The 144,179-nt window shown below is 47.1% G+C and overlaps 6 protein-coding genes and 4 pseudogenes across 7 annotated transcripts in view; all 10 read left to right on the forward strand.

The window, feature by feature from the left end:
* The window catches only part of SPNS1 (SPNS lysolipid transporter 1, lysophospholipid), an 8,054-nt gene extending 5,433 nt beyond the window's left edge, over positions 1–2,621 (forward strand). For both annotated transcript variants that reach the window (XM_073547272.1, XM_073547273.1), the window contains exons 7-13: positions 57–199; positions 319–462; positions 846–1,035; positions 1,122–1,187; positions 1,275–1,373; positions 1,567–1,738; positions 2,129–2,621. In XM_073547272.1, coding sequence (XP_073403373.1) covers positions 57–199; positions 319–462; positions 846–1,035; positions 1,122–1,187; positions 1,275–1,373; positions 1,567–1,738; positions 2,129–2,223 — 909 coding nt within the window. In that variant the 3' untranslated portion in view covers positions 2,224–2,621. The remainder of the gene's footprint in view (positions 1–56; positions 200–318; positions 463–845; positions 1,036–1,121; positions 1,188–1,274; positions 1,374–1,566; positions 1,739–2,128) is intronic.
* Positions 2,622–12,812: 10,191 nt separating this feature from the next.
* LOC141050672 (E3 ubiquitin/ISG15 ligase TRIM25-like) lies at positions 12,813–17,123 on the forward strand (annotated as a pseudogene).
* A 19,783-nt stretch (positions 17,124–36,906) lies between these two features.
* On the forward strand, positions 36,907–39,884 carry LOC141050673 (E3 ubiquitin-protein ligase TRIM39-like; annotated as a pseudogene).
* Positions 39,885–51,441: 11,557 nt separating this feature from the next.
* LOC141050674 (E3 ubiquitin/ISG15 ligase TRIM25-like) lies at positions 51,442–57,735 on the forward strand (annotated as a pseudogene).
* A 3,906-nt stretch (positions 57,736–61,641) lies between these two features.
* LOC141050675 (E3 ubiquitin/ISG15 ligase TRIM25-like) lies at positions 61,642–65,249 on the forward strand. Its single transcript, XM_073547274.1, has one exon. The coding sequence runs from the start codon at positions 61,642–61,644 to the stop codon at positions 63,202–63,204; it is 1,563 nt and encodes a 520-aa protein (XP_073403375.1). The 3' UTR covers positions 63,205–65,249.
* A 2,958-nt stretch (positions 65,250–68,207) lies between these two features.
* On the forward strand, positions 68,208–71,084 carry LOC141050676 (E3 ubiquitin/ISG15 ligase TRIM25-like). The gene has a single exon (XM_073547275.1). It carries the CDS (start codon positions 68,760–68,762, stop codon positions 70,293–70,295), a length of 1,536 nt encoding a protein of 511 aa, XP_073403376.1. The 5' UTR covers positions 68,208–68,759; the 3' UTR covers positions 70,296–71,084.
* Positions 71,085–84,231: 13,147 nt separating this feature from the next.
* On the forward strand, positions 84,232–85,958 carry LOC141050677 (E3 ubiquitin/ISG15 ligase TRIM25-like). Its single transcript, XM_073547276.1, has one exon. It carries the CDS (start codon positions 84,246–84,248, stop codon positions 85,812–85,814), a length of 1,569 nt encoding a protein of 522 aa, XP_073403377.1. The 5' UTR covers positions 84,232–84,245; the 3' UTR covers positions 85,815–85,958.
* Positions 85,959–97,276: 11,318 nt separating this feature from the next.
* On the forward strand, positions 97,277–99,275 carry LOC141050620 (E3 ubiquitin/ISG15 ligase TRIM25-like; annotated as a pseudogene).
* A 15,658-nt stretch (positions 99,276–114,933) lies between these two features.
* Positions 114,934–116,637, forward strand: LOC141050678 (E3 ubiquitin/ISG15 ligase TRIM25-like). Its single transcript, XM_073547277.1, has one exon. It carries the CDS (start codon positions 114,952–114,954, stop codon positions 116,518–116,520), a length of 1,569 nt encoding a protein of 522 aa, XP_073403378.1. The 5' UTR covers positions 114,934–114,951; the 3' UTR covers positions 116,521–116,637.
* A 17,255-nt stretch (positions 116,638–133,892) lies between these two features.
* LOC141050679 (E3 ubiquitin/ISG15 ligase TRIM25-like) lies at positions 133,893–135,595 on the forward strand. Its single transcript, XM_073547278.1, has one exon. It carries the CDS (start codon positions 133,911–133,913, stop codon positions 135,477–135,479), a length of 1,569 nt encoding a protein of 522 aa, XP_073403379.1. The 5' UTR covers positions 133,893–133,910; the 3' UTR covers positions 135,480–135,595.
* Positions 135,596–144,179: the final 8,584 nt, after the last annotated feature.

Raw genomic sequence — 144,179 nt, forward strand, 5'->3', positions numbered from 1 at the left:
TGGGGGAGAATGAATGATCCCACCGACTCTGTAATGTCGCCTCCTGTCTGTGACAGGTCACCCCGGGGCTCGGGCTCATCGCCGTCCTGCTGGTCATATTCTTTGTGAAGGAGCCGCCCAGAGGAGCCGTGGAGAGGAAAAGTGACAAACCCTTGAGCACGACCCCGTGGTTAGCGGATGTGAAGGCGCTGCTGAAGAAGTAGGTATTACCCGCATCAGCGAGGTTGTCACTGGGCATTTCCCGTGCAGCACAGGTTGTCGCCGACTCTGCGCTGTTACCCCGTTGTCATTTACACCTTGGTGTCTTTCTCTCTGTAGCCGGAGCTTCATGCTCGTTACTTTAGGCTTCACAACTGTGGCCTTTGTAACTGGGGCTCTCGCACTCTGGGCTCCGTCGTTCCTAACGCGTGCGCGAACAGTTCTGTACAAGACGGATCCACATCAGGATAACGACGAAGACAGGTAAATCAATCCTCACCCATATCTGCCATTACTGTAATGGCTGGGACCCCGCTGCAGGAGTCATTCTCTGATGTTCCTTGGTGGTATCTGCTCCGTACTGACATAAGGTGGAAATATCTATCCTGTACATATTGGGGTAGACAGGGGTCATTGATCCTCCGGGAGGGTGGGGACACATGTACAGATCCCATCTCTCCAAAGCAAACCTGTGTGGGGTTGGAGACAGGTGTACATATTAATCCTTCGATGGGGGGGGAGGGGGTAGGCAGACTTTTGTGGCCAAATCTCACCAGTGTCTATATGAGTAGACTGCAGTCTGGTCAGTCCTCGTTGGCCGTGCGTCTTCTCGCTTCCGCACTGATCTTTCTGATATCTCCGTGCAGCTTGATCTTCGGTCTGGTCACAGTGGTCACCGGCATCTTGGGCGTTGGAGCCGGAGTGGAGATCAGTAAACGATACCGTAAAGTGAACCCCCGTGCGGACCCGATCGTGTGCGCTTGTGGCATGCTCTGTTCCGCACCTTTCCTCTACCTGTCTTTGGTTTTCGCGGACACCAGTCTCGTGGCCACTTACGTAAGTAGCCTGTGGGTAGACTACAAATCATCTCCGGTGCTGCCGTCCCCTGGCCGCTGCTCAGTGTTTGATCTCTTCCTCCGCAGGCTTTTATTTTCATCGGGGAGACCTTACTGTCCTTAAATTGGGCCATAGTGGCCGACATGGTGCTGGTGAGTGATCCATCATCTTCTTTCGTAAAGGAAAACCTCCATCATCGCTGGAATGATCTTTATCCCAACTTGTTCTCTTCTTTTTAGTATGTTGTGATCCCCACAAGACGCTCCACAGCGGAGGCCTTGCAGATCATGGTGTCCCACCTGCTGGGCGATGCCGGGAGCCCCTACCTCATTGGGGTGGTGAGTCGTAATGATGGATTTTACTGAAAGGAAGTCTGATTTTATAAGCTAGGAGCGAGACTGGTGGGGACAGGTCACGGTGCGGAGGTCCCCACCAGTGCGGCCGTGTTCATTCAGTAGGCTGCAGTTCATCAATGGCACTGCTTACATGTAGAGTATAACCCTCATTGTGTCGTGAACATATCATCCTCAGATATCCGACCAAATCAGCAAAGGGCAGTCGGAGACATCCCTTCTGAAGCTCCGCAGCCTGGAATATGCCCTCATGATGTGTTCATTCGTGGGCGCCCTGGGAGGAGGTTTGTTCTTGGCATCTGCCCTCTTCATTGAGAAGGATCGGAAACAGGCGGAAATGGTATCAGAAGGTGCGTTGTGTGTATATCCGGGCCAGTGCAGCTCCTCCATGTTGGTCTCTTCTATCTTATAAACGATATTTAGGACATGTAGGTCACATATGTCTTAGCGACTACTTTGCGTTCCTTGTTTTGCGCGGACGCATAACTCAGTCACCCTCCGTCAGTGGGTACTGCCCATCACCGCACTGGGAGACCCCATAATTCACTACATTTCCTTCAATGGTGCAGAGCTTACTATAAATCGTTACTACACTCTGTTCAGGTCCTGGAAAGTTTGCAGAGAAGCAGCAGAATTATGAACGCAGCTCTGGGTGTGAGTGGAGTAGTCAGGACTCAGTTTTTATGTAAATAATGTATTGATGGGCACAGAGTCCTCACCGTTACCATCTTCACTTTCAGGAATTGTATCCGAGGTGGAGGGGATTGAAGACAGAATCGTGGTTCCAAAACATGGAGGATCCACCAGGGTCCCAGTGTCCAGCGTCCTCGTATGAACCTCGGGTGGCCCACAGTCACAAGGGACAGAGCGTAGAGATTCCTGGCTGCACCCGGCCTACCTGGTACCAGAAATGGAGGGGGTCATCATCTCCCCTGGCTGCTACTGGCGGGATATGGAGCCGATGTGAGTTACTTTGTCCCGTATGTCGCTTGTTACTAATCATAAAGAACCCCCGATGCGTGGGAAAAGGAAAAGCGGCTGCTGAACTTGCCATCTCTACCTGCAATCCAGCACCGGATTGCGCAGCTGGACACCACAGAACCTGCTCCAGATTTTATGGTTATTCCTATTTAATTATGGATTTGCAGTCACGTTTTTATTTTTGTTTTTGTTTTAAGAATGTGAAATGTTTAAACTTTTACAAATATAGACAAATATTTGTTAAGAACAAAATGCTGACCATCATCCCAAGCCCAGAGTAAGAAGAGGGAGAGACACGGAGGACGAAGCTACTGGTGCGTAGTGTACACGTCACTGCAGAGTTCGACTCGTCTGAGCTTCCCGAGGTCTAAGGTTTTCATCTTTTTATCGTTTTAGTTCTTGTTTCTCTATTCGTGGTTTTCTGATCCTGAGTTTCAGATGCTTACACTTAAAAGGCCAAGTGTCGGCCTCGGTTAGGTTAATATCCGGTAGCAGCTTGAATGTGGCCCGTGTCTGGCTCTGGAAGTCATGGCAGCTTTATTTGTCAGTCTGTAGAGGTGGTGTGACCGAGCACGACCCTGGTCTTCGGCCCAGCACTGATCGCTGCAGCCTTGAAAACCAGCTCCTACCTGATGCAATACATGATGAATACGGAGGGTCAAAGTCCACGCGGCCCAAGGTTCAAAGATAGGAGAACATACAAAGGTGAAGCCAGAATCTGCTTTATGTCAACGCGTTTCAAGGTCTTCAACCCTTCATCAGAAACAAACCACAATGATAACAACATTATCATCGCACTTTGGTCCTGATGAAGGTTTGAAAACCTTGAAACGCGTTGACATAAACCCCATTCATGCTTCATCTGTGTGTGTGATCGTATCTTTGAACCTTGGGCTGCATGGACTCTTGACCCACCGTATGATGCAATAATTGAGGAATATCTCCGTGGTGGTCCGGCAGCAGCCTGTACATACCTCTATAGGAGCTGTGACTATCACAACCCCATCAGCTGAGAGGATCTATAATATTTTATTCCTCTAGGTGATCAGATAAGACCATATTTGCACTTTTTGTCTCTCCAGTTTTACCATTTGCGTTACCGCTTACCTGATGGCATCTGCGCTTTTCTGTTGATAAGCCGTCTGGCCCCATGTCGTCATTACAGCGTGGTCCTCGTGATGTTGTGGCCGGCCGGCCCATCAGAAGAAGAGGCCGCAGATGTCATCAAGTAAGAGGCAGTTTTCACGACTCCTGGCCAGAGATTACTGTCATGACTGCTGGACCGGGGCGTGAAAATCTATGCGCATCAACATTAGTCTGTGTTCATACTCCAAGTGAAGCCTCAAAATCAGCCATGTAATTATCACCATCCTATGTGGATTGTTTAGTACAGAACTGGTTATATTCTCTACAAGAGGCAGAATTCACATATTGGATCCGTCTCTGGGAGTACCTACATTCAGTGTTATTGGGGGCTGCAGTCCTCAGTAATACCGCCCACTGCGTGCGAGAATAGAGCTGCTACAATACTCACCTCTGATACCAGGTAAGGATGGATTCCCCGGACACAACCCCACATACAGTTTTTCAGTCCACTCCCAGTCATGCCCGACAAAATCGCACGTACAAGTTGTGTAATTATGGTGAGGTCTGACCCCAGATAGTCAGCATCCTCTGTATAAGAACTAATTAGAGGAGGATCAAATGGCGCAACATAACATGATTCCAGTCACTCGACCATGCTGGAGTGTTGGCTCCGGTCATAATAAAGAAAATTATATTAGACACACATCCTTGCTATGTCTGGGCAGATCTAGATGTAAAAGGAATATCCAGGGCATTTCAAAAACCAAAAAATGTATTTAAGCACTAACATAATAATAATCTTTATTTTTATATAGCGCTAACATATTCCGCAGCGCTTCACAGCATCACTGTCTAAATTCTCACAACCTAAATTCCCTCTCAGTATGTCTTTGGAATGTGGGAGGAAACCGGAGAGAACATACAAACTCCTTGCAGATGTTGTCCTGGGTGCGATTTGAACTCAGGACTCCAGCGCTGCAAGGCTGCAGTGCTATCCACTGAGCCACCAGGCCCATTGCCTGCCTGTTGTGCACGACGCCATTCTCCTCGGTGCAGCGCGGTCACAGAACGCTGCAATCGTGGATTCAGTTCCCTCTGCTTAAGGCAACTGGACTTCCGAAGTTATTCTGACTGACAGCCGGATCACCTAGTTAGGCAGTCGGGATCTGGCTGTCAATCAGAATGACCTTCTAAGTCCCACCCTGTCTACAGAGTGGAGCGGAAAAGAAGCCTCCGCTCTATAGATGTAGTGTGAGGGGAGGCTTCTGAATTTCCGGCAGGAGCATTTGTGACCGCTCTGTCGGAGAAGAATGACGCTGGACAAAACCAGAAGTCTGAAACTGCTGCGATATTACCTTGTGGATACAAGAATATAACTGCTGCAGAGGCACTGATGATGAATACATCACAGTCTGTTCAGTCACAGCAGGATGATGCTACCTCTGACAGTGACACCGTCAGTATGAGTCGGTGATCTTGAGATTCCTCCGTTGTCATAACCGTTAATCTATTCAATTGTGATCTTTTATTTCTATCAATGGCACCTGCCCTTCTTTGTCGTTTTCTGCCACTTAGTCTAACCAGTCATTACCCAGTAGTAGCTGCAAGTGACAGCGCTCCGGGTGCAAAAGAAATAATGTCACACCAGGAACTTCTGCCAGATAATGTATTTGATGAGATGTCAGCTTGTGAATTAGGAGGACATTACTCCACTGCGGAGCTGTGTTGGTGGCTTTGTTAACCATGGTGTTAGGAACTGTCCGAGGAAGGGATCATGATTGTGTGATGGGACAGGACCTCAGAATTGTGATGGGCATGGGATGTAATTACAAAAGGAAGGTAGTGGTGTCGGTGATAAAGATCCGAGCTGAAGTCCAACCAAAAGATCTGATTATTGTGCTGTCTGATCGGAAGCAGATGATTTTGTAATTGCTGTTTGTAGCTGAACCGCACCAAAATCCCTGCTGGTGGTCGTGGTGCAGTCATCTCAGGTGTGGGAATTTTTCTCCATGTTGCTTGAAATCGACACAAACAGATTAGGATCTACTGCCTTCCTTCAGCACATAATGCGGCATAATTGGCTCATGTAGGAAAAGTAAACTGGATAACAGTATAAGCAAGGCACAAGCTGTCGTCTTACCATCTGCTCCTTGTCTTTCTGTTACTCAGGCCCCATTCTCAAGTTGTAGCTGGACGGTGTCTTCATCTACTGCTTGTCATATTCGGACTACTTTTTGTTAATATTTATTATGATTTGCTTATATAGCACAGCACTTTGCAGACATGATCATCACAGAGGCTCACAATTCCCTATCAGTGTGGGAGAAAAGCCACGGGGAGCCGATACAAACTCTTTTGCAGATGTCGTCCTTGGTGGCATTTGATCTCAGGGCCCCAGTGATGCATAGCGACTGTGCTACCCACCGTGCTTTTGCTATCAGATAACGGAGCATGTATGATGTGTCCTGGACCCACAGTCACATATGACTGCTTACTTGTGTACTAACTCCCACCTGGTCAAGTTGCTTGTGGTTTAGCCGTTGCTGGAACCCTTAATGGATCTAATTGTCTTACGGGAAATGATGGCGTTCTCTCAGCCTTGCTAGAAGATGCCCACCTGCCATTATTTCCTACAGAGAGGGGTGATCTCATGGGCAGAAGAACATGTGCCACTTCCCCAACTTACTGAGCTTGAAAGTCCACTGTACTGTATTCGTGTGGAGCAGCAATTATGCCCAGGGACAATACAGGTCGGTCATCGGGTCAATGTTTTAAATGGCCTTAATGCACCAGAGACACCAAGACAGTTGCTGAAGCTTCTATTCAGTTCAGTGCTAGATCTGATTTCAACACCAGCTGGCACTTATCCATCTCCTCTGCATCTTCCTCAATGAACATCTTCCCGAACAGCAAGTCAGGACACTACATTCACTCCCCACCCTCAATACGTTTGTACTTGTAATCTTAAGCTGCAAAACTGCTTAGTAATGAGGATCAACATCAGGGACCAATGACAGACAGGGGACGAGTTGCTCTGCTGCAGCAATCTCACGTGATGATATCAAGTAGCAGGAAAAGTGGAGCTTGGGTTACTTTGAAATCCGCCATTGAGAGATGAGTTCCACCTACTATAAGGCTATTTGGAGAGGTTTCTAAATTTGACCGTTAGGACAATTGTACAAGAATGACACCATGCTTCTCATTTATATTGAAAATAGCTTTCATAAGGAGGCAATACGTTATGGCGGAATATTGGCTACTTCTAAATGTTCTCCGCGGCCCAGGGACTGTTGAGTAGGCTCAGGTACAATGTCACCTGAAGAGCGACATGGAGGAAGTAGCGAAGAGGATGAGCAGGTTGACTTAGAAGGAAATATCGAGTTATCCCAGGCACATGACTGGAAGGCACTGCGAAATTGATGACGACAACGCTGACTGATGCATTTAGACCCTTACTATGATAAGAAAATAGAGGAATTTTTCTCTAGTCACCCACCACAACAGCACCATAGGAGGATATTCCCCATCCTAATAGGGACAGGAAACACAAATAGGTTAAATAGCCCATACCTCACTTCCTCTCTATAGTGTTTTTCCTGTCCCTATGGGGCATGAGGAGGTTCTCCTGCGGTACGCTGTGGCCTGCGGCAGGCTGCATAGGTTACCTGATCGCTCCGGCATTCCCCTCCTGAAGCTGCTCTCCTCTCCCCTGGACTTGGGACCTTGTCCGTTCTTCCTGCGCCTCTGGGAAAAGCAGGGCAGCAGGAGCCGGGTTCCTCTTGGAGCTTCTTCTTCCATCGCGTGTGTCAAGCGGTGACCGGAAGTGATGTCAGATGCGGGTCGCAATCTGATGGCGTCACTTCCAGTTGCGTTCCAGGGTGGAATCCACCTCCTGCAGATGCACTTGGGGGACATATGCGCGTGCCGGAGGCACATCAGAGCACACAGGGTGCCTGGTGAAACCAGAAATATCCTCCCCTTGGGGCACTTCCAAAGAGGAGGAGGAGGGTCATCCTATCAGGATGACGTGCTGAAATCTCCGACCTATATAAGAATCCAGATGGAAGATACCACAAGGTAGGACCTTTGCAGTCATGGAGGGTGGTCATTCTTCCTGCTCTGCATCTGCAGACCCCAGCACTGTACCAAACCCAGTAATTACCTGGGCTTTGTGTCTCTTTATCTTTGGAGCAGGAATGTCCTTAGTGGTCATACTCATGGTCTCTTCTCTCCTTTTTCATGGAGACAAAGATCCTGCTCCAAAAAGAAAAGACAAGTTGTCCAAAAAATGTGGCATCTGTCTTAACAAATTGCCTTCTTCATGCAAAAAATGATTGTGTCAGGATTACACAGACAAAATTGTCAGAGGAACAGCCCTCTTTAATGGAAGAGTAAAGGGGTATGGTTTGCCAGGAGGTCCAATCATCCTTAGCCACCTTTTCCCAGTCCCTCCCGGTAACACCGTCAGAGGCGAAAAGGAGAAAGATTTCCACAGAGGAACACTCGGACTCTGACTCCCTGGGGGTCTGGGATCCTTTGCTAGTGAATGGTGGGAAGAAGGCGAATCTGTGGTAGGGGGAGATCAGTCCCGAAGCAGTAAAAAATATTATTTTGCTTCAGAAGATTTAGAGGAACTTTGGACTGCTGTGTGAACCACTATGAATGTGAAGGTGGAAGAAGTTGTTCAGGACAAAATGTTTGGGGGTTTAAGATCTCAGAAAAAGTTAGTGTTTCCAGTGCATGAGAATATCCAAAAGTTAATACTGGATGAGCAGGAACTAACAGAAAAGCGCTTGGTGACACCTATAGAGCTGATAGGAATATTCCCACTGGAGGAGAAAATACACTGCTCAAAAAAAATAAAGGGAACACTTAAACAGAATATAACTCCAAGTAAATCAAACTTCTGTGAAATCAAACTGTCCACTTAGGAAGCAACACTGATTGAAAATCAATTTCACATGCTGTTGTGCAAATGATGGAAATTAATGGCAATTATCAAGACACCCTCAATAAAGGAGTGGTTCTGCAGGTGGGGACCACAGACCACATCTCAGTACCAATGCTTTCTGGATGATTTTTTGGCCACTTTTGAATGTTGGTTGTGCTTTCACACTCGTGCTAGCATGAGACGGACTCTACAACCCACACAAGTGGCTCAGGTAGTGCAGCTCATCCAGGATGGCACATCAATGCGAGCTGTGGCAAGAAGCTTTGCCGTGTCTGTTAGCGTAGTGTCCAGAGGATGGAGGCGCTACCAGGAGACAGGCCAGTACACCAGGAGACGTGGAGGGGGTCGTAAGAGGGCGGTTAGAAACCGACTCCCATGAGGATGGTCTGAGTGCCCGACGTCCACAGATGGGGCTTATGCTCACAGTCCAACACCGTGCGGGCCTCCAAAGAAATGCCACCCCACACCCTTACTGACCCACTGCCAAATCGGTCGTGCTGAAGGATGTTGCAGGCAGCAGATTGCTCTCCACGGTGTCTCCAGACTGTCACGTCTGTCACATGTGCTCAGTGTGAACCTGCTTTCATCTGTGACGAGCACAGGGCGCCAGTGGTGAATTTGCCAATCCTGGTGTTCTGTGGCAAATGCCAAGCGTCCTGCACGGTGTTGGGCTGTGAGCACAACCCCCATCTGTGGACGTGTCGGGTACTCAGACCATCCTCATAGAATCGGTTTCTAATCGTTTGTGCAGACACATGCACATTTGTGGCCTGCTGGAGGTCATTTTGCAGGGCTCTGGCAGTGCTCCTCCTGTTCCTCCTTGCACAAAGGCTGAGGTAGCGGTCCTGGTGCTGGGTTGTTGCCCTCCTACAGCCCACTCCACGTCTCCTGGTGTACTAGCCTGTCTCCTGGTAGCGCCTCTGGACTCAATGCTGACAGACACAGCAAACCTTCTTGCCACAGCTCGCATTGATGTGCCATCCTGGATGAGCTACACTATCTGAGCCACTTGTGTGGGTTGTAGAGTCCGTCTTATGCTACCACGAGTGTGAAAGCACAACCAACATTCAAAAGTGACCAAAACATCAGCCAGAAAGCATTGGTACTGAGATGTGGTCTGTGGTCCCCACCTGCCGAACCACTCCTTTATTGAGGGTGTCTTCATAATTGCCAATAATTTCCATCTGTTGTCTATTCCATTTGCACAGCAACATGTGAAATTGATTGTCCAGGAGTGTTGCTTCCTAAGTGGACAGTTTGATTTCACAGAAGTTTGATTTACTTGGAGTTATAGTCTGTTGTTTAAGTGTTCCCTGTATTTTTTGAGCAGTGTATCTAAATGCTGGACGGAGGTACCAAAAGTGGATATTCAAGTGGCAAAGAAGACGACCTTTGCCTGATTCCATCCAGCAGGAGAATCTTCCTGGTAATAATATTGGAGTCGCAAGACCAGATGTCTCATCTGCCAAAAGAGAGGCAGGTATTGATACAGTCCAAGATAACAGCCTTTCAGGATCAAAAGAACGTATCTCTCAGGTCAGCAATGTCGGCACTAGGGTCCATGACCTCCTGCATTCCAGCGGCAGCTTGGGCCCAGGCCCATACGAGATGCTTGCAGTCCCACATTCTATCTTGCTGGGACGGTGTCCCAGGGTCACTAAACAAGACTATTCGCCGGCCAGGCCGAGTAAAAGCTTCCCTCAGCTAGTGGCTCAAACCAAAGAATTTGGGCAGGGTAGTGGCTTGGGATCAAAATCCCCCTTTGACCGTCACAACAAACACCAGTGGGAAAGGATGGGGAGCCACGGTCTCCGATGCTACATTCCAAGGGATATGGTTCCAGGACGTCAGTCTTCATTCCTCCAACTTCAGGGAGCTGAAGGCAGTAGAAGCTCTAAAGGTGGCGGTACATTTAGTAAAAGGGATTCATATTAAAGTATATTCAGACAAAATGACCACAGTAAAAGTATATTCAGACAAAATGACCACAGTAAAAGTCAGTGATAAGCGGTCATAGGGGAGCGCTTAGGAAGCAACCCAGGGGCAGACAAAAATGTCAGGTCTCCACCGCAGCTCCAGCCGAAAACCTCCAATGGAGGATAGGAGCAATGAGAAAATGGAAACAGTCTTAGGAGCGCAGGAAAGAGACTCAGACAAGAGATGGGGTTAAACCACAACGCGTTTCGACGGAGGATCCGTCTTCATCAGGTGGAAGTTTCACCTGATGAAGACTGATCCTCCGTCGAAACGCATTGTGGTTTAACCCCATCTCTTGTCTGAGTCTCTTTCCTGCGCTCCTAAGACCGTTTCCATTTTCTCATCAATATGACCACAGTGGCACATCTTTGACACCAGGGGAGTACGAGACACGAAAGTCTGAAGGCGATTTCAGCCAGAATCTTTGCTTGGGTGGAACATATGTTCTCCCTGTCTGCATTCCATCTGAAAAGATCTGCCGACGTGCAAGCAGATTTCCTCAGCAGGAAAACTATACATCCAGGAGAATGGAGCCTAGGTGCCGGAATCTTTCAAGGACTAGCAGAAAAATTGGGTCTCCCGGAGGTAGACCTGTTTGCTACTCGTCTCAACATAAATGTAAGCAAATACTTTTCCCTAAACCCGAACGATGCATAGCGGTGGATGCTTTCGCCCACCTTTGGAACTTCAAGTTGACATATGCCTTGCCTCCAATTCCTCTCCTACAAAGGACGTCGCAGAAGATAAGGAGGGACAAGACAAACACCATTCTGGCAGTGCCTGATTGGCCGAAAAGAATCTGCTTCGGCGCTCTGAGCAGTTTAAAGGTAGATGGCCCACTGGTTCTCCCAGCAACCTTCTCCACCAGGGTCCCGATTTGTCACCCAGATCCTCACACCTTACAACTTGCAGCCTGCTGAATCCATCATCCTAAAGGCGAGAGGTCTCTCGGATAAGGTGGTAAAAACTGCAAGAAAGCAAGAAACCAGTGACCAATGCTATTTATTACAAGATATAGAAAACCTTCATGTCCTGTTGCGGATCCAACCCACCAAATATGTTGCGTCCAAATGTAGCACAAATCCTCAATTTTTTTAACAAAGCGGGCTAGAGAAAGGTCTAAATACTAGCACTTTAAAAGTCCAAGTTGCCGCCCTCCGCTTGTACTTTCATCAGACCCTAGCTGACCATCGCTGGGTAAGAAGATTTATGATTGCAGCCGCTCATATACAACAACAAACTCCAAATCTGGTCCTAGCCTGGGTTCTAAACGTGGTTCTTAAAACCTCACAATACCTCCAAGTGAGCCTATGGACACTAGGCTAGGACAAATTATCTTGGAAAGCAGCTTTCCTAGTGGCAATCACAATGACAAGAAGGGTAGGTGAACTACAGGCCCTCTCCTTCAGAGAACCCTACCTAAGAATCTTGGAGGACAGAATTATTTTCCGCCTACATCCATCTTTTTTTACCTAAGGTCTCCTCTGAGTTCCATAGGTTCCAATAAATCATACTACATTATTTTTGTCAAAATCCGTCCAATGCTAAGGAAACTGAGTTCCATACTCTGGATGTACGAAACACAGTCATTCACTATCTTCAAAGGTCAAAACCCTGGAGGAAGGACCAGAATGTCTTCATACAGCACTTTGGAAAAAATAAAGGGAAAAGAGCTTCCAAAAGCACGGTTGCAATTGGATTAGAAAGGCAATTTGCGGAGCTTACGGAAACCAGAAAAGTTTAAAGCACACTCCACCAGAGCTCTGTCAGTTTCATGGGCTGAGAGGACAAGCGCCTCCATCGAGCAGATCTGCAGAGCTGCCACCTGGTCCTCGGTCCATACCTCTTCAAAACATTATAGACTTGATGTAATGTCTAATACCGATTTGGGCTTTGGAAGGAAGGTTCCCAGGCCATTGCCCCCCCCCCCCCCCAAACAAGTGATTCTTTGGCATTCCTCCTATGGTGCTGTCGTGGAGGGTGACTAGAGAAAATAGAACTAGACTTACTAGTAATTCCAATTATAGGAACCCTCCACAACAACAGGGGTAATCTTGCCCTATTGTTTGTTTCATTTGGGGATGTAAATAAATATTTAAGCATTCATACATGTTCTTTATAAACTCACCAGAGAGAGGAAGTGAGGTGCAGCTATTTAACCTCTTTGTGTTTCCTGTCTCTATTAGGGCGGGAAGTATCCTATGGTGCATGAACACCGGCATGGAAGGCACCGGTCTCTAAAATGGATTAACTTTTACACCATTTTTAAAACTGCATGGTCGTATTAAATAGGATGTTGGTTACCAGTGGTTGCTTACGTTTACCTACTACCATATACAGCGGGTGAAATAAATAGTGAACAATTCACCAATATTCTAAGTAAATCTATTTCTAAAGGTGCTATTGACATGAAATTCTCACCAGATATTGGTAACAACCCATCCAATCCACACAAAGAAATCATGTGTAATAATGAAAAACGATACAGGGAAAAAGTATTGAGCACATGAAGAAACGGAGGAGCAAAATGCCATAGAAAGTTATGACAGCAGCTGAAATCTATCAGTAATTAAAAAGAAATCCTGTCCCTCAGCAAAAAATATCAGCTGGTTCAACTGTAGGCCTAAAAAAGGTGTCTCATTACCAAGGTTCTACACAAGAAACATCTCATGATGGGGAAAAGCAGTGAGCTTTCTCAAGACCTTTGCAACCTTATTGTTGTAAAACAATGATAGCATTGGTTACAGAAGAATTTCTAAACTGCTGAAGGTTCCAGTGAGCACTGCTGGGGCCATAATCTGGAAATGGAAAGAGCCTAATTTCACCATGAGCTGGCCATGACCAGGTGTTCCCACAAGATTTCAGACAGAGAAGTCAAAAGAATTATTAGAAGAGTTGTACAGGAGCCAAGGAGCAACCCTGGAAAGTTGAAGAAAGACCTGGAATCGGCAAGTACAATTGTTCCAAAGAAAACAATAACTAGTGCATTCAACCTCCATGGCTTGTATGCACGCTCACCATGCAAGACTCCATACCTACAGTGAAGTTTGAAGGTGGGAACATCATGGTGTGGGGCTGTTTTTCAGCATATTGCACTGGCAAATTTCATATTGTTGAAGGAAGAATGAACAGGCAAATGTACCGAGACATTATTACAAATCTGCTGTATCTACCAGGATGTAGATGATAAAATGAGGGTCAACAATTCTGCAAGACAATCCCAAACACAGAGGGTAGGAAAGTCGAAACTGGCTTCAGAGAAAGAAAATAAAGCTGCTAGAATGGCCGACACGATCACCGGACCAGAATCCTATAGAAAATGTATGGAAGGAACTAAAACTCAAAGTTCATAGAAGGAGCCCATAGAAGCTTCAGGATGTGAAGAGTGTTTGTGTGGAGGAATGGGCCAAAATCACACCTGAGCAATGCCGGCGACTAATTTCTCCATACAGAAGTTGTCTTGAAGCTGCCATTAGCAACAAAGGATTTTTCCTGGCTCATTTCTCATTATTACACATAACAATATATGGACATCTATGGTTTGATTTATTTGCCCGTGTGGATTGGATGGGTCGTTTCTAACATCTGGTGAAAATGTCATGACAATAGCACCTTTAGAAATAGATTTACATAGAAAATTGGAGACATGTTCAATACTTATTTCCCTCCCTGTATACACACTAATACACCATTCAAACCGCCCCTCCAACAGAGGTAAATTGGTGCATTTCACAAGTTTTAGGAAACCTCCATATTCTTCATCAACCTATTACAACAGTCAGCAGCAATACTCACTACTTTATGACGAGACTGGTGGGAATAGAGGGGGTTGAGGTTCCCTCTCACTCCAAATTATGAATGATTCCGTTTTTATGTCCTGAAGTTTTGTGGTGTTTTGCGTGCTTTCCCTTCCCGGTACTAGTGGAGCATCCTCTATGATCGGAGCAGGTGGAGTCCCAATAGCTCAACACCAACATCTGATCCTGGTAATTATTTTTTACTCTGTATAAATCTGCAGCAGAGAGTCTCAGAGCGCAAGGGGTTAATAGTTTATTCTCACAGATTCTCCACCCTTCTTATGTAAAGAAACTTTATAGCTTTCAGTTCCTAGTCTCTCCCACTACAATGGCGTCTGCGGAGCTGAGGGACGAGCTGAACTGCTCCATCTGCCTGAGCCTCTATACAGATCCCGTATCCCTGAGATGTGGACACAACTTCTGCCGCTCGTGTATTGTGAGTGTGCTGGATGCCCAGGAGGCGGCTGGAGGGTATTCCTGTCCTGACTGCAGAGCGGAATATCTGGAGCGTCCGGCCCTGGAGAAGAGCCGAAAGCTGAGGAACATAGTGGAGCGTTTCTCATCTACTCAGCCTGATATGGAGGAGACCAGGATCTTCTGTACTTACTGTACAAAGTCTCCTGTACCGGCTGTAAGGACATGTCTGCAGTGTGAGACCTCCATGTGTGAGGAACATCTCACAGCCCATAACAAGTCGGTGAATCACAATCTCATTGAACCAACAGTGTCGTTTAAGGGTCAGAAATGCTCCACACACAAGGAGGTGCTGAAATATTACTGTCCTATAGACGCCGCCTGTATCTGTGTGTCCTGCTGGGTGGCCGGAGACCACAAAGGCCATGACGTGGAGCTACTGGATGAGGCCTCTGAGAAGAAGAAGGAAAAAATAAAGAAATATCTGGATGATCTGAACCTACTAAAAACAAAAATTCTGACAAGAGTCCAGAATCTGCAGGATCGTAAGAAGAAGATCCAGGAGAAAGCCTCCGATAAGAGGAAGAACATCAGTAAGATAACTATGGACATTAAGAAGCAAGTGGAAATGGCAGAAAAGAAAGCGCTGAGCGAGGTCTCCAGGCAGGAGGAGAAGATTGTGTCCCAGATATCTAATCTGATCAAGAAGCTGGAAATACAGGAGGAAGAGCTGTCCAGGAAGATGCGTCATGTGGAGGAGATGTGTCGTGTCACCGACCCAATAAGACTCTTACAAGAAAGTGACATTACAGTATGTAGTCATGGAGGTGATGAGGACACAGGAGGAGATGATGGAGAGGTCATTTCTGAGGAGGATCTGGATGAGGTTCTGATCTCACTGACCTTACACCGATCTATGAGGGATATTGTCACCAATGTAACATCAGAGCTCGGGTTCCATGTCCCAGACATATTGCTGGATGTGGACACTGCTCATGAATGTGTGAAGATATCAGAAGATCTGAAAACAGCAACAGAATCGGAAGACCAACAGGAAAGACCAGAATCACCAGGAAGATTTGTGGATGGTGTTAAGCAGATGTGTCCTCTCTTTAGGACGACATTACTGGGAGGTAGAGTGGAACCAGATAGGAGAATGTGAATTGGGATTGTCCTATCCCAGTATAGAAAGGGAAGGAGAAGAGTCTGAGATTGGACTTAATGATTAATCTTGGTGTCTGTGTGTGTATCTTGAATATAAAGTATGCCACAACTCCGATGTATTAACCCTCAGTGTAAAGCCAACATGTCCGACACTTGGGGTCTTCTTAGACTATGAGGCCGGGCGTCTGTCCTTCTATGAGCTGTGTGACCCCATCAGACACTTACACACCTTCACCGCCTCCTTCACTGAACCCCTACATGTTATCATTTATGTGAATGATGGAGCCTCTGTTACAATAAGAAGCTGAGGCCGATGTCGTCCTCGTCACATTATAATGACATTATTCCTTGTCACATGGACACATCAGTATATAGTGAGTTATCAGCGGGACCCTCTAATAATACAATGTATATGGCGGAGTCATGGGGGGATTGTTCCTATTGTTTTTTCCTCTTCCCTGTAGATCAGATGCAGAATCAATGATTGAGCAGAATGTGAATATTAATGGGTGAATTGTCCAGAGACTGGTAATTGTTATTCAGTAAAGGGTTAATCCTATCTGATACAGTGCTGGTCTATAGCTGGGATATGTCAGCACTCTCTGACTCCCGGGACCCCCACCGATCCTGAGAATAAAGGGGCTGCAGCATTAGTTCAGCCTCCTGCACATCGGAGCTCTGGACTCCCCCGATGCAGGAGCTGCAGTACGGCCGCAGTGGATGGGGGGCACATCGGGGGTCCGGAGCGCCGCTGTACAGGGGAAACAGGGAGGGGACGCAGCACTAAATCAGCTTTGTGGCCCCTCCATTCTCAGAGTCCGTACCAATCAGTGATGACATAATAATAATAATCTTTATTTTTATATAGCGCTAACATATTCTGCAGCGCTTTACAGTTTGCACACATTTTCATCACTGTCCCCGATGGGGCTCACAATTTAAATTCCCTATCAGTATCTCTTTGGAATGTGGGAGGAAACCGGAGTGCCCGGAGGAAACCCACGCACACAGGGGGAGAACATACAAACTCCTTGCAGATGTTGTCCTTGGTGGGATTCGAACCCAGAACCCCAGGTTTCTGAGCCACCGACATATTCCAGCTTTATACAAGCAGATTCAGCAGTGCAACCTCACAGCCGATTACAGGTAACACGATGACCACAGCCTCCATAATGAAGACCCCTCAGCGGCACAACCCGATATGTTATATATTGAGCAGAATTTCGCTTCTGGATGAGTTGGGAATCGATGCCGCTGGGCTCCGTGTCCTCGCCCTCCTCGGAGCGACGCTCCAGCGGTTTTACGTCATTTTTGTATGTTATTTGCACATGTGAGGTTCATCCTTTAATAAAACCCATAAATTAATGGTTGTGGAGTAATGATCAGGACAATGTGGAGGTGCTTCCTGCTCTCATCACCGGCTGCTCTTCTGGTGTGGGGGGCGATGAATGTGTGGAGACTTGATGTAGACTTTATGCCACAGAGCAAACTGGTCTCATATGTGGGAATTTAGTGGCCAATAAGGCTCCTGTAGCCATTTCCCAGCTTGTATATGTCATTACTGTCCCTTTACTTCCCATTGATCATGTCTCTGTACATACAGCACTATTTATCTGTTATTGGAATCATGTACACTGTGCGCCCTCTAGTGGTTCTCCATATTACAGGTAGTACGTCCCTGGTATGTACACTGTGCGCCCTCTAGTGGTTCTCCATATTACAGGTAGTACGTCCCTGGTATCATGTACACTGTGCGCCCTCTAGTGGTTCTCCATATTACAGGTAGTACGTCCCTGGTATCATGTACACTGTGCGCCCTCTAGTGGTTTTCCATATTACAGGTAGTACGTCCCTGGTATCATGTACACTGTGCGCCCTCTAGTGGTTCTCCATATTACAGGTAGTACATCCCCGGTATCATGTACACTGTGCGCCCTCTAGTGGTTCTCCATATTACAGGTAGTACGTCCCCGGTATCATGTGCAATGTGCGCCCTCTAGTGGTTCTCCATATTACAGGTAGTACGTCCCTGGTATCATGTACACTGTGCGCCCTCTAGTGGTTCTCCATATTACAGGTAGTACGTCCCTGGTATCATGTACACTGTGCGCCCTCTAGTGGTTCTCCATATTACAGGTAGTACGTCCCTGGTACCATGTACACTGTGCGCCCTCTAGTGGTTTTCCATATTACAGGTAGTACGTCCCTGGTATCATGTACACTGTGCGCCCTCTAGTGGTTCTACATATTACAGGTAGTACGTCCCTGGTATCATGTACACTGTGCGCCCTCTAGTGGTTCTCCATATTACAGGTAGTACGTCCCTGGTATCATGTACACTGTGCGCCCTCTAGTGGTTCTCCATATGACAGGTAGTACGTCCCCGGTATCATGTGCAATGTGAACCCTCTAGTGGTTCTCCATATGACAGGTAGTACGTCCCCGGTATCATGTACAATGTGCGCCCTCTAGTGGTTCTCCATATTACAGGTAGTACGTCCCCGGTATCATGTACATTGTGCGACCTCTAGTGGTTCTCCATATTACAGGTAGTACGTCCCTGGTATCATGTACACTGTGCGCCCTCTAGTGGTTCTCATATTACAGGTAGTATGTCCCTGGTATCATGTGCAATGTGAACCCTCTAGTGGTTCTCCATATTACAGGTAGTACGTCCCCGGTATCATGTACATTGTGTGACCTCTAGTGGTTCTCCATATTACAGGTAGTACGTCCCTGGTATCATGTACACTGTGCACCCTCTAGTGGTTCTCCATATTACAGGTAGTACGTCTCTGGTATCATGTACAATGTGCGCCCTCTAGTGGTTCTCTATATTACAGGTAGTACGTCCCCGGTATCATGTACAATGTGCGCCCTCTAGTGGTTCTCCATATTACAGGTAGTACGTCCCCGGTATCATGTACATTGTGCGACCTCTAGTGGTTCTCCATATTACAGGTAGTACGTTCCTGGTATCATGTACAATGTGCGCCCTCTAGTGGTTCTCCATATTACAGGTAGTACGTCCCCGGTATGTGCAATGTGCGCCCTCTAGTGGTTCTCCATATTACAGGTAGTACGTCCCTGGTATCATGTACACTGTGCGCCCTCTAGTGGTTCTCCATGTTACAGGTAGTACGTCCCTGGTATCATGTACAATGTGCGCCCTCTAGTGGTTCTCCATGTTACAGGTAGTACGTCCCTGGTATCATGTACATTGTGCGACCTCTAGTGGTTCTCCATATTACAGGTAGTACGTCCCTGGTATCATGTACACTGTGCGCCCTCTAGTGGTTCTCCATATTACAGGTAGTACGTCTCTGGTATCATGTACAATGTGCGCCCTCTAGTGGTTCTCCATATTACAGGTAGTATGTCCCTGGTATCATGTGCAATGTGAACCCTCTAGTGGTTCTCCATATTACAGGTAGTACGTCCCAGGTATCATGTACAATGTGCGCCCTCTAGTGGTTCTCCATATTACAGTAGTACGTCCCTGGTATCATGTACAATGTGCGCCCTCTAGTGGTTCTCCATATTACAGGTAGTACGTCCCTGGTATCATGTACAACGTGCGCCCTCTAGTGGTTCTCCATATTACAGGTAGTACGTCCCCGGTATCATGTACAATGTGCGCCCTCTAGTGGTTCTCCATATTACAGGTAGGATGTCCCCGGTATCGTGTACAATGTGCGCCCTCTAGTGGTTCTCTATATTACAGGTAGTACGTCCCTGGTATCGTGTACAATGCGCGCCCTCTAGTGGTTCTCCTTATTACAGGTAGTATGTCCCTGGTATTATGTACAATATGCACCCTCTAGTGGTTCTCCATATTATAGGTAGTACGTCCCTGGTATCATGTACAATGTGCGCCCTCTAGTGGTTCTCCATATTACAGGTAATATGTCCCTGGTATCATGTACAATGTGCACCCTCTAGTGGTTCTCCATATTACAGGTAGTATGTCCCTGGTATCATGTACAATGTGCGCTCTCTAGTGGTTCTCCATATTACAGGTAGTACCTCTCTGGTATCATGTACAATGTGCGCCCTCTAGTGGTTCTCCATATTACAGGTAGTACGTCCCTGGTATCATGTACACTGTGCGCCCTCTAGTTGTTCTCCATATTACAGGTAGTACGTCCCCAGTATCATGTGCAATGTGAACCCTCTAGTGGTTCTCCATATTACAGGTAGTACGTCCCCAGTATCATGTGCAATGTGAACCCTCTAGTGGTTCTCCATATTACAGGTAGTACGTACCCGGTATCATGTACAATGTGCGCCCTCTAGTGGTTCTCCATATTACAGGTAGTACGTCCCTGGTATCATGTACATTGTGCGACCTCTAGTGGTTCTCCATATTACAGGTAGTATGTCCCTGGTATCATGTACACTGTGCGCCCTCTAGTGGTTCTCCATATTACAGGTAGTACATCCCCGGTATCATGTAAACTGTGCGCCCTCTAGTGGTTCTCCATATTACAGGTAGTAAGTCCCCGGTATCATGTGCAATGTGAACCCTCTAGTGGTTCTCCATATGACAGGTAGTACGTCCCCGGTATCATGTACAGTGTGCGCCCTCTAGTGGTTCTCCATATTACAGGTAGTACGTCCCTGGTATCATGTACATTGTGCGTCCTCTAGTGGTTCTCCATATTACAGGTAGTACGTCCCCGGTATCATGTACATTGTGCGACCTCTAGTGGTTCTCCATATTACAGGTAGTACGTCCCCGGTATCATGTACATTGTGCGACCTCTAGTGGTTCTCCATATTACAGGTAGTACGTCCCTGGTATAATGTACACTGTGTGCACTCTAGTGGTTCTCCATATTACAGGTAGTACGTCCCTGCTATCATGTACACTGCGCCCTCTAGTGGTTCTCCATATTACAGGTAGTACGTCCCCGGTATCATGTACAATGTGCGCCCTCTAGTGGTTCTCCATATTACAGGTAGTACGTCACTGGTGTCATGTACATTGTGCGACCTCTCGTGGTTCTGCATATTACAGGTAGTACGTCCCTGGTATCATGTACAATATGCGCCCTCTAGTGGTTCTCCATATTACAGGTAGTACGTCCCTGGTATCAAATACAATGTGTGCCCTCTAGTGGTTCTCCTTATTACAGGTAGTGTGTCCCTCGTATCATGTACAATATGCGCCCTCTAGTGGTTCTCCATATTACAGGTAGTGTGTCCCTGGTATCATGTACAATGTGCGCCCTCTAGTGGTTCTCCATATTACAGGTAATATGTCCCTGGTATCATGTACAATGTGCGCCCTTTAGTGGATCTCCTTATTACAGGTAGTATGTCCCTGGTATGATGTACACAGTGCGCCCTCTAGTGGTTCTCCATATTACAGGTAGTACGTCTCTGGTATCAAATACAATGTGCGCCCTCTAGTGGTTCTCCTTATTACAGGTAGTACGTCCCTGGTATCATGTACAATGTGCGCCCTCTAGTGGTTCTCCATATTACAGGTAATATGTCCCTGGTATCATGTACAATGTGCGCCCTCTAGTGGATCTCCTTATTACAGGTAGTATGTCCCTGGTATGATGTACACAGTGCGCCCTCTAGTGGTTCTCCATATTACAGGTAGTACGTCTCTGGTATCAAATACAATGTGCGCCCTCTAGTGGTTCTCCTTATTACAGGTAGTACGTCCCTGGTATCATGTACAATGTGCGCCCTCTAGTGGTTCTCCATATTACAGGTAATATGTCCCTGGTATCATGTACAATGTGCGCCCTCTAGTGGATCTCCTTATTACAGGTAGTATGTCCCTGGTATCATGCACACAGTGCGCCCTCTAGTGGTTCTCCATATTACAGGTAGTACGTCCCTGGTATCGTGTACAATGTGCGCCCCTTAGTGGTTCTCCATATTACAGGTAGAACGTCCCAAGTATCGTGTACACTGTGTGCCCTCTAGTGGTTCTCCATATTACGGGTAGTATTTCCATGGTATCGTGTACAGTGTGCGCCCTCTAATGGTTCTCCATATTACAGGTAGTGTGTCCCTGGTATCATGTACAATGTGCGCCTTCTAGTGGTTCTCCATATGACAGGTAGTGTGTCCCTGGTATCATGTACAATGTGCGCCCTCTAGTGGCTCTCCATATTACAGGTAGTGTGTCCCTGGTATCATGTACAATGTGCGCCCTTTAGTGGTTCTCCATATTACAGGTAGTACGTCCCTGGTATCATGTACAATGTGCGCCCTTTAGTGGTTCTCCATATTACAGGTAGTACGTCCCTGGTATCGTGTACAATGTGCGCCCTCTAGTGGTTCTCCATATGACAGGTATTGCGTCCCTGGTATCGTATACAATGTGCGCCCTCTAGTGGTTCTCCATATTACAGGTAGAACGTCCCTGTTATGTACAATGTGCGCCCTCTAGTGGTTCTCTATATTATTGTTAGTATGTCACTGGTATCATGTACGATGTGCGCCCTCTAGTGGTTCTCCATATTACAGGTAGTATGTCGCTGGTATCATGTACAATGTGCGCCCTCTAGTGGTTCTCCATATTACAGGTAGAACGTCCCTGTTATCATGTACAATGTGCGCCCTCTAGTGGTTCTCTATATTATTGTTAGTATGTCACTGGTATCATGTACGATGTGCGCCCTCTAGTGGTTCTCCATATTACAGGTAGTATGTCGCTGGTATCATGTACAATGTGCGCCCTCTAGTGGTTCTCCATATTACAGGTAGTATGTTGCTGGTATCATGTACACTGTGCGCCCTCTAGTGGTTCTCTATATTATTGTTAGTATGTCACTCCATCCATAGTTTATAAGTTTAGGACCCTGCGGTCATAATTCATGGTCAGTCAGGTTTGGTGTAGGACACATACGTAGACTTGTGTATTCTTAGGTTTCCTCCCCGCTTTCAGTTTATTTTAGGCTTTTGGACTTCAAGGAGACAGATCCTGATCACAAAAGGAACAGGGATAATTTTTTCGTCTTTTTATTCAGTTTTTAAAAAAAAATAGCATGAACAGTCTGTGCACTGTGTTATTAAACAGGCGTTTGGTCACCACTGATCGCCATCCATGTATGTGGTGACGTCTCTGACATTACTAAGTCTGTGTTTGCATCAACAGGGGAGACCGCAGATCGTTAGGGGATTTGCAGACAGTCAGTATTATGCAGCACATGTCCGTTTCGTCCAAAGTGCTGCCGGCTTTTGAACGCAGGTGATTCCACATGTGTTTATTGAACCGTGCGGAATCACCGCGTCCTGTACATTGCACTGGTGATATTTATCTTGTGGAGACCGCATCTACGTAAGATAAATTGACATGCTGCAGTCGGGAAAGGCGCGCCGCATGTGCGTATACACAGGTAAGCCGCGGGCATCTCTGGATGCAGAGTGGACATGGGATTTCTGTCCGCTGCGGGTTGGAGGCTGCAGAGGTATGTAGCGCCCATCCCGCAGCGTTCACTGACCGTGGGAACATAGCCCTACACATCTTTTTCAGGCTATTATAGGAATAGGAGAAGTTGCGATTTGTTACAAATCAATTTTTTTGGTTAAAATCAGTGAATTTGAATTTCAGCAGATATCACCTAAAAAAAACAAAATAAACGCCGCTAGTACACATGTCACATCACCAACGCCGCTAGTACACATGTCACATCACCAAGTAAGAGGCAGAACACTGAACGGCAAGTGCCTGGTACAATAACAAATAGGAGTCATCCTTCGTCTGATATCAGTCCCCAGTATCAGTACAGTCGCAGAGCGTGGCATTTTTTATCTCAACACGTTTCTCAAGGTTCTTCAGGAGATCCAATGGGTTTGCTCCCACGCAGTCATTGCACGGTCATCTCAGTGAACGGTGAGTGATCTTTCTGAGGGGCACAGGCCCGGGGTCTCTGTGCTGGGGAAGTGATGTCACCTTGCATGTTTACTTCATTGATCTGCCCACTTACCATAGGGACACTATAAACAATTGCTGTCCTGGTGCCGCAAACCTCACAGTAGTCAGAGTTAGTGATCGCCCGGTACAGCAGATATTAGCTGCACCATTGTACAATGCCAGGCCGGCCGCATATGTCATCAGGTAAGAGGCAGTTCTCACGACTCCTGGCCATTGATTACCGTCATGACTGCTGGATCGGGGCGTGAAAATCTATTCACATCCACTCTATTAGTCCGTGTTCAAACTCCAAGTGAAGCCTCAAAATCAGCCATGTAATTATCACCGTCCTATGTGGATTGTTTAGTACAGAACTGGTTATTTTCTCTACAAGAGGCAGAATTCACATATTGGATCCGTCTCTGGGAGTGACTACATTCAGTGTTATTGGGGGCTGCAGTCCTCAGTAATACCGCCCACTGCGTGCGAAAATAGAGCTGCTACAATACTCACCTCTGATTCCAGGTAAGGTTGGATTCCCCGGACACAACCCCACATACAGTTTTTCATCTCACTCCCAGTGATGCCCGACAAAATCGCAAGTACAAGTTGTGTAATTATAGAGAGGTCTGACCCCAGATAGTCAGCATCCTCTGTATAAGAACTAATTAGGAGAGGATCATACGGAGCAACATAACATGATTCCAATCACTCGACCGTGCTGGAGTGTCGGCTCCGGTCATAATAAAGAAAAGCATGTTGGACACACATTCTTCCTATGTCTGGGCAGAGGTAAATATAAAGGTGATATCCAGGACTTTTGAAAAAAAACATAAAATGTACAGTATCTAACCGGCATGTAATTACAACTTACCTGCCTGTTGTGCATGATGCCATTCTCCCCGGGGCGGAGCTTCTAAAGTCATTCTGACTGACAGCCGGATCACCTAGTTAGGCAGCGGGGATCTGGCTTTCAGTCAGAATGACCTTGGAAGTCCTGCCCCGTCTACAGAGTGGAACTGAAAAGAAGCCTCCGCTCTATAGATGTGGTGTCAGCTGAGGCTTCTCAATCACTGGCAGGAGAGTCTGTGACCGCCCTGTACCGGGGAAGAATGGCGCTGGGCAAAATAGGCAGGTAAGCTGCAATTACCTACCTGTTCGTGCTGAGAGACCTTTTTTTAAGTCTCAGATATCCCCTTTTATTAGCTTGTAATATAACTGGAACTTTGCCTAGACAGTGTATATATAAAAAGAAATAAGTTCTTATAAGTTTGCTCCCTGAATACAAGTTTAGCCCAGCTTCAATACCGTCTGGAACTGCTGCAATACTGTCCTGTGGATGCAAGAATAAAACTGCTGCAGAGGCACTGATGGTGGATGCATCACAGTCTGTTCAGTCAGAGCAGGATGATGTTACCTCTAACAGTGACACTGTCAGTATGAGTCAGTGATTTTTACATTCCTCTGCTGTCATAACCGTTAATCTATTCAATTTTTATCAATGGCACCTGCCTGTCTTTGTCTTTTTCTGCCACTTAGTCTAACCAGTCACTTCCCAGCAGTAGCTGCAAGTGACAATGCGCACCTTGAAAAAGAGCAGCGAAACGCGCGTCGGTGGCGGGCGGCTTGGGTCCTGACATTATCGCTTATGGGTAAGCACATGGCATTTATAATTATGACCGCTTATTAGGTCTGTTCTGACCAGTTCCAGATTGTGGAGGAATTCTATATATGTTTATTCTGGCAGATATAATTATTGTACCTTTTTTCCATAGCGGTAATCTTACTGTTTGTTGGCACTTTAGCACTTCATGAATAATTATTCAGGGACCAAGTCTTCATTGCCTGATCCTTTATTGTAACAAATTGTGTACATTTATATTGGCATATATGTTTAAGGCTGTGTGCCCACGTAGCGTTTTAAAACGCACAATGAAAACCGGACTCCTTCCCAGAAATTGTGCGTTTTTTTCCCGCGCGATTTCACCGCAATTTCACCGCGATTCTGTTCGCGATTTTGCAGCGATTTTCTCAAGCACTTTCCAAGCGATTTGAAGCATCGCTTGGAAAGTGATTGACAGGTTGGTCACACTTGTCAAACATAGTGTTTGACAAGTGTGAGCAGCTTTTTACTATTGAGGCCGCCTATGCGGCATCAATAGTAAAAGATAGAATGTTAAAAATGATAAAAAAATAAAAGATCGGGGTATATTTACCTTCCGACATCCCGCGCTGCCATCCCGGGCCTCAGCGTTCCCAGCGATGCCTTGCGAGACCTGTGATGACGTAGTCTCGCGTTGCTATAGCGATCTCGCGAGACTACGTCATCACATGACCTTGCCGCAAGGCATTACTGGGAACGCTGAGGCCCAGGATGGCAGCGCGGGACGTCGGAAGGTAAATATACCCCGATCTTTTATTTTTTATTCTTTTTTTTACAGGGGTATGGTACCCAGGGCCTGGAGGACAGTCTCCTCTCCTCCACACCGTGGGTACCAACCGCACATGAGACGCTTAACTTCCGGCATGGTGGGCATAGCCACATGCGGGAAGTCAGCGATTCTCATGCATTCCTATGGGTGCGGAATCGCGGCAATTCTTTGCGATTCCGCACAAATGAATGATCATGCTGCGATTTTTTTCCGCGATGCGATTCTGCCGCGGAAAAAAGCGCAGCATTAGCACAGCATGTGCGGAATGCCATAGGAATGCATGGGGGGCGTCATGTACAAGATTTTTTAACGTTTTCGCGCCGAAAATCGCGGCAAAAACGCTTAAAAATCGCATTGTGGGCACACAGCCTTATAAATATTTTTCTATATATCTATTGGACTATATACTCCTTGTTCTCCCATGTTTTTCAAGCTCTAGTTTGGAGTGTCCTTATGGGAACCTTTTTGATTGAATGTGGTTACTGGATGTGTGGGTATCCCTTACAATTTTCTTGTGCCTTGGTTGGTTTGTAATTATCACCAACTTATCAGCTACCTGGCAGACAGGAGGTACTGGTTATAACAGATCTTAGGCTAGTTTCAGACTAGCGTTTTGGCCAGCAGCGCCGCTAAGCCCCGCCCCCTGCTGCGCCCCCTCCGGTCATCTCCGCCTAGTATCGCACATCGCTGCATGCGATCTGCACACCCTATCTTTAGCATAGGGTGCGCAGACCGTGCAATGGCCATGCGCTAGTAGGATTTTGCATGCGCTGCGCCCATTTGACGGTGCGCCGAGCGCACCAAAATGCAACGTGGTGCGTTCGGCGAACGTCGGCGCACCGTCAAAAGGGTGTAGCGCATGCAAAATCCTACTAGCGCACGTCCAGCGCACGGTCTGCGTACCCTATGCTAAAGATAGGGTGTGCAGTTCGCATGCAGCGATGTGCGATACTAGGCGGAGATGACCGTAGGGGGCGCGGCAGGGGGCGGGGCTTAGTGGCACCATGTGCTGTGGGCCAAAACGCTAGTCTGAAACTAGCCTTAGTAAGAAGGAGAGGGAAAAATGAAAGAGCAGAATAAAAAGGTAACGTTCCATAACTGAGAAAAAACTTCCAGCTCATCGACTCATGCATCTTGTGGTAATCGGAGCGCGGACCCGCTGTGTCAGAGCGTCCAGAATCCAAAATGAGGATAAATGTCCAGCTCAACGATAAAGTGACAACGAAGTCTTTATGGGTCGCCCTCCCAGGGCTGTGGGGTACTCGGTACTGGGCCCGATGAGCTTCAATGGGAGATGTCACGGCAGCTGGGACCCAGCCCGTGGCCCTGGGCGCCCATTGTAAAAAGGGGAAAGTTTATAAGTGATTCGTGATGCCACCTGTGGTTTTCGGCAATGAAGATGTAAGCCGATGCTGCAGACAGATCCTCTGGGACAGATGGTGTGGTGCAGCAATGATGGTATAGCCCTCCACAGGCAGGGCTGTAGTCCCAGGGCAGAGTAGGTGAAGTGACACTTAGATGGTGTAGTGTCGGGCGCAGGGGATGTAGCAGTGTTGGACGGGTTGGCGCAGGAATAAGTGGAGGACACCAGGGCATGCAGTTCCAAAGCTTTACTCACAGTCTGTTGCAGGTACAGGTGCCTGCATCCGTGCCGTGTCATCCGGGTCAGGAGCTCAGCCAACTTCCAGGCAAGAAGAAGTACTCCTTTCCAACACTCCGCCAACATATGAGCCTTTTCTGAACGTCTCCTCTTTTAGCGCCTTTGAGTGAAGTACTCACAGTACTGAGTTACACTGGAGTTCCTCCTGTCAGATGTTCCTATGAACTCTACTTGTATGGCAGACAGCTGTAGCCTGCTTCGGGGACTCCTTGCTACCTAGTCCCGCCTCACTATCGTTGCTGTTGTGCCCCCAAGTCTTGTGTGGGAATAAAGTGGTGACAACTTCTATTCCTCCGGTGTCTGCTGCAGGACCATTAGTATCCATACAACCTCGGGGACCGGACCCTGGCCTTGTGCTTAGAACTTGGGAAGGGTTCTCTATTCAAACCCTGATCCTTAGTCCTCCTATTCTCCTTATGTTCCGTACTAATCCTTCTTTCCAATGGAGAATCAAGCTTCCTTTCTCTGTCTCTTTACTGTGCCAGCAGACCCTGATCACTGTGGCCTGCTGCAGCACTTCCTTTCTCCATCCCTCTCCTGGGGATCTTCTCTTTCTCACTCTATGTCCTTCTACATCCTCACTCACTCCCTGACTGAATGAAAGACTGACTGACTCAACTCTTCCCGCTCTTTTATGTGACCTAAACTCCACCCACCTCCCAGCACATTTCGTGTTCCAAGCAGGGAGCCACCAAGAGGTGCTATGCTACACTCCAAGCAGGGAGCCGCCAAAGGGTGCTTTGCTACTCTACTTTCTGGTGTGGGGTGCAGGTGTTGGAGTGTGGTCAGGTGCCTCTACCTTACCTGGATGGTGGGGTACCACACCTCAGGAGGAGGTGCAGTACCTCTGTGGCGACTGAACCCTCAGGGGCGCCACATTTATTCACTACAAACACATTCCAACACAGGATAAAAACATCAGCACAATGGATGGCGAGTGGTGATACCGATGCTTTTCTGGACACTGAGCTCCCTTAATCATGATACCCGACATTTGAACATGCCGCACTTTTATGCTGAGATCCGGTGAGCACACCGGTCACATAAACGATTGACATAATTAACAAAAGTGATGGCAATAGACTGGACTATCTCCACATGTTTCCATGCATGAGGGATAAAGGACAGAAGCAGAATTTGTATCCAGAACTGGAAGAAACAATAGAACTTATAGTGTGGGCACCTAGAAAAAATTATTTATTTTATGCCAGATATTAGTAAAACAACATGATATCCTTCCTTTTATTTAGACCCAATGATGTTCTTGTGTTTAATTTAAAGATCCACCAGGCTTCCCTATTTCTCAAGGTTACTTCAATGTCACCTCCTCTGGTGGGTCTATGAATTTTTTCTATGGCATAAATTTTAAGTGACTCTCAGCATCAAAGTGCAGCTGTCATTGGGTTACCGCGACAGAACAGAGCCAGAAGACCGCAGCGTCTGGTGGCTCCTGCTTTGCCGCTGAGAAGAAGCACTTCTCCGGCATATTAAGGGTGTTTGTTTCTTTCAGCAGGACAGGGTTAATCGGTCATGTGGAAATCCCTGCTTTCTGCTGTGCTTGGTTAACCACTCCTCTCTCCTATAAAAACTAGGTCCACAGGCCAGATCTTTGTCTGAGATAGCATTTACTTCAAGGATCTGGAGAGGAAGGAGCTGGTGTTAGGAGTACTGGAGGAGTTTATTGTGCGACGACCGTGTGGTTTGTACGCTTGGAGATTCCTCATCCATTCCTGCTTTGTTTTCTTCCCCCATCCTTCACACCATGGTGTATACATCTGTTGCTTGTGAGAGTATTATTTATGAGTGGAATTTTCTTTTACCCTTGTCTCGTTCCCCTGTCTGTCGGGTTGGTGTACTTCGGTACACGGTAGCGCCTCTCTTCCCCGGGAGGGGGGAAGGGGACAGACGCAGGGCTAAAGTTAGGAGACAGGGCTAGGGCAGAGGGCCCGACATCCTCGCCATCTGAGGTATCCTGGGGAACAGAGCGAGTTAGGGTGCCCCCTAGTGTCAGGGCCAGGAAAGGTTCCCCTGGTCACAGGTTACTCGCCAGTCCAATTGTGACATTATCTCAGACCGAAGAACCTTTTTCTGATCCATGATGGATCCCATCACAGCGCTGACAGGGAAGTTGCAGCAGCTCAGTTTGGAGGTGGCAGATTTACGCACAGTGGTTTCACAGCCCCGTTACATCTGGTGTGGGGATTGCGTCACCCAGACAAATCATTGTTGAAACCAAGGTCGCCCTGCCAGACAGGTTCTCTGGTGGACGGGACAAGTTTGTTGTGTTCCGTGAGGCCTCTAAACTTTATTTCCGGCTGCGTCTGGTATCCTCCGGTACGGAGGAGCAACGGGTGGGGATTGTTATCTTACTCCTGCAGGGGACTCACAAGCATGGGCATTCTCTCTCCCATCTGACTCCCACTCACTCCAGACAGTAGAGGATTTCTTTCAGGCTTTGGGCTTGGTGTATGACGACCCTGATTGCGTCTCCTTGGCGGAGTCACCTCTGCGCCAACTTCAGCAAGGAGACTGTCTAGCTGAGGAATACTCCGAGTTCCGGCGGTGGGCCACCGACACTAGTTGGAATGACCCGTCCCTCCGTAGTCAGTTCTGTGAGGGTCTCGCTGAGAGGGTAAAAGATGCCTTAGCTCTTTATGAGACTCCTGACTCCCTAGAGACAGCCATGTCTCTGGCGATCCGGGTTGATCACCGTCTTCGCCAGAGAAAAAAGGAGTCACCTCTGGGGATGAGAGGTCCAAGTTTGAGCGTGGTCTGTACAGATCCCACTGTGGAACCCATGCAGGTGTGTGCGGCGTCCCAACCTAGCAAATGTACAGTAGTTCGGCGTAAGGGGGGAGTGTGTTTCTGTTATGGCAAAAGAGGTCATTTTGTGAACACATGTCTTGCCCGTCATTTGTTTAAAAACAACCGCCGGAAAACTAGAGGGCCCGGGTTGCTGGGAGGTTGGCAACTCGGATGTACTCGTAACCTCAGTGGGAAAGACTCAGTTTTTCCTTCCAGCCATTTTGTATATGGGTGAAAATAAGGTGGACGTATCTGCCTTCTTGGACAGTGGGGCAGGGTTTAATTTGATAGACGCCAAGTTCGTCCGGGACCAAGGTCTTGTCCCACACACCTTGTCCAGACCGATACCCATTATAGCCATCGATTCCGGCCCTCTAAGGCAGGGGCATTTCGCGCAGGTGGTCCATGACTTGCGACTACAGGTGGGAGCCATACATTCTGAGGTGTTAAGCTGTTACGTGCTTGAGGGCCTGCCCTCACCTGTAGTACTGGGACTTCCTTGGCTCGCCGAGCACAATCGGGTAATTGATTGGCAGACATGGGAAGTGATAAAATGGAGTACATACTGTCAAGGACACTGCTTGGGTATCCGGTTGGCAAGGATGGATACTCAGTCCATGCCCCATTACCTGTCAGACTTCGAGGATGTGTTTTCAGAGCAGGGGAGCCAAGAGCTTCCTCCTCAACGTCCTTATGACTGTGCCATTAATCTGGTCCCTGGTGCCAAGCTGCCCAAGAGCAGACTTTATAACATCTCAGGTCCAGAGAGGCAGGCCATGAAGGACTATATTAAGGAAAGCCTGGCTAAGGGTCATATCAGACCATCCTCTTCTCCCCTTGCTGCAGGGTTTTTTTTTCGTCAAAAAGAAGAATGGGGGGTTACGTCCTTGCCTGGATTTCTGGGAATTGAATGCTATCACTATCCGTAATCCATATCCGCTACCTCTGATCCCCGACCTCTTTAATCAAATTGTGAGAGCAAAATGGTTCTCTAAAATGGACCTCAGGGGGGCCTACAACCTCATCCGCGTTAAGGATGGGGATGAGTGGGAGACTACGTTTGTGGCGCCCCCAGGAGTATGGTCGCCACACTGGCTTTGCCTTCCTCCAGGGGAGGGTAATGCCAGGCTTGGAGGCAATGATGGGTCTCTCTCGCAGTCAATCTATGCATGCAACACAGTTCCAGTCCAGGCCAGCAGGGGGAACTCTGAACCAGGATTAAGGGGAGGAGTGCTCTCTGAGGGCCAAGAGGAAGGAGTGGTCAGTTAGTCTGCGGAGGGTGAAGTGTGCAGACGTGGAGAGAGAAGCTGGAGGTTGAGCTAGGAAAGGAGAGCTCCCTCACAGTGAGCGCATGAACTGGAGCCTGGTCTCCATGGTTGTATGGATACTAACGGTCCTGCAACAGATACCAGAGGAGTAGGAGGCTGTAAATGCCCTACTCCCATCTAAGACTTGAGGACACAACAGCAGCTCTGATAGTTTGCTGGGACTCAGGAGAGAGGAGTCCCCGAGATAGGCTAGAGCTGTCTGCTGATGCCTTTTGGATTGAAGAATGCGCCTGCCGTATTTCAGCACTTTATTAATGACATCTTCAGTCACCTAGTAGGTAGGTTTGTGGTTATTTACCTGGATGATATCCTTGTGTATTCACCTGACCTTGAATCACACCAGCAACATGTCAGGCAAGTCCTCCACATTCTATGTGACAATAAGTTGTATGTCAAACCAGAGAAATGTATGTTCTCTGTTGAGGAGATCCCTTTTCTTGGATATGTATTATCCTCCACCGGTTTTCGCATAGATCTGGGTCTCCCTCCCAGGGCCGTGGGGGTACTCGGTACCGGGCCGGTATCAGCGGGTGGTGTGTCACAGCAGCGGTGACCCGGTCCGTGGCCCTGGGCGCCCAAGTAATGGCGGGGAATGCAACTGGTGGAATTTAGTTAATGTAATAGTTCGTGACGCCACCTGTGGTGTTCGGCAAGTGAGATGTTAGGCCGACGCTGCATGCAGATCCTCTGGGGCTGGTGGTGAGTTGCAGCCAAGATGGTGAAGCTCCCCACAGGTGGAGCTGTAGCCCCAGGGCAGAATAGGGGAAGTGACACTTAGGTGGTGTAGTGTTTGGCACAGGAGATGCAGCAGTGCCAGGCAGACGGACGCAGGAAGGAATGGAGGACACCAGGGCATGTAGTTCCAAAGCTTTACTCACAGTCTGTAGTGCCCGCTTCTGTGCCGTGTCCTCCGGGTCAGGGACTCAGTCAACCTCCAGGCAAGATGGAATGCTCCCCTACAACACTCCGCCAACTTATATGCCTTTTCTGAACGTCTCCTCTATAGCGCCTTTAAGTGTGAAGTACTCCCAGTACTGAGTTACACTGGAGTTCCTCTTGTCTGATGTTCCCAAGAACTCTACTTGTATGGCAGACAGCTGTAGCCTGCTTCGGGGACTCCTTACTCCTGAGTCCCGGCTCTCGATCCGTGTTGCTGTTGTGCCCCCCAAGTCTTAGATGGGAGTAGTGCATTTACAGCCCACTACTCCACCGGTGTCTGCTGCAGAACCATTAGTGTCCATACAACCTCGGGGACCGGGCCCCGGTCTTGCGCTTAGAACTTCTAGCCAGGGTTTTTCCTCTAACCCACGTCCCCTGTGTTCCCTTATTCTCCTACGTTCCGTACTTGTCCTTCTTTCCTATGGAAGCTCAGGCTTCAGTTCAATGTCTTTCTCCTTTCCTTTCCCGTGCCATCAGACCCTGGTCACTCAGATCTGCTGCAGCACTCGTTCCTCCATCCCTCTCTCAGGGATCTCCTTTCCTCACTCCTCTCTGAGTGACTTCCTCCCTCAGACTGACCTGTAATCCTAAACCTTCCTGCTCTTTTATGTATTCTCAACTCCACCCACCTCCCAGCACGTTTAGTGTTCCAAGCAGGGAACCACCAAAGGTGCTCTGCTTCTCTCTAAGCAAGGAGCCGCAATGTGGCTTTGCTGAACAAGTCTATTGTGTGGGGTGTGAGTGTTGGAGCATGGTCAGGAGTTCCCACCTTACCTGGATGGTGGGGCACCACACCTTAGGAGAAGGTGCAATACCTCTGTGGCGACTGAGCCTCAGGGGCGCCACAGATCCAGCAAAGGTTCGGGCAGTATTGGAATGGGATCATCCTGAGGACTTGAAAGCCTTACAAAGGTTTTTAGGTTTCGCCAACTACTACCGAAAATTCATAAAAAACTTTTCGGTAGTAGCCAAACCACTCACTGATATGACCAAAAGGGACAGACTTCTCCAAGTGGTCCAGTCCTGCCAGGGAGGCATTTGACACACTGAAGGGGTGTTTTGTTTCTGCGCTGATTCTTATTCAGCCTCATGTCACTCAGCCTTTTATCGTAGAGGTGGATGCATCCGAGTTGGGAGTGGGGGCTGTATTGTCGCAGGGTGCGTCTCCTGGTAAATGGCAACCATGCGCATACTTCTCGAAAAAACTTTCGCCAGCTGAGAGAAACTATGATATTGGTAATAGGGAACCCTTGGCTATCAAATGGGCATTTGAGGAGTGGCATCATTTTTTTGGAGGGAGCGGTTCACCCTGTGATGGTGATCACTGATCATAAGAATCTGGTTTACCTGGAGTCGGCAAAACGTCTTAGGCTGTGCGCACACGCTGCGGATTAGGTGCGGATTCATCCGCGCGGATTTTGTAAAATCCGCAGGTGAAACCGCAGGTCAAAATACCTGCGGTTTTACCTGCGGATTGCTCTGCGGTTTTGCCCTGCGGTTTTTCATCTCCTCAATGGAGGAGATGGCAAACCGCAGGGGAATCCGCAGAAAGAATTGACATGTCAATTCTTTCTGCGGATTGAAAACCGCAGATAATCCGCGTGGAAAATTCCGCACCATCTGCACTGCGGTTTTTTATTCCCATAGGAAATCATGCTACTGTACACCGCAGCAAAATCCGCAGCGTGTGCACACAGCCTTACTCCGCGTCAGGCAAGATGGGCGTTATTCTTTACCAGGTTTAACTTTTTTGTTACTTTTAGGCCGGGGAGCAAAAATGTTAAAGCAGATGCTTTGCCCCGTTGCTTTCCTGGGGGAGGCGATAAGTGCAAACCGGTACCTATTCTACCAAAAGGGGTAGTGATGGCATCAAAATGCTCTGATCTTGAAAGAGAGGTTGCTGATGCTCAGGGGGACACCCCTGCTACCTTCCCTCTGGGTAAACTGTTTGTGCCGCTCAATCTCCGTCTAAGAGTCCTCAGTTAACACCATGATACAGTGCTGGCTGGACATCTGGGGAATAAGGCCACCGCAGATCTACTTGCTAGGCGTTTTTGGTGGCCAGGTGCTCATAAGGATGTTCGGGAGTATGTGGCCGCCTGCAATGTCTGTGCGTGTTCTAAGACTTCGCATACGCGACCATCTGGGGCTCTCCAACCATTGGAGATTCCCAACAGACCTTGGACTCACTTGTCAGTTGATTTTATTACTGACCTACCTGCGTCTGCAGGGAACACTGTAATCTTGGTGGTGGTGGATAGGTTCAGTAAAATGTCTCATTTTATTGCGTTACCAGCTTTGCCTAACGCCAAGACTCTGGCGCAAATCTTCATCAGGGAGATAATCAGACTGCATGGGGTTCCTTCCGATATTGTCTCAGATCAGGGGGTGCAGTTTGAAAGCATATCTAAGATGTTTTGTGTCTGAGAATCAGGAGGACTGGGTGACCTACCTACCGTTGGCTGAAGTTGCAGTTAATAATCGCTGTCAGGAATCAACCGGTAAGTCCCCGTTTTTTGGGGCATATGGGTTCCATCCACAGTTTAGTTCATTTCATGGTGATCACCCCTCTAGTTTACCGGAAGAGGAATGGTTTTCTTCTTCCATATCTACCATATGGCAGGGGGTGACTAATAATTTGCGAAAGATGGGTTCCAGGTATAAGAGTGTGGCGATCAGAGACGTATGGTGGGTCCGGACCTGTGTGTTGGTGACTGGGTGTGGTTGTCCTCAAAGAACATTAAGCTGAAGTTCCATCTTGGAAATTGGGCCCCAGGTTTATTGGTCCTTATAAAATCTTAGCCGTCATCAATCCGGTAGCATTCCGCCTTGCTCTGCCACCGACTTTTAAAATTCATAATGTTTTTCACCGTCTGCTTCTCAAGAAATACGTGACATCAGCTGGACCTTCACCCCTGCCACCTTCTCCTGTTATGGTCGATGGTAATCTGAAGTTCCAGATAGCTAAGATCTTGGACTCTTGTTTTGTTCGTCGGTCACTGCAATACTTAGTACATTGGAGTGGGTATGGTCCTGGAGGAGAGGATGTGGGTTCCAGCCTCTGACGTCCATGCGGTCGGACTGGTTCAGGCCTTCCATGTGGCACATCCGGATAAACCAGGCCCTGAGGTTCCGGGGGTCCCTCGTAGAAGGAGGGGTACTGTCACAGGGCTACCGCGACAGAACAGAGCCAGAAGACCGCAGCGTCTGGTGGCTCCTGCTTTGCCGCTGAGAAGAAGCACTTCTCCGGCATATTAAGGGTGTTTGTTTCTTTCAGCAGGACAGGGGTTAATTGGTCATGTGGAAATCCCTGCTTTCAGCTGTGCTTTGTTAACCACTCCTCTCTCCTATAAAAACTAGGTCCACAGGCCAGATCTTTGTCTGAGATAGCATTTACTTCAAGGATTTGGAGAGAGAGAAAGGAGCTGGTGTTAGGAATGCTGGAGGAGTTTATTGTGCGACGACCTGTGGTTTGTAGGCTTGGAGATTCCTCATCCATTCCTGCTTTGTTTTCTTCCCCCATCCTTCACAGCCTGGTGTATACCTCTGTTGCTTGTGAGAGTATTATTTATGAGTGGAATTTTCTTTTACCCTTGTCTCGTTCCCCTGTCTGTCGGGTTAGTGTACTTCGGTACACAGCAGCACCTCTCTTCCCCGGGAGGGGGGAAGGGGACAGACGCAGGGCTAAAGTTAGGAGACAGGGCTAGGGCAGAGAGCCCGGCATCCTCGCCATCTGAGGTGTCCGGGGGAACAGGGCGAGTTAGGGTGCCCCCTAGTGTCAGGGCCTGGAAAGGCGCCCCTGGTCCCAGTTTACTTGCCAGTCCAATCGTGACAGCAGCATTTTCAAATGTCGGGTATCATGATTGAGGGAGCTTAGTCTCCAGAAACGCGTCGATATCACCACTCGCCATCCATTGTGCTGATGTTTTTATCCTCTATTGGAATGCTTTTGTAGCGTATAGACTTTGTTTTCACTTTATCGTTTAGCTGGACATTTCTCCTCATTTAGCGTTCCATGATTGCCCACTTAGGGGGTTATAGAGGTCGTGTGTGTGAGTCAGTGCTGCTGACTTCTTATACTATTATTTTACATATACCTGGATCTGTCCGCAGTATTTGTCCACCTCAGATTTATATTACTTTCCCACTGTAGAGCAGCAGGAACTACAGGAATTAATGGGGTAGAAATCCTCCTCCTGTTATTAACCTAAGATCGCTGCCGGTGCCTGACCTCAGCGCCTCTGCTCATCCTGCAGCTGCCGGACATCCACCACTGTCCAGTCTCTGTGACTGCCGATTGTGATATCACAGATCATGTGTGCACCCACTACACTACACAGAAAATCACAGGAAATGTATGTGTCCATCTGGGAGGAGCCCAGACACAACAAAGCATTGCCATTCATTCCCCACTTGTACACACGGCCAAGTCTCCTCCTCGCCTCCTCCCAGCCGGCAGTCAGGCAGGAAGAAGCTAAGCAAACAGCAGGGGAAAAAGAAAATTGACTTAGTTCCCAGTGGTGATCCGGGGCTCCATCCTTCAGATCACACAGCCGACTCTTCGTCTTGGAACTACACATCACTATCTCCCACTACGATGGCATCTACAGAGCTGAGGGACGAGCTGAACTGCTCCATCTGCCTGAGCCTCTATACAGATCCCGTATCCCTGAGATGTGGACACAACTTCTGCCGCTCGTGTATTGTGAGTGTGCTGGATGCCCAGGAGGCGGCTGGAGGGTATTCCTGTCCTGACTGCAGAGCAGAATATCCAGAGCGTCCGGCCCCGGAGAAGAACCGAAAGCTGAGGAACATAGTGGAGCGTTTCTCATCTACTCAGCCTGGTATGGAGGAGACCAGGATCTTCTGTACTTACTGTGATTCTCCTGCCCCGGCAGTAAGAACTTGTCTACAGTGTGAGATCTCCATGTGTCAGAAACATCTCACAGCCCATAACAAGACAGTGAATCACAATCTCATTGAACCAACAGTGTCATTTAAGGGTCAAAAATGCTCCACACACAATGAGATCCTGAAATATTACTGTCCTATAGACGCCGCCTGTATCTGTGTGTCCTGCTGGGTGGCCGGAGACCACAAGGGTCATGACGTGGAGCTACTAGATGTGGCCTCTGAGAAGAAGAAGGAAAAAATGAAGAAAAATCTGGATGATCTAAACCCACAAAAAACAAAAATTTTGACAAGAGTCCGGAATCTGCAGGATCGTAGGAGGAAGATCCAGGAGAAAGCCTCCGATAAGAGGAAGAACATCAGTAAGATATTTATGGACATTAAGGAGCAACTGGAAATGGCAGAAAAGAAAGCGCTGAGCGAGGTCTCCAGGCAGGAGGAGAAGATTGTGTCCCAGATATCTGATCTGCTCAAGAAGCTGGAAATACAGGAGGACGAGCTGTCCAGGAAGATGCGTCACGTGGAGGAGATGTGTCGTGTCACCGACCCAATAAGACTCTTACAAGAAAGTGACATTACAGTATGTAGTCATGGAGGTGATGAGGACACAGAGGAAGATGGTGGAGAGGTCAGTTCTGAGGAGGCTCTGGATGAGGTTCTGATCTCACTGACCTTACACCGATCTATGAGGGATATTATCACCAATGTGACAACAGAGCTCGGGGTCCATGTCCCAGACACATTGCTGGATGTGGACACTGCTCATAGATGTGTGAAGATATCAGATGATCTGAAAATGGCAACAAAATCAGAAGAAGATGAAGAAAGACCAGAATCACCAGGAAGATTTCTTTGTTATGCTCAGGTGTTAAGCAGATGTGTCCTCTCCTCAGGACGACATTACTGGGAGGTAGAGTGGGACCAGATAGGAGAATGTGCCATCGGATTGTCCTATCCCAGTATGGAAAGGGAAGAAGATGAGTCTGGTATTGATATAATGATAAATCCTGGTGTTTGGATATGTATAATGGAGAATATAACGTATGGCACAACTCCGATGAACTAACCCTCAGTGTAAAGCCAACATGTCCGACACTTGGGTTCTTCTTAGACTATGAGGCCGGGCGTCTGTCCTTCTATGAGCTGTGTGACCCCATCAGACACTTACACACCTTCACCGCCTCCTTCACTGAACCCCTACATGTTATCATCTATGTGTATGATGGGGCCTCTGTTACAATAAGAAGCTGAGGCCGATGTCGTCCCCGTCACATTATAATGACATTATTCCTTGTCACATGGACACATCTGTATAGAGAGAGAAGAGGGGTGGAGGGATCCTGATGAAGCCACTGATGTGGTGACACGCGTTGGGCTAATGCCCCCTGACCCTCCGGCTTGGTAACATCCTGGTTATGCTCAATCTATCATGTTTGGTTCTGTGGAAATTTCTCCACTTACTTGCATAGGTTCAACCATCTCCATCTCCTGTATATGGTACTCAAATTCTCTGTATTAGGCTCTTTAGGCACAGACTCTGTTTTGGATCTATGGTAGCCACCTAGTGGCCATTTGTCATATTAATGTATTAGAATGTGAACCCTTATCCTGCAATTTATTTTCCTGTTAAGTGGGTTATTGGAATCATTCTCTGTTCTTGTTTTTTTTTCCTTGTCTATTGTGATACTGCTGCCATTAACCTCTTAGTATCTTATAATCATCCTTTCCAATGTGTCCCAATCCATCACAAAACACTTCATGTATGGACTTGTATGCAGGATTCTAGTAGCCACCTAGTGGCCGCTCACCACATCAGGGGGTCAGAATCCGCACTGCTGCCTTGTTAGCCTTTTTTCAGTTTTCTATGTAACGTCTGCTATTGGAGGAATTTCTCCTCCCTGGCCCTTTGGAGGATCTACTCTCATATTGTGATACTTTGTTAAATGGTTTAGTTTTTTCCTATGCATGTATAAATATCCTTCTCATTGTGTTCCCTCGCCATTCGGTGTCTAACCTGCTATGTATAGGTTCCATATGGGAGTGACCGGATTGTGTTCAGGGGGTGTATAACATCTCATGGGGGCTTTTTTTGTCCTGTTTTAATTGTTTTTAATTATTTGTTGGTGTGTGGTTTTTCTAAGACTACGTGAATAAAGAATACTAATTCTATTGTTTGGTGATCCCTGGTGTATAGTATGTCTCCTTTTCTTGCTTATATGGACACATCTGTATATAGTGAGTTATCAGCGGGACCCTCTAATAATACAATGTATATGGCGGAGTCATGGGGGGATTGTTCCTATTGTTTCTTCCTCTTCCCTGTAGATCAGATGCAGAATCAATGATTGAGCAGAATGTAAATATTAATGGGTGAATTGTCCGGAGACTGATAATTGTTATTCAGTAAAGGGTTAATCCTATCTGATACAGTGCTGGTATATAGCTGAGATATGTCAGCACTCTCTGATTCCCGGGACCCCCACCGATCCTGAGAATAAAGGGGCTGCAGCATTAGTTCAGCCTCCTGCACATCGGAGCTCTGGACTCCCCCGGTGCAGGAGCTGCAGTACGGCCGCAGTGGATGGGGGGCACATCGGGGGTCCGGAGCGCCGCTGTGCAGGGTAAACAGGGAGGGGACAGAGCACTAAATCAGCTCTGTGGCCCCTTCATTTTCAGGGTCTGTGGGGTCCGCATTAATCAGACAGTGATGACATAGTCTTGCTCTGTCTGACCTTTGGCAAGCCCCCTGTATTCCCCCCTTTATATACAGCAGGTTTTAGGTACTCAGGTGACGGGTGATCAGTTTCTCTATATTAATGTTGGTCAGGAGTTGTAGTCGCCATTGTGTATTATCTATCCGATCTCGTCATGGTTACATGAAGAGAAATAAAGATTTACATTTCTGTAACTGATTTCTCTCCATAAATATATAGCATAGCTCCCAACCGTCCCGATTCTCGCGTGACAGTCCCGGTTTTGACACCCCCCACCCGCGTCCCACTCGGGACGCTATTTTTCCTGCATTGCACTGAGCCGCCATGCCCCCCATGCACCCCACGCAGCCTGCAATGATGTTGCTCGGCTGTTCTGTGGCTGCAGGCACAGGACCTGTGATGAGGTCACAGGAGGGGAGGAGTCAGGGGTCACATGATCAACGACCTTCAACTGTGCTGTGCTGATTGTTATAGTGCTGGATGAGGTGAAGTTTCTGTGTGGGGTCAGGAGGGGATTGCAGAGCAGATGTAGCAGAGCTGTGTGTGTACGAGGTGTACGGAGCAGAGCCGAGAGTGCGTGAGGTGAACGGAGCAGAGCAGTGTGTGTACGAGGTGTACAGAGCGGAGCCACGTGTGACGATGAGGTGTACGGAGTGAAGCCATGCGTGTACGAGGTGTACGGAGTGGAGCCGCATGTGTACGAGGTGTACAGAGCGGAGCCGTGTGTGTACGAGGTGTATGGAGCGGAGCAGAGCCACTTTTGTATGGGGTGTACAGAGCGGAGCCGCGCATGTTTGAGATGTATGGACCACGTGTGTATGAGGTGTACGGAGCAGAGCCGCGCGTGTACGTGGTGTACGGAGCCACGTGTGTATGAGGTGTATGGAGCGGAGCCGCATGTGTACAGAGCGGAGCCGCGTGTGTATGAGGTGTACGGAGCAGAGCCGCGTGTGTACGAGGTGTATGGAGTGGAGCCGCGTGTGTATGAGGTGTACAGAGCCACGTGTGTACAGAGGGGCGTACCGAGCAGAGCCGCGCATGTACGGAGCGGAGCAGCGTGTGTATGAGGTTTACAGAGCGGAGCCACGTGTGGACGGGACGTATGGAGTGGAGCCATGTGTGTACGGAGTGGAGCCGCGTGTGTACGGGGCATACGGAGTGAATCGTGTGTGTATGGAGCGGAGTTGTGCGTGTACGAGGTGTATGGAGCGGAGTCATGTCTGTACTTGGTGTATGGAGCAGAGCTGCGTGTGTATGGGGTATGCGGAGTGGAGCCATATGTGTACGGGATGTACGGAGTGGAGCCAAGTGTGTACGGGGCATACAAAGCGGGCTTTTCCCACGGACCCACGAGTACACAGCGGAGCCCCAAGGAGCACTTTAAAACTCGCACATGATGGCCCACCAGAAGTGATGTGCTGGAAGCTGACCGGAAATGAGGTAATTTCATGAGGAGATTGTGACGGAACCAGGAGTGCTTCAGATCCATCACCATGTTCTCCGACGACAGCGAGGACAGCAGGATCGCCTTGGAATCGGGGATGTCGGCCATGTGAGCTGATCATGATATGTCCTGCACCGGGAGGCTCAGGTGGGCACTACAATGGGAGCCGGGCTGCTATAGTATCTTTATAGAATCTTTCTTTATTTCTTTCTCTCTCTCTGTTTCTTTCTTTCTCTCTGTTTTTTTCTCATTCTCTGTTCTGTTTTTCCCTCTCATTTTCTTTCTCTCTCTGTTTTTTCTTTCTCTCTCTAATCTTTCTTTTTCTTTCCTCGCTTTCTTTCTCTCTGTTCTTTCTTTCCTTCTTTCTCTCTCTCTGTTCTTTCTCTGTCTCTCTCTGTTCTTTCTTCCCCCTCTTTCTTTCCTCTTTCTCTGTTCTTTCTTTCCTTCTTTCTCTCTGTTCTTTCTCTGTTCTTTCTTTCCCCTCTTTCTTTCTTTCTCTCTGTTCTTTTTTTACTTCTTTCTCTCTCTCTGTTCTTTATCTGTCTCTCTCTGTTCTTTCTTTCTTCCCCCTCTTTCTCTATCTCTCTGTTCTTTCTTTCTTTCACCTCTTTATTTTTCTCTCTGCACTCTTTTTTTATTCCATTTCTTTTTCCCTCTCTCTGTTCTTTCTTTCCCCTCTTTCTCTCTCTTTCTTTCTCTCTCTATTCTTTCTTTCTTTTCCCTCTTTCTCTCTGTTCTTTCTTTTGCTCTTCCACTGTTCTTTTTTTCTGTCCCCTCTTTCTTTCTCTGTTCTTTCTTTCCCCTCTCTCTGTTCTTTCTTTTTTCTTTCCCCTCTTTCTTTTTCTCTGTTCTTTCTTTCCTCTCTTTCTTTCTCTGTTCTTTATTTCTTTCCCCTTTCTCTCTCTCTATTATCTTTCTCTCTCTTTCTTTCTGTTCTTTCTCTCTCTAATCTTTCTTTTTTTCTTTCTCTGTTCTTTCTTTTCCCTCTATTTCTTTCCCCTCTTTCTTTCTCTTTCTTTACTTTTCTCTCTTTGTTCTTTCTTTTTTTCTCTGTTCTTTTTTCTGTCCCCTCTTTTCTTTCTCTGTTCTTTCTTTCCCCTCTGTTCTTTCTTTCCCCTTTTTCTTTCTCTTTCGCTCTGTTCTTTTCTCTTTCTCTAATCTTTCTTTCTCTCTCTGTTCTTTCTTTCTTTCTCTCTGTTCTTTCTTTCTCTGTGCTTTCTTTCATATGTACACTACTAATCAATATTTCTTTCTCCTCTTTCTTTCTCTCTCTGTTATTTCTCTCTCTGTTCTCGCTTTCTTTTTCTCTGTTCTGTCTTTCCCCTCTTTCTTTCTCTCTGTTCTTTCTTTCTTTCCCTCACTTTCTTTCTCTGTCCTTTCTCTCCCTAATCTTTCTTTTTTTCTTTCTCTTTCTGTTCTTTCTTTCCCCTCTTTCTCTCTCTTTCTTTCTTTACTTTTATTTCTCTCTCTGTTCTTTCTTTACCTTCTTTCTTTCTCTCTGTTCTTTTTTCTGTCCCCTTTTCTTTCTCCGTTCTTTCTTTCCCCTCTTTATTTCTCTCTGTTCTTTCTTTCCCCTTTCTTTCTCTCTATTCTTCCTTTCTCTTTCTCTCTCTGTTCTCTCTGTTTTTTCTTTCCCCTCTTTCTTTCGCTCTCTGTTCTTTCTCCTCTTTCTTTCTCTCTGTTCTTTCTTTCGCTCTCTGTTCTGTCTTCCCCTCTTTCTTTCTCTCTGTTCTTTCTCCTCTTTCTTTCTCTCTCAGTTCTTTCTTTCGCTCTCTGTTCTTTCTTCCCCCCTTTCTTTCGCTCTGTTCTTTCTTTCCCCTTTCTTTCTCTCTGTTCTTTCTTTCTCTCTGTTCATTCTTTCTCTGTTCTTTCTTTCCCCTTTTTTTCTCTCTCTCTGTTCTTTCTTTCACTCTCTGTTCTTTATTTCCCCTTTCTTTCTCACTGTTCTTCCTTTCTCTTTCTCTCTCTGTTCTTTCTTTCTGTTCTCTCTCTGTTCTTTCTTCCCATCTTTTTTTGCTCTCTGTTCTTTCTTTCCCCTCTTTCTCTTTGTTCTTTCTTTCCCCTTTCTTTCTCTCTGGTCTTCTCTCTGTTCTTTCTCTCTCTCTGTTTTCCTTCTTCTCTCTCTCTGTTTTCTTTCTTTTCCTTAGTACCAGTCAGTGTGCCCACAGTACCAGCCACTGTGCCCAAAATGCCAGTCACTGTGCCCTCAGTACCAGTCAGTGTGATCAGCAGTGCTAAATGGGTGCTGTTGGGCGTGGACATGGGTGCGACTAGATGTGAAGTGGGTGTGGTTGGGTGTGGCCTAAAATTAGCAGCGACGCGCTGCACGCCCCACAGCCTTTCTCCCTCTTTCCCTTCAAAAGTTGGGAGGTATGATATAGGATGTATGATAAATATTTAGGGTGACGACTGCTGGGACCCCACTGATACCGAGTGATCATGTGGTGCCCCTGAGGGTTCAGTCGCCACAGAGGTACTGCACCTCAGCTAGAGGTGTGGTACTCCGCTCTCAGGTAAGGAGGGGGCACTACCCAGAACCCACACACTTACATCCAACACTGTACCTCTCAGGGCCTGGGAGGAGCTAGGTAGAGGGTGTGGGTGGAGAAAGTAGTAGGGGGGAACTGAAGGAAGTGAGGGTTGGAGAAAAAAGGAGATAGTTGGTGCTGGGGACTTGAGCAGAGAGGAGCTTGTCCCTAAACCAGAAGACAGTAGAGAGATAGAGGAAAGACATAAGAAACAGAAAGATAAGCTTCCGTGGAAGAGAGGAGGAAGGCACCCTAGGGGCACAGGAAGTGAGGACTCCACCCATGATGCCCGAATCCACGCCGACGGCAGTCGGGTGGAGGGACCAGGTCGCAGTAGGGGACCGACCCAAGACTAGTGTAGAAACTGAGGACACAGCTAGCTAACCGTAGGTTGCAGTATCTGCATGTGCTGCAGCCACATCCGCACACAATTGCTGAAAAGGCAGCCGTATAGGATCAAGGGGACCTAGAGGACATCGCCCAACAGTATCTGGGGCTGCTGGCTCGGGACACTGTGTGTGAAGGCGCAGGGCAGGAGAGGTGGGAGCCAGCGCAGTGAGACAGCCAGGGAAGGAACATCTGAAGGGGGTTCTGACACGGTGTACCCCAAATTACTTGAGCTGGCTAGACCACCAACCCGGAGGACACAGCACCTCGGCTGGGGAATGCAACTGGAAGAACTGTGAGTAGAAGTGTTGAAACTGCACTCCTCTGTGTCCTGGATTTATTTACTGCGTCACCTTTATTGCACCACAACCACCATCATCTTTTACACAAATAACTGCCCTGGGGCCTAGCTCTGCCAGTGGAGAGCTGTAACAACTCTGCTGCATCACCAACAGCCCCAATGGTCTCTTTTGCAGCGTCTGCTATGACCTTCATTGCCTAACACCACGGATGGTGTCATGACTTTATTTCAACTAACTTCCCCATCTTTATTTGGATGCCCACAGGGCCACGGACCGGGTCACCACTGCTGTGACAAAACTCCTGAAGAACTGACTAAGGCCCGGACCGTGTCCCATGACCCTGTGGGGTGCTCCAATCACCCACATCTGTGTCTCCCTTTTGGAGATCTGTCATTACAGCCACACTCGCGCTGTAGATTGCTGTTGGCTACTCGTTGGTTTGGCCGGCTATTCGGCTGGCCGCTTTCTCGCTGACTCTCCCACACTCAGGAGCACTCGCTATGCCCAGAGCTCCTGTGTTTTGAGAGTCGCTGTCAGACATCTCTGGTGGTGGATTATCGCCTACAGAACAAATGGATCAACAGTCCAAAATCAGACCTGCTGGATCCTTTTTTTTTCCCCGAGTTTGGCTGGTTCAGCTGACACTAGTCTGATGTGTATGGGGCCATAAGGTGGAGTGGACTGAAGACAGAATTGTGATTCCATCAGGGTCCCGATGTCCTCATATGAACTGTTCTTGGTCGAAGTCACCCAAAAACAATGGTTTGCACATACAATAAATATATCCTCACACATCCACATTAGAAGTAAACTGCCATTCTCTCCAGATCTGTCCGGTGATTATTTACATTTATTTTTATATTTCCGGCTACTGATTTGCTGCTAATGCAGTGAATGTGAAACTTGGCAGTCAGATGAATGAATCTTTATTAATAACTGCAGTCATCTACACACTAGACCAGGGGTCTCAAACTCGGCTGGTTATATGGGCCGCGCATAGAAAAAAAATTGAATTTGACACACCGCATTCTTTGCAAGATGAGATGACATTTTCTGTAATAACCTTTTTTTCCCCATACAACTTTTTGATCACTTTTGGAATTTTTTTCAATGCCAATGCATCATATGGGTTATGGTAGAATTTTATAGCTGGTCACCTTCATGTAGCTAAGTCCCCATCCTGGTCACCTTCATGTTGCTATGTCCCCATCCTGGTCACCTTCGTGTAGCTATGTCCCCATCCTGGTCACCTTCGTGTAGCTATGTCCCCATCCTGGTCACCTTCGTGTAGCTATGTCCCCATCCTGGTCACCTTCGTGTAGCTATGTCCCCATTCTGGTCACCTTCTTGTAGTAATGTCCCCATCCTGGTCACCTTCCTGTAGCAATGTCCCCATCCTGGTCACCTTCTTCTCACCTTACCTGTTCTCCCTCAGGGAACAGTGTCCTTGTCTCCTCCACAGCCAGGGCATGCGCATGGCAGTGAAATCATATGCTGCCCGTGCCGGCATGCTAAAGTCACCAGTGGGCCTCTCATTGGCCGGTGGCTGGTATTGGTATTATGGTGCAGAGAGATGGCAATACATTTCAATTAAATGTGCCTCCAAGGATGCACAATCAGCTAAAACAAAGTGCGTGGGTTGGCAGCCCCTAGACCGGGCCACGATCATCAAGGGGCGCTCCGGTGCTTGCAGGCCACATGATGCAGCCTCAGCGGCTGCACACGTCCCACGTGTTTTAGACCTTTGCACTAAATCATCAGTAACCAGATTGCCCAGAGGAAAATATATCAGAGAAGACTAACGCAACAACATGAAGGCGGTATCCACCGCTCCAGACAGGAGAAAGGCGTCTTGGAGGTAGACATCTGTCCTTGGCTCTTCCCGGAATGACTCTTGGTAGATGTGGTAAGCTTTGAGAATTTTGCACATTTCATAGTTTTGAAGAAAAACTTTGCATTCTTGAAGCTTGAGAAGCTTTGGCTTGTCATGGATAGGACACTGTTGGTTTGGATCCCCACGTTCTTGCAATGTGGTGGGCGATACCTCAGTTTTTTGTAAACATAGTTTTCTTTAAGGGGATTATACGGCACACGCACACAATACCTGGTGACTGCGCACACATAATGCCAGCAGGGGCAGATTAAGAGTGGCCAAGGCCCTGGGCAGTCTAGAGGGCGTGGGCCCCCCAAGGTACCCGATGTACTACATGGCAGGTCACATGATCCTCTTTGATAGGTCATGTGGGTAACACACAGGCGCTCTGCTGCACATCCGCAGATGGAAATGATCAGTGATATAGAAGTGCACGTAGCACGCGTTGCAAATCTTTCCCTTATGTACAGCTCTATACGTAACATAGCTCTATGCATAATAGAGCGGGGGGGTATTCATTTTCCCAAGGGGCCACATGACAGACAGTGACTACTCTGGAGGCCGAACAGATAATTTCAGCCTATTTTTGCTCAATATTAACATATTAATTATAATTGTTTTATTATATAAATGTATTACTTCATTTTGAGCAGAATTAAGCTTGCGGACATCCCCTATATACAGTATGAGCCCCCACATAGCTCCCTACATACAATATGAGCCCCCACGCCCCTCAACCAAAGTGATCAACCTATGGGGTCCTTAGAAATGTAAGCTATAAGCTAAAAAAAATAGAAAAAAAAAATTTATACCCTATATGGCCTGAACTGTTGTGTACTTAGCTTAATGGCATCTTCTTCTGACGCGTTTCCTCCATCTTTTGGTCATTCAGGGCTGATCAGGGAATTCATCAATCAGGACAAGAAAAGGAGACCATAAGCCGTACTGGAATGATCTTCTCAGTGGGCTAGATTTGGAGAAACTAGATCCATACAGTGATTGGCTGCAGCAGTCTCAGACCGACCAGATAAGAAAAGGCTAGAAAAGCGATGCGGGACCAGGCTAGTCAAAAGAAGGAGAGAAGCGGGATCTGAGGGTCAGTATATGACATTTATTTTTGTTACCACACATGGGCTATATGTTAATTATAAGAAAGTGGTGGAAAGTCCCTTAATTCTGGCCATCATATTAAAGGGGTATTCTCATGCTATTAAATTGCCTTAGTTAGCCAGAATATAAGCACATTTGTAACTGACATGCTTTTCTCTCTGCTGTGGTTCTCCTGATATGACAGCTTTTATCTTACATAGTGTACAGATTGTTGCCAATGAGACCGAACACCAAAGCCTTGCCCAATATGTGCAGTAGTTATATTGCAAGCTGAGGAGTTAACTCCTAAGATCCCAGTCATCTCTCTCCAACCCATTGATTTATATGCAGCCGTTAGCTGCTCACCTCCCTTTGAAAAAGCAGTAATTAGGAGACTGATAACAGTTCAGGAGCTAATAGAGTAATATTAGCTCCTGAGCTGCTGTTATCAGTCTCCTAATTACTGCTTTTTCAAAGGCGCTGTTATTCTTATATGTTAATATAGTGGTATTAGTGTAGACTCCAGAATAATTACACTGACAGACTGCTAATGTGTCACAGTACTGTAAGCTCAGCACAAAGAGACTGACCAGAACTGTCACTCAGAGGAGTGCCCTCCCATCCAACAACAAGGGAAAACGCTATTTTTTTGCGGGAATTACGCAAGCGGATTTCTTGCGTATTTCCCGCAGCAGGGAGTGGCGGAATTGCCGCGGAAATTCTGCAAGTGTGCACATAGCCTTAATGACAGCCAATACGTCTTTTCTTTACAGGCCTGAGATGTAAGAGAATAGCATCCTCATACAGGTGACAATCCAGCAGCTGTCGGCTGTCCACTATAGCTGACAACTTGCTGCATCAGCCACGATCGGTGTTGGCACTGTCCAAATCTATTTAACCCCTCAGATGCTATTGTCAATAGTGACTACATCATATAAATGGTTAGCAGAGTATTGGGGCTTCTTCTTTAACCCCACTGGCACCTTGAGATCATGATTGTGTGGTCCTGATATTTGCCATGGCAATTCATAACCAAATAGCGGCCTTAGAGTCTGCCGGATATAGCGGCCTGTTCAGAAGTTAGCGAGGTAAAAATACACTTTTTCATTCTTGTTATGTCACTTTGCATTCATTCCTGAACAGCACCTGAAGGGTTAATAAACTACCTGACAGCAGTTTTTCAATATGTCGAGGGGTGCAGTTTTAAAAATGGTATCACTTTTGGAGGTTTTCCAATATCTAGGACCCCTAAAGTCACTTCAAACCTGGAGAGGTCCTTCAAAAATCTAAATTTTGTAAATGTCCTTGAAAAAAAGAAAAATGACTGCTACAATTTTAAACCTCCTAAAAGGCTAACAAAATAAAATAACATGTTACTAATGGTGCTGATGTAAAGCAGACACGTGGGAAAGGTCATTTATTAACGTTTCTCTGTGGTCTGACTATCTGGATTAAAGGGATAATCATTCAACGTTTGAAAATTGCAAATTTTTTTTACATTTTTGTCAAATTTCTGATTATTTTTTTATAAATAAACATAAAACCTATTGACCTAAATTTACCATTATCATAAATGTCAATGTGCCATGAAAAAACAGTCTCAAAATCATTGGGGTTTGTTGGAGCATTCTAGAGTTATTACCACATAAAGCGACAATGGTCAGATTTCAAAAATTCGGCCCCGTCACTAAGGGGTTAAAATGTTTTATGCGCCACCGATGCAGCGCACATATCCCGGCACAGAGCTCTGTTGCCGACGATTCAGAATAGCAGGGCAGCTCCCGTCGCCTCTGCTGTGACGTGGCAGCGTGATGACATCATCAGGAGGCGCGCCAGCATGTATGCACCACATGTACAAGTGGAGCATCGAGTAACGGGGCAGAGTTCAGGGGGAACAGGAACAGGAGAGGGGAGTATGTTCCTCCTGAACTAAACACATTTGTAACTCCATTTAAATATCCCTACAACATTGGCAAACCACAGGATAAGATAAAGAACAATGCGTCACAGTCACCCGGGGTTACACAACCAGGAATATCAGTAGAGCAAGTTACGTAATGTGTTATGAGCTTAATAAGGCAGGTCTCGGAAAGATTGATGACCGCCCCGAGAAGTACAGAGGCTGAAGAGCAGCACGTACAACAACTAACCAGTGTCTTATACCAATCCTACAGCTCAGTGTTTAATAAGGGGTGAGGTCCTCAATCAGCGGAATGCATGAAAAGTCCCAACATCTGTTGACATTGGTGACCCACCTACAGCTGGAAATATGAGATGGGACCGACTCCGGCAGAATTCTCATAATCCTAAAGTTATTGATTTGCCTTATTCAAGAAGTTACAACATTTTCCAACAATTAGTCATAAAGATTATTACAAGTTTAAGGAACTATAATAAAATCAGCAATAAACACTAGAGATGAGCAAGTCACTGGAAATACAAATCTGCCAGCTTTGCTAAATTTTCCCTGGTGATTCGGCATGAATCTAAGGGGCTTCAAATCCTCCAAATTTCCACCAAAAAATATGTATGACTATTCTCTTTTCTTCAAACCCTAATCTTATTTTTTGCTGAGCTATAAACAAACTGTATACTTTCTTCACTCTTTTATCTTTCTCTACATGTCTATGTGATTAAGCTGTGAGCTTCGAGGTCCTACAAAATGGCGACTGCAATTCCTGCTTCTGCTTTTATTCAGGCTACGATAGCCCCTCATCATTGGCTGTGCTATACCATATGATGTGATAACTGCAAGGCATTATGGGAAAGCCCAAATGCTATGGAAGTCATGGGATGTTTGTTTGGCTGATGTAATCTTCTGAAAGGTGTAAAATCGAGAAAACCATTTTAGGAGTTCAAGTGGGAAAAGTGAATTCCTAAAAATTGGTAACAATTAAATTTGCATCAAATTGATTCCCTCATCTCTACTAGAAACAATCTTAGGGGGCACACAGACAGCCGTATTTCTCATGCGAGAATCGCATTGTAACCCTCGGACTGACCGTCGGCTCTCCGAAAGGAATATGACAGATGCATGGAAATACATCACGATGTCAAGCTCAGGTCAGGAGAGGTGCCGGACCAGTCCATGCACTGCGATGTGATCCTCATGCAAAAACAACGGCCTTCTGTCTGCCCCCCTTGGAGTTGAAGTGGTTAACTCTCCAGTACAAATACTCCACCCTGTTATGTAAAGACATTTTTTAGCTTTCGGTTCCTGTTATTTCCCACTATGATCGCATCTGCGGAGCTGAGGGACGAGCTGAACTGCTCCATCTGCCTGAGCCTCTATACAGATCCCGTATCCCTGAGATGTGGACACAACTTCTGCCGCTCGTGTATTGTGAGTGTGCTGGATGCCCAGGAGGCGGCTGGAGGGTATTCCTGTCCTGACTGCAGAGCAGAATATCCGGAGCATCCGACCCTGGAGAAGAACCAAAAGCTGGGGAATATAGTGGAGCGTTTCTCATCTACTCAGCCTGATATGGAGGAGACCAGGACCTTCTGTGCTTACTGTACAAAGTCTCCAGTACCGGCTGTAAGGACATGTCTGCAGTGTGAGAATTCTTTTTGTGATGACCACCTGACTGTCCACAATAAGACAATGGATCATATATTAGTAGAACCCACCAGCTCTTTTGGCAACAAGAGATGCTTCCTCCACAACAAGGTTCTGGAGTATTACTGCCCGCAGGACTCTGCTTGTCTGTGTGTGTCTTGCTGTCTCTTTGGCATGCACCGAGGACACCAGGTGGAACATCTGAATAAAGCTTCTGAGAAGAAGAAGAAGAAACTGAGAAAATATCTGGATGAACTAAACCCCCAAAAAGCAAACATTCATACAACAATCCAGAATCTGAAGAATCATAAGAGGAAGATCCAGGAGAAAGCCTCCGATAAGAGGAAGAACATCAGTAAGATATTTATAGACATTAAGAAGCATCTGGAAATCGCAGAAAAGAAATCGCTGAGCGAGGTCTCCAGGCAGGAGGAGAAGATTGTGTCCCAAATATCTCATCTGATCAAGCAGCTGGAAATACAGGAGGACGAGCTGTCCAGGAAGATGCGTCTCATGGAGGAGATGTGTTGTGTCACTGACCCAATAAGACTCTTACAAGAAAGTGACATTATATTATGTAGTCATGAAGGTGATGAGGACACAGGAGGAGATGGTGGAGAGGTCAGTTCTGAGGAGGATCTGGATGAGGTTCTGATCTCACTGACCTTACACCGATCTATGAGGGATATTGTCACCAATGTAACATCAGAGCTCGGGGTCCATGTCCCAGACATATTGCTGGATGTGGACACTGCTCATAGAAGGGTGAAGATATCAGAAGATCTGAAAACAGCAACAAGATCAGAAAAGGAACAGGTGAGACCAGAATCACCAGGAAGATTTCTGACTTACTCCCAGGTATTAAGCAGATGTCTCCTGTCCTCAGGACGACATTACTGGGAGGTAATGTGGAACCAGTTAGGAAGATGTATCATCGGATTGTCCTATTCCAGTATAGAAAGGGAAGGAGATGAATCTGGAATTTTATTTAATGATAAATCTTGGTGTTTGGATATGTATGATGCAGTACGTCAAGTACTTCATAAATCATTCAGCCTAATCCTCAAAGCACAACCGAAGTGCTCAACACTTGGAGTCTCCTTAGACTATGAGCCGGGCGTCTGTCCTTCTATGAGCTGTGTGACCCCGTCAGACACTTACACACCTTCACCGCCTCCTTCACTGAACCCCTACATGTCGTCTTCTATGTGGAGGATGGAGCCTCTGTTAGAGTATTAAACGGAGTTTAACGAAGCCCACAGCAATCTGTTATATCACTTACTATATAGCAATGTGTTAGCAGGAGCTACCACTAATCTGGGGTTGCCCTTTAATTAATCTACAGATTGGTGATTTTTTTGGAATATCATGTAACACTCAATAAAGATCCCTAAAGATCCCGAAAGAGCTATGTAACAAAAGTCTAGCCCAAACGTCTGGGCTATGGGATCCAGGCATGCAGAGCAGGATCCCACAAGTAAGACCTTTGCACTAGATGAGCGCTACCACATACTTTACTAAGTTGTTACTGAACGGAGGGTTGTGGGAACCCGCTCTGCATGCTGGGACCCTACATCCTGGAAGTTCGGCCTTTTTTGAGGCATTTGGAACCATTCTGAGCATTTTTATAAATATATGATATTTAGAAAAATCACCAATCTGGGGCTGTTTACTATTGAATAAGAAGGGCAGCCAAAAATTGGTAATTGGTAGTTTTTTAAGGTAAGGCCAGAATTTGTGGCCAAGATGTAGTTTTTGACTGATGAATTTTGGATTGCATGAATTGGCCATTTTTCATTTCTTCCCCTTTTTGCCAGAGTCATAACTTTTTTATAACTTTTTATATCAGGGCTTGTTCTTTCCAGGACGAGTTTTACTTTTAAATAACACCATTCATTATAATATAGAATGAAGTGGAAAACAGAAAAATAATTCCAGGTCTGTTGAAATTGCAAAAAAAAGTGCAATTCCACAATTGTTTTTTTTATTTTTATTTATCATGTCCGCTTAGTGGTAAAACTGACCTGGCGATCGGATTCTTCAGGTCAGTACAAGTGCTGAGATATTGAACATGTGTATTTCTTTTTGTATTTAAGCGGTGGGGGGAAAATCAGAAATGTGTAAAAAAAAAAAAATTGCTTTTGTTGCCATTTTCTGAGACGTGGAACGTTTTAATTTTTCGGGATCTGGGGCTGGGCTAGGATTTATTTTTTGGAAAAAACACCGTGTGCACAACTGTGGTGGTGCCGAGGTAGGTTCCCAAACCATATATAGTATAATGAAAACCTGGCACTCAACTTAAATGCTTAAATGGAACAGTTTATTTGTAGTACCAAACAAAACGTTTCGGTCAGTGCAGACCTTCATCAGTTACATGCTCAAAGATTGTCTGTACTTAGATTGGAGGGCGCTTTTTGTATGTCCCTGTAAAGCCAAATGTCAGTGTGCTGCTGGAGCGCAGTTATCTGTCTGGCAGGGAAAGCGCAAGCCTGGTCCTCCTGGACGCTGTGGAACACAGTACGAAACGTTTTGTTTGGTACTACAAATAAACTGTTCCATTTAAGCATTTAAGTTGAGTGCCAGGTTTTCATTATACTATAGGATTTATTTTTTGGGGCCTGAACTGATATACTTACTGATATTTTTTGGGTTAGATATGTTGTGTTGATCACCTCTTATTGCAATGTTGTGGAACAAAAAAAAAACAACCAAAAAACGTACATTTGTCGTTTTGATTTTTTTTCGTTATGCCGTTTACCAATCGGATTAATTTAGATTATATTTTGATAGACTGGACTTTTATGAACGCAGTGATACCAAATATGTGAATTTTTTTTGTTTTATTTTTAATGTGGCAAAAGGGGGGTGTATGATTTGAACTTGTTTTTTTTTTATATTTGTACTGTATTTAATAGTCCCCTTTGCGGACTTAAAGCTGCCATCATCTGATTGGTTGTGGTATACATAGCAGAGCTACAACATTGCTATGTAGAGCTAAAATCACGATCTACTTTGAAAGCCGGCTTTAGGCCGACGTTCACAGGAGATTCATAATGACAGGCATGAGGGTCAGATCCCTCACTATTGTGGCGCCCCTGAGGCTCAGTCGCCACAGAGGTACTGCACCTTCCTTGCTCCTTAAAGATGTAGTGCCCCACCATCATCCAAGTAAGGTGGGAACTCCTTTCCACACTCCAACACTCGCACCCCACACAACAGGGCAGTTCTGCACAACCACATTGCGGCTCAGTGCTTAGTAGCAGAGCACCTCTGGTGGTTCCCTGCATGGAACACTGGATGTGCTAGGAGGTGGGTGGAGTTGAGATCCATATAAAAGGTTGGGAAGGTTTAGAATCACAGGTTAGTCTGACTGGAGGTCAGGAGAGAGAAGGACAGTCAGTCAGGAGAGTCTGAGGACGGGTCTGAGGAGGAGTGCTATATCACAAACCACCATTGATTTGGGCGCCCAGGGCCACGGACCGGGTCACCGCTGCTGTGACACATTTCCCCCTGACACCGGCCCGGTACCGAGTACCCCACAGCCCTGGGAGGGCAACCCACTATCATGACAACTTATTGGCACCCTGCGATCATGCCACCGGTGCTCCGATGAGCATGTGGAATGATATGCCCCATGGCGGCACATGTTAAATGTCACTGTCAGAGATTGACAGCGAGACTAAACAGGTTCACATCCGCAGGTGGAGCTCTGGGAAAGATGTGGGCATGGTGTGTGAGCCCGCATCAAAGGAAGGGACGCAAAGGGGTTAGTGTCGTGGTGGACAAGATTTGTGGAGGAAATAGTTCAGATGGCTGTGTTGACCCAAAAAACCCAACAGATAATTTTCCTTCAACTTTATACTCTGCTGATGACTTTAGTAGATCAAGATCCCGTAAAGGGTCATTGAATTCAACTCTAATAAATGTCTGGCACGTTCCAACACCAACTCCCGATGCCACAAAGACATCATCATCAGCTTCTTCTGACACATGGAAAGATTTCATCCCTATGTGAACTTTCCAAAGCTGCAGGGAGACTTGGTTACTCAATTGAATTTCTGGTCTTTGTTGTAAATCCAATGATATTCATCTTGACAAAGTAGCAGTCATCAACATGGTTTTGAAGTTCTCACCAGAACATTGGAATACCAAAGCTGAGACGCTCTCTGACCTTCTGTCCACTGTCTGAGATGTTCAACACAAAACCTGCACACTTTAGGTCGTGCCTACAATGGACTAGATTTGTAGATATAAACTGTATATATCATATCAAATAGTAATAATTCTATAATGATTGTCAACACTTAAGGTCTTAGTATAGTGGAGACCACACAGAAGTGGCCCAATTTTGGAAATCAAATGTGGGTCAAGCTGTAGTTTTTGGGGCATATTTTGATGGTTTGAAATGTATTATATTATTATTATTATTATTATATTACTATATTATTATTATATTACTAGATGAAGAGCCCGGCATTGCCCGGGTATAGTAACTAACTGCCGTCACGCTCTCTCCCTCCAAAGCCCCGCTCTCCACTCGCCATCCCGCATTCTCCCAAAGCAGCCCCGCTCTCCATCCACCGTCCCCGCTCTCTCCCTCTGCAGCCCCTGTCTCCACTGGCCGTCCTGGTCTCTCCCTCCGCAGTCCCTGCCTCCACTGGCCATCCTGCTCTCTCCCTCCGCAGCCCCTGTCTCCACTGGCTGTCCCACTCTCTCCCTCCGCAGCCCCACTCTCCACTGGCCGTCCCTCTCTCTCCCTCCGCAGCCCCGCTCTCCACTGGCCGTCCCGCTCTTTCCCTCCGCAGCCCCTGTCTCCACTGGCCATCCCGCTCACTCTCTCCGCAGCCCCTGACTCCATTGGCAGTCCCGCTCTCTCCCTCCGCAGCCCCGCTCTCCACTGGCCATCCTGCTCTCTCCCTCCACAGCCCTGCTCTCCACTGGCCGTCCCGCTCTTTCCCTCTGCAGCCCCTGACTCCACTGGCCTTCCCGATCTCTTCAAGGCCCCCACATGTCACGTTTTTAGGATTTCCATAGAATTGCACAGGTGAGGGAATTCCTGATGCCATGATGATACGCCTTTCACCAGGGGAATGCAAAGGAAATCCTGAGAACATGACATATTGGGGGCTGTGAGGACTGGAGTGTGGGAAACCCTGATCTAGGGGAAAAAAAATATATATAGCAGCAATTCTGTAATTGTTTTTTTATTTTATCAGTGTTCACAAAGCAGGATAATTAACATGATAACGTTAGGATATGTGGTAAATGATAAATATTGTGGATATGATAAAGTTACAGATGTGGTGATATCAATGTTATATTATTTTTATATCTAACTTATATTTAGAGTTGCTATAGATGCGGTATTATGAATTATACATTTTTATTTAAATTATTACTTTTGCATAATAAAACTGTAAGAGAATGGTCAGCCATAATATATTGAGCGGCCATGATGAGTCAGGCAGCCATCTTGTCGAAAGTTAGAGAAGATTCAACTTTTACAAAAGAGCTAATAAAATGTACTAAATGGAGGATGGAAAATGAGATCATTTCTCCTACCAACCTCAGTATATGTGCATAGACGAAGATTGGATCAATAGGGGAATAAGGTTACCAAATATATGGTCAATGTGCGTATACGTGATAGTTTTGGAAGAAAGAACAGAATCATTAAAATGTCAAATGCATGAATTTATGGATCAAGCCTGAAGATTAAGGACAGTAGCCATAGATACCAATGACTTATGGGTTTTAGTGTTGCTTGGAGAAACATTAATGTCTTCGTATTATGTCATTATATTCTCTGTTCTAAACCATGTTTCTCTAGAATTACCATGTAAACACCTTAGAATTATCATGTAAAACGCCCTCTGCGGCAAGATGCAGCTTTCTTTGTTCTCATAATGTATAAGAAGCCCCTGTTACTGTCGATCGGGGCCATTCCATCGCCATCATGCCACTGTGCCTCACCATGGCCAGGGCACAGAGCCTTATCACCGCTAGATCTCCTAGTAAATCTCTGCCCGTCTGAATTCCTGTTTTTGCCCGCATATTTCAACTTCTCTGATTGTCCGTTCTGTTTTGCCGTGTATCTCCTGAATAAACTTCAACCTCAGCTCAACGAGAAGATCGTCTCCAGTTTTGTTCGGCTCTTCCAGCTCTCTCAATAAGAACTTTTTCTTACAAAAACCATTTTAAAAAAAATTGTTGTTGCTATATTGAACCGCTGCACCCCAAAATTTTGTTTTTAAACTTCTACACTACAAGTTTCCTTACGGCCAGGTTCACACAACTGTACTACATGTCAGGCCAGTCACATGCACAAATCATGAATGCACCTGGCTCCGTGTGCAGCTCCACATTCTCGACTACGAGGCGGACAATTGCTCCCTGCCATTCATATGCACTTGTTTTGTCGGTAAATCAGACCAACGTTGTGCATGCTGCAATTTTTTCCCGACAGATCATTGATCCATGTGCAAAAGCTACTGTATAGTGAGTATAATTGCTGACCAGATCCTGATATAGAGATAGGAACACCAGCATCCACCTTGGACACCCAAAGTGCGTTTCGCCCCAGGCTTTATCTGAGGGTACAGAGGTGGAGAATGTGGGTAAAGATGGAATATTCATTACTGCTTACAAAGAGGCGCCATTTTGCAGAAGGATGTAACCAATAGATGGAGCTGGGTGAGTGCTGTAAATATGGAAATAATTGTGCACCGTTTATGGCAAGTGCCACTGTCTGCTGTGCCCTCTTCCCCCAACCCCCAGGTAGTGTGCGATTCAGAGGCCTCCCTACCTTTCTGTTATGGATAAGTGTTTGGTTACCTTTCACTGTGGCCAATTATAGCCAGAGGGACTAGTACAGCCCCTTGCTCGTGGTTTTAAAAGCCCCCCTGCGTGCCAGTCTCTTCCTCTTCCCTTTTGGGTTCCGGAAGTGCTCTCGCCCCACGAGCGCGCCCCATTTTTTGTGTGTTTTAATAAATGTTATTTCATTATAGAAATTCAAGGCCGTTTCAGTTAAAGAAAGGAAGCACCGGGACGTTTCGACCACGTAGGCCGACTTGTCCGCTGACATGCTGCAGGGCATTTGGTTGCTATTCTTGTGTTTTTAGTGGCTTCCTTTTATTGTTATAGTGTATATATGTTACAGTGAAGCTGTGACCGACCGCCATCCATCCACCGATGTGTCGTTATTTGTTCTACGGGGTTTTGGAGGGAGGGGAGGCACCTGGGGTCATATTGGGGTCGTTGCAATCAGCAATACTGAAGAAATGTTTGGGGAGAAGACGCATAAATAACCGATAGATGACAATGTGTTAGCGCTACAAAGAAAAAAACATAACAGTAGAAGAATCAACTGGACAAAGACCAAAAGTTTTTTTTATGTTAATAAAGGCATTAAAAGTGGAAAAAGGGAGATTTGCATTTCTTATATGGATTTTTTTTTTAACTTTTGTTACTTAGTCCCAGTAATGATTGCTGGTATAATGCACCGCAGAGCTTCTGTATTATACAGCTTTATGTAGGGTGCTGGCTACAAGCTGAACTTGGAGGAAGCTGCCATCCAGAGCTCCACCAGTCAGGATTGAATCCGGCTCCATGTAGGGCTGATTTCCACCCGAGACCCTGAGGAACAGCTTTATTGGTCTCTTGCCCCAATGAGAGCACTTTTGTAGTTGCGGCCTATTGCAGCACTTGGAGACTGGAGCACAATTTTCACCTGGTCCAAGGATATCCTGCCCCGGATCAGCACGGAATGCAAATGAAATAGCCTGATACTTGTACTTCTGCCTCCTGTATGACACTGACCAATCATAAGCAGGCAGCAACATTGAAGTGTTGAAGGACCAGTGATGATGTCATCAAGGTCACATGACTTGAGCCCGCTGGTCCTGCCAGTCGCATTGTGCAGCTAAATGAGCACTGAAGTATGGAAATAGTAACTCAAGGATTGGTCAGGTAGCTGGGTCAAAACAAGGAGGGGAGAGAAGGTACAAAATCAGAAGACGCATTAGTAGACACTAGTCATTAAACAGGCCCTGGTCAAAACTGGAAAAAAAAATACATGCGATAGGAGCTGCTGAGCTGACGTTTTTATTGATATAATTTTGGTGTAGATACAATGTTTTGATCGCCCGTTATTGCATTTCATTGCCTTGCTGCGGCGACGCAATTCTGGTGTTTTTACTTTTCTCGTTACGCCATTTACCGATCAGATTATTTTATATTTTTATAGATTTGGTGATTCTGAATGCGGCGATACCAAATGTGTATTTATGATTTTTATTTGTTTTATTTTGAATGGGGCAAAAGGGGGGGGTGATATGAACTTTTATATTTTTTTAATATTGTTAAAAACATTTTGTTACACTTTTTCCTGGCTTTAATATTTTCCTTGGGAGACTTGAAGCTGCGATCATACAATCACCTGTGCTAGACATAGTAGAGCTTCAGCCCTGCAATGTGTAGCAAAAATAATCATCTGTTAACAGCCACGGGTGGAATTCGATTCCACCCACGGCTGTTAGGGGCATATGACAGTTGATCAGATCAGTTATCATGTGCCAGAAAAAATGTGGGCTCAGAAAATCTGCAATTCAAAAACTCATTGTGGGAAAGTAGCCTTAGGAGGTATATGTAATCTCTTTCTGTGGATCAGCTTCTAGTAATACACTGGGAGCTTTAATAGGGTGTGTTGCTTTCCAATTCCCCAAAGCAGGAAGTTGATCAAAGAATTGTAGAATCCCAGAATGTTAGCGTTGGGCAGGACTTCCAGGGTCATCATGTCCAACCCTCTGCTCAATAACGTCAGTTAGACAGCACACACTCTCATACTGCCAGACTGGGTGAAACTATAAATCCCAGCCGACCTACTCAGTGGCAGAACAGAGCCTGCACTGCCCAGTTTCTGGTTCCTACATCTCCTATATCACCAGTAGCACCTGGTGACAGAAGCAGACACCCCAGAGGAGATGTGACAGACATACAGTATATGGAGCTCGTTTCAGCAGTATATCTGCTTTTAATTTATTTATTGTGCATATATAGCGCCATTAATTCCACAGCACTTTACAGACATCATCATCATTGTCCCCATTGGGATCACAATCTACATTTTCTATAATTATGTCCTTAAATTGTGGGTGGAAATAGAAGAACCTGAAGTAAACCCACACAAATACGGGGTGAGCATACAAACTTCTGCCAGATGTTTCCTTGGTGGGATTTGAGCCCATGGCCCCAGCATTGCAAAGCAAAAGTACTAACCACTGAGCCAACATGACTCTTTATTGCAGGGAAAAAGGATGGAAAAAAAATGTATGTGGATTATATACAGATCTATAAATTAAGAAATAGAGCCGAAAATCGTTTTCTTGGAGAGCACTAGACGGAGAGATAACACTTCCCCTGGACGCTAGTTTTCTTGTATAATCAAGCAACAATTAATGACCACAGAGTAGAAAGTTAAAGGTGCACAGCCACCTGAATCACATCGATGCCGCGCGTCATGTAACTCACGCTGTGACTTTGTACGTCTTCTTTGAGCACTTTATGTGAATAAAGTATTCATGATTCGTTGAGCTGGATCTTTCTACTTTGTGGTCTTCCAACGCCTTTCCAATCTCCGAGCACCCTCAGGGTGCCATCCACAGTGAGCTGGATTTTATTGCTCCAACAATTATTGAAACCAGCAGCGAAAATGAGAGAGAGATGACATCAATAGTACAAAGAAAGAAAAGTGAGGATTGTGCCCGTACAAAACATTACATAAGAAAAAGCTTTATGTCAGGAGTAGAATGACGCGTCCATGTTCTTCAGGAACGAGCCAACCGTCAGTACAATAATCTACAACTAAGTTTGCAATCCGATACCTGATTTGGTTAATTATTTTCTTCCTGAGCATAAATCAGCAATAAACATAAACTCTGATCTGTAGGGTTAAAAGTTTATTCATAGAACTCTCCGCCCTTCTTACGCAAGGAAAATATTTAGCTTTAGGTTCCTGCTCTTTCCCACTACAATGGCGTCTGCGGAGCTGAGGGAGGAGCTGAACTGCTCCATCTGCCTGAGCCTCTATACAGATCCCGTATCCCTGAGATGTGGACACAACTTCTGCCGCTCGTGTATTGTGAGTGTGCTGGATGCCCAGGAGGCGGCTGGAGGGTATTCCTGTCCTGACTGCAGAGCAGAATATCCGGAGCGTCCGGCCCTGGAGAAGAACCGGAAGCTGGAGAATATAGTGGAGCGTTTCTCATCTACTCAGCCTGATATGGAGAAGACCAGGATCTACAATACTTACTGTGATTCTCCTACCCCGGCTGTAAGGACATGTTTGCAATGTGAGACCTCTGTGTGTGAGGAACATCTCGCAGACGATAACAAGTCGATGAATCACAATCTACTTGAACCTACCCTGACATTTAAGGGTCAAAAATGCTCCACACACAATGAGATCCTGAAATACTACTGTCCTATAGACATCGTCTGTATCTGCGAGTCCTGCTGGGTGGCTGGAGACCACAAGGGACATGACGTGGAACTACTGGACATGGCTTCAGAGACGACAAAGGAGAAACTGGAGAAATTTTTGGATGATCTAAACCCACAAAAAACACAAATCCAAACAAGAGTTAAGCATCTGCAGGAACATAAGAGGAAGATCCAGGAGAAAGCCTCCGATAAGAGGAAGAACATCAGTAAGATATTTATGGACATTAAGGAGAAACTGGAAATAGCAGAAAAGAAAGCGCTGAGCGAGGTCTCGAGGCAGGAGGAGAAGATTGTGTCCCAGATATCTGATCTGATCAGGAAGCTGGAAATACAGAACAACGAGCTGTCCAGGAAGATGCGTCATATGGAGGAGATGTGTCGTGTCACCGACCCAGTAAGACTCTTACAAGAAAGTGACATTACAGTAAGTAGTCATGGAGGAGATGAGGACACAGGAGGAGATGGTGGAGAGGTCGGTACTGAGGAGGATCTGGATGAGGTTCTGATCTCACTGATCTTATACCGATCTATGAGGGATATTGTTACCAATGTAACATTAGAGCTCGGGATCCATGTCCCAGACATATTGCTGAATGTGGACACTGCTCATAGAAGGGTTAAGATATCAGAAGATTTGAAAATAGCAACAGAATCAGAAGAACAGGAGAAACCAGAATCACCAGGAAGATTTGTGACATTTCCCCAGGTGTTAAGTAGACCTGGCCTCTCTTCAGGGCGACATTACTGGGAGGTAGTGTGGGACCAGATAGGAATATGTGGCATCGGATTGTCCTATCCCAGTATAGAAAGGGATGGAGGACAGTCTGGTATTGTATATAATGATAAATCTTGGTCTTTGTACATGTATGATGGTCAATATGGAGTATATCACAACTCCCTAGGATTAATTCTCAATGTAAAGCCAACATGTCCAAAACTTGGGGTCTTTTTAGACTATGAGGCCGGGCGTCTGTCCGTCTATGAGCTGTGTGACCCCATCAGACACTTACACACCTTCACTGCCTCCTTTAGTGAACCCCTTCATGTTGTCTTCCATTTGTATGATAAGGCCTCTGTCAAAATAAGAAGCTGAGGCCGATGTCGTCCACATCACCTTATAATTACATTATTCCTTGTCACATGGACACATCTGTATATAGTGAGTTATCAGCGGGACCCTCTAATAATACAATGTATATGGCGGAGTCATTGGGGGATTTTACCAATTGGATTATTTTGCCTTCCTCATTGATCAGATGCAGAATCAATGATTGAGCAATTTGTAAATATTATTGGATGAATTATCCTGAGACTGATAATTTTTATTCCGTAAAAGGTTAATCCTATCTGATAAAGTGCTGGTATATAGCTGGGATATGTCATGGTGATGGCCCATAGACAGTATGATACCTTACTGTGCGGCCCACATACAATGAGTAGCAAAATAGAAAATAAAATCCTCCCCTTGCCTCGTTCACTTGATGCTCTGCTCTGGTCGGTGCCCAGTGTGGACTGAGACTCTGCGCAGCAGGCGATGACAACATAGGAATCAGAGGCACAGGCTGAATGGTGCAGCAGGGAGCCGACGCCTCGTGTCCCATCATTGTGTTCTACTGTAGCTGCATCCGGAGCTGTAAGTGCAGGAGGGTTGGATGTTGCACTTGCAATTTTCCTGCTTCTTTCCCTGGTCACTGTCCGCCGCCTGTCAGTCAGAGGCAAGCGTCATCAGGTGGGGAAAAGGGAGAGAGTCAGGAAAGCTGCAAGTGCAACATCCAACCCCACTGCACTTGCAGCTCATTAGCATTCAGATTTCAACTAGGGATTTCACTACAGCAGAAAAATGGATTTCTTCGAGAAAGGTCAATATTTCATCCAAATTATATCACCTTTACATATCTGCCATTAGTTTAGGATATGAAGTCCTGATGGCAGGTTCCCTTTAAGATGGATGAACTCAGGCCTCCGAAATGCTTCCTTCAGGAAGGACTATAACATTGATAAACTGTGGATTTCCATTATTTACTTCTCTAGTGTGATATAAACCTATTAGATCCATTCAGTCCTGCTGAGAGTCTTATTGGCGGGTTCACTCCTGGACTGTGACAAGAACTTCATGACTTCATCAGAGACCCCTCTAGATTATTATAAGGACTGGTCAACCTTCAGGCTGGGAAGATGAATCTGTGGCGCCCCTGAGGCTCAGTCACCACAGAGGTACTGCACCTCCTCCTGAGGTGTGGTGCCCCACCATCCAGGTAAGTTGGAGGCTCCTGACCACGCTCCAACACTCGCACTCCACACAGCAGAGTAGTTCAGCAAAACCACATTGCGGCTCCTTGCTTAGAGAGTAGCAGAGCACCTTTGGTGGCTCCCTGCTTGGAACACTAAACGTGCTGGGAGGCGGGTGGAGTTGAGAATCCATAAAAGAGCGGGAAGGTTTAGAATTTCAGTGAGTCAGTCAGTAGGTCAGTCTGAGAGAGGAAGCCGCTCAGAGAGGAGTGAGGAAAGAAGATCCCTGAGAGAGGGATGGAGGAAGGAGGTGCTGCAGCAGACCTGAGTGACCCGGGTCTTCTGGCACGGGAAAGGAAAGAAGGAGAAAGACATTGAACTGAAACCTGATCTTCCATAAGAAGGAAAGACTAGTACGGAACGTAGGAGTAAAAAGGAACAGAGAGGACGTGGGTTAGGGGAAGAACCCTGCCTAGAAGTTCTAAGCGCAAGGCCGGGGCTCGGTCCCCGAGGTTGTATGGACACTAATGGTTCTGCAGCAGACACCGGTGGAGTAGTGGGCTGTAAATGCACTACTCCCATCTAAGACTTGGGGCACAACAGCAACTCGGATAGTGAGCCGGGACTCAGGAGTAAGGAGTCCCTGAAGCAGGCTACAGCTGTCTGCCGTACAAGTAGAGTTCTTGGGAACATCAGTCAGGAGGCACTCCAGTGTAACTCAGTACTGGGAGTACTTCACACTTAAAGGCGCTATAGAGGAGACGTTCAGAAAGGTACATGTTGGCGGAGCGTTGGAAGGGAGCATTCCATCTTGCCTGGAGGTTGACTGAGTCCCTGACCCGGAGGACACGGCACGGAGGCAGGCACCTGTGTGTACTACAGATTGTGAGTAAAGCTTTGGAACTACAAGCCCTGGTGTCCTCCATTCATTCTTGCGCCAACGCACCCAGCACCGCTACATCTGGGTCCCAGCTTCTACACAGCTTGTGCCTCTCCTCTAATTCCACATCTACACTGCCCTGGGACTACAGCTCCACCTGTGGGGAGCTTCACCATCTTAGCTGCAACCACACCATTAGCCCCAGAGGATCTGCATGCAGCGTCGGCCTAACATTTCACTTGCCGAACACCACAGGTGGTGTCACAAACTATTCATTTAACTACATTCCACCACCATTTCAATTCCCCCATTACTTGGGCGCCCAGGGCCACGGTCCGGGTTACCGCTGCTGTGACACATCCCACTGATACCGGCCCGGTACCGAGTACCCCGCGGCCCAAATCTCTTCTGGTCCTGGCATAGTTGAGTGCCTTTAGACATTAGTTCTGCAGGGAGGGGGGGAAAGTCTCCAGAAAAAAAACATCAAATCATCTAAATAAGTTGTCAGGAATAATAGGCTAGAGCAGCATGACGGCTGCTACTGTGACCTGGACTTGTCTGATCTTCAGCAATTCTCTTGGTATCATGTAAACTGGAAGAAACCTGTAGGTCAGTTTGAACATCCAAGGTGGAGAAGCACCATGCACTCCCAAGTGATAGTCCCCTGATGAAGGGAAAAAAAAAATATGTGACTTGGCAGTGAGCATGTCTGCGTCTAAATGGGTCTTTGAAACATTGCACATCTTATTGATCTGCTCTAGATCTTTATTTCAGAGACATGATCTTTGACTGCTGAACCTCGTCTCGATTAGCGATGATATTGAAGGAGCTGTAATGCTTACTATTATTTATTCTGGCCTGTACAGACCACAAGATCTAGATACTAAATGGCACACTCGTCCCCGAGACATCTTCCACATGTGAGGGAGTAAAGATTTCACAATTATAGAGTTCACCTATCGGTCATTGGTCCAGGATCTCTCTGTAGGTTTAGTGAGTGCCATAAGGACCTGCAGCCATTTGCTGCTCTCATAAATCGTAATGTCTATGGATGCCAATGGTTTCTCCATAGAACAGGAGAAAGGAAGAGAATATCTCCGAGGGATTTATGACAAAGTCTAAGAAGATATTTGTTCTTTTTGGAACAATGTCCAATTTTCATAATTGAGGTGACCAAAAAGTAAAATGCCTTAGTCTCCATATATATGGACTGTGCATCCAAAAATAAGATTATAATGAAAATTCCAGTGATGTAATAAGAAACATTAGTTTATTAAAAATCCCAAAAGTATTATTGGTTAAAGGGTTCAAGCCCTTCTTCAGACTCAGATGACAAGCAAGCACAGCAGGGCAGTATAACTGTGGAACATGGAGCCAAAAGTATCACAACCATCTAATCACAACCTGCACAGCAGAGTTAGGAGAGGCCATCATGTGTATAACAGACCATGGTAGAAGTCTTACAAAATATGTACCCATTTCAGTAAAAAATATCAATATCTCTTTTTGAGGAGTGTGGGGTGGCCCAATGTGAACATTTGCATGGGGCATTGTGATTTCTACATATTCCACTGCCAGCAATACCAAGTAAATAATTTTCTCTCCTTCAGTGTGACTGGTCTTCTTCTTCATTACAGGCAGATTGTACTGGTACATAGAGCTACATCTCTATTTATCAGTGCATTTCTATGTACTTATTTCAATGTATTCTAGGGGTAAAATAAAAAAATAAAAAAAATCAGATATTTTTTCTTCCTTTAAAACTACTAAAAAATAATGAAGAACATTTACAATAATAAATTTTTTACTGCGCTTTTTAAAAAATAAACATCACATCCTCAAATAACAGACATATTTGGTGTTCTTGTAATTGTAACAATCTGTTCAATACGGCGATCGGATTATTTACGGTGATCGGTAAATGGTGTCATTGATATTTTCTTAATTAAACCCAGAAATTAGTATTAATGTAACACTGAAGCCGTATTCACACACAGTGTAAACGCTGCGTGTTTTCTGCAGGTTCCGCACCACATAACGCAATAACAATCTTTTCTGATTTTTATGTTTTTGCTGCATTTTTTATGCCTTTTCCTGTCTATTTGATACATTTGTGGTGCAGATTTGAAGCTGCGTTTTTTAAATATTAGATTCTGCATTTAAAAGAGCAACTGCGTGTTTTTCTTTGCATTTTTTCAGGCTCCACAGATAAAAAAAAAAAAAAACACCGAAATCGCACAGTTCAGCAGCGTCTTTAGACACAGCGGGCAGCAGTTCTCATGAATTCACATCCATTTTGTTTACACCGTTAGGTCGTGTTCACACATGGTGTAAATGCTGCGTTTTTATGCTGCTACTTTTTTGTGTGCAGAAAATCTGCTGCGTTTAACTGTCCAAGCAAAGTGGATGTGATTTCATGTAAACTCGTGCCCGCTGTGATCTAAAGACGCTGCTGAACTCTGCGGTATTGGGGCTTTTTCCTAATTAAGAGCCTGAAAAAAAACACAGTTGTGTTTTATTTAAAGCAGAATGAAAGTTTTTCTGAAGTATTAAAAAAAAAAAAAACATTAAAAACGCGGCTTCACATCTGCACCAAAAACGACCAAAAGAAGGAAAAAGGAAAAAAAAAACGCAGCAACAATGTAATAATCAGAGAAGATTGTTATTGTGAAGTTTGGTATGGTTATTGCAGGAAATGTGCAGAAAAAAATGCGGCATTTAAGCGACATGTGAACACAGCCTTACAGAACGTTACAGAATATTTCGCAAAACGGCTCTTTAAAAAAAACAAAACAAAACACTGATGAAATACTGACATGTGAATGAGGCCTAACATTGTAATAAGGCCACGTTCACACGTTCAGTATTTGGTCAGTATTTTACATCAGTATTTGTAGTCAAAATCAGGAGAGGAACAATCAGAGGAAAAGTAAAATAGAAACTCGTCGTCACCACTTCTGGATTTATCACCCACTCCTGGTTTTGGCTACAAATTCCGGTGTAAAATACTGACCGTGTGAACGAGGCCTAATAAATAAGAGAATCTTCCTAATCATATGAGAAAATCACTAATAAGACACTGATGAAAATCGGAACAAAACCACCGATGGACAACGGTTTATGATTTCATGGACGTCAGAATGAGACCTAAAGATGAGTCCTTCATCAGGCACATATGGAGTCGTCTGTTGGACTCCGACTGTTTATTTCAGTCTGATAGGAAAAGGTGCAGATCAATTTTACTTTACTCAACTCAAGATTTGCAAAAACTTTTCTTTGTATGAAGTAAAGTTTCATGAGTTTTCTGCTTACTTCTCCTTCCACAAACTGGTGGTGGATTCTCTTGATGACCAGGTGGAGTCACTCCAACTCCTAATCCTACACCAGATCCTCATGGCTGATCATTAAGTCCTTTCTTCCTAAGTATGGAACAGCAGTGATCACAACCATGAAGCTGAGGGGTTAATTATTCTCAAATTCAACCACCCTTCTTATGGAAAGAAACTTTTAGCGTCTGGTTCCTGCTCTTTCCCACTACAATGGCGTCTTCTGACTTGAATTGCTCCATCTGCCTGAGCCTCTATACAGATCCCGTATCCCTGAGATGTGGACACAACTTCTGCTGTTCCTGTATTGTGAGTGTGCTGGATGCCCAGGAGGCGGCTGGAGGGTATTCCTGTCCTGTCTGCAGAGTAGAATATCGGGTGCGTCCAGCCCCGGAAAAGAAACGGAAGCTGAGGAATAGAGTGGAGCGTTTCTCATCTTCTCAGCCTGATATGGAGGAGACCAGGACCTTCTGTGCTTACTGTACAAAGTCTTCTGTCCCGGCTGTGAAATCCTGTCTGCAGTGTGAGAATACTTTCTGTAGCGACCACCTGACAGCCCACAACAAGACAATGGATCACATATTAATAGATCCCACAAGATCTTTTGACAACAAAAAATGTTCCCTCCACAAGAAGGTTCTGGAGTATTACTGCCTGCAGGACGCGGCTTGTCTGTGTGTGTCTTGCTGTTTAATTGGAGAACACCAAGGACACCTGGTGGAACTTCTAGATGTGGCTTCTGAGAAGAAAAGAAAGAAAATGAAGGAATATCCGAACAAACTAAATGCAGAAAAAGAAGATATTCAGAAAGAAGTCCAGTATCTGCAGGATGATAAGAGGAAGATCCAGGAGAAAGCCTCCAATAAGAGGAAGAACATCAGTAAGATATTTATGGACATTAAGAAGCAAGTGGAAATGGCAGAAAAGAAAGTGCTGAGTGAGGTCTCCAGGCAGGAGGAGAAGATTGTGTCCCAGATATCTGATCTGATCCAGAAGCTGAAAATAGAGGAGGATGAGCTGTCCAGGAAGATGTGTCACGTGGAGGAGATGTGTCGTGTCACCGACCCAATAAGACTCTTACAAGAAAGTGACATCACAGTATGTAGTCTTGGAGATGGTGGAGAGGTCAGTTCTGAGGAGGATCTGGATGAGGTTCTGATCTCACTGACCTTACACCGGTCTATGAGGGATATTGTCACCAATGTAACATCAGAGCTCGGGGTCCATGTCCCCGATATATTGCTGGATGTGGACACTGCTCATGAATGTGTGAAGGTATCAGAAGATCTGAAAACAGCAATGGGTTCAGATAACAAACAGGAGAGGTCAGAATCACCAGGGAGATTTGTGGATTGCTCCCAGGTGTTAAGCAGATGTGGCCTCTCCTCAGGACGACATTACTGGGAGGTAGAGTGGGACCAGAAAGGAGAATGTAGTGTTGGATTGTCCTATTCCAATATAGAAAGGAAAGGAGATAAGTCTGGTGTTGGATATAATGATAAATCTTGGAGTTTGGATATGTATAATGAAGAATATAATGTATGGCACAACTCCAATATATTACCTCTCAGTGTAAAGCCAACATGTCCAACACTTGGGGTCTTCTTAGACTATGAGGCCGGGCGTCTGTCCTTCTATGAGCTGTGTGACCCCATCAGACACTTACACACCTTCACCGCCTCCTTCACTGAACCCCTACATGTTGTCTTCAGTCTGGAGGTTGGAGCCTCTGTTACAATAAGAAGCTGAGGCCGATGTCGTCCTCGTCACATTATAATGACATTATTCCTTGTCACATGGACCCATCTGTATATAGTGAGTTATCAGCGGGACCCTCTAATAATACAATGTATATGGCGGAGTCATGGGGGGATTGTTCCTATTGGATTGGTTTGTCTACCTTGGAACTAAGATGCAAAATCAATAATGGAGGAAAATTGAAATATTAATGGGTAAATTGGCCTAAAAGTGATAATTCTTAATCACGAACCCCTGTCAGAAAACCTCTGTACATGTACGGCATAATTATTGTTGGCTCAATCAGAGCTGGGTGTTCGCTGTATATCATAGCTGACACCCTGCTGTCAATAAGGTACTGAGAGCAGGAGCAGTGTAAGACTGAGAGGCCTAATACACTGTCAGGCTCACCCACTAAAAAACGGACGCATGTTTCACCATTGCTTCATCAGGGGTCTGGTTGATGAAACGCGCGTCTGGGGGGTGAGCCTGAACATGTCCTCATTATTATGTACACTATTTGCCGTTTATGCTACTTATTGTATGGGACCCTAATACTGTTCGCACCTTAATTCTTATTTCTATACCTCGATTTTAAATTTGGATTCATTGTCCATTACTTATTATGTGACAAGCTTTCTACATCTTTGCATTCAGATGTCACCTCGCATTGTTTCCATCTTTTGGGGTAATTCTTTTTTATTGGCTCGCCCACCATTAATGTTTATGCTTTTTATGTTGGACATTTGTTCTCTTTTAAAAAAATTATTCAATAAAGATTGTTGATCGTGTTTATTCATATCTACTTTAGTCCTCGCACATTTCTTATTTTCGGGTTTGTGAATCAATGCAGTAAAACCTGCGCAAACCACAGTTATCAACATGTACAGCATTACTGCAAAGGGGAGAACCCAACTAAAAGGCTTCTCCAGGCAAGGGCGAACATACCGCTGATGCAACTGCATCGGGGCCCCAAGGTGGAGGATGCAGTAACTATGGGGCCACTGAGCCAAGATTATAGGCGGGAGTGAGAGTTGCTCTGTGTCAGGCAGCATTGGGCCCCTTTCACTCCCTTCCGTAATCATGCAACTACCCAGAGCTGGGGAGAGAGCAGCACGCAGAGTGCAGGATTTCAAAAAGGGGGCATGTCATGCAGGGAGAGACACTGGCCAATGAATGCTTTCCCCACCAGACTGATGAGAGCGCTCACTGGCTGCTGTGTCTGTCCTCCTGCATGGCGCGTCCCAATGGTGAGTATTCACCTGTAGTCAGGGGGCCCTCACAGCACACAGGGGACAATAATGGAGGAAGATCAGGACTTATGTTGTGTCTTCTGTTCCCTCCACTGTTCTATTCCCAGCAGCATCTCCTCACAGAGAAGAGGTCGGGGGAGGAGGCTCACGGCAGCGGACAGCACAGTTGCAGCAGAGGGCTGATATCAGTCCTCTGCTGTGTCTCCATCCCTCACAGTGGGTTCTGCAGCCCTCTAGCTGATCTCAGAACTACGAGGTCGACCTGCTCCACAGCTCATCTAATCACCTGATGTCACAGATTAGTATGTGTTTGTTTGTATATGTACATGTATGTGTGTGTGCGTACAGTTTATGTACGAGGGGCGTTCATTAAAGATTTCCCCTGACCCACTTCCTGTGGATTGACAGCAATGAAACTTGGCAGAGTCATTAGTCCTTCTCTATATAGGTGCCACCTAGGGACATGTACTTCTCCCATCTTTTTAAGCAACTGTAAACACCTCTCTTGTCAACAGGTTGCTCCAAAAGCCATGTTGTGACTTCGGAAATCTGAGTCTCATCATCTGGAAAATGCTTTCCCTTTAAAAACTAACTTAATTGTCCAAAAAATGTGGACGTCTGATGGTGCAAGGTCGGGTGAATAAGGGGGATTCTGTAGAATTTCACAGCCACATGAGCATGCTTCCATTTGGGTAACATGTGAGTTGTGAACTGGTGCATTGTCTTGCAGAAGGCGGACACCTTTGATGAGCTTGCCACGTCTCTTGGTTTTGATGTTCTCTTATTACCCTTTGGGAAAAAGAAAAATTTGTAGGATAAAGTATAATTTTTGTGGAAAAATTTGTCATTTTTGATTCACAATGTGACAAACTTTTGAGACGCTCCTGTATGTTCAAAAAGGTCACAATACCGAAAAGATGAATCCCGTAAGGGGTGATAGTTTCCACAATGCCATCAGTTGTTTGTTTTTGCTGTTTTGGTACATTGGTGGCAAGGAAAACCCGACATGAAATCCACAATCTATCAATATAAAAAAAGAATTAACCTGATCGTTAGAAAAAAAAGTCAAAACGCCAGAATTCCTTTTTTTTTGGTCACTGCAGCATTGCATTAAAATGCAATAACGGGCGATCAAAAGATCGTCTCTGCAACAAAATAGTATCAATGAAAATGTCAGCTCTGCCCGCACAAAATAAGCCCTCACCCAACCCGAGATCGCGAAAAATGGAGACGATACACGTCTCGGAAAACGCTTTTTTTTTGTTTTTTTAACAAATTTTGGATTTTTTTTTCATCACTTAAAAAAGAACCTGGACAAGTTTGGTGTCTGTGAACTCGTAATGACCTGGAGAATCATAATGGCAGTTCTGGCATTTAGTAAGCATGGTGAAAACAAAAAAACAAGTGTGGAATTGCACTTTTTGCAATTTCACTGCACTTGAAATTTTTTTTCCCCCCATTTTCCAGTAGACGACATGGTAAAACCAATGGTGTCATTCAAAAGTACAACTCGTCCTGAAAAAAAAAACAACAAACCCTCAGACGGCCATATTGACGGAAAAATAAAAAAAAAAAAAGTTATGGCTTTGGGAAGAAGAGGAACGAAAAACAAAAACGCAAAAATGGAAATACCTCTGGTCGTGAAGGGGTTAATATAGTATAGACCAGCTCATTTCTATGTCCCTGTATTCTAGGGGCAAAATAAAAGTCAGAGACTTTTTTTTTCTTCCCATAAAATAATTGCATTTTTTTCTTGCATTTTTCAGGCTCCACAGTAATAAAAACACAAAAACCGCACAGATCACGTAGACACAGCGGGCAGCAGTTCTCATGCACAGTTAGGTCGTGTTCACACCTGGTGTAAATGCTGCGTTGTGTTCTGCTGTGTTTTTCTGTGCAGAAAATCTGCTGCATTTACGGTAAGGCTGCTTTCACACATCCGGCTTTTTGAATCCGGCACGATGCGGCAAAATTTGGATCAACCGGATCCGGTTTTGTCCCATAGAGTTGTATTGTCGCCGCACCGTGCCGGATGGGTATGCGGTGCATCCGGTTTTTGCCGTATACGACAAGAAGTAGCCGTCCGGCGTCTGCAAAAAACATTCGCTGCAACGTTTTTTTGACAGCGCCGGACCGGTTTTTCTCACAGCGCATGCGCGGAGACTGTGAGTCTCGCGCTGCTCTTTTAAATGTGGGCGCCACCGTATCTGGCCACGCAGGCATCCAGTGTCTCCGGCACATCACGGATCCGCCCCTTCGGCTTTTCGCCGCCCGGCGCCGGAGACACAAAGCCGGATGTGTGAAAGAAGCCTAACTGTTTAACCAAAATGAATGTGATTTCAGGTAAACTGCCCGCTGTGGTCTGAAGATTCTGCTGAACTCTGCAGTCTTGGTATTTTTTTTCTTTATAAGGAGCCTGAAAAAATACATGTAAAAATCACAGTTGTATTTTTAACGTAGAACCAAAGTTTTGCTGTAGTATAAGAAAAACACATTAAAAACGCGGCTTCACATCTGCAAAAAGCTCAGATAAAAAAGGGCAAAGGCACAAGAAAATGCAAGAATATATATATACTAGCTATGAACCCGCTCTACGCCCGGGTGGTGAGCATTTTTATTGGTACAGTATATGGTCTCCCATCCTGGTATGTGCTGCCACCCTCATCCCTATCCTGGTATGTATGGTCCCCTCACCCCCCTATCCTGGTATGCATGGTCCTCTCACTCCCCTATCCTGGTATGTATGGTCCCCTCACCCCACAATCCTGGTATGCATGGTCCCCTCACCCCCTATCCTGGTATGCATGGTCCCCTCACCCCCCAATCCTGGTATGCATGGTCCCCTCACCCCCCTATCCTAATACGCATGGTCCCCTCACCCCCCTTTCGTGGTATGCATGGTCCCCTCACCCCCCTTTCGTGGTATGCAAGGTCCCCTCACCCCCCTATCCTGGTATGCATGGTCCTCTCACTCCCCTATCCTGGTATGCATGGTCCCCTCACCTCCCTATCCTGGTATGCATGGTCCTCTCACTCCCCTATCCTGGTATGTATGGTCCCCTCACCCCCTATCCTGGCATGCATGGTTCCCTCACCTCCCTATCCTGGTATGTATGGTCCCCTCACCTCCCTATCCTGGTATGTATGGTCCCCTCACCCCCTATCCTGGTATGCATGGTCACCTCACCCCCTATCCTGGTATGCATGGTCCCCTCACCCCCTATCCTGGTATGCATGGTCCCCTCACCCCCTATCGTGGTATGCATGGTCCCCTCACCCCCCTTTCGTGGTATGCATGGTCCCCTCACCCCCTATCCTGGTATGCATGGTCCTCTTACTCCCCTATCCTGGTATGCATGGTCCTCTCACCCCCCTATCCTGGTATGCATGGTCCCCTCACCCCCCTATCCTGGTATGCATGGTCCTCTCACACCCCTATCCTGGTATGTATGGTCCCCCTCACCCCCCTATCCTGGTATACATGGTCCCCTCACCCCCCAATCCTGATATGAATAGTCCCCCTCACCCCTATTAAACTGCACACATTAAAAAAACCCAAATATTTATACTCCCCTTTCTTCCCTGTGTCCAGCGCTGTCCTGTTCTGGGCGTGTTGTGGTGCCAGACTCGGCGCCTGCACTGTCCTAGCTTTCCGCCGCCATGTTCTTGAAGACACACTGCAGTGTGTCTTCAAGAAAATGGAGGTGAAAAGTGCCGATTCTGGCGCTACAACACGTCCACTCCAGACGTCACCTGAAGACGCAAGTCCCCGCCGGCAACAGCAACACCGGGTTCGGTAAGGTGTTGCGGAGATCGCGGTATGCGTTCAGTGCTTACGCATTACCGCGATCTCCTGGGGGAATACGTCACTCTGTGGGGGATGCGTCCCTCTGGGTCCAGACTGCGCAGGCGTGTCGCACTTGCACAGTCTATAAAGGCTTCAGACAGAGTGACGCTCCCATGGTTATATTATAGATACCAGGATGGGGGATGTATATACCAGGATGGGGCGTATATATACCAGGATGGGGGATGTATATACCAGGATGGGGGATGTACAGTATATACCAGGATGGGGGATGTATATACCAGGATGGGGGATGTACAGTATATACCAGGATGGGGGATGTTTACACCAGGATGGGGGATGTATACAGTGGGGAAAAAAAGTATTTAGTCAGTCAGCAATAGTGCAAGTTCCACCACTTAAAAAGATGAGAGGCGTCTGTAATATACATCATAGGTAGACCTCAACTATGGGAGACAAACTGAGAAAAAAAAATCCAGAAAATCACATTGTCTGTTTTTGTTTCCTTTTATTTGCATATTATGGTGGAAAATAAGTATTTGGTCAGAAACAAGCAATCAAGATTTCTGGCTCTCACAGACCTGTAACTTCTTCTTTAAGAGTCTCCTCTTTCCTCCACTCATTACCTGTAGTAATGGCACCTGTTTAAACTTGTTATCAGTATAAAAAGACACCTGTGCACACCCTCAAACAGTCTGACTCCAAACTCCACTATGGTGAAGACCAAAGAGCTGTCAAACGACACCAGAAACAAAATTGTAGCCCTGCACCAGGCTGGGAAGACTGAATCTGCAATAGCCAACCAGCTTGGAGTGAAGAAATGAACTGTGGGAGCAATAATTAGAAAATGGAAGACATACAAGACCACTGATAATCTCCCTCGATCTGGTGCTCCACGCAAAATCCCACCCCGTGGGGTCAGAATGATCACAAGAACGGTGAGCAAAAATCCCAGAACCACGCGGGGGGACCTAGTGAATGAACTGCAGAGAGCTGGGACCAATGTAACAAGGCCTACCATAAGTAACACACTACGCCACCATGGACTCAGATCCTGCAGTGCCAGACGTGTCCCACTGCTTAAGCCTGTACATGTCCGGGCCCGTCTGAAGTTTGCTAGAGAGCATTTGGATGATCCAGAGGAGTTTTGGGAGAATGTCCTATGGTCTGATGAAACCAAACTGGAACTGTTTGGTAGAAACACAACTTGTCGTGTTTGGAGGAAAAAGAATACTGAGTTGCATCCATCAAACACCATACCTACTGTAAAGCATGGTGGTGGAAACATCATGCTTTGGGGCTGTTTCTCTGCAAAGGGGCCAGGATGACTGATCCGGGTACATGAAAGAATGAATGGGGCCATGTATCGTGAGATTTTGAGTGCAAACCTCCTTCCATCAGCAAGGGCATTGAAGATGAAACGTGGCTGGGTCTTTCAACATGACAATGATCCAAAGCACACCGCCAGGGCAACGAAGGAGTGGCTTCGTAAGAACCATTTCAAGGTCCTGGAGTGGCCTAGCCAGTCTCCAGATCTCAACCCTATAGAAAACCTTTGGAGGGAGTTGAAAGTCCGTGTTGCCAAGTGAAAAGCCAAAAACATCACTGCTCTAGAGGAGATCTGCATGGAGGAATGGGCCAACATACCAACAACAGTGTGTGGCAACCTTGTGAAGACTTACACAAAACGTTTGACCTCTGTCATTGCCAACAAAGGATATATCACAAAGTATTGAGATGAAATTTTGTTTCTGACCAAATACTTATTTTCCACCATAATATGCAAATAAAATGAAAAAAAAACCAGACAATGTGATTTTCTGGATTTTTTTTTCTCAGTTTGTCTCCCATAGTTGAGGTCTACCTATGATGTAAATTACAGACGCCTCTCATCTTTTTAAGTGGTGGAACTTGCACTATTGCTGACTGACTAAATACTTTTTTTCCCCACTGTATATCAGGATGAAGTGTGTATATACCTAGATGGGGGTGTATATACCAGGAAGGGGCATGTATATACCAAGATGGGGGATGTATATACCAGGATGGGGGGTGTATACACCAGGATGGGGGATGTATATACTAGGATGGGGGATGTTTACACCAGGATGGGGGATGCATATACCAGGATGGGGCATGTATATACCAGGAAGGGGCATGTATATACCAGGATGGGGGGTGTATATACCAGGAAGGGGGATGTATATACCAGGATGAGGCATGTATATACCAGGATGGGTGATGTATATACCAGGATGGGGGGTGTATATACCAGGAAGGGGCATGTATATACCAGGATGGGGGATGTATATACCAGGATGGGGGATGTATATACCAGGATGGGGGATGTATATACCAGTATGGGGGATGTATATACCAGGATGGGAGATGTATATACCTGGATGAGGCATGTATATACCAGGATGGGGGATGTATATACCAGGATGGGGGGTGTATATACCAGGAAGGGGCATGTATATAACAGGATGGGGGATGTATATACCAGGATGGGGAATGTATATACCAGGATGGGGAATGTATATACCAGGATGAGGCATGTATATACCAGGATGGGGGATGTATATACCAGGATTGGGGATGTATATATCAGGATGAGGCATGTATATACCAGGATTGGGGATGTATATACCAGGATGGGGGATGTATATATCAGGATGGGAACTGTATATACCAGGATGGGAGATGTATAGACCAGGATGGGGGATGTATATGCAAGGATGAGGCATGTTTACACCAGGATGGGGCACGCATAAATCAGGATGGGGGATGTATAGTATATACCAGGATGGGGGATGTATATACCATGATGGGGGATGTATATTCCAGGATGGGGGATGTATATTCCAGGATGGGGCATAAATATATCTGGATGGGGCATGTATATATCAGGATGGGGGATGTACAGTATATACCAGGATGGGGGATGTATATACCATGATGGGGGATGTATATTCCAGGATGGGGGATGTATATTCCAGGATGGGGCATAAATATATCTGGATGGGGCATGCATATATCAGGATGGGGGATGTACAGTATATACCAGGATGGGGGATGTATATACCATGATGGGGGATGTATATTCCAGGATGGGGGATGTATATTCCAGGATGGGGCATAAATATATCTGGATGGGGCATGTATATATCAGGATGGGGGATGTACAGTATATACCAGGATGGGGGATGTATATACCATGATGGGGGATGTATATTCCAGGATGGGGGATGTATATTCCAGGATGGGGCATAAATATATCTGGATGGGGCATGCATATATCAGGATGGGGGATGTACAGTATATACCAGGATGGGGGATGTATATACCATGATGGGGGATGTATATTCCAGGATGGGGGATGTATATTCCAGGATGGGGCATAAATATATCTGGATGGGGCATGCATATATCAGGATGGGGGATGTACAGTATATACCAGGATGGGGGATGTATATACCATGATGGGGGATGTATATTCCAGGATGGGGGATGTATATTCCAGGATGGGGCATAAATATATCTGGATGGGGCATGTATATATCAGGATGGGGGATGTACAGTATATACCAGGATGGGGGATGTATATACCATGATGGGGGATGTATATTCCAGGATGGGGGATGTATATTCCAGGATGGGGCATAAATATATCTGGATGGGGCATGCATATATCAGGATGGGGGATGTACAGTATATACCAGGATGGGGGATGTATATACCATGATGGGGGATGTATATTCCAGGATGGGGGATGTATATTCCAGGATGGGGCATAAATATATCTGGATGGGGCATGCATATATCAGGATGGGGGATGTACAGTATATACCAGGATGGGGGATGTATATACCATGATGGGGGATGTATATTCCAGGATGGGGGATGTATATTCCAGGATGGGGCATAAATATATCTGGATGGGGCATGTATATATCAGGATGGGGGATGTACAGTATATACCAGGATGGGGGATGTATATACCATGATGGGGGATGTATATTCCAGGATGGGGGATGTATATTCCAGGATGGGGCATAAATATATCTGGATGGGGCATGCATATATCAGGATGGGGGATGTACAGTATATACCAGGATGGGGGATGTATATACCATGATGGGGGATGTATATTCCAGGATGGGGGATGTATATTCCAGGATGGGGCATAAATATACCAGGATGGGGGATGTATATATCAGGATGGGGGATGTATATACCAGGATGAGGCATATATATACCAGGATGGGGGATCTACATGTAGTGACCCGCTCCAGACTGGGTCTGTCCCTTTAAGTAACCCTTGACCGTGAGTAATTTTTGTACACCTCATCTCACCCCTAAGTTATCCTTTTACTGTTATATGGTTTACATGAATCCATTACTCACTAATCTCATATATTCATGTTTTATATTATTCTCACAATATGAAGTCTGACACAAGAATTCAGAGTTATCCTATTGGTCGGTGACCCTGTCACCAAGGTTCAATGGGAGAAGCGACCTCCAGTCTCTGTGGAGACAAGACAGGGTTCTGGAAAGTTCCCTGAGGAGTCTGGTTCAAGATGTGACCCAGAGCAGACCTCATGTGAGGGGTCTCCTGACCCCCTCCAGGCTCCAAGCCTGGAGGTTCATCCTTCTCCTTATCTCAAGACTTACAGCCAGCCCTAATGCCTTGGATCTTCCTCTGACTTCTACAGCCATGATGGCTAAAGACTTTTAACCATTTTTACCCTGGGTCCCCGCTGTCCGGTATAAGGCGTCCAGCATTAGGTCGCACTAAATGTGTACAGAAGAACCAGTTGCTTCGCGTGTTGAGGAACTTGAGGGTCCCCCGCCTCACCGCAAATTATCCGTTACTTCAAGTATATTTCTGCCCGTACCGTGACCAGCTGAGAAGATGAATCCGGGATTTCAGGTCTGTACATATTGCTATATATTCCCTCTTCTGCCTTTATGCCACCAATAGACTGAACTCTCTTATAAATAACTGCAAGTCCTGCTCCTAACTAATCCAGGTTCTTAACGCTCCAGAACCTCAATTCTGTGTCAGAATCCAATCCTGAACTGTATTGGCCGTGGATTCCCCATGTGAACTGTTACCATAACTCCATGAGAAAATCACTAAGAAGAACTGGCACAGACCAAACACTGATGAAAATCAGAACAAAACCACTGATGAATCCGGAGTCCGACTGTATATTTCAGCCTGATAGAAAGAGGTGGATAGGAAAGTTACTCAACATTTGGAAGGGTTTCCTTTATTTATGCACTAACTAGATGTGTGCCCGACGCTATCGCATCAGGAGGGCAGTAACATCACGATGGGGGCAGCTTTGTGGCGCTGGGCAGAGGCGTATCCAGGGGGGGCAGCCGGGGCAGTTGCCCCGGGCGCAGGCAGCAGGGGGCGCAGTCAGGCCGCCTAATGCAGCGGTCCGCAGTGTCTCCCCCCGTCGTCTGCGTTCTGCCGCTCCCCATCCTGTGACTGTGAGTCGGCTGTTCTCTGTGCAGCGGCGCAAAGAAGGAGGCCCCGCTGAGCGGTCCGCGGTGTCTCCCCCCGTCGGCTGCGTTCTGCCGCTCCCCATCCTGTGACTGTGAGTCGGCTGTTCTCTGTGCAGCGGCGCAAAGAAGGAGGCCCCGCTGAGCGGTCCGCGGTGTCTCCCCCCGTCGGCTGCGTTCTGCCGCTCCCCATCCTGTGACTGTGAGTCGGCTGTTCTCTGTGCAGCGGCGCAAAGAAGGAGGCCCCGCTGAGCGGTCCGCAGTGTCTCCCCCCGTCGGCTGCGTTCTGCCGCTCCCCATCCTGTGACTGTGAGTCGGCTGTTCTCTGTGCAGCGGCGCAAAGAAGGAGGCCCCGCTGAGCGGTCCGCGGTGTCTCCCCCCGTCGGCTGCGTTCTGCCGCTCCCCATCCTGTGACTGTGAGTCGGCTGTTCTCTGTGCAGCGGCGCAAAGAAGGAGGCCCCGCTGAGCGGTCCGCAGTGTCTCCCCCCGTCGGCTGCGTTCTGCCGCTCCCCATCCTGTGACTGTGAGTCGGCTGTTCTCTGTGCAGCGGCGCAGAGAAGGAGGCCCCGCTGACTCCCAGGCAGCAATTGTACTTGGCGTCTATACAGACGCCAGTACAATTGAAGCTCTGACCGCCGGGTCAGAGCGACGTCAGCAGCGTGACATGTCATGTGATCACGCTGCTGACGTCACTCCCCAGCGCCCAGAGCAAATGCTGGTGGTAAGTGTGCTCCTCTGTGGAGCTGAAGAACCACTGAAGATGGGAGATGGGGGGTATTAATGAGTGGGGGGGTGTTTAATGTGGGGATGGGGGTTAATGAGAGGAGATGGGGGTTAATGAGTGGGGGTTTAATGAGTGGGGATGGGAGTTAATGTGTGGGGGGGTTAATGTGTGGGGATGGGGGTTAATGTGTGGGGATGGGGGTTAATGAGTGTGGGGGTTAATGTGGGGATGGTGGTTAATAAGTGGGGGGTTAATGAGTGTGGGGGGTTAATGAGTGGAGATGGGGGTTAATGTGAAGGGGGTTAATGTATGGGGGTTAATGAGTGAAGATGGGGGTTTATGTGTGGGGGGTTAATGAGTGGGGATGGGGGTTTATGTGTGGGGGGTTAATGAGTGGGGATGGGGCTTAATGAGTGGAGGGGTTAAAGAGTGGGGATGGGGGTTAATGAGTGGGGATGGAGGTTAATGTGTGGCGGGATTTGGAGTGGGGGTACATAATGTGTGTGGGGATTTGGGAGTAGGGACGAGGGGTTATTGAGTGGGGATGGGGGATACTTAATGTGTGGGGGGATTTGGAGTGGGGATGGGGGGTACTTAATGTGTGTGGGGGATTGGAGATGGGGGGATTTGCAGTGGGGATGGTATTTAATGTGTGTGGGGAGATTTGAGGATAAAAAATGAAGAGTATGTATGCATGAGGGCATGTATGAGGAAACAGTATGGGGGATGGGTTCAGACAGTAAGGGGTGCGAATGGGTGAATGTATGTGGACACAGTATGGGGAGTGAGGGTGATGGCATGTGTGCAGACACAGGATGGGGAGTCAGGGGTATGTGTGAGCAGACAGTATAGAGAGTGAGGGGGTAAATATATGAGGAGGCAGTATGGTGAACAGAGGGATGATAGAGGAGACAGTATGAAGAGGGAGGGGAATAGTGTGAGGCGACAGTATATTGCAGATATTTGTGTTTAGGGGCATTATAATGACACTTCTATATTTAAGGGCATCGTGTGGAGATTTGCTGCAGAAGACCGGAGAAGATGGAAGTCTACAGAGACGGCTGTGGATGAGAAAACTCATCATGGGGTCTGGACAAGAAGAAGAAAAGGAGAACGACTGCAGAGACGACGTCATCTATAAGGTACCTGGATGTAAATGTTATTTGTGATACTGACTAATTCTCATGTTTTTATTTGTTAGGAACATTAAAGGGGTTGTCCAGGTTTGTGCTGAGTCTGCAGTCATTCTATGTGACTGCAGACTTCTGCATTCTCACAGTGCTTACTGCACACTGTTATAATTCGCTCGTGCCGGTAATTTATATCCATACGGTCACATGCTGACTAGACATGTGTGGCCTCACTCAATGAAAATGAACTGAGCGAGGCCGGGCACGTCTAGTCAGAATGTGGCCAGAAGTATATAAATCACATACTTGTGCTGACATGACTGTACATCGGCAAGGGAGAATCCTAAAAGTGTGCAGTGCATTCGTTGTGAGAATTCAGAAGCTGCAATGTCAGGATTCAGCTCTGCAGGTTCCAGTAGTCATCACACGGACACTTCACTCATGCGATTTTCATAGTTATGGTCCTGTGACAACGACCTTCTCTTCCTGCTTTCAGTTTTTTACTGAACATTGAGAGCATTAGGGATAGCAGCTCGTGGGTACATGGCTAAGTGTGCAAGTCGCATATGTACTTGGGGGGGGGGGGGGCGCCGAATCAAATTCTCGCCCCGGGTGCCGGAAAGCCTAGATACGCCTCTGGCGCTGGGGGTGGTGGCCCACCCACTTCCATGCAGTCACAACCGGCAGGAAAGACGGTGTTTTGCGGCCTATGCTGGAGATGGTGTGCGGCGCCACCAGAGGGTGGCCGCACCCAATCTCCAGCACAGGCCTCAAGCCACGGACTTTCCTGCCAGCTGTGACTGCACGGAGGTGGGTGGGCAGGCAGCGATGGGATCCGGCGCGTGTAGTCAGGTGGTGGGTCCTGGCGGGGGTCCGGCGGCGGCATCCCTCTCATTACTCCCCCCTCATTACACCCTCTCATTACACCCCCTCATTACACCCTGTCATTATACCTCCTTCATTACACCCCTCTCGTTATACCCCCTCGTTACACCCCTTTCACAGCCTCGTGATCCCAGCAGCTATCGTGATCGCAGCGGCGTTCGGGATCACAGCAGTGGCCTTGATCCGAGTGGCAGCTGGGATCCCATCGGCGGTCGGGATCGCAGTGGCATTCGGGATCGCAACTGCGTTCGGGATTGCAACTGCATCCTGGATCCGAGCGGCATCACTTGGGTGTACCAAAATGGCGGTTGGCATACTTCCGATGCGGCGCGGTGGATTGTGGGATTCGGGGACATCCAGACGGAGGTGGATGACAGACAATTTAAGGCAATTATATATATGGAAGTTTTCTGCTTTCTTCCCTGTGCTCAAATTGGTGGTGGATTCTCTTGATGACCAGGTGGAGTCACTATAACTCTTAATCCTACACCAGATCCTCATGGATGATTGTTAGGTGCTTTCATCCAAATTGTGAATCAGCAGTGAGCACAACTATGGAGCTGTAGGGGTTAATTATTCTCACAGTCCTCCACCCTTCCTGTGGAAAGAAACTTTCACTTTCAGTTCCTGCTCTCTCCCACTACAATGGCGTCTGCGGAGCTGAGGGACGAGCTGAACTGCTCCATCTGCCTGAGCCTCTATACAGATCCCGTATCCCTGAGATGTGGACACAACTTCTGCCGCTCGTGTATTGTGAGTGTGCTGGATGCCCAGGAGGCGGCTGGAGGGTATTCCTGTCCTGACTGCAGAGCAGAATATCCGGAGCGTCCGGCCCTGGAGAAGAACCGGAAGCTGAGGAACATAGTGGAGCATTTCTCATCTACTCAGCCTGATATGGAGGAGACCAGGATCTTCTGTACTTACTGTACAAAGTCTCCTGTCCCGGCAGTGAAGTCCTGTGCTCATTGTGAGGCGTCTTTTTGTGAAGAGCACCTAAGCAGACACAGTAAGTCACCAGAACATATGTTAGTTGACCCCACTGATTCCCTGGAGGAAAGAAAATGCTCCACACACAAGGAGGTGCTGAAATACTACTGTCCTATAGACGCCGCCTGTATCTGTGTGTCCTGCTGTTTGGCCGGAGACCACAAGGGACATGACGTGGAGCTACTGGATGAGGCCTCTGAGAAGAAGAAGGAGAAATTTAGGGAATATCTGCATGAACTAAATCCACGAAAAGCAGAAATTCAGACAAGAGTCCAGAATCTGCAGGATCATAAAGGAAAGATCCAGGAGAAAGCCTCCGATAAGAGGAAGAACATCAGTAAGATATTTATGGACATTAAGAAGCAACTGGAAATGGCAGAAAAGAAAGCGCTGAGCGAGGTCTCCAGGCAGGAGGAGAAGATTGTGTCCCAGATATCTGATCTGATCAAGAAGCTGGAAATACAGGAGGACGAGCTGTCCAGGAAGATGCGTCACGTGGAGGAGATGTGTCGTGTCACCGACCCAATAACACTCTTACAAGAAAGTGACATTACAGTATGTAGTCATGGAGGTGATGAGGACAGAGGGGGAGATGATGGAGAGGTCAGTTCTGAGGAGGATCTGGATGAGGTTCTGATCTCACTGACCTTACTCCGATCTATGAGGGATATTGTCACCACTGTAACATCAGAGCTCAGGGTCCATGTCCCAGACATATTGCTGGATGTGGACACTGCTCATAGAAGGGTGAAGGTATCAGAAGATCTGAAAACAGCAACAATATCAGAAGAAAAACAGGAAATGCCAGAATCACCAGGGAGATTTGTGGATTACTCCCAGGTGTTAAGCAGATGTGGCCTCTCCTCGGGACGACATTACTGGGAGGTAGAGTGGGACCAGATAGGAGACTGTGCCATCGGATTCTCCTATCCCAGTATAGAAAGGGAAGGACGGCAGTCTTGTATTGGACTTAATGATAAATCTTGGAGTTTGGATATGTATGATGGAGAATATAAAGTATATCACAACACAGATGTATTAACCCTCAGTGTAAAACCAACATGTCTGACACTTGGGGTCTTCTTAGACTATGAGGCCGGGCGTCTGTCCTTCTATGAGCTGTGTGACCCCATCAGACACTTACACACCTTCACCGCCTCCTTCACTGAACCCCTACATGTCGTCTTCTGTGTGGATTATGGGGCCTCTGTTACAATAAGAAGCTGAGGCCGATGTCGTCCTCGTCACATTATAATGACATTATTCCTTGTCACATGGACACATCAGTATATAGTGAGTTATCAGCGGGACCCTCTAATAATACAATGTATATGGCGGAGTCATGGGGGGATTGTTCCTATTGGATTGGTTTGTCTACCTTGGAGATCAGATGCAGAATCAATAATTGAGGCGAACTGAAATAATGGGTAAATTGTGCTAAAACTGATAATTGCTTGCTGATCATTAACCCCTTCCTGAAATCCTGTGTACATGCACGAAACAATTATTTTGCAGAGCTGGGTGCTAGCTGTATATCATAGCTGATACCTCCTGTAAAAGTCATGGTCGGTGATAAGCCTATTGTGGCCATTTGACCCCCTCTGGTGATTCTGTCAATGGCGACAGTAGTATCTGTTTATTTTAGTGAGGGGACACCCTCTTCGTCCCTATCAGCACCCCATGATTTGGATTATGCGGTGCCAATGGCAGACATGATGACCCCAGGCTGAGTAATGGGGTCACCCAGCTATAGTGGCCTGTAAGATATTGCCATGAGCAGGACCTGACACACCACCTGTCAGTGTAAGACTGAGAGGCCTAATACGCTGTCAGGCTCACCCACCAAACAGCCGACATGTGTTTCACCATTGCTTCGTCAGGGGTCTGGTTGGTGAAACGTGCGTCATGTGTCTGCTGACTGAGCCTGAACATGTCCTCATTATCATGTGCACTATTTGCTCTTTATTGTATGGGACCCTAGTACTGTTGGCACCTTTATTCTTATTTCTACACCTCATTTTTAGATTTGGATTCATTAAGTGTTTACATTTGATTGCATATTAGTTTATATACCTTATTCATAATTTTGGAACATTTCCATCGTTGGGGTAATTCTTTTTTTATTGAAGCAAAAGGGATTAGACAGTAGCGCTGTCACCTATTCCTTTCAAAGCAGCAGACTCAAAAAGCCCCTTCCCGGTGGTGCACAGTGGACCGGGTACAGTACATGAAAAAGATTAGAGATGCACTAAAAAAGGATACTGAAATGTAAAAAAGGAGGACGGGAACAGGTTTCCTTACCTGGAAATGGTGATGCTTTGTTCTGAATGTTAATGTCGGAATCCTGTGTCAGTAGGGAGTTTTGTTGCCGCACTGTGCTTGTGAGAAGATCCCGGGATTCTGTTCTCACTTCAGCGTTTGTGGAGAATCTGTTCGTACTCGCGAGGGATCCTGCGTTGGATCCACGCGTGATGAGCGGTGTCGGTATGCTGCCGGCCGGCCACTGCTGTACTGATTCCCGCTCAAAAAAGCTGCCATTCTCCCTCGAAAAAGGAGTGAGCTTGCTTGTCCAACACGTTTCTGTGGTTGCGACTGCCTTCATCAGGGATTACTCCTGCCATGTCTGGCAGTCCTTATATAGGCAAGTACCTTATTTCCTCATTTCAGGTTCCAATTCTTTTTTAGGTGTTCTTCATTTTTAAAATGCAAATAATTCTATTTCGCTATTGAGAATTACTGGTTTCAAAGTGTTCAGTGTGAAGATCCATCTGCTTTCAGCCCTCGACATTAGTTTTATAAAGTCTCCTCCTCTCCAAAGTTTTTCCACACCCGAAAAAGAGCTTCCCATTATGTTACCGCTAGGTGCCAACTTATAATGTAATGACGGGGTGTCCTGTGAACTGTCTCCTAATATTATAGACATGTAGATGGAATAAGGTCCTCTGTTATTTTGTCTCCCTTTAGTAGTGACCAATGTTTCCCTACAATTCGTTTTAGTAATTTGTATTCCTGGTTATATTGCGTTATAGCTGGCATTATTCAATAAAGATCATCAATCATGTTTTATTCATATCTTCTTTAGTCTTCGCATATTTCTTTTTTGGGGGTTTATTAAACCAATCAAGTTAAATCCATGCTCAGAAAGCCGAATGTCCCATTCTGACTCACGCAGCGTGCAAAGGGGAGAACCCATCTAAAAGGCTTCTCCAGGTCTAATCAGTGATCACTTACCACTACATAGTTCATCAATATGAGATCAATGTGGGTCTGACACCCACCAATCAGCTAAAAACTGCACCTCTAAAACAAGGTCCGGGCAGAACACAACAGCACCGTCCATTGACTAGTGCGCACAGGTGAATATTGCGCTTTGTCCATTGAAGTGAATGTACTGCGGGACTCGGCATCGGCCACTAAACATTTTATTGGACGGCTGTCTTTAGCTCGTACATCACTTAGTTCAGGCCACTGCAGAAGCAGTTTTCAGTTGATTATTGGATGGTCAGTCCCTCATCAATCATTTATTGAGATGAGCCATCGAGCTTTAGGTACTGGACAACTCACTTAACAATCTAAGAGGTGTGGGTCTCCAGAAGCACAAGCTGGGCACAATGTATATAGCACAAAAATGGCATATTTCAAATTTTCTCTCTGCAACATCCCTTCTTCCCCGAGCCTGTTTTCACCTTCCTCTCCGTGCAATTTTTTTCAATTCTGACCAGTATCGACAGATCCCACTGATTCTGAGATTGTTTTCTCGTGACAAATTGCTCTTCATGATAGCGGTAAAATGTGTTTGATATGATTTGCATTTATGATATTTTCTGAAAATATCAAAAATTTAGCAAATTTGAAAATTTTGCAATTTTCAAACTTTCCTTGCACCTAGGATTTCACTGTGATTGGGCGCCTTTGCCGGCTGCCGCAGTGTTTTCTTTGACTGGTCTCCCTGAGGTCAGTGATTGTTTTGTGATGTTGGTCTACTAGGCATTGCTCCCACCTAGCCAGAATCCTACTCCACACTGATGAGGGGCAACAACCCGAAACAGCTGTCTGTGGATGGATACCTGGCCTTGGTATTTCCCTTGTCATATCTGTAAACTCGTAAAGAGCTGGATATTGACTTAAAGGGCCACTTAATATGGTGGTTTCCGAAAGGAGCCACCCATTGGCTGGGTCCTTCCCTGGAGGAAGATCTGGCTAGTCCCGTGTTTGAGACTCTTAATTGAGGCTCCACAGACTTTATTTGCATATTCGTATTTCCCAGGGAGCAATGCACCTAGGATTTCACTGTGACTGAGCGGCTTTGCCGGCTGCCGCAGTGTTTTCTTTGACTGATCTCCCTGAGGTCAGTGATTGTTTTATAACAGAGAGTTGTCAGTAACTGTCAACGGGCGAGGAAAAGCTGCCAGGGAGGGGACCTGTTTGTAGGACCAGTGCACAGCGCCGCTGGGTCCCCGGCAGCTATTAAACGTATGTATTTCTGTGAAACACTGCAGCTTTACAGAGGTAAACATGTCCAGCTGGGACAATACAGCCGTGCTGATGCAGGCTGCACAAACCATGAGCGGCTTATATCACCTGTCAGGAGACCTTTAGGCTGTGTGCACACGCTGCGGATTAGGTGCGGATTCATCCGTGCGGATTTTGTAAAATCCGCAGGTGAAACCGCAGGTCAAAAGACCTGCGGTTTTACCTGCGGATTGCTCTGCGGTTTTGCCCTGCGGTTTTTCATCTCCTCAATGGAGGAGATGGCAAACCGCAGCGGAATCCGCAGAAAGAATTGACATGTCAATTCTTTCTGCGGATTGAAAACCGCAGATAATCCGCGCGGAAAATTCCGCACCGTCTGCATTGCGGTTTTTGATTCCCATAGGGAATCATGGTACTGTACACCGCAGCAGGAACTGCTGCGGGTCCGCAGCGGCCAAAACCGCTGCGGAACCGCAGCAAAATCCGCAGCGTGTGCACACAGCCTTAAAGGGAATATGTCACCGGAAATTTGAGGGCTATGTAAATGCCCTGTGTCCGGTCCGATGGGCGGTGTTTCTTCTTTCTTTTCTCCACTCCATCCGTGGCCGCCATCTGCAATATTTTCCGGAATTATAGTTCTCCATATTTTGCGCATGCGCAAAGCAATCTTGCCTCGCGCACGCGCAGTATGCTTTGCCAAACTGCGGGCAAAGCCAAAAATCATTACTGCGCATGTGCCAATGCACTATGTTCCGGAACACAGCAAAATACTTCCGGCACATAGTGTACCGGCGCATGCGCAGTAATGATTTTCGGCTTTGCCCGCAGTTGGCCAAAGCATACTGCGCGTGCGTGAAGCAAGATTGCTTTGTGCATGCGCGAAATATGGAGCAGAACTACTCTAATTCCGGAAAATATAGAGGATGGCGGCAACGGATAGGGTGGAGAAAAGAAGAAACACCGTCCATCAGATCGGACAAAGGGCATTTACATAGCCCGCAAATTTCCGGTGACTGATTCCCTTTAAAGGGGTTATCCAGGCTTGGGATAAAAGTCTGCAGTCAATCGATGTGACTGCAGACTAGGTGCAGTGCGCATGCTGCCATGAGTCCCATCCGGTGCGATCAGGCGGTCAGACGTTTCCTATTTGCATGTGCCGACTAGTTACATTTGGCGTCTTTCAATAAAAAAAATTGAGAGAAGCCAAAAGAGTTTTCAACACAGCTTCAGGCTGTATACCTGCGCAGACTCGCATCACCGATACTGGTGCCATTATTACTGTATATGGGGGCTACTCACGGGCCATTATTACAGTACATGGGGGACTCGGGGGACATTACTGTACATGGGGGACTCAGGGGGACATTATTACTGTACATGGGGGACTCGGGGGACATTATTACTGTTCATGGGGGACTCGGGGGACATTATTACTGTACATGGGGGACTCGGGGGACATTATTACTGTACATGGACTCGGGGGACATTATTATTGTACATGGGGGACTCGGGGGACATTATTACTGTATATGGGGGACTCGGGGGACATTATTACTGTACATGGGGGAATCGGGGGACATTATTACTGTATATGGGGGACTCGGGGGACATTATTACTGTACATGGGGGACTCGGGGACATTATTACTGTATATGGGGGACTCGGGGGACATTACTGTACATGGGGACTTGGGGGACATTATTACTGTACATGGGGGACTCGGGGGACATTATTATTGTACATGTTTGACTCGAGGGACATTACTGTACATGGGGAGACTCGGGGGACATTAGTACAGTACATGGGGGGACTTGGGGGACATTATTACTGTACATGAGGGGACTCATGGGCCATTATTACTATACATGGGGAGACTCATGGGAAATTATTACTGTACATGGGGGACTTATGGGCCATTATTACTGTACATGGGGGGACTCAGGGGTCATTATTACTGTACATGGGGGACTCATGGGCCATTATTACTGTACATGGGGGACTCATTTGCCATTATTACTGTACATAGGGGGGCTCATGGGCCATTATTACTGTACATGGGGAGACTCATGGGAAATTATTACTGTACATGGGGGACTTATGAGCCATTATTACTGTACGGGGGGACTCAGGGGCCATTATTACTGTACATAGGGGGACTCATGGGCCATTATTACTTTTCATGGGGGGGCTCATGGGCCATTATTACTGTACATGGAGACTTGGGGGACACTATTAAATGTTAATATAAGTAGAACTCCTCACTTTCTGTTACGGAGAGCCGTGTACTGATTATTAAATGTTAGGTGTACGCTTAATTATTATTGTTTCCAGGAGCACCAGTAGTGCCTTTACCAGGTGGCAGACGGTACGATCATCCCGGGCCCCTCATTCGGATGTGATCACCCAGAGCTACCACCACTCCTAACTGTATCGGCATATAGTTAAGCTCTGCGGTGGTGTAGGGCGACATGATCTCCCTGCTCTACTGCTCTCCATTTTGTAGACCGCATGTCGCTTGACGCCTGCAGTTTACAGAACGATAGGGTGACACGATGGGCCCCGGCACACACAGGACTTTAGCGTCCAGACACGCTGATGTCATTGCACAGAACCAAGACTCTGACATCTTGTGCGTGCACCATCGTGATGACATTGCAGTGGTCCACTTACACTTTTCCGGTGGACTCGTCAGGATCCAGGATTAGGTGGAGCATGGGGGAACCTCAAACTTTGTAAGGACTATTGTAGGGGGCCTTCATATTCCGTGGGAGCCATTATACATCATGGGAGCTAATGTGTGGACCATTATACAGTGTGAAGACTACTGTGGGGCCATTATACCCTTTGGGAGCTAATGAGAGGGCCATTATACAGCTTGTGGGCTAGTATGGGGACTACTGTGAGAGGCCCTCATACAGTGTGGGAGCCAATATAAAGTGTGGGGACTACTGTGGGGCCGTTATACAATGTGAGAGCATATATGAGCGCCATTCTACAGTTTAGCAGCCATCAAACAGTGTGGAGACTACTGTAGAGGCTAATATTAAGTGTGAGGGACATTATATAGTATTGAGGCTACCGTGGGAGCCATTATAGTGTGAGGGACATTATATAGAGTCGGGGTTATTGTGGGGGCCATTATACACTGTGAGGACTACTATGGGGGTCAGTATATTGTGTTTTGAGGGAGCAGTGGCCCCGTCATATTGTGTATAGGAGAGCTGTGGACTTAGCCTGCTTTGTATAGGGCAGCTGTGGGCCTTTCCTACTGTGCATAAAGATTTATTTTCAGTAATACCGTGATAATCGGCTGAGGTTCCCCTATACCCACAATTAGTGTGTGTCACCATAGTTGTAATCAGGGTAACCTAGTTAGGGGCCCACTCAGATGTTTTGCCCCCCCCCCCCCCCCCCCGAGCTAAACCCCTAGCTATGCCTCCGCTCAGAAGAAAAGGAGCACAATACTATAATGCAGATTTTACTGGTTTACGGATGCCATGACCCACTGGCAGAGCCCCTGAGGTGCCAGAACAGCCGACCCCCCAATAAATGATCCCATTTTACAAACTACTCCTGTCAATGAATTGATCTAAGGGTGGAAGGATCATATTGACATCACAGGTGTGTCACAGACTTTTATAACATTGGGCATGGGTATTTTCCAGAAACAAGCAGCAATGGATGTTGCTGAGTGAAAATTGCAAACTGCTGTTGTAGTGACCAGTACGCTGTAGTGACCAGTACGTTGTAGTCATCAGTACATTATGCCCAGCCCGTGCTTCTGTAGACACGCACCCGTAAGTTAGACGGGCTCTCATCACTACAGAAATGCCAACCGTGGACGCTATATGTGATTTAGACACACTGGGGCTCAGAAGGGAGGGGTGCATTTGCATTTAGGAGTGGAGAATTTGCTGAATTTCTTTTGGCGGGTGAGGAGCTATTTTGCTTTTTCAGAACCATTGTACCACCAGTAACTTGGAAGCCCCCTATATTTCCGTTAATAGGTGGCAGATCTGAGTAGGGACTTGCTCTTTTTGTGGACTGAAGCTTTTATTGGGAACATTTTACATAACGTTTGGGATCACAGTTATCCGGTGCTCTGCGCTGAGCACTTACATTGGGGTTTCCATGTATGGACCGGTAGAAGCGCTAAGCATGCGCGAAACAGCCGTAGTCCGTCAGGCTCTCTCATCTGCATAGCTCCCCTGCTACCTGCACTCTGCACTCTAATATGGTTTGATGTCACGTTTCACTACGGAATAAAATCGCACCTCAAGAAGGATCTGGGTGAGTGCTCCAGTTCTTCCAATTTCTTATGATTTACCTTGATGTCATCTATGTGAGTGCACCACCCCACAGAGATCCTAAGGAGGCGCATTGAGGTGTGAACCAGTGAACATTGCTTGATTCCAGCAACTGGTGCTTAATTCTCTCTTTTTTTCAAATAAGAAGAATTGGTTTTATTTATTTTTTACGCTGTTCCTCGCGTGGGATAAGTGATTAGATGACATTATTCTTCGGGTCAGTACGATTACAGCGATATCAGATTTATATCGTTTTTTATGTTTTGGCGCTTTTACACAGTAAAAACTATTTTAGAGAAAAAATAAGTTTTTGCATTGCTTTATTCTGAGAGCTATAACTTTTTTATTTTTCAGCTAACAGCTGTGTGGCTGCTTGTTTTTTGTGGACGAGATGATGTTTTCAGGTATGCCATTTCTATTTCCATTCGACTTTTTTGTTGCGTTTTATTGCACTTTTTGTTTGGCAGGATGAAGATAAAGCATCATTTTTTGACACTTTTTTTGCTGAAAGTGTTAACCGGTGGAACAGTTTTATAGGTCGGGTCGTTACGGACGTGGCAATACGAATTTTTTTTTTCCGTATATATATATGTGTATTGATTGGTAGAATTTTTTTTCATTTTTTTTGTTAATTAGTGATTTTTTAAAAAAATATTTTTAAAATTATTTTTACTTGGTTCCTCTATAGGGCTTTTTTTTTTTTACTCTGATCACTGGTAAAACACACTGCAATGCATTATACCTGTCAATGCTGCACAGACAGAAGACACTTGGACCATGCTTCTAGCATGCCCTAACAGGTTTGCCTGGAGGTCGTGGCAACAATCGGGCCCTGGTGATGACATCATGGGGGCGCTGATCAAAAGAGAGTGCAATTTTTTTTGTATAAACAAAAGGGAGAGGGAGTCGCCTTCATCTTCTAGCCTTCTAAGGGTCCCGTTACACATAGCGACGCTCCAGCGATCCCGAGAACGATACGACCTGATAAAGATCACTGGAGCGTCACTACATGATCGCTAGTGAGCTGTTAAACCGGTAGATCTATTCAACGATGCAGCAACGATATGGCGATCCTCGGCCGTCGTTGGGACCTTGTCACACAGCAGCTATTCTGACGACACAGACCTTGATACACGTGCTTCAGCGAGGTCGCTCGTCGTTGTTACGGCGTCAAACACAGCGAGCATCGCTGGCCAGCGGGACACCAACGATCAAAAAATGGCCCAGGACATTCGCGCACGATCAACGAGATCGCAGCGGGTGCCCGCGCTGGTGAGGTCGCTGTTGCATCACAAAACCTGTGACGTGTCAGCGATCTCGTTATGTGAGGCGGGGCCTTAACGCTCCTGGCGGTGACAACCAGATTCCGCTCTAACTTAAAGAAGTTGTCCACTACTTGGAGAACTAAGGGCTGATAGCCAGAAACGCCTAAGAATGTGATCTCTGTTTTTATTCACATGGATTCCATTGTTATTTTAATGGTGTGAAATAAAGAAGGTATTTTTTTATACATTCAGCAAGTTGATCCTATTTTTTTCTAATACCACTATCCGATGATCAGACGGACTCTGGATCTCTGCTGCAGCATTTAAGGCTACCAAGCACATATTACACGGTGAGGCAAGTTCCCCTTTTTTTTAATTTCCGTTGTTTTTCTACTTGGAGAACTCCTTGTCATCCCCCACGCTTGGCCCCAACAAAATAAAAAAGCTTATACTCCCCTCCCGTGCTGGTGCTGTTCCCACGATGTCGGCACTCGCTTTCCCCGGGGGCCCCATGCTGTTGTTGTGACACATGACCCAGGTGCCCAATCAGCATTGGCATCACTGACCCCGCCTCCTATCAGATTGAATATGAAGAGGAAGTCAGAGATCAGCTGCAACTCGGACTTTCTCTTCATGTTCTATTTGTCCAAAGGCGCTGATTGGGTGCCGAGTAGTGATGAGCGAGTATGCTCGTTACTCGGGTTTTCCGTGCATGCTCGGGTGTTCTCTGAGTATTTTGGGCGTGCTCGGAGATTTAGTTTCTGTCTCCGCAGCTGCATGATTTGCAGCTCCTAGACAGACTGAATATATATGGGGATTCCCTAACAAACAGGCATTCCCTGCATGTGTTCAGGTTGTCTAACAGCTGCAAATCATGCAGCTGTGGGGACCAAAACATAATCTACGAGCACGCCCGAAATACTCAAAGAGCACCCGAGCATGCTCGGAAAACCTGAGTAACGAGCACACTCGCTCATCACTAGTGCCGAGCTAACTTGTCACAATAACCACACAGGAGTTCCGGGACCGTGAGTGCTGACACCGCTGGAACTGCATCGGCATGGAATGTGAGTATAGGCTTTTTTATTTTATCAGAGCCAAATATTTAGTTCAACAATGGGTTGTCCTTGTAGGGGACAACCCTTTTAAGCTGAGGTCCCATTGGCAATCACACGGTTATAACCCCTGTGCCCTCACACAATTGCCATGACGTACCCATACGTCAAAAGTCAGGAACCCCCTTCTGACTCTAACGTATGGGTACATAAAATGGCGTGAAGAGGATAACTGTCCAAACTCCTTCCCGCTGTGCGTCTAAAGATGCTGCTGAACTCTACAGTCTTGTGGTGTTTTTTCTTAATGATGAGCCTGAAAAAAAAACCATAGAACATACAGGGAAAAACTATAATTGAAAGATATACACCTGCTCTGTGTTTTGGATATGTAACAAAAAGACATGAGACCGCTATAAAACTAGTGCAGGATTTTGCATTGATGAGGAAAGACTGTAATTTGCTGGCCAGCCAAAATTAAGCGGAACCAAAGTGAGCTGGAAGATTTGCAGGGGGAACGACATTGTGTGCTGGACCGGATCAGGTGATGCTCAGTAAGGACTTCACTGATATGCGCGCCCAACCATGAGGAGATTTGGCACCAGGGAAGAGAGCGAGGCAGATGTGCTCTACAGACACCTCTGAGACCAATGTGACAGACTTCAGCAGGGAGTCTGTGCTACCCAGGTGTCGGTCACCACCTGGCAAGGTCTCGATCCCCCAGAAGATATCTTTGAGAACGGCTTACACTGGTCAGAGCCAGAATCTGTGCCCTGCGCTGGTCAAGCCTCTGAGGCCCGACTACGCCTGCCAAGAGTTGAGGCCCGATCCTCTCTGCCCGAGCCTGAGAGACTTCCACTGACGGTTAAGCCAAGAAGAGCCATGCAACGACTGGGATAGGAGAGGCACACGTGCGAGAGAGGAGGGACAGTGCAAGTGAGCAAGGCCATCACTTCCAGCTATCACCTACGGTACTAGGGTCAGCTGGGACTAGGATTACAGGATGGAAGGGGGCTGCTTGGGGCGAGCTTTAATACACTACGTCAGGAAGAGACCTGCTGCTTAGTGGGAAAACCTGGTGACTCCCGCTAGGGCCAGAGCTTCAAGTGACAACTCAAGTGGTGACTCCAAAGACTGGGCGCACCACCTTTGTGAAACGCACACTAGCGTTAAGTAGTGAGCGACTTTCTTGTTTATAGTAAACCTGTTGTGATTCCCTATACTGTTAAATTGTGTTTCTGCTAACACTAAATATTTAAAAGTTACTGTTGTGTATCAACCCCTGGCTGTTTCCACCTCATGATCTCTGATCGTTGCATCTAGACACCTGCATTACAGAAACACTCCTGGTTTTGGCACAGCAATACTGATAAAATGCCGATCAAAAATACTGATGTGTGAATGAGGCCTAATATGATCAGGTGGAGTTACTACAACTCCTAATCCCACACCAGATCCTCATAAATGATCAGTAAGAGCTTACTTCATAAGTGTAGATCAGCAGTGAACACAACCATGGGGCTGTAGGGGTTAATGATTTTGCACAGACTCTCCGCCTTCTTACTGGGAGGAAACTTTTCCAATTTCAGTTCCCGCTCTTTCCCACTACAATGGCGTCTGCGGAGCTGAGGGACGAGCTGAACTGCTCCATCTGCCTGAGCCTCTATACAGATCCCGTATCCCTGAGATGTGGACACAACTTCTGCCGCTCGTGTATTGTGAGTGTGCTGGATGCCCAGGAGGCGGCTGGAGGGTATTCCTGTCCTGACTGCAGAGCAGAATATCCGGAGCGTCCGGCCCCGGAGAAGAACCGAAAGCTGAGGAACATAGTGGAGCGTTTCTCATCTACTCAGCCTGATATGGAGGAGACCAGGATCTTCTGTGCTTACTGTACAAAGTCTCCTGTACCGGTAGTGAAATCCTGTCTGCAGTGTGAGAATACTTTCTGTGACGACCATCTGACAGCCCACAACAAGACATTGGATCATATATTAATAGATCCCACAAGATGTTTTGGGAACAAAAAATGTTCCCACCACAAGAAGGTTCTGGAGTATTACTGCCCGCAGGACGCGGCTTGTCTATGTGTGTCTTGTTGTTTGGTTGGTGACCACCAAGGATACCAGGTGGAACTTCTAGATGAGGCTTCTGAGAAGAAGAAAAAGGAACTGAGGAAATATCTGGATGAACTAAACCCACAAAAAGCAGAAATTCAGACAAGAGTCCAGAATCTGCAAGATCATAAGAGGAAGATCCAGGAGAAAGCCTCCGATAAGAGGAAGAACATCAGTAAGATATTTATGGACATTAAGAAGCAACTGGAAATGGCAGAAAAGAAAGCGCTGAGCGAGGTCTCCAGGCAGGAGGAGAAGATTGTGTCCCAGATATCTAATCTGATCAAGAAGCTGGAAATACAGGAGGACGAGCTGTCCAGGAAGATGCGTCACGTGGAGGAGATGTGTCGTGTCACCGACCCAATAAAACTCTTACATGAAAGTGACATTACAGTATGTAGTCATGGAGGTGATGAGGACACAGGGGGAGATGGTGGAGAGCTCGGTACTGAGGAGGATCTGGATGAGGTTCTGATCTCACTTACCTTACACCGATCTATGAGGGATATTGTCACCAATGTAACATCAGAGCTCGGGGTCCATGTCCCCGATATATTGCTGGATGTGGACACTGCTCATGAATGTATGAAGATATCAGGAGATCTGAAAATGGCAACAAAAGGAGAACAGGAGAAACTAAAATCTCCAGGAAGATTTGTAAATTACTCCCAGGTGTTAAGCAGATGTATCTTCTCCTCAGGGCAACATTACTGGGAGGTACAATGGGACCAGATAGGAGTCTGTGCTATTGGATTGTCCTATCCCAGTATAGATAGGCAAGGAGATAAGTCTAGTATTGGATATAATGATAAATCTTGGTGTTTGGATATGTATAATGGAGGATATAAAGTATGGCACAACTCAGATAAACTAATCCTCAGTGTAAAGCCAACATGTCCAACACTTGGCATCTTCTGTCTATGAGGCCGGGCGTCTGTCCTTTTATGAGCTGTGTGACCCCATCAGACACTTACACACCTTCACCGCCTCCTTCACTGAACCCCTACATGTTATCATTTATCTGAATGATGGGGCCTCTGTTACAATAAGAAGCTGAGGCCGATGTCGTCCTCGTCACGTTATAATGACATTATTCCTTGTCACATGGACACATCTGTATATAGTGAGTTATCAGCAGGACCCTCTAATAATACAATGTGTATGGCGGAGTCATGGGGGGATTGTTCCTATTGTTTTTTCCTCTTCCCTGTAGAAGAGGAAGAATCAATGATTGAGGAGAATGTAAATATTAATGGGTGAATTGTCCTGAGACTGATAATTGTTATTCAGTAAAGGGTTAATCCTATCTGATAAAGTGCTGGTATATACCTGGTATATGTCAGCACTATCTGACTCCCGGGACCCCCAACGATCCTGAGAATAAAGGGGCTGCAGCAGGGCCGGACAGGGACTAAAATTCAGCCCTGGCATTTGAAGTTACACAGGCCACTAGTCACATGGTGACTATATAATATCTTTGTACACTTGTAGGTTACAAGAAGTGAAAGGAGATTAACACGACTATATAACATGTAGTCAGAGCTGTGCCCAGTATTTCAGCTCAGTCCTATTTATTGCTTTTAGGTACAGTACTCCTCCCAAAGCTCTGTCCCCTTTTGTATGCACGGTGATAGAATTCCTGGCAGAACTGCTATCCATTGGGCAACCAATATAATAATAGCTCTGTCCCCTTTTGTATGCACGGTGATAGAATTCCTGGCAGAACTGCTATCCATTGGGCAACCAATATAATAATAATAGGTCATAGCCGCCCCTATAATAATCTTAATAATCTTTATTTTTATATAGCATATAAACATATTCCGCAGCGCTTTACATTTTTCACACATTTTCACTGTCCCTAATGGGGCTCACAATCTAAATTCCCTATCAGTATGTCTTTGGAGTGTGGGAGGAAACCGGAGTACCCGGAGGAAACCCACGCAAACACGGGGAGAACATACAAACTCCTTGCAGATGTTGTCCTTGGTGGGATTCGAACCCAGGACCCCAGCGCTGCAAGGCTGCAGCGCTAACCACTGAGCCACCGTGCTGCCCACACACCTCCCAAGTTTTGAAGAAGGGAAAGAGGGACAAAGACTGCGGCGCAACTAGTCACACCCATGTCCACGCCCAACCGCACCCATTTAGCACTGCTGATCACACTAACTGGTACTGAGGGCACAGTGGCTGGCATTATGGGCACACTGACTGGCACTAAGGAAGAGAGAAAACAGAGAGAGAGAGAAAAAAGAAAACACAGAGAAAGGAGAGCGAGAGAGAAAGTAAGAACAGGGAGCGAAAGAAGAAAGAACAGAGAGAAAGAAAGAGGGGAAAGAAAGAACAGAGAGAGAAAGAGAAGTCAGAAAAGAAAGAACAGAGAGGAAAGAAAGAGGGGAAAGAAAGAACAGAGAGAGAGAAAGAAAAAAGAAAGATTAGAGAGAGAAAGAACAGAGAGAGAGAAAGAAAATGAGGGAAAGACAGAACAGAGAATGAGAAAGAAAGAACAGAGAGGCCTCCTTCACAGATCAGTATTTTTGATCAGTATTTCATCAGTATTTGTATGCCAAAACCAGGAGTGTGTCCAAAACAAAGAACAGACATCAGTCTTTCAATTATATTTTTTCTCTGTAAGTTCCATTCCTGGCTTTGGCATACAAACACTGATGCAAAATGCTGACCAAATACTGACGTGTGAATGAGCCTAGAAAGAAAGAAAAATAGAGAAATAAAGAAAGATTCTATAAAGATACTATAGCAGCCCGGCTCCGATTGTAGTGCCCACCTGAGCCTCCCGGTGCAGGACATATCATGATCCTCTCACATGGCCGGCATCCCCGATTCCATGGCGATCCTGCTGTCCTCGCTGTCGGAGGAGGACATGGTGATGGATCTGAAGCATTCCTAGTTCCCTCACAATCTCCTCATGAAATTACCTAATTTCCGGTCAGCTTCCAGCACATCACTTCCGGTGGACCGTCATGTGTGAGTTTTAAAATGCTCCTCTGGGCTCCACCGTGTACTCCTGGGTCCGTGGGAAAAGCCCACTTTGTATGCTTCGTATACACTTGGTTCTGCTCCGTACATCCAGTACACATATGGCTCCACTCCGTACACACGACTCCGGTCCGTACACCCCGTACACACGTGGCTCCACTCCGTACACCAAGTACACACACGGCTCCAGTCCGTACACCTCGTTTACGTGCGGCTCTGCTCCATACACACGGCTCTGCTCCGTACACCTTGTACACATGGCTCCGCTGCGTACACCTCGTACACACACGGCTCCGCTCTGTACACCTCGTACACACACGGCTCCTCTCCGTACACCTCGTACAAACGTGGCTCCGCTCCATACACCTCGCACACACGCGGTTCCGCTCCGTACACCTCATACACACGCGGCTCCGCTCCGTACACCTCATACACATACGGCTCGACTCCACTCCGTACACCTCGTACACACACGGCTCCGCTCCGTACACCTCGTACACATGGCTCCGCTCCGTACACCTTGTACACACGGCTCCGCTCCGTACACCTCATACTCACGGCTCCGCTCCGTACACATGCGGCTCCGCTCCGTACACCTCGTACACACACGGCTCTGCTCCGTACACCTCGTACATATTCGGCTCTGCTCCGGACACCTCGTACACACGGCTCTGCTCAGTACACCTCGTACACACGGCTCTGCTCAGTACACCTCGTACACACACTGCTCTGCTCCGTACACCTCGTACACACACGGCTCTGCTCCGTACACCTCATACACACACGGCTCTGCTCTGTACACCTCGTACACACACGGCTCTGCTCTGTACACCTCGTACACACACGGCTCTGCTCAGTACACCTCATACACACACTGCTCTACTCCGTACAACTCGTACACACACTGCTCTGCTCCGTACACCACGTACACACACTGCTCTGCTCCGTACACCTCGTACACACACGGCTCCGCTCCGTACACCTCGTACACACACGGCTCCGCTCCGTACACCTCGTGCACACACGGCTCCGCTCCGTACACCTCGTACACACACAGCTCCGCTCCATACACCTTGTACACATACGGCTCGACTCCACTTCGTACACCTCGTACACACACGGCTCCGCTCCGTACACCTCGTACACATGGCTCCGCTCCGTACACCTTGTACACACGGCTCCGCTCCGTACACCTCATACTCACGGCTCCGCTCCGTACACACGCGGCTCTGCTCCGTACACCTCGTACACACACGGCTCCGCTCCGTACACCTCGTACACGCGGCTCCGCTCCGTACACCTCGTACACGCGGCTCCCGGTGCAGGACATATCATGATCCTCTCACATGGCCGGCATCCCCGATTCCAAGGCGATCCTGCTGTCCTCTCTGTCGGAGGAGGACATGGTGATGGATCTGAAGCATTCCTAGTTCCCTCACAATCTCCTCATGAAATTACCTAATTTCCGGTCAGCTTCCAGCACATCACTTCCGGTGGACCGTCATGTGTGAGTTTTAAAATGCTCCTCTGGGCTCCACCGTGTACTCCTGGGTCCGTGGGAAAAGCCCACTTTGTATGCTTCGTACACACTTGGCTCTGCTCCGTACATCCAGTACACATATGGCTCCACTCCGTACACACGACTCCGGTCCGTACACCCCGTACACACGTGGCTCCACTCAGTACACCAAGTACACACACGGCTCCAGTCCGTACACCTCGTACACGTGCGGCTCTGCTCCATACACACGGCTCTGCTCCGTACACCTCGTACACACACGGCTCCCCTCCGTACACCTCGTATACACACGGCTCTGCTCCGTACACCTTGTACACATGGCTCCGCTGCGTACACCTCGTACACACACGGCTCCGCTCTGTACACCTCGTACACACACGGCTCCTCTCCGTACACCTCGTACAAACGTGGCTCCGCTCCATATACCTCGTACACACGCGGTTCCGCTCCGTACACCTCATACACACGCGGCTCCGCTCCGTACACCTCATACACATACGGCTCGACTCCACTCCGTACAACTCGTACACACACGGCTCCGCTCCGTACACCTCGTACACATGGCTCCGCTCCGTACACCTTGTACACACGGCTCCGCTCCGTACACCTCATACTCACGGCTCCGCTCCGTACACATGCGGCTCCGCTCCGTACACCTCGTACACACACGGCTCTGCTCCGTACACCTCGTACATATTCGGCTCTGCTCCGGACACCTCGTACACACGGCTCTGCTCAGTACACCTCGTACACACACTGCTCTGCTCTGTACACCTCGTACACACACGGCTCTGCTCCGTACACCTCGTACACACACGGCTCTGCTCTGTACACCTCGTACACACACGGCTCTGCTCTGTACACCTCGTACACACACGGCTCTGCTCCGGACACCTCGTACACACGGCTCTGCTCAGTACACCTCATACACACACTGCTCTACTCCGTACAACTCGTACACACACTGCTCTGCTCCGTACACCACGTACACACACTGCTCTGCTCCGTACACCTCGTACACACGGCTCCGCTCCGTACACCTCGTACACACACGGCTCCGCTCCGTACACCTCGTGCACACACGGCTCCGCTCCGTACACCTCGTGCACACACAGCTCCGCTCCATACACCTTGTACACACGGCTCTGCTCCATACACCTCGTACACATATGGCTCGACTCCACTCCGTACACCTCGTACACACACGGCTCCGCTCCGTACACATGGCTCCGCTCCGTACACCTTGTACACACGGCTCCGCTCCGTACACCTCATACTCACGGCTCCGCTCCGTACACATGCGGCTCCGCTCCGTACACCTCGTACACACACGGCTCTGCTCCGTACACCTCGTACATATTCGGCTCTGCTCCGGACACCTCGTACACACGGCTCTGCTCAGTACACCTCGTACACACGGCTCTGCTCAGTACACCTCGTACACACACTGCTCTGCTCCGTACACCTCGTACACACACGGCTCTGCTCCGTACACCTCATACACACACGGCTCTGCTCTGTACACCTCGTACACACACGGCTCTGCTCTGTACACCTCGTACACACACGGCTCTGCTCAGTACACCTCATACACACACTGCTCTACTCCGTACAACTCGTACACACACTGCTCTGCTCCGTACACCACGTACACACACTGCTCTGCTCCGTACACCTCGTACACACACGGCTCCGCTCCGTACACCTCGTACACACACGGCTCCGCTCCGTACACCTCGTGCACACACGGCTCCGCTCCGTACACCTCGTACACACACAGCTCCGCTCCATACACCTTGTACACATACGGCTCGACTCCACTTCGTACACCTCGTACACACACGGCTCCGCTCCGTACACCTCGTACACATGGCTCCGCTCCGTACACCTTGTACACACGGCTCCGCTCCGTACACCTCATACTCACGGCTCCGCTCCGTACACACGCGGCTCTGCTCCGTACACCTCGTACACACACGGCTCCGCTCCGTACACCTCGTACACGCGGCTCCGCTCCGTACACCTCGTACTCACGGCTCCGCTCCGCACACACGCGGCTCTGCTCCGTACACCTCGTACACACACGGCTCCGCTCCGTACACCTCGTACACGCGGCTCCGCTCCGTACACCTCGTACACGCGGCTCCCGGTGCAGGACATATCATGATCCTCTCACATGGCCGGCATCCCCGATTCCAAGGCGATCCTGCTGTCCTCTCTGTTGGAGGAGGACATGGTGATGGATCTGAAGCATTCCTAGTTCCCTCACAATCTCCTCATGAAATTACCTAATTTCCGGTCAGCTTCCAGCACATCACTTCCGGTGGACCGTCATGTGTGAGTTTTAAAATGCTCCTCTGGGCTCCACCGTGTACTCCTGGGTCCGTGGGAAAAGCCCACTTTGTATGCTTCGTACACACTTGGCTCTGCTCCGTACATCCAGTACACATATGGCTCCACTCCGTACACACGACTCCGGTCCGTACACCCCGTACACACGTGGCTCCACTCAGTACACCAAGTACACACACGGCTCCAGTCCGTACACCTCGTACACGTGCGGCTCTGCTCCATACACACGGCTCTGCTCCGTACACCTCGTACACGTGCGGCTCTGCTCCATACACACGGCTCCCCTCCGTACACCTCGTATACACACGGCTCTGCTCCGTACACCTTGTACACATGGCTCCGCTGCGTACACCTCGTACACACACGGCTCCGCTCTGTACACCTCGTACACACACGGCTCCTCTCCGTACACCTCGTACAAACGTGGCTCCGCTCCATATACCTCGTACACACGCGGTTCCGCTCCGTACACCTCATACACACGCGGCTCCGCTCCGTACACCTCATACACATACGGCTCGACTCCACTCCGTACAACTCGTACACACACGGCTCCGCTCCGTACACCTCGTACACATGGCTCCGCTCCGTACACCTTGTACACACGGCTCCGCTCCGTACACCTCATACTCACGGCTCCGCTCCGTACACATGCGGCTCCGCTCCGTACACCTCGTACACACACGGCTCTGCTCCGTACACCTCGTACATATTCGGCTCTGCTCCGGACACCTCGTACACACGGCTCTGCTCAGTACACCTCGTACACACACGGCTCTGCTCCGTACACCTCGTACACACACGGCTCTGCTCTGTACACCTCGTACACACACGGCTCTGCTCCGGACACCTCGTACACACGGCTCTGCTCAGTACACCTCATACACACACTGCTCTACTCCGTACAACTCGTACACACACTGCTCTGCTCCGTACACCACGTACACACACTGCTCTGCTCCGTACACCTCGTACACACGGCTCCGCTCCGTACACCTCGTACACACACGGCTCCGCTCCGTACACCTCGTGCACACACGGCTCCGCTCCGTACACCTCGTGCACACACAGCTCCGCTCCATACACCTTGTACACACGGCTCTGCTCCATACACCTCGTACACATATGGCTCGACTCCACTCCGTACACCTCGTACACACACGGCTCCGCTCCGTACACATGGCTCCGCTCCGTACACCTTGTACACACGGCTCCGCTCCGTACACCTCATACTCACGGCTCCGCTCCGTACACACGCGGCTCTGCTCCGTACACCTCGTACACACACGGCTCCGCTCCATACACCTAGTACACGCGGCTCCGCTCCGTACACCTCGTAAACGCGGCTCCGCTCCGTACACCTCGTACTCACGGCTCTGCTCCGTACACACGCGGCTCTGCTCTGTACACCTCGTACACACACGGCTCCGCTCCGTACACCTCGTACACGCGGCTCCCGGTGCAGGACATATCATGATCCTCTCACATGGCCGGCATCCCCGATTCCAAGGCGATCCTGCTGTCCTCGCTGTCGGAGGAGGACATGGTGATGGATCTGAAGCATTCCTAGTTCCCTCACAATCTCCTCATGAAATTACCTAATTTCCGGTCAGCTTCCAGCACATCACTTCCGGTGGACCGTCATGTGTGAGTTTTAAAATGCTCCTCTGGGCTCCACCGTGTACTCCTGGGTCCGTGGGAAAAGCCCACTTTGTATGCTTCGTACACACTTGGCTCTGCTCCGTACATCCAGTACACATATGGCTCCACTCCGTACACACGACTCCGGTCCGTACACCCCGTACACACGTGGCTCCACTCCGTACACCAAGTACACACACGGCTCCAGTCCGTACACCTCGTACACGTGCGGCTCTGCTCCATACACACGGCTCTGCTCCGTACACCTTGTACACATGGCTCCGCTGTGTACACCTCGTACACACACGGCTCCTCTCCGTACACCTCGTACACACGCGGCTCCGCTCCGTACACTTCGTACACACGCGATTCCGCTCCGTACACCTCATACACACGCGGCTCCGCTCCGTACACCTCATACACATACGGCTCGACTCCACTCCGTACACCTCGTACACACACGGCTCCGCTCCGTACACCTCGTACACATGGCTCCGCTCCGTACACCTTCTACTCACGGCTCCGCTCCGTACACCTCATACTCACGGCTCCGCTCCGTACACATGCGGCTCCGCTCCGTACACCTTGTACACACACGGCTCTGCTCCGTACACCTCGTACATATTCGGCTCTGCTCAGTACACCTCGTACACACACGGCTCTGCTCCGTACACCTCGTACACACACGGCTCTGCTCCGTACACCTCGTACACACACGGCTCTGCTCCGTACACCTCGTACACACACGGCTCTGCTCCGTACACCTCGTACACACACGGCTCTGCTCCGTACACCTCGTACACACACGGCTCTGCTCCGTACACCTCGTACACACACGGCTCTGCTCCGTACACCTCGTACACACACGGCTCTGCTCCGTACACCTCGTACACACACGGCTCCGCTCCGTACACCTCGTACACACACGGCTCCGCTCCGTACACCTCGTACACACACGGCTCCGCTCCGTACACCTCGTACACACACGGCTCCGCTCAGTACACCTCGTACACACGCGGCTCCGCTCCGTACACCTCGTATACACGCGGCTCCGCTCTGTACACCTCGTAGACACGCGGCTCTGCTCTGTACACCTCGTACACACGCGGCTCTGCTCCGTACACCTCGTACACACGCGGCTCTGCTCTGTACACCTCGTACACACGCGGCTCTGCTACATCTACCCTGTAAACCCCTCCTGACCCCACACATAATTCTCTCATCCAGCACCACAACACCAGCACAGCAGAGTCCTGCAGACACCATGAGGCAAGGCTGAGCGCACAGGACCTGTGATGAGGTCACAGGAGGGGCGGAGTCAATGGTCACATGATCAGGGGTCTGGACAAAGGCTACTGATCATGTGACTTTTTTTAAACAGCAGAAAAAAAGGCAGCAACACTTACCTGCCCAGGTCTAAGAACAAATGCACTGCAGGGTGCAGCCAGCCCATAAAGCAAGATGTCAGCAACACAGGTACAAAATACCAGATTAACAGCCACTCTCCACCTACTCATTCCTGGAGGGGGCGACTGCCCAGTATAAAACTGCACAATAAAGGCCGGCATAGGGCGCTGTTCACACAAGGGAACTACACTGTGTCTGGCTCACAGCCTATTAGTCACGCCCCTACTATTCGACTAGGCGGGCTGGCCAGCACACCCTCAATGCATCCCAGTGTGAACACCCCTCATACGGGAACAAACGTGTTTGGGCTCGGCTGCACTCTGAAAATTAATATTGTGCTATAAGTACACAATTAGTGAGGTATTAGCTGATATTTTGGCCAAAATACTTGAGCCCGTAAATTGCGCCAAAGTTCCTCATGCTTACGGGTCCCTACATTAAACTAGTTATGTGACCCCCCTGACTCCTCCCCTCCTGTGACCTCATCACAGGTCCTGTGTACAGAGAAGGGAGCAGGCAAGCGACGCTGTGGGTGGCTGCAGGGAGGTCTCATGCTAGGGCGAGGATGGGGTGCGTGGCGGCTCATCTCCCTGCAGTGCGGGACAGAAATATCCCGGGAGGGTTGGAAACTATAACCGCCGTGCACACAGAGGGCCGGCGGCAGGAACAACAGCCAGGCCAGTGGCCACATCAGCGGGCAAGCGGCCAGATGAACGGGCGCTGCCGCCCGCGGCCCACATGACAGCGGCCCAGCGGGTAAATGCCCGGTTGGGCATATTACCAATCCGGGCCTGGGCTGGAGCATTAGTTCAGCCTCCTGCACATCGGAGCTCTGGACTCCCCCGATGCAGGAGCTGCAGTACGGCCGCAGTGGATGGGGGCACATCGGGGGTCCGGAGCGCCGCTGTGCAGGGTAAACAGGGAGGGGACAGAGCACTAAATCAGATCTGTGGCCCCTTCATTCTCAGGGTCTGTGACATATGGAAAGTATATACCATAAATATATAAAAGGTACAAATTCTACGTACAGGACTCATCTCCACCAATCAGCTCTTCGTCTGTGGCCCTTGAGGAGTTTCTGTTGTATTTTTGCTGAATAATAAATGCAGCGTCTTGGACTATGTTCACACAGTGGGTTTTTTCTCCACAGGCACAATCTGCTCTCCTGGCAGTAAGAATCTTGTTTAAAAATCAGGTCTTGTATAGTTTTTGTTGCTTTTTTTCCTGTGTTTTTGTACATTTGTCTCTTGTGCATGCTGATAAAGTTTAGTGCATAAAAAAAAATGGAAAATGCTGAGACGTGACCGGCTGCATCCTGCAAAATCCGAGGTATTCCCCAAAACACTGAGGACACAGACCGAGCCGTGTGCAGGAGATTTCTGACATCTCATAGACTTTGCTGGGACAGTAAAAGCTAAAATTTGCATAAGAAAACGAAGAAAAAACATAATGTGAACATAGCCTTACAGTTGTAGCAAAGAGGATGAGATTTATGGAGATTTCTTCCCCTCTATGCTCCTTTTTTGCGCAGAGTAATCTGCCCGTTTCCACACTGTGAAGTCCTGGTGCAAAGAAACAGGGAAGAATGAGGGACTCTGCCCCCTGGTGGAGGTGTGCAGGGCAGGCACAATCTGACGGGAGTAGTAGTGAGGTGATCGTCCTCGTGTAGACGGCTGCTCCACCTGGAAAGCTGACTTATTAATACAATGGCGAGGCCAAACATGAGAATAAGTGTTCTGGTCCCGCTGCAAGATACGGTTTATATTTCCTAAATATTATATTTGATTTCTTGGGAATAAAGTTCTTTAGAATCCGATCACCACGGATACGGAACCAATGCCGGCATAATATCTTCCTAGCGGAGGCTCGGCCTTCACTACAGGAGGTGATGAGACAAAATTGAAATTCAGCCATATTCTCAGTAGTTTTAGCATTTTTTCCTCATCTAATCTCCTGTCCTTTTCTTTTTACTACATTCCTTCTGGGACGTCCGTCTGGAGGCGTCTGTAAGGATATCTTCAGGGCAGCCATTAGTCAGAAACCTCTCTTTGTAGGAGACGTGACGTATATTAGGCCACATCTAAGGTGCCATTCCTTCTGATCCCCCAATACTGGCAGTGTGGGACATGTTTTATCCACTCCAGGAGACAACACCTCCAAATTCCAGAAAGCTGCTAATATCCACATTTCTAAGTAATATGTATGATACAATCTTGTCTGTAGGATCTTGTGAGATTGTGACATCTAGAAATGAGAGAGAATAGTTCGGATTAAACACCAGACCTCGCGGGGTCAGTGTCAATCACGGAACACAACATCCAGCTTCATGAACAGTAACTGAGCAAATGAGAAATAAATCATCAATAAAAGGTTTATAAAAACAGATGCGAACGATGAAGAGGGACTCAAAATGCCCCAGTAACAAGTTTACATAACCGGGCGTGAAACGAGACCCCATCGCACAACCCCTCGTCTGCCGGTAGATCACATCCCCAAACAGGACTGCCACTAGGAATTTTGGGGCCCCATACTGGCAAAATTTTCAGGGCCCCATTGAGACTCCACCCCTCAAACTGTCCACAGTCCCACCGCTCTCTCTTGGAAAAACTCCACTTCTCACCTATCACACATTAACAGTTCCCATCACCAGATCACACATGTAGTCGGCAGCTTTTGCTTTGGACAAAAGATTTTTTTAAGCCGCCAACATAACAGGGTAGACTCTTTTGGCCGGGCTCTACTCTACTGTAACCTATTAAATATTTGTTAAAATATGCAATACACTGTAGGTATATTTTTATTTATTTTTCAATTTTTAAAATGACCAATAATATCACATACAAGGAACAAATACCGCTACACCATGACCAGACCACATATTACCACCACATAGTGACCTATAATACCACATACAAGGAACAAATATCACCACACCATGACAAGACCACATATTACTACCATAGTGACCGAATAATATCATATACAAGGAACAAATACCACCGCACCATGCCCAGACCACATATTACCACCATAGTGACAGAATAATATCATATACAAGGAACAAATATCACCGCACCATGCCCAGACCACATATTACCACCAAAGTGACCAAATAATAGCACACACAAGGGACAAATATCACCGCACCATGGCCAGACCACATATTATCACCACATGGTGACTGAATACTACAATACTGATCATTAATAAAAAAACATAATACTATCATCATAAGTGCCATTATACACAGGAGATCTTTATTTAGTATGCAGTGTCTGTGTACAGGTAATATAGTGATCAATGACATTATACACAGGAGCTCTGTATATAATGTACAGGTAACACAGTGATCACTGGTGACATTATACACAGGACCTCTGTATATATAGTATACAATGTATAGTGTCAGTGAACAGGTAACACACTAACTCACCAGAGACGTCTCTAGGTGAAGTCCTTCATCCTTGCTTTTCATCTTTCATCCAGCACAGACCGCCATCACATCTTTCAGCCAGGACTTGTCTCTGCAGGAAATAACACAGTTATCTAGAGCTCCGCTTGCAGAAAACATTACTTATTTTTTCCCAACTTCTGCATTACACCACATGAAGAAAAAAAGGCGACATAGTGTCGCTCTGCACAGTAACAGGACCGCCTCCCATTTAAAACAGTATCCTCAAAAAATTAAATACATCACTGCAGTAATAATATCCCTTAATTAGCCCCTATGGTAATAATATCCCCCATCCTGACCCCCGTGTGTCTCATTCCTGGCTTTAGCCATATGTTCTCCCATCGCGCCCTCATGAGTATCCATTCTGCCCCCATATGATCTCCATCGTATCTATCCTGCCCCATGATCCTGTGTGATCTGTGTCCAATCATGCCCCGTATCTCCATTCTGCCCCAGTCCAGCATTCTGCCCCATGTTCACCATTCTGCCCCATGTTCAGCATTCTACCCCAGTCTCCAGCATTCTGCCCCATGTCCACCATTCTGCCTGCAGTCCAGCATTCTGCCCCAGTCTCCAGCATTCTGCCCCATGTCCAGCATTCTGCCCCAGTCTCCAGCATTCTGCCTCTGTCTCCAGCATTCTGCCCCCATGTCCAGCATTCTGCCCCCAGTCCAGCATTCTGCCCCATATCCAGTATTCTGCCCCATGTCCAGCATTCTGCCCCAGTCTCCAGCATTCTGCCTCTGTCTCCAGCATTCTTCCCCCATGTGCAGCATTCTGCCCCATGTCCAGCATTCTGCCCCAATAAAGCATTCTGCCCCATGTTCACCATTCTGCCCCAGTCCAGCATTCTGCCCCATGTTCACCATTCTGCCCCAGTCCAGCATTCTGCCCCATGTTCACCATTCTGCCCCATGTTCACCATTCTGCCCCATTCTCTAGCATTCTGCCCCATATCCAGCATTCTGCCCCATGTCCAGCATTCTGCCCCAGTCTCCAGCATTCTGCCCCATGTCCAGCATTCTGCCCCAGTCCAGCATTCTGCCCCCATGTCCAGCATTCTGCCCCAGTCTCCAGCATTCTGCCCCAGTCTCCAGCATTCTGCCCCAGTCCAGCATTCTGCCCCATGTCCAGCATTCTGCCCCATATCCAGCATTCTGCCCCATGTCCAGCATTCTGCCCCAGTCTCCAGCATTCTGCCTCTGTCTCCAGCATTCTGCCCCCATGTGCAGCATTCTGCCCCATGTCCAGCATTCTGCCCCAGTCCAGCATTCTGCCCCAGTCCAGCATTCAGCCCCATGTTCAGCATTCTGCCCCATATCCAGCATTCTGCCCCAGTCCAGCATTCTGCCCCAGTCCAGCATTCAGCCCCATGTTCAGCATTCTGCCCCATGTCCAGCATTCTGCCCCATGTTCAGCATTCTGCCCAGAGTCCAGCATTCTGCCCCAGTCCAGCATTCTGCCCCCGGGCCCCCTGGATCGCCGCTGTCAAAAAAAAAAAAAAAAAGTTCTCCTTACCTGGCCGCGCTCCAGCGGCGGGCGAGGCTCAGTCCCTCCACGCTGCAGCGCGCTCTAGCCGGCGACTAACACTGATGTCAGACGCCAGATATGTGCGCGCTGCGGCTGACGTCAGCTGCCAGCCTCCGATTGGCTGTCAACTGTTCACTATAGGGCCCGCATGTCAATAGAGTTTAGCTGCCGCCTGCAGTGCCGCTAGCCAGGGCCCGGTTTATCTGCCGGTAGGGGCCCGGTGAGCAGAGGAGACCGGGCCCCATACGCCAGTCAGGGCAGTAATGCCCTGATGGCGGCCCTGTCCACAAAGGAAAAATCATTGTGGTTCTAAATAAATCTAATACCCTGGATCAAAACCCCAATCTGGCCCCGGGAAAGTTCTGTTATTGTACAAATATATTTCTATGGCTTCTCCACACAAATTAGGCTGAATATTAGAGTCTAAAGAATTTACATCTAAAGTGAAAATTACACCGTGAGATGTTCAGATGTGACCGAATTCATCTATAAGATGGGAAGAATCCCGTGAAAGAAAGGACTGGAGAAATAAATCGGTGTAGTGGGATAAATTCCAAGTGATTGACCCGATCCCCGAAATGATGGGACGTCTGGGGATTATTAATATCTGTATGCAGGTTTGGCAAATAATAACAATGAGGTATTTGTATAGTTCTTTATTAATAACAAATCTCTGTCTCTTATGTAGAATTTCCACCCGCTCTGCTGCTAAAATCACATTCCGATACTGGATAAATGGCAATCAGAGGAAATAGTCTGATAATAATATGTTAGCGCTATATAAAAATAAAGATTATTATTATTATTATTATTATAATGTCTTATCCCCGATATTCGCTGGGATTCAGAGGTGTTTGCAGTGAGATCCCAGATAGCGGCTCCTCCACCTTCATCAGCGGCCCTTATAATTGTATCCCCAGTGCTCCTTAACCCCTTCACGACATATGATGTACAGTTACGCCGTATGTCGGGTCCCTGCCTGTGATGGGGGATACGGACACAACGAGTGTAATACACATGTAACGCTGAGGCCGTGTTCACACTTAGTGTAGATGCTGCGTTTATTTGCTGAAGATGTGAATCCGCCTTTTTAACAGTTTTTAATAGTGTAGAAAAGCTTTGATTCTGAGCTTAAAAATGCAGCAGCGTTATTTTACATGCTTTTCTTTAGGCTCCAGATAGAAGTCTATAGAGGGGAAAAAGCACCAAAACCGCAGAGTTCAGCAGGGTCTTTGGACCACAGGGGACGAAGATTTCAGGAGATCACATTCACTTTGCTCAGACATTTAGACCATGTTCCCATGTAGCAGAAATGTAGATTTTCTTTCTGCACAGAAATTCTGCTGTTTATCTCCAAGCAAAGTGGATGTGATTTCATGAAAATTGCGCCCCCCGGTGGCCTAATGACGCTGCTGAATTCTGCAGATTTTGGAGCGGTTTTCTTCTCTCTCGTCTTCTATGTGTAGCCTAAAAAAACACAAGTAGAAAACTGCAGATACTTTATTAAGTGCAGAATCAAAGCTTTTCTGTACTATAAAAAACACATTAAAAGCGCGGCCTCTAGTGATGAGAGAACGTGCTCGGTAAGGTGTTATCTGAGCATGCTCGGGTGCTAACAGAGTGTCTTCAGCGCGCTCCAAATATATATTAGAGTCTCCGCAGCTGTTAGACAACCACAAGACATGCTGGGAATGCCCGTTTGTTAGACAGCCGACCTGGAGACAGCGGACAGTCCTGGCTGTCTACTGATTGTCTCCTGCCAGGGTAGAATGAAATGGTAAATGGGCGTGGTTAGGGGTGTGGTCATGGGCGTGGTTAGGGGTGTGACCATGGGCGTGGTCAAACTTTTCACAGCACACTGTGCGCACTGCGTTTTTTGATTTCCATTGAATACATTGGCACTGTGCACACGCTGCGGATCTGTAGCAGTTTCTGCTGCGGTGTACAGCACCTTTATATGCAATGGGAAAAAAACTGCAGTGCACACGGTGCGGATTTTTCCGCGGTTTGAAAACAGCAGCATGTCACGTCTTTGTGCGGAATCCGCAGTGGTTTCACTCCTTCTCCATTGCAGAGGTGGGAAACCGCAGGGGAAAACCACAGGCTAATCCGCAACATGTGCACACAGCCTAAGTGTGACTCAGCAGTGAGCACAACCGAGGAGCTGTAGGGGTTAATGATCCTGCACAGACTCTCCGCTTTCCTACTGGGAGGAAACTTTTCCACTTTCAGTTCCTGCTCTTTCCCACTACAATGGCGTCTGCGGAGCTGAGGGACGAGCTGAACTGCTCCATCTGCCTGAGCCTCTATACAGATCCCGTATCCCTGAGATGTGGACACAACTTCTGCCGCTCGTGTATTGTGAGTGTGCTGGATGCCCAGGAGGCGGCTGGAGGGTATTCCTGTCCTGACTGCAGAGCAGAATATCTGGAGCGTCCGGCCCTGGAGAAGAGCCGAAAGCTGAGGAACATAGTGGAGCGTTTCTCATCTACTCAGCCTGGTATGGAGGAGACCAGGATCTTCTGTACTTACTGTACAAAGTCTCCTGTACTGGCAGTAAGGACATGTCTGCAGTGTGAGACCTCCATGTGTGAGGAACATCTCACAGCCCATAACAAGTCGGTGAATCACAATCTCATTGAACCAACAGTGTCGTTTAAGGGTCAGAAATGCTCCACACACAAGGAGGTGCTGAAATATTACTGTCCTGTAGACGCCGCCTGTATCTGTGTGTCCTGCTGGGTGGCCGGAGAACACAGGGGACATTACGTGGAGCTACTGGATGAGGCCTCTGAGAAGAAGAAGGAGAAACTAAAGGAATATCTGAATGATCTGAACCCACAAAAAACAGTTATTCAGACAAGAGTCCAGAATCTGCAGGATCGTAAAAGAAAGATCCAGGAGAAAGCCTCCGATAAGACGAAGAACATCAGTAAGAGATTTATGGATATCAAGGAGCAACTGGAAATGGCAGAAAAGAAAGTTCTGAGCGAGGTCTCCAGGCAGGAGGAGAAGATTGTGTCCAAGATATCTGATCTGATCAAGAAGCTGGAAATACAGGAGGACGAGCTGTCCAGGAAGATGTGTCACGTGGAGGAGATGTGTCGTGTCACCGACCCAATAAGACTCTTAGAAGAAAGTGACATTACAGTATGTAGTCATGGAGGTGATAAGGACACCGGGGGAGATGGTGGAGAGGTCAGTTCTGAGGAGGATCTGGATGAGGTTCTGATCTCACTGACCTTACTCCGATCTATGAGGGATATTGTCACCAATGTAACATCAGAGCTCGGGGTCCATGTCCCAGACATATTGCTGGATGTGGACACTGCTCATAGAAGGGTGAAGGTATCAGAAGATCTGAAAACAGCAACAGATTCAGATAACAAACAGGTGAGGCCAGAATCACCAGGGAGATTTGTGACTTATTCCCAAGTCTTAAGCAGATGTGGTCTCTCCTCAGGACGACATTACTGGGAGGTAGAGAGGAACCAGATAGGAGACTGTTCTATCGGATTGTCCTATCCAACTATAGAAAAGGAAGGAGATAAGTCTGCTATTGGATGTAATGATAAATCTTGGTGTTTGTGTAGGTATGATGAGGAATATAATGTATGGCACAACTCCGATGTATTATCCCTCAGTGTAGAGCCAACATGTCCAACACTTGGTATCTTCTTAGACTATGAGGCCGGGCGTCTGTCCTTCTATGAGCTGTGTGACCCCATCAGACACTTACACACCTTCACCGCCTCCTTCACTGAACCCCTACATGTTATCATCTATGTGGATTATGGGGCCTCTGTTACAATAAGAAGCTGAGGCCGATGTCGTCCTCGTCACATTATAATGACATTATTCCTTGTCACATGGACACATCAGTATATAGTGAGTTATCAGCGGGACCCTCTAATAATACAATGTATATGGCGGAGTCATGGGGGGATTGTTCCTATTGTTTTTTCCTCTTCCCTGTAGATCAGATGCAGAATCAATGATTGAGCAGAATGTAAATATTAATGGGTGAATTGTCCTGAGACTGGTAGTTGTTATTCAGTAAAGGGTTAATCCTATCTGATACAGTGCTGGGATATGTCAGCACTCTCTGACTCCCGGGACCCCCACCGATCCTGAGAATAAAGGGGCTGCAGCATTAGTTCAGCCTCCTGCACATCGGAGCTCTGGACTCCCCCGGTGCAGGAGCTGCAGTACGGCCGCAGTGGATGGGGGGCACATCGGGGTCCGGAGCGCCGCTGTGCAGGGGAAACAGGGAGGGGATGCAGCAGTAAATCAGCTCTGTGGCCCCTTCATTCTCAGGGTCTGTGACATATGGAAAGTATAGACCATAAATATATAAAAGGTACAAAATCTACATAGAGGACTCTCGCCTCCACCAATCAGCTCTTCGTCTGTGGCCCTTGAGGAGTTTCTGTTGTATTTTTGCTGAATAATAAATGCAGCGTCTTGGACTATGTTCACACATTCAGTGTTTTTCCTCCACAGGCACAATCTGCTCTCCTGGCAGTAAGAAACTTGCAGGTTTTGCTTAGTTTTTGTTGTTTTTTTTCCTGTGTTTTTGTGCATTTATTTCTTGTGCATATTCACCATCAGGTTTCTGGCACAAAAAAAAGTGGTAAAACCTGATTTCTGCGTCTTTTCAGCGTTTTTGCACCACCCATTGCTTTCTATTGGTGGAAAACACTGGAAAATGCTGAGACGTGACCGGCTGCATCCTGCAAAATCCGAGGTATTCCACAAAACACTGAGGACACAGACCGAGCCGTGTGCAGGAGATTTCTGACATCTCATAGACTTTACTGGGACAGTAAAACGCAGATAAAATTTGCATAAAAAACCCAGAAAAAAAATAACGTGTGAACATGAACATAGCCTTACAGTTCTAGCAAAGTGGATGAGATTTCTAGAGATTTCTTCCCTCTGTGCTTCCTTTTTGTTTCCGCACTGTGTCAGTTCCTCTCGCGGCTCTGCTGGGTTTTTTGTAGATTTTCACCATAGAATTGTATTACGGTAGATGTGGAAAATCTGTGGCATAAAACACATGATCCCATGACCGCATCAAAGATTTGTCAAATTCAAGCAAGTTTCAAAAACAAAGCAGCTTTATTTAAAGCATGACAAACCACAAAGACAAAAACCACAAAATCAAAAATGTGATAAAAACACATATAAAAAGCCGCACTCCAAAATGTAATGTAGGTAATTAGTGCAGAAAATCTACAACATCAGAAACTCCCCGATTCCTCCTCTCGGGCATGTGGCCTCAGGCTGAGTTCACACTGAGTTTTCTCTACAAGGATTTAGAAAGAGATTCTGCTCCTAAAACCTCATAGAGAACTGTGTCAAATACTCTGAATAAGTTTCCGACTGAACTGAATGGGGAAAGCTCCTTTAGTGCAGGCAGAGCTGTTTTTCACGTTATTTTGAGCATTCCCCAGTGACCCTAAGGGTACGTGCACACGCTGAGGAATGCTCTGCGGATTAGCCTGCGGATTATCATCTCTACAATGGAGGAGAAGGCAAACCGCTGCGGAATCCGCAGAAAAGAATGACCAGACAATTCTTTCTGTGGATTGGAAACCGCAGCAAAAAACGCGCGGAAAACTCCGCACCGTCTGCACTGCGGTTTCCATTTTGCATAAGATATAATGTTACTGTAAAACGCAGAGAATTCTGCTGCGGATCCGCAGCGCCAGATCCAGAATCCGCAGCGTGTGCACACACCCTAATAGGAAGATTATTCCGAGGATCTGGAGCTTTATTTGTGGTAAAATCCTCTCTATAAACAATATGAATAACAAAGATGAAGAGGTGACACCGGCAGACGGCGCTCTGCACAAGGGCAGGGGTTTGTTCCTGACGGTCTAATGTTTCAGGACAGACATGGAGGCCACTTGTCTAATCCACATTCTAGAGCCAAACAGGTGAAGAAGATAAAACCGGAGGCTCCATGGTGAAGTCCTGGTGCTAAGAAACAGGGAAGAATGAGGGACTCTGCCCCCTGGTGGAGGTGTGCAGGGCAGGCACAGTCTGACGGGAGTAGTAGTGAGGTGGTCGTCCTCGTGTAGACGGCTGCTCCGCCTGTGATAGCCGACTCATTAAAACAAACTAAATGTTTGTGTCTCGTTGCCAGAAAGGTTTTATATTTCCAAAATATCATAGTTGATTTATTGGGAATTATATTCTTTAGAATCAGATCGCCACGGACAATGAACCAATGCCGGCATAATATCTTCCTAGCGGAGGCTCGGACTTCACTACAGGAGGTGATGAGACAAAATAGAAATTCAGCCATATTCTCAGTAGTTTTAGCATTTTTCCTCATCTAATCTCCTGTCCTTTTCTCTTTACTACATTCCTTCTGGGACGTCCGTCTGGAGGCGTCTGTAAGGATATCTTCAGGGCAGCCATTAGTCAGAAACCTCTCTTTGTAGGAGACGTGCCTGTGTATTAGGCCACATGCACACATGGAGTGTTTGGTGAGTTTTTTACCCCAGTATTTGTAAGCCAAAACCAGGAGTGGAACGGTCACATGAAAAGGGTAAGGCTGTGTTCACACAGAGGTTTTTTTTTGCATTTTTCCTGAGGATTTACCAAAAAATCTGCTCAAAAAATGCTTAAAAGAAGCTTCCCATTCATTTTAATGCATTTTGCACTTTTTGTGCATATTGATGCGTTTTTTCGTGGTAAAAAACACAGTATGTTCATTAATTTCGTGGTAAATTTCGCATTTCTGGCTATTTTCTGTGTGTCTGGGGACGTGCGGCAAAAAAACGCACGTTTTCTGGGAAGGAGTCCGGTTTTTATGCAGAAATTTTCTGCATACGTGTGCACATAGCCTAATAGAAACATTTGCACCACTTCTGCATTTCTCACCGACTCCTTGTTTTGGCTACAAATACTTTGGTAAAAAAGTCACCAAATACTCACTGTGTGCATGTGAGCTTAAAGTTCACGTCTAAGGTGCCATTCTTTCTGATCCCCCGATACTGGCAGTGTGGGAAATGTTTTATCCACTCCGGGAGACAATCATGACCAAATTATACAGAGCTGATAATATCCACATTTCTAAGTAATATGTATGATACAGTCTTGTCTGTAGGATTTTGTGAGATTGTGAGATCTAGAAATTGGACAGAAGAATAGGTCGGATTAAACACCAGACCTCACGGGGTCAATGTCAATCACCGAACATAACATTCAGCTTCATGAACAGTAACTGAGCAAATGAGAAAAAAATCACTAATAAAAAGTTTATAAAAACAAATGCAAGCGATGAAGAGGGACTCAAAATGCCCCAGTAACAAGTTTACATAAACGGGCGTGAAACGAGACCCCATCGCACAACCCCTCGTCTGCCGGTAGGTCACATCCCCAAAGGAAAAATCATTGTGGCTCTAAATAAATCTGAGGCTATGTGCACACGATGCAGATTTGCTGCTGATCCGCATTGTGATTTACAGTACAATGTAAATCAATGGGAAAAGAAAAAGATGTGTGGAATTGCTGCGGATTTAAAAAAAGTGCATGTCACTTCTTTTGTGCGGATCTGCAGCGTTTCTGGCCCCCTCCATGATAGAAATCCGTAGTGGCAAAAACTGCAGAAAATCCGCATAAAAACCGCGGCTGCGGATTCTGCCAGGAGATGTGGATTTTGTGCAGAAAATTCTGCACCACTTTTCCTACGTGTGCACATAACCTAATACCCTGGATCAAAACCCCAATCTGATCCCGGGAAAGTTCTGTTATTGTACAAATATATTTCTATGGCTTCTGCACCCAAATTAGGCTGAATATTAGAGTCTAAAGAAATTACATCTAAAGTAAAAATTACACAGTGAGATGGTTCAGATGTGACCGAATTCATCTATAAGATGGGAAGAATCCCGTGAAAGTGATGGTGATTGTGAAAGAAAGGACGGAAGAAATAAATCAGTGTAGTGGGATAAATTCCAAGTGATTGACCCGATCCCCGAAATGATGGGACGTCTGGGGATTATTAATATCTGTATGCAGGTTTGGCAAATAATAACAATGAGGTATTTGTATAGTTCTTCATTAATAACAAATCTCTGTCTCTTATGTAGAATTTCCGCCCGCTCTGCTGCTAAAATCACATTCCGATACTGGATAAATGGCAATCAGAGGAAATAGTCTGATAATGTCTTATCCCCGATATTCGCTGGGATTCAGAGGTGTTTGCAGTGAGATCCCAGATAGCGGCTCCTCCACCTTCATCAGCGGCCCTTATAATTGTATCCCCAGTGCTCCTTAACCCCTTCACGACATATGATGTACAGTTACGCCGTATGTCGGGTCCCTGCCTGTGATGGGGGATACGGACACAACGAGTGTAATACACATGTAACGCTGAGGCCGTGTTCACACTTAGTGTAGATGCTGCGTTTATTTGCTGAAGATGTGAATCCGCCTTTTTAACAGTATTTAATAGTGTAGAAAAGCTTTGATTCTGAGCTTAAAAATGCAGCAGCGTTATTTTACATGCTTTTCTTTAGGCTCCAGATAGAAGTCTATAGAGGGGAAAAAGCACCAAAACCGCAGCGTTCAGCAGGGTCTTTGGACCACAGGGGACGAAGATTTCAGGAGATCACGTTCACTTTGCTTAGACATTTAGACCATGTTCACATGTAGCAGAAATGTAGATTATTTTCTGCACAGAAATTCTGCTGTTTATCTCCAAGCAAAGTGGATGTGATTTCATGAAAATTGCGCCCCTCGGTGGCCTAATGACGCTGCTGAATTCTGCGGTTTTGGAGCTGTGTTCTTCTCTCTTGTCTTCTATGTGAAGTCTAAAAAAACACAAATAGAAAACTGCAGAAACTTTATTAAGTTCAGAATCAAAGCTTTTCTGTACTATAAAAAAAACACATTAAAAACGCGGCCTCTAGTGATGAGAGAACGTGCTCGGTAAGGTGTTATCTGAGCATGCTCGGGTGCTAACAGAGTGTCTTCAGCGTGCTCCAAATATATATCAGAGTCCCCGCAACTGTTTCACATCCGTCCTGGAGACAGCGGACAGTCCCGGCTGTCTGCTGATTGTCTCCTGCCAGGGTGGAACAAAATGGTAAATGGGTGTGGTTAGGGGTGTGGCCATGGGCGTGGTTTACCTTTGCCAGGCGCACTGTGCGCAGCATAATTTCTTCCTCTTTCTGTTCTTAAACAGTTGGGAATGCTGAACATGTGAGCGTGGCCTTAGACACAGCGGGCAGCAGTTCTCATGAAATCACATCCACGTTGTTTGCACAGTTAGGTCGTGTTCACACGTAGCAGAAATGCTGCTTTTTTCTCTGCAGAAAATCTGCTGCGTTTAACTGTCCAAGCAAAGTGGATGTGATTCCATGTGACCTCCTGTCCGCTGTGGTCTAAAGACGCTGCTGAACGCTGCAGTCTTGGGGCGTTTTATCTTTATGAGGAGCCTGAAAAAGACACAAAAGACACAGTTGTATTTCTAATGCTGATGTCGACAGTAGCATCTGTTTATTGTAGTAAAGGGTCACCCTGTTTGTCCCTATCAGCACCCCATGATTGTGATCACACGGTGCCAATGGCAGACATGATCACCCCAGGCGGAGTATATATATATATACAGTGTATACTATGCCACTCATAATCTTGGAGCAATTCATTGCCCATTACTCTGTGACGAGCTTTCCAGGTGTTTTTTATTGGCTCACCCACCATTAATGTTTGTACTTATTATGTTGGATATTTCTTCTCTTAAAAATTATTCAATAAAGATCATCAGTCACGCTTTATCCACATCTGCTTAAGGCTAGTTTCAAATTAGCGTTTTTTTGCGCAGCGCATCGTGCGCATAAAAAACGCAAAGAAAAACGCAAAACAAATGTGCGTTTTTTTTTCATCATGCGCACGCTGATGCGTTACTTGCGTTTTACATGCGTTTTTGCATGCGGTTGCGTTTTTTATGCGCATGCGTTTTTAGGTGTGACATTTCACAATAGAAAAATCCTTGACCACCAATGGGTCACCAGTGGGCGTGTGTCATTGGAATGTTTTATAGACCCTGTACTGCTGAATTCATCAGATTTTGCTGCTGTTTCCGGTGTCAAGATGGACCTGCGTCTGGATAATTTCCGCTTCAAGCTGGATCTTGACATTGCGCTGTCTCAGGCGTATGTCTTTTGTTGCCAGCAAGAAAGGGAGAGGGACAGACGGCAGCGGCGTAGGTTTTGGAGGCATCCAATCATCGAACTCCGGCCAAGCCGTGGAGCATATCACACGCTGTACAGCGAGCTACAGGAAAACCCGGAGAAATTTGCTGACTATACACGGATGTCCCAGGAAAGCTTCCTTGACTTGCTGGGTATGGTTGAAGGAAACATCCGGAGAAGGGACACTCAGCTCCGGCGTGCCATTCCTCCCGAAGAAAGGCTCCTTGTCACCTTACGGTATGTATGTTGTTATGTTTGCATAATTTTTTTGGCTTTTTTTTTTTTTTTTTTGTCCAAAAAATTTGGTTTTTTTTGGCTATTGAATTTGAACATTATTTTTGGGAAATTGCTTTTTTGCATAATGGTTTTTCTTCTGTCATGTACTAATCCCAAGCCTTTATAAAATGTTTTTTTGCTATGTTGTATTAAAAAAACATGCAAAATAGTTAGGCCATGTACTTTTTTATTTTCAGTGTTTTTAGTAATACTCAAGACAGAAATACAATTATTTTTTCTTTTTATGTTTGGCAGGTTCCTGGCAACTGGAGAGAGTCTTTCATCCCTGCATTTCCAGTACCGGCTGGGAATCTCTACTTTATCCGGGATTGTTGCCGACACCTGCAGGGCTCTGTGGGATGTTCTGTGTCCGGAGTTTCTGCCATTGCCCACTGCCGAAAAGTGGCTTCAAATATCGGACAAATTCTGGGCAGTCTGCAATTTCCCGAACTGCCTAGGAGCGGTGGACGGGAAGCACATCCGCATCACAAAACCCGCAAGAAGTGGCTCCGAGTACTACAACTACAAGAAGTACTTTTCCACAGTCCTAATGGCCATTGCGGATGCAGACTGCCGGTTTGTGGCGGTGGACATAGGGGCATTCGGACGGGGCAACGATTCCCAGACTTTTAAGAACTCTGATATGGGCTGGAGGTTGTACGCCAACCATTTCAATTTTCCACTGGCACGGCCTCTTCCCCAAACCCAAACTCCACCACTGCCATTTGTAGTGGTTGGGGATGAGGCATTTCAGATGTGCCCAAACCTGCTGAAGCCGTACTCCAGCCGTGACTTGGACCACCGCAAGAAAATTTTCAACTACAGGCTTACGAGGGCTCGCAGGACTGTAGAGTGCGCCTTTGGCATTCTAGTGTCCAGATGGCGAATTCTCAGCACCGCCATCAATCTCAAAATGGAAACAGTAGATGAGGTGGTGAAGGCATGCGTGGTTCTCCACAATTTTGTTATGGCAAAGGAGCGGCCGAACTTTGACATGGATGAGCCTGCTGCCAACCCAGATTTTACTCAGCACCCTCTTCGGTCCTCAGTCGAAGTTGCCCAAATGAGGGACCAATTTGCGGACTACTTTTTATCCGATGTTGGTCGTGTAGCATGGCAGGATCAAATGGTTTAATAGTTTTCTTGTTTGTTAAAAATAAAATACATGGTTTTTTATACCTGTACCCAGTGTACTGTGTCTTAATAAACTCCACTACTCATCTGCCCAGGTTAAATTGAAGAAAGGGAAACCACCATAAAAAAAATAAATATATGAAGCATTCCTAGTTCCCTCACAATCTCCTCATGAAATTACCTAATTTCCGGTCAGCTTCCAGCACATCACTTCCGGTGGACCGTCATGTGTGAGTTTTAAAATGCTCCTCTGGGCTCCACCGTGTACTCCTGGGTCCGTGGGAAAAGCCCACTTTGTATGCTTCGTACACACTTGGCTCTGCTCCGTACATCCAGTACACATATGGCTCCACTCCGTACACACGACTCCGGTCCGTACACCCCGTACACACGTGGCTCCACTCCGTACACCAAGTACACACACGGCTCCAGTCCGTACACCTCGTACACGTGCGGCTCTGCTCCATACACACGGCTCTGCTCCGTACACCTTGTACACATGGCTCCGCTGTGTACACCTCGTACACACACGGCTCCGCTCTGTACACCTCGTACACACACGGCTCCTCTCCGTACACCTCGTACACACGCGGCTCCGCTCCGTACACTTCGTACACACGCGATTCCGCTCCGTACACCTCATACACACACTGCTCCGCTCCGTACACCTCATACACATACGGCTCGACTCCACTCCGTACACCTCGTACACACACGGCTCCGCTCCGTACACCTCGTACACACACGGCTCCGCTCCGTACACCTTGTACTCACGGCTCCGCTCCGTACACCTCATACTCACGGCTCCGCTCCGTACACATGCGGCTCCGCTCCGTACACCTTGTACACACACGGCTCTGCTCCGTACACCTCGTACATATTCGGCTCTGCTCCGGACACCTCGTACACACGGCTCTGCTCAGTACACCTCGTACACACACTGCTCTGCTCCGTACACCTCGTACACACACGGCTCTGCTCCGTACACCTCGTACACACACGGCTCTGCTCCGTACACCTCGTACACACACGGCTCTGCTCCGTACACCTCGTACACACACGGCTCTGCTCCGTACACCTCGTACACACACGGCTCTGCTCCGTACACCTCGTACACACACGGCTCTGCTCCGTACACCTCGTACACACACGGCTCTGCTCCGTACACCTCGTACACACACGGCTCTGCTCCGTACACCTCGTACACACACGGCTCTGCTCCGTACACCTCGTACACACACGGCTCTGCTCCGTACACCTCGTACACACACGGCTCTGCTCCGTACACCTCGTACACACACGGCTCCGCTCCGTACACCTCGTACACACACGGCTCCGCTCCGTACACCTCGTACACACACGGCTCCGCTCCGTACACCTCGTACACACACGGCTCCGCTCCGTACACCTCGTACACACACGGCTCCGCTCCGTACACCTCGTACACACACGGCTCCGCTCCGTACACCTCGTACACACACGGCTCCGCTCCGTACACCTCGTACACACACGGCTCCGCTCAGTACACCTCGTACACACACGGCTCCGCTCAGTACACCTCGTACACACACGGCTCCGCTCCGTACACCTCGTACACACACGGCTCCGCTCCGTACACCTCGTACACACACGGCTCCGCTCCGTACACCTCGTACACACACGGCTCCGCTCCGTACACCTCGTACACACACGGCTCCGCTCAGTACACCTCGTACACACGCGGCTCTGCTCCGTACACCTCGTATACACGCGGCTCTGCTCCGTACACCTCGTAGACACGCGGCTCTGCTCCGTACACCTCGTACACACGCGGCTCCGCTCCGTACACCTCGTACACACGCTGCTCTGCTCCGTACACCTCGTACACACGCTGCTCTGCTCCGTACACCTCGTACACACACGGCTCCGCTCCGTACACCTTGTACACACACGGCTCCGCTCAGTACACCTCGTACACACGCGGCTCTGCTCCGTACATCTCGTATACACGCGGCTCTGCTCCGTACACCTCGTAGACACGCGGCTCTGCTCTGTACACCTCGTACACACGCGGCTCTGCTCTGTACACCTCGTACACACGCGGCTCTGCTCTGTACACCTCGTACACACGCGGCTCTGCTACATCTACCCTGTAAACCCCTCCTGACCCCACACATAATTCTCTCATCCAGCACCACAACACCAGCACAGCAGAGTCCTGCAGACACCATGAGGCAAGGCTGAGCGCACAGGACCTGTGATGAGGTCACAGGAGGGGCGGAGTCAATGGTCACATGATCAGGGGTCTGGACAAAGGCTACTGATCATGTGACTTTTTTTAAACAGCAGAAAAAAAGGCAGCAACACTTACCTGCCCAGGTCTAAGAACAAATGCACTGCAGGGTGCAGCCAGCCCATAAAGCAAGATGTCAGCAACACAGGTACAAAATACCAGATTAACAGCCACTCTCCACCTACCCATTCCTGGAGGGGGCGACTGCCCAGTATAAAACTGCACAATAAAGGCCGGCATAGGGCGCTGTTCACACAAGGGAACTACACTGTGTCTGGCTCACAGCCTATTAGTCACGCCCCTACTATTCGACTAGGCGGGCTGGCCAGCACACCCTCAATGCATCCCAGTGTGAACACCCCTCATACGGGAACAAACGTGTTTGGGCTCGGCTGCACTCTGAAAATTAATATAGTGCAATAAGTACACAATTAGTGAGGTATTAGCTGATATTTTGGCCAAAATACTTGAGCCCGTAAATTGCGCCAAAGTTCCTCATGCTTACGGGTCCCTACATTAAACTAGTTATGTGACCCCCCCTGACTCCTCCCCTCCTGTGACCTCATCACAGGTCCTGTGTACAGAGAAGGGAGCAGGCAAGCGACGCTGTGGGTGGCTGCAGGGAGGTCTCATGCTAGGGCGAGGATGGGGTGCGTGGCGGCTCATCTCCCTGCAGTGCGGGACAGAAATATCCCGGGAGGGTTGGAAACTATAACCGCCGTGCACACAGAGGGCCGGCGGCAGGAACAACAGCCAGGCCAGTGGCCACATCAGCGGGCAAGCGGCCAGATGAACGGGCGCTGCCGCCCGCGGCCCACATGACAGCGGCCCAGCGGGTAAATGCCCGGTTGGGCATATTACCAATCCGGGCCTGGGCTGGAGCATTAGTTCAGCCTCCTGCACATCGGAGCTCTGGACTCCCCCGGTGCAGGAGCTGCAGTACGGCCGCAGTGGATGGGGGCACATCGGGGGTCCGGAGCGCCGCTGTGCAGGGTAAACAGGGAGGGGACAGAGCACTAAATCAGATCTGTGGCCCCTTCATTCTCAGGGTCTGTGACATATGGAAAGTATAGACCATAAATATATAAAAGGTACAAATTCTACGTACAGGACTCTCATCTCCACCAATCAGCTCTTCGTCTGTGGCCCTTGAGGAGTTTCTGTTGTATTTTTGCTGAATAATAAATGCAGCGTCTTGGACTATGTTCACACAGTGGGTTTTTTCTCCACAGGCACAATCTGCTCTCCTGGCAGTAAGAATCTTGTTTAAAAATCAGGTCTTGTATAGTTTTTGTTGCTTTTTTTCCTGTGTTTTTGTACATTTGTCTCTTGTGCATGCTGATAAAGTTTAGTGCATAAAAAAAAAATGGAAAATGCTGAGACGTGACCGGCTGCATCCTGCAAAATCCGAGGTATTCCCCAAAACACTGAGGACACAGACCGAGCCGTGTGCAGGAGATTTCTGACATCTCATAGACTTTGCTGGGACAGTAAAAGCTAAAATTTGCATAAGAAAACGAAGAAAAAACATAATGTGAACATAGCCTTACAGTTGTAGCAAAGTGGATGAGATTTATGGAGATTTCTTCCCCTCTATGCTCCTTTTTTGCGCAGAGTAATCTGCCCGTTTCCACACTGTGAAGTCCTGGTGCAAAGAAACAGGGAAGAATGAGGGACTCTGCCCCCTGGTGGAGGTGTGCAGGGCAGGCACAATCTGACGGGAGTAGTAGTGAGGTGATCGTCCTCGTGTAGACGGCTGCTCCACCTGGAAAGCTGACTTATTAATACAATGGCGAGGCCAAACATGAGAATAAGTGTTCTGGTCCCGCTGCAAGATACGGTTTATATTTCCTAAATATTATATTTGATTTCTTGGGAATAAAGTTCTTTAGAATCCGATCACCACGGATACGGAACCAATGCCGGCATAATATCTTCCTAGCGGAGGCTCGGCCTTCACTACAGGAGGTGATGAGACAAAATTGAAATTCAGCCATATTCTCAGTAGTTTTAGCATTTTTTCCTCATCTAATCTCCTGTCCTTTTCTTTTTACTACATTCCTTCTGGGACGTCCGTCTGGAGGCGTCTGTAAGGATATCTTCAGGGCAGCCATTAGTCAGAAACCTCTCTTTGTAGGAGACGTGACGTATATTAGGCCACATCTAAGGTGCCATTCCTTCTGATCCCCCAATACTGGCAGTGTGGGACATGTTTTATCCACTCCAGGAGACAACACCTCCAAATTCCAGAAAGCTGCTAATATCCACATTTCTAAGTAATATGTATGATGCAATCTTGTCTGTAGGATCTTGTGAGATTGTGACATCTAGAAATGAGAGAGAATAGTTCGGATTAAACACCAGACCTCGCGGGGTCAGTGTCAATCACGGAACACAACATCCAGCTTCATGAACAGTAACTGAGCAAATGAGAAATAAATCATCAATAAAAGGTTTATAAAAACAGATGCGAACGATGAAGAGGGACTCAAAATGCCCCAGTAACAAGTTTACATAACCGGGCGTGAAACGAGACCCCATCGCACAACCCCTCGTCTGCCGGTAGATCACATCCCCAAACAGGACTGCCACTAGGAATTTTGGGGCCCCATACTGGCAAAATTTTCAGGGCCCCATTGAGACTCCACCCCTCAAACTGTCCACAGTCCCACTGCTCTCTCTTGGAAAAACTCCACTTCTCACCTATCACACATTAACAGTTCCCATCACCAGATCACACATGTAGTCGGCAGCTTTTGCTTTGGACAAAAGATTTTTTTAAGCCGCCAACATAACAGGGTAGACTCTTTTGGCCGGGCTCTACTCTACTGTAACCTATTAAATATTTGTTAAAATATGCAATACACTGTAGGTATATTTTTATTTATTTTTCAATTTTTAAAATGACCAATAATATCACATACAAGGAACAAATACCGCTACACCATGACCAGACCACATATTACCACCACATAGTGACCTATAATACCACATACAAGGAACAAATATCACCACACCATGACAAGACCACATATTACTACCATAGTGACCGAATAATATCATATACAAGGAACAAATACCACCGCACCATGCCCAGACCACATATTACCACCATAGTGACAGAATAATATCATATACAAGGAACAAATATCACCGCACCATGCCCAGACCACATATTACCACCAAAGTGACCAAATAATAGCACACACAAGGGACAAATATCACCGCACCATGGCCAGACCACATATTATCACCACATGGTGACTGAATACTACAATACTGATCATTAATAAAAAAACATAATACTATCATCATAAGTGCCATTATACACAGGAGATCTTTATTTAGTATGCAGTGTCTGTGTACAGGTAATATAGTGATCAATGACATTATACACAGGAGCTCTGTATATAATGTACAGGTAACACAGTGATCACTGGTGACATTATACACAGGACCTCTGTATATATAGTATACAATGTATAGTGTCAGTGAACAGGTAACACACTAACTCACCAGAGACGTCTCTAGGTGAAGTCCTTCATCCTTGCTTTTCATCTTTCATCCAGCACAGACCGCCATCACATCTTTCAGCCAGGACTTGTCTCTGCAGGAAATAACACAGTTATCTAGAGCTCCGCTTGCAGAAAACATTACTTATTTTTTCCCAACTTCTGCATTACACCACATGAAGAAAAAAAGGCGACATAGTGTCGATCTGCACAGTAACAGGACCGCCTCCCATTTAAAACAGTATCCTCAAAAAATTAAATACATCACTGCAGTAATAATATCCCTTAATTAGCCCCTATGGTAATAATATCCCCCATCCTGACCCCCGTGTGTCTCATTCCTGGCTTTAGCCATATGTTCTCCCATCGCGCCCTCATGAGTATCCATTCTGCCCCCATATGATCTCCATCGTATCTATCCTGGCCCATGATCCTGTGTGATCTGTGTCCAATCATGCCCCGTATCTCCATTCTGCCCCAGTCCAGCATTCTGCCCCATGTTCACCATTCTGCCCCATGTTCAGCATTCTACCCCAGTCTCCAGCATTCTGCCCCATGTCCACCATTCTGCCTGCAGTCCAGCATTCTGCCCCAGTCTCCAGCATTCTGCCCCATGTCCAGCATTCTGCCCCAGTCTCCAGCATTCTGCCTCTGTCTCCAGCATTCTGCCCCCATGTCCAGCATTCTGCCCCCAGTCCAGCATTCTGCCCCATATCCAGCATTCTGCCCCATGTCCAGCATTCTGCCCCAGTCTCCAGCATTCTGCCTCTGTCTCCAGCATTCTGCCCCCATGTGCAGCATTCTGCCCCATGTCCAGCATTCTGCCCCAATCCAGCATTCTGCCCCATGTTCACCATTCTGCCCCAGTCCAGCATTCTGCCCCATGTTCACCATTCTGCCCCAGTCCAGCATTCTGCCCCATGTTCACCATTCTGCCCCATGTTCACCATTCTGCCCCATTCTCTAGCATTCTGCCCCATATCCAGCATTCTGCCCCATGTCCAGCATTCTGCCCCAGTCTCCAGCATTCTGCCCCATGTCCAGCATTCTGCCCCAGTCCAGCATTCTGCCCCCATGTCCAGCATTCTGCCCCAGTCTCCAGCATTCTGCCCCAGTCTCCAGCATTCTGCCCCAGTCCAGCATTCTGCCCCATGTCCAGCATTCTGCCCCATATCCAGCATTCTGCCCCATGTCCAGCATTCTGCCCCAGTCTCCAGCATTCTGCCTCTGTCTCCAGCATTCTGCCCCCATGTGCAGCATTCTGCCCCATGTCCAGCATTCTGCCCCAGTCCAGCATTCTGCCCCAGTCCAGCATTCAGCCCCATGTTCAGCATTCTGCCCCATATCCAGCATTCTGCCCCAGTCCAGCATTCTGCCCCAGTCCAGCATTCAGCCCCATGTTCAGCATTCTGCCCCATGTCCAGCATTCTGCCCCATGTTCAGCATTCTGCCCAGAGTCCAGCATTCTGCCCCAGTCCAGCATTCTGCCCCCGGGCCCCCTGGATCGCCGCTGTAAAAAAAAAAAAAAAAAGTTCTCCTTACCTGGCCGCGCTCCAGCGGCGGGCGAGGCTCAGTCCCTCCACGCTGCAGCGCGCTCTAGCCGGCGACTAACACTGATGTCAGACGCCAGATATGTGCGCGCTGCGGCTGACGTCAGCTGCCAGCCTCCGATTGGCTGTCAACTGTTCACTATAGGGCCCGCATGTCAATAGAGTTTAGCTGCCGCCTGCAGTGCCGCTAGCCAGGGCCCGGTTTATCTGCCGGTAGGGGCCCGGTGAGCAGAGGAGACCGGGCCCCATACGCCAGTCAGGGCAGTAATGCCCTGATGGCGGCCCTGTCCACAAAGGAAAAATCATTGTGGTTCTAAATAAATCTAATACCCTGGATCAAAACCCCAATCTGGCCCCGGGAAAGTTCTGTTATTGTACAAATATATTTCTATGGCTTCTCCACACAAATTAGGCTGAATATTAGAGTCTAAAGAATTTACATCTAAAGTGAAAATTACACCGTGAGATGTTCAGATGTGACCGAATTCATCTATAAGATGGGAAGAATCCCGTGAAAGAAAGGACTGGAGAAATAAATCGGTGTAGTGGGATAAATTCCAAGTGATTGACCCGATCCCCGAAATGATGGGACGTCTGGGGATTATTAATATCTGTATGCAGGTTTGGCAAATAATAACAATGAGGTATTTGTATAGTTCTTTATTAATAACAAATCTCTGTCTCTTATGTAGAATTTCCGCCCGCTCTGCTGCTAAAATCACATTCCGATACTGGATAAATGGCAATCAGAGGAAATAGTCTGATAATAATATGTTAGCGCTATATAAAAATAAAGATTATTATTATTATTATTATTATAATGTCTTATCCCCGATATTCGCTGGGATTCAGAGGTGTTTGCAGTGAGATCCCAGATAGCGGCTCCTCCACCTTCATCAGCGGCCCTTATAATTGTATCCCCAGTGCTCCTTAACCCCTTCACGACATATGATGTACAGTTACGCCGTATGTCGGGTCCCTGCCTGTGATGGGGGATACGGACACAACGAGTGTAATACACATGTAACGCTGAGGCCGTGTTCACACTTAGTGTAGATGCTGCGTTTATTTGCTGAAGATGTGAATCCGCCTTTTTAACAGTTTTTAATAGTGTAGAAAAGCTTTGATTCTGAGCTTAAAAATGCAGCAGCGTTATTTTACATGCTTTTCTTTAGGCTCCAGATAGAAGTCTATAGAGGGGAAAAAGCACCAAAACCGCAGAGTTCAGCAGGGTCTTTGGACCACAGGGGACGAAGATTTCAGGAGATCACATTCACTTTGCTCAGACATTTAGACCATGTTCCCATGTAGCAGAAATGTAGATTTTCTTTCTGCACAGAAATTCTGCTGTTTATCTCCAAGCAAAGTGGATGTGATTTCATGAAAATTGCGCCCCCCGGTGGCCTAATGACGCTGCTGAATTCTGCAGATTTTGGAGCGGTTTTCTTCTCTCTCGTCTTCTATGTGTAGCCTAAAAAAACACAAGTAGAAAACTGCAGATACTTTATTAAGTGCAGAATCAAAGCTTTTCTGTACTATAAAAAACACATTAAAAGCGCGGCCTCTAGTGATGAGAGAACGTGCTCGGTAAGGTGTTATCTGAGCATGCTCGGGTGCTAACAGAGTGTCTTCAGCGCGCTCCAAATATATATTAGAGTCTCCGCAGCTGTTAGACAACCACAAGACATGCTGGGAATGCCCGTTTGTTAGACAGCCGACCTGGAGACAGCGGACAGTCCTGGCTGTCTACTGATTGTCTCCTGCCAGGGTAGAATGAAATGGTAAATGGGCGTGGTTAGGGGTGTGGTCATGGGCGTGGTTAGGGGTGTGACCATGGGCGTGGTCAAACTTTTCACAGCACACTGTGCGCACTGCGTTTTTTGATTTCCATTGAATACATTGGCACTGTGCACACGCTGCGGATCTGTAGCAGTTTCTGCTGCGGTGTACAGCACCTTTATATGCAATGGGAAAAAAACTGCAGTGCACACGGTGCGGATTTTTCCGCGGTTTGAAAACAGCAGCATGTCACGTCTTTGTGCGGAATCCGCAGTGGTTTCACTCCTTCTCCATTGCAGAGGTGGGAAACCGCAGGGGAAAACCACAGGCTAATCCGCAACATGTGCACACAGCCTAAGTGTGACTCAGCAGTGAGCACAACCGAGGAGCTGTAGGGGTTAATGATCCTGCACAGACTCTCCGCTTTCCTACTGGGAGGAAACTTTTCCACTTTCAGTTCCTGCTCTTTCCCACTACAATGGCGTCTGCGGAGCTGAGGGACGAGCTGAACTGCTCCATCTGCCTGAGCCTCTATACAGATCCCGTATCCCTGAGATGTGGACACAACTTCTGCCGCTCGTGTATTGTGAGTGTGCTGGATGCCCAGGAGGCGGCTGGAGGGTATTCCTGTCCTGACTGCAGAGCGGAATATCTGGAGCGTCCGGCCCTGGAGAAGAGCCGAAAGCTGAGGAACATAGTGGAGCGTTTCTCATCTACTCAGCCTGATATGGAGGAGACCAGGATCTTCTGTACTTACTGTACAAAGTCTCCTGTACTGGCAGTAAGGACATGTCTGCAGTGTGAGACCTCCATGTGTGAGGAACATCTCACAGCCCATAACAAGTCGGTGAATCACAATCTCATTGAACCAACAGTGTCGTTTAAGGGTCAGAAATGCTCCACACACAAGGAGGTGCTGAAATATTACTGTCCTGTAGACGCCGCCTGTATCTGTGTGTCCTGCTGGGTGGCCGGAGAACACAGGGGACATTACGTGGAGCTACTGGATGAGGCCTCTGAGAAGAAGAAGGAGAAACTAAAGGAATATCTGAATGATCTGAACCCACAAAAAACAGTTATTCAGACAAGAGTCCAGAATCTGCAGGATCGTAAAAGAAAGATCCAGGAGAAAGCCTCCGATAAGACGAAGAACATCAGTAAGAGATTTATGGATATCAAGGAGCAACTGGAAATGGCAGAAAAGAAAGTTCTGAGCGAGGTCTCCAGGCAGGAGGAGAAGATTGTGTCCAAGATATCTGATCTGATCAAGAAGCTGGAAATACAGGAGGACGAGCTGTCCAGGAAGATGTGTCACGTGGAGGAGATGTGTCGTGTCACCGACCCAATAAGACTCTTAGAAGAAAGTGACATTACAGTATGTAGTCATGGAGGTGATAAGGACACCGGGGGAGATGGTGGAGAGGTCAGTTCTGAGGAGGATCTGGATGAGGTTCTGATCTCACTGACCTTACTCCGATCTATGAGGGATATTGTCACCAATGTAACATCAGAGCTCGGGGTCCATGTCCCAGACATATTGCTGGATGTGGACACTGCTCATAGAAGGGTGAAGATATCAGAAGATCTGAAAACAGCAACAGATTCAGATAACAAACAGGTGAGGCCAGAATCACCAGGGAGATTTGTGACTTATTCCCAAGTCTTAAGCAGATGTGGTCTCTCCTCAGGACGACATTACTGGGAGGTAGAGAGGAACCAGATAGGAGACTGTTCTATCGGATTGTCCTATCCAACTATAGAAAAGGAAGGAGATAAGTCTGCTATTGGATGTAATGATAAATCTTGGTGTTTGTGTAGGTATGATGAGGAATATAATGTATGGCACAACTCCGATGTATTATCCCTCAGTGTAGAGCCAACATGTCCAACACTTGGTATCTTCTTAGACTATGAGGCCGGGTGTCTGTCCTTCTATGAGCTGTGTGACCCCATCAGACACTTACACACCTTCACCGCCTCCTTCACTGAACCCCTACATGTTATCATCTATGTGGATTATGGGGCCTCTGTTACAATAAGAAGCTGAGGCCGATGTCGTCCTCGTCACATTATAATGACATTATTCCTTGTCACATGGACACATCTGTATATAGTGAGTTATCAGCGGGACCCTCTAATAATACAATGTATATGGCGGAGTCATGGGGGGATTGTTCCTATTGTTTTTTCCTCTTCCCTGTAGATCAGATGCAGAATCAATGATTGAGCAGAATGTAAATATTAATGGGTGAATTGTCCTGAGACTGGTAGTTGTTATTCAGTAAAGGGTTAATCCTATCTGATACAGTGCTGGGATATGTCAGCACTCTCTGACTCCCGGGACCCCCACCGATCCTGAGAATAAAGGGGCTGCAGCATTAGTTCAGCCTCCTGCACATCGGAGCTCTGGACTCCCCCGGTGCAGGAGCTGCAGTACGGCCGCAGTGGATGGGGAGCACATCGGGGTCCGGAGCGCCGCTGTGCAGGGGAAACAGGGAGGGGATGCAGCACTAAATCAGCTCTGTGGCCCCTTCATTCTCAGGGTCTGTGACATATGGAAAGTATAGACCATAAATATATAAAAGGTACAAAATCTACATAGAGGACTCTCGCCTCCACCAATCAGCTCTTCGTCTGTGGCCCTTGAGGAGTTTCTGTTGTATTTTTGCTGATTAAAAAATGCAGCGTCTTGGACTATGTTCACACATTCAGTGTTTTTCCTCCACAGGCACAATCTGCTCTCCTGGCAGTAAGAAACTTGCAGGTTTTGCTTAGTTTTTGTTGTTTTTTTTCCTGTGTTTTTGTGCATTTATTTCTTGTGCATATTCACCATCAGGTTTCTGGCACAAAAAAAAGTGGTAAAACCTGATCCCTGCGTCTTTTCAGCGTTTTTGCACCACCCATTGCTTTCTATTGGTGAATAACACTGGGAAAATGCTGAGACGTGACCTGCTGCATCCTGCAAAATCCGAGGTATTCCACAAAACACTGAGGACACAGACCGAGCCGTGTGCAGGAGATTTCTGACATCTCATAGACTTTGCTGGGACAGTAAAACGCAGATAAAATTTGCATAAAAAACCCAGAAAAAAAATAACGTGTGAACATGGCCTTACAGTTCTAGCAAAGTGGATGAGATTTCTGGAGATTTCTTCCCTCTGTGCTTCCTTTTTGTTTCCGCACTGTGTCAGTTCCTCTTGCGGCTCTGCTGAGTTTTGTGTAGATTTCCTCCATAGAATTGTATTACGGTAGATGTGGAAAATCTGTGGAATAAAACACATGATCCCATGACTGTGTCAGAGTTTTGTCAAATTCTAGCAAGTTTCAAAAACAAAGCAGCTTTATTTAAAGCATGACAAACCACAAAGACAAAAACCACAAAATCAAAAATGTGATAAAAACACATAAAAAAAGCCGCACTCCAAAATGTAATGTAGGTAATTAGTGCAGAAAATCTACAACATCAGAAACTCCCCGATTCCTCCTCTCGGGCATGTGGCCTCAGGCTGAGTTCACACTGAGTTTCCTCTACAAGGATTTAGAAAGAGATTCTGCTCCTAAAACCTCATAGAGAACTGTGTAGTAGGGCAGTTTCACACGTCAGTGTCTCCGGTAAGTGTAGTGACAGTTTTCTCACGAACCGGAGACACTGACACACGTAGACGCATTCGAATGAATGTGTCTATGCAGATGTCAGCGTGTTTTCACGGACCGTGTGTCCGTGTCCAGAACACGCTGACATGTCCGTTTTTGTGCAACAGCACGGATCGCACGGACCCATACAAGCCAATGGGTCCGTGTAAACACGTACCGCACATGGATGCTGTCCGTGTGCGTTTTTAAAAGTCAAAGGGTTAACATTGAAACTAATTTTTCAAATACACGGATACACAGACAGCACACGGATGTCACACGGACACGAATAGCTCCGGTACCGGAATTATCTGGAAGCGTAAAACTGCACAGTAGTGAGGTGGTCGTCCTCGTGTAGACGGCTGCTGCACCTGTGAAAGCCGACTCATTAAAACAATGGCGAGGCCAAAAATGAGAAAAGAAATGCTTGTGTCTCGTTGCCCAAAGGGTTTTCTATTTCTTAAATATCATAGTTGATTTCTTGGGAATTAAGTTCTTTAGAATCGGAACCCCACGGACAATGAACCAATGCCGGCATAATATCTTCCTAGCGGAGGCTCGGCCTTCACTACAGGAGGTGATGACACAAAATTGAATTTCAGCCATATTCTCAGTAGTTTTAGCATTTTTCCTCATCTAATCTCCTGTCCTTTTCTCTTTACTACATTCCTTCTGGGACGTCCGTCTGGTCTTCCTCTAGGCGTCTGTAAGGATATCTTCAGGGCAGCCATTAGTCAGAAGCCTCTCTTTGTAGGCGACGTGCCTGTGTATTAGGCCACATGCACACATGGAGTGTTTGGTGAGTTTTTTACCCCAGTATTTGTAAGCCAAAACCAGGAGTGGAACGGTCACATGAAAAGGGTAAGGCTGTGTTCACACAGAGGTTTTTTTCGCGTTTTTCCCTCGGATTTACCAAAAAATCCGCTCAAAAAATACTTAAAAGAAGCTTCCCATTCATTTTAATGCATTTTGCACTTTTTGTGCATATTGATGCGTTTTTTTACCACGAAGAATACGCTTTGCGGTAAAAAACGCAGTATGCTCATTAATTTTGCAGTAAATTCCACATTTCTGGCTATTTTCTATGTGTCTGGGGACGCGCGGCAAAAAAGCGTGGAAAAAAATCGCACGTTTTCTAGGAAGGAGTCCGGTTTTTATGCTGAAATTTTCTGCATACGTGTGCACATAGCCTAATAGAAACATTTGCACCACTTCTGCATTTCTCACCGACTCCTTGTTTTGGCTACAAATACTGTGGTAAAAAAGTCACCAAATACTCACTGTGTGCATGTGAGCTTAAAGTTCACGTCTAAGGTGCCATTCTTTCTGATCCCCCGATACTGGCAGTGTGGGAAATGTTTTATCCACTCCGGGAGACAATCATGACCAAATTATACAGAGCTGATAATATCCACATTTCTAAGTAATATGTATGATACAGTCTTGTCTGTAGGATTTTGTGAGATTGTGAGATCTAGAAATTGGACAGAAGAATAGGTCGGATTAAACACCAGATCTCACGGGGTCAATGTCAATCACCGAACATAACATTCAGCTTCATGAACAGTAACTGAGCAAATGAGAAAAAAATCACTAATAAAAAGTTTATAAAAACAGATGCAAGCGATGAAGAGGGACTCAAAATGCCCCAGTAACAAGTTTACATAAACGGGCGTGAAACGAGACCCCATCGCACAACCCCTCGTCTGCCGGTAGGTCACATCCCCAAAGGAAAAATCATTGTGGCTCTAAATAAATCTGAGGCTATGTGCACACGATGCAGATTTGCTGCTGATCCGCATTGTGATTTACAGTACAATGTAAATCAATGGGAAAAGAAAAAGATGTGTGGAATTGCTGCGGATTTAAAAAAAGTGCATGTCACTTCTTTTGTGCGGATCTGCAGCGTTTCTGGCCCCCTCCATGATAGAAATCCGTAGTGGCAAAAACTGCAGAAAATCCGCATAAAAACCGCGGCTGCGGATTCTGCCAGGAGATGTGGATTTTGTGCAGAAAATTCTGCACCACTTTTCCTACGTGTGCACATAGCCTAATACCCTGGATCAAAACCCCAATCTGATCCCGGGAAAGTTCTGTTATTGTACAAATATATTTCTATGGCTTCTGCACCCAAATTAGGCTGAATATTAGAGTCTAAAGATATTACATCTAAAGTGAAAATTACACAGTGAGATGGTTCAGATGTGACCGAATTCATCTATAAGATGGGAAGAATCCCGTGAAAGCGATGGTGATTGTGAAAGAAAGGACGGAAGAAATAAATCAGTGTAGTGGGATAAATTCCAAGTGATTGACCCGATCCCTGAAATGATGGGACGTCTGGGGATTATTAATATCTGTATGCAGGTTTGGCAAATAATAACAATGAGGTATTTGTATAGTTCTTTATTAATAACAAATCTCTGTCTCTTATGTAGAATTTCCGCCCGCTCTGCTGATAAAATCACATTCCGATACTGGATAAATGGCAATCAGAGGAAATAGTCTGATAATGTCTTATCCCCGATATTCGCTGGGATTCAGAGGTGTTTGCAGTGAGATCCCAGATAGCGGCTCCTCCACCTTCATCAGCGGCCCTTATAATTGTATCCCCAGTGCTCCTTAACCCCTTCACGACATATGATGTACAGTTACGCCGTATGTCGGGTCCCTGCCTGTGATGGGGGATACGGACACAACGAGTGTAATACACATGTAACGCTGAGGCCGTGTTCACACTTAGTGTAGATGCTGCGTTTATTTGCTGAAGATGTGAATCCGCCTTTTTAACAGTATTTAATAGTGTAGAAAAGCTTTGATTCTGAGCTTAAAAATGCAGCAGCGTTATTTTACATGCTTTTCTTTAGGCTCCAAATAGAAGTCTATAGAGGGGAAAAAGCACCAAAACCGCAGAGTTCAGCAGGGTCTTTGGACCACAGGGGACGAAGATTTCAGGAGATCACATTCACTTTGCTTAGACATTTAGACCATGTTCCCATGTAGCAGAAATGTAGATTTTCTTTCTGCACAGAAATTCTGCTGTTTATCTCCAAGCAAAGTGGATGTGATTTCATGAAAATTGCGCCCCTCGGTGGCCTAATGACGCTGCTGAATTCTGCGGTTTTGGAGCTGTGTTCTTCTCTCTTGTCTTCTATGTGAAGTCTAAAAAAACACAAATAGAAAACTGCAGAAACTTTATTAAGTTCAGAATCAAAGCTTTTCTGTACTATAAAAAAACACATTAAAAACGCGGCTTCTAGTGATGAGAGAACGTGCTCGGTAAGGTGTTATCTGAGCATGCTCGGGTGCTAACAGAGTGTCTTCAGCGTGCTCCAAATATATATCAGAGTCCCCGCAACTGTTTCACATCCGTCCTGGAGACAGCGGACAGTCCCGGCCGTCTGCTGATTGTCTCCTGCCAGGGTGGAACAAAATGGTAAATGGGTGTGGTTAGGGGTGTGGCCATGGGCGTGGGTAACCTTTGCCAGGCGCACTGTGCGCAGCATAATTTCTTCCTCTTTCTATTCTTAAACAGTTGGGAATGCTGAACATGTGAGCGTGGCCTTAGACACAGCGGGCAGCAGTTCTCATGAAATCACATCCACGTTGTTTGCACAGTTAGGTCGTGTTCACACGTAGCAGAAATGCTGCTTTTTTTGTGCAGAAAATCTGCTGCGTTTAACTGTCCAAGCAAAGTGGATGTGATTCCATGTGACCTCCTGCGCGCTGTGGTCTAAAGGCGCTGCTGAACTCTGCAGTCTTGGGGCGTTTTATCTTTATGAGGAGCTTGAAAAAGACACAAAAAAGACACAGTTGTATTTCTAATGCTGATGTCGACAGTAGCATCTGTTTATTGTAGTAAAGGGTCACCCTGTTTGTCCCTATCAGCACCCCATGATTGTGATCACACGGTGCCAATGGCAGACATGATCACCCCAGGCGGAGTATATATATATATACAGTGTATACTATGCCACTCATAATCTTGGAGCAATTCATTGCCCATTACTCTGTGACGAGCTTTCCAGGTGTTTTTTATTGGCTCACCCACCATTAATGTTTGTACTTATTATGTTGGATATTTCTTCTCTTAAAAATTATTCAATAAAGATCATCAGTCACGCTTTATCCACATCTGCTTAAGGCTAGTTTCACATTAGCGTTTTTTTGCGCAGCGCATCGTGCGCATAAAAAACGCAAAGAAAAACGCAAAACAAATGTGCGTTTTTTTTTCATCATGCGCACGCTGATGCGTCAAAATAACGCAGTGTTACTTGCGTTTTACATGCGTTTTTGCATGCGGTTGCGTTTTTTATGCGCATGCGTTTTTAGGTGTGACATTTCACAATAGAAAAATCCTTGACCACCAATGGGTCACCAGTGGGCGTGTGTCATTGGAATGTTTTATAGACCCTGTACTGCTGAATTCATCAGATTTTGCTGCTGTTTCCGGTGTCAAGATGGACCTGCGTCTGGATAATTTCCGCTTCAAGCTGGATCTTGACATTGCGCTGTCTCAGGCGTATGTCTTTTGTTGCCAGCAAGAAAGGGAGAGGGAGAGACAGCAGAGACGGCAGCGGCGTCGGTTTTGGAGGCATCCAGTCATCGAACTCCGGCCAAGCCGTGGAGCATATCACACGCTGTACAGCGAGCTCCAGGAAAACCCGGAGAAATTTGCTGACTATACACGGATGTCCCAGGAAAGCTTCCGTGACTTGCTGGGTATGGTTGAAGGAAACATCCGGAGAAGGGACACTCAGCTCCGGCGTGCCATTCCTCCCGAAGAAAGGCTCCTTGTCACCTTACGGTATGTATGTTGTTATGTTTGCATAATTTTTTTGGCTTTTTGCTTTTTTTTTTTTTTTTTTTTGTCCAAAAAATTTGGTTTTTTTTGGCTATTGAATTTGAACATTATTTTTGGGAAATTGCTTTTTTGCATAATGGTTTTTCTTCTGTCATGTACTAATCCCAAGCCTTTATAAAATGTTTTTTTGCTATGTTGTATTAAAAAAACATGCAAAATAGTTAGGCCATGTACTTTTTTATTTTCAGTGTTTTTAGTAATACCCAAGACAGAAATACAATTATTTTTTCTTTTTATGTTTGGCAGGTTCCTGGCAACTGGAGAGAGTCTTTCATCCCTGCATTTCCAGTACCGGCTGGGAATCTCTACTTTATCCGGGATTGTTGCCGACACCTGCAGGGCTCTGTGGGATGTTCTGTGTCCGGAGTTTCTGCCATTGCCCACTGCCGAAAAGTGGCTTCAAATATCGGACAAATTCTGGGCAGTCTGCAATTTCCCGAACTGCCTAGGAGCGGTGGACGGGAAGCACATCCGCATCACAAAACCCGCAAGAAGTGGCTCCGAGTACTACAACTACAAGAAGTACTTTTCCACAGTCCTAATGGCCATTGCGGATGCAGACTGCCGGTTTGTGGCGGTGGACATAGGGGCATTCGGACGGGGCAACGATTTCCAGACTTTTAAGAACTCTGATATGGGCTGGAGGTTGTACGGCAACCATTTCAATTTTCCACTGGCACGGCCTCTTCCCCAAACCCAAACTCCACCACTGCCATTTGTAGTGGTTGGGGATGAGGCATTTCAGATGTGCCCAAACCTGCTGAAGCCGTACTCCAGCCGTGACTTGGACCACCGCAAGAAAATTTTCAACTACAGGCTTACGAGGGCTCGCAGGACTGTAGAGTGCGCCTTTGGCATTCTAGTGTCCAGATGGCGAATTCTCAGCACCGCCATCAATCTCAAAATGGAAACAGTAGATGAGGTGGTGAAGGCCTGCGTGGTTCTCCACAATTTTGTTATGGCAAAGGAGCGGCCGAACTTTGACATGGATGAGCCTGCTGCCAACCCTTTGCCAGATTTTACTCAGCACCCTCTTCGGTCCTCAGTCGAAGTTGCCCAAATGAGGGACCAATTTGCGGACTACTTTTTATCCGATGTTGGTCGTGTAGCATGGCAGGATCAAATGGTTTAATAGTTTTCTTGTTTGTTAAAAATAAAATACATGGTTTTTTCTACCTGTACCCAGTGTACTGTGTCTTAATAAACTCCACTACTCATCTGCCCAGGTTAAATTGAAGAAAGGGAAACCACCATAAAAAAAATAAATATATAAATATATATATATATACACTCACTGGCCACTTTATTAGGTACACCTGTCCAACTGTGTGTTAAGACTTAATTTCTAATCAGCCAATCACATGGCGGCAACTCAGTGCATTTAGGCATGTAGACATGGTCAAGACAATCTCCTGCAGTTCAAACCGAGCATCAGTATGGGGAAGAAAGGTGATTTGAGTGCCTTTGAACGTGGCATGATTGTTGGTGCCAGAAGGGCTGGTCTGAGTATTTCAGAAACTGCTGATCTACTGGGATTTTCACGCACAACCATCTCTAGGGTTTACAGAGAATGGTCCGAAAAAGAAAAAAAATCCAGTGAGCGGCAGTTCTGTGGCCGGAAATGCCTTGTTGATGCCAGAGGTCAGAGGAGAATGGGCAGACTGGTTCGAGCTGATAGAAAGGCAACAGTGACTCAAATTGCCACCCGTTACAACCAAGGTAGGCAGAAGAGCATCTCTGAACGCACAGTGCGTCGAACTTTGAGGCAGATGGGCTACAGCAGCAGAAGACCACACTGGGTACCACTCCTCTCAGCTAAGAACAGGAAACTGAGGCTACAATTTGCACAAGCTCATCGAAATTGGACAGTAGAAGATTGGAAAAACGTTGCCTGGTCTGATGAGTCTCGATTTCTGCTGCGACATTCGGATGGTAGGGTCAGAATTTGGCGTAAACAACATGAAAGCATGGATCCATCCTGCCTTGTATCAACGGTTCAGGCTGGTGGTGGTGGTGTCATGGTGTGGGGAATTTTTTCTTGGCACTCTTTGGGCCCCTTGGTACCAATTGAGCATCGTTGCAACGCCACAGCCTACCTGAGTATTGTTGCTGACCATGTCCATCCCTTTATGACCACAATGTACCCAACATCTGATGGCTACTTTCAGCAGGATAATGCGCCATGTCATAAAGCTCGAATCATCTCAGATTGGTTTCTTGAACATGACAATGAGTTCACTGTACTCAAAT

The sequence above is a fragment of the Dendrobates tinctorius genome, unplaced genomic scaffold, assembly GCF_039654945.1.
Source record: "Dendrobates tinctorius isolate UK_male_01 unplaced genomic scaffold, ASM3965494v1 ptg000152l, whole genome shotgun sequence".
NCBI lineage: Eukaryota > Metazoa > Chordata > Amphibia > Anura > Dendrobatidae > Dendrobates > Dendrobates tinctorius.

Excerpts from the sequence above, each read along its gene's own strand:
- LOC141050675 (XM_073547274.1), top strand. The coding sequence starts at position 61,642 with ATGGCGTCTGCGGAGCTGAGGGAGGAGCTGAACTGCTCCATCTGCCTG.
- LOC141050676 (XM_073547275.1), top strand. The coding sequence starts at position 68,760 with ATGGCGTCTTCTGACTTGAATTGCTCCATCTGCCTGAGCCTCTATACA.
- LOC141050677 (XM_073547276.1), top strand. The coding sequence starts at position 84,246 with ATGGCGTCTGCGGAGCTGAGGGACGAGCTGAACTGCTCCATCTGCCTG.
- LOC141050678 (XM_073547277.1), top strand. The coding sequence starts at position 114,952 with ATGGCGTCTGCGGAGCTGAGGGACGAGCTGAACTGCTCCATCTGCCTG.
- LOC141050679 (XM_073547278.1), top strand. The coding sequence starts at position 133,911 with ATGGCGTCTGCGGAGCTGAGGGACGAGCTGAACTGCTCCATCTGCCTG.